At 38.8% G+C, this 121,896-nt stretch overlaps 2 protein-coding genes across 4 annotated transcripts; one reads left to right on the forward strand and one right to left on the reverse strand.

The window, feature by feature from the left end:
* Positions 1 to 54,371: 54,371 nt before the first annotated feature.
* DRD1 (dopamine receptor D1) lies at positions 54,372 to 60,185 on the reverse strand. 2 transcript variants are annotated; one of them, XM_081938248.1, is made up of 4 exons: positions 59,868 to 60,185; positions 59,278 to 59,359; positions 58,387 to 59,143; positions 54,372 to 58,286 (listed from the first exon to the last, which is right to left on the reverse strand). In XM_081938248.1, the coding sequence occupies exon 4, from the start codon at positions 57,631 to 57,633 to the stop codon at positions 56,275 to 56,277; it is 1,359 nt and encodes a 452-aa protein (XP_081794374.1). In that variant the 5' UTR covers positions 57,634 to 58,286; positions 58,387 to 59,143; positions 59,278 to 59,359; positions 59,868 to 60,185; the 3' UTR covers positions 54,372 to 56,274. The 2 variants fall into 2 exon arrangements, with proteins under 2 accessions (XP_081794374.1, XP_081794373.1); XM_081938247.1 differs by having other exon boundaries at positions 54,372 to 57,812; positions 58,187 to 58,286; positions 58,387 to 59,359.
* Positions 60,186 to 86,078: 25,893 nt separating this feature from the next.
* Positions 86,079 to 121,090, forward strand: SFXN1 (sideroflexin 1). 2 transcript variants are annotated; one of them, XM_081937856.1, is made up of 11 exons: positions 86,079 to 86,228; positions 93,346 to 93,522; positions 94,355 to 94,525; positions 96,157 to 96,255; positions 98,673 to 98,748; positions 100,492 to 100,577; positions 102,096 to 102,223; positions 103,656 to 103,705; positions 107,895 to 107,944; positions 112,726 to 112,773; positions 115,752 to 121,090. In XM_081937856.1, the coding sequence occupies exons 2-11, from the start codon at positions 93,359 to 93,361 to the stop codon at positions 115,846 to 115,848; spliced, it is 969 nt and encodes a 322-aa protein (XP_081793982.1). In that variant the 5' UTR covers positions 86,079 to 86,228; positions 93,346 to 93,358; the 3' UTR covers positions 115,849 to 121,090. The 2 variants fall into 2 exon arrangements, with proteins under 2 accessions (XP_081793982.1, XP_081793981.1); XM_081937855.1 differs by having other exon boundaries at positions 86,082 to 86,237.
* Positions 121,091 to 121,896: the final 806 nt, after the last annotated feature.

Raw genomic sequence — 121,896 nt, forward strand, 5'->3', positions numbered from 1 at the left:
TAAATGTGTATGGAGATTCTCAATCATCAGGTCATGGCTGCCCCAAAGGTGCTTTTTCAAAAGGCAACTGGCCTTTTTTTTCCCTTGAAAACATTTCGCTTCTCATCCAAGAAGCTTCTTCAAATCTTTAGGAAAGATAAATGTATGGTGCTATTTGTCTAGGTCAGCGATGGCAAACCTTTTTTGGCTCGCGTGCCACAAGTGGGGGGAGCACAGGGGGTGGTGTGCGGGTGTGCCACACCCATAATGCAACGCGCGACCCCCCAGTGCGTATGCGTGCACAACGCATGATCCCCCCATTTTACATGCTTTTTTCACCCTCCCCAGGCTCCAGAGGCTTTATAGGAGCCTGGGGAGGGCGAAAAGACCATCCCCTGCCCCCCGGGGGTCCTCCGGAGGCTGCAGGGACTATCTGGAGGCTTCCCTGATGCCTTCAGAGCGCTTAAAACCACCCTCCGAGCAAACCAGAAGTCACTTCCGGTTTGCTCGTAGGGTGGTTTTAAGCGTTCCGAAGACTTCAGGGAAGCCTCCGGATGGTCCCTGAAGCCTTCGGAACGCTTAAAACCACCCTCCGAGCAACCCAGAAGTCACCTAGACTCTAGATGAATAGCCTTTTTTTTTTTTAGAATTTTAGAAAAATTTAGAACTACTTTTGTCCTGCTGCCAAGAAAACTATATGGACATATTCATGACAACACAGGGACTTGGTGCTTTTACTTGCTGGTAGAAATAAGCTCCCCTGTTCAGTTGCCCAAAATTTCACTTCTATATTGCTTTCAATTCAGTCGTCTAATTCAAAAGTGGGAACAAATGAAAAGTTAGTTAGCCTGAAATGTCTGGTGATGTGCATCAAGCTACTCAGCACGTTCTGCCAATGTGGCTCACAAGTTCATATCTGCCACGTATCATTTGATTGAAATTGGTTTTTCTATTTATGAGAGAATTATATTCTCCCCTAACTCTATATAAAGAACTTATCTCTTTATGTAATTTTCAAGTAAGTAGAAGTCTCACAACAGGGGTGAAGTTCATTTGTCCACTCCTCTATTCCAGGAATATGGCTTTTATCTTCCCTAATTCCCAGCTGAAATTTCTAAGCACTCATTTTCATTTTACTGATAAAGTCCAGTGGAAGGTCACTTAAAATTCTTTGATTTAGAAGACATGCAATAAATTATCCTTTTTGAATTTTGCTTGTTTGTTTCCAACAACTAGTCACGTTCTGCATTCTACATGGCATTCATTACTTTTAAAACAATGTTGAAGATGAATCAAGGAGACATGTTGTTACTTTTGTTATTTTGGTTCATATCAGTCCAAATCAAACAATTGTGGGCCCAATTGGCAAAAGAAAGCTTAGGACCGTACAGGTTGGAAACATGTGGAAAAGGCCTTCATCCTGAAGTGGATAGACAATGGCTAAAATGATGGTGATGATAATGATGATGTAGATGATAATGACTGATGATGATCTGTTTTGCTTGGTAGTTTTCCACTGGAAAAGTCTGGAGAGATAGCTTTTAAAAAAAAAAGGACCAATGATTGCAGTTTTGGGGAGGAAATATATATACTAATGGCATTCCTCATTTGCTATTGATGGCCTTAACCATTTAATTTTCATTTAAGCATGAATATAATGATGCTAAGTATCAAATTTAGAACTCATCAACCCCAATTAAAACTATATAACTGAGAATATAAATGAATGAGTTGGTTAAAAAAGAAGGAATGCTGATATGGACCAAAAAGAAAGAGCTACAACATATAATGCTCACTCAGTCCAAGCTCTGGAACTAAAAATGATCTCAAGTCTTGAAATAATTCAGAATGTGCTTGTTTATAACTTGCAACCCTCCATTTCTCTTGCCAGAATACTTCCTGCTGCCAAGCAGAAGGATATTTCCATTAAAGGGGGATAAGGGGGGGGGGGAGGGAATGTGGCTTGATTTTCTATGATCATCATTACAAAGTTTATGAGCAGAAATTCAACATCACTACATTTGGATTTAAAAAACAACAACATTGTTTTTAAGCAAGACTATCTGGTTGCTGTTTTTTTAAAAAAAGAACAGTTTTCATAAGTCAAAATAATACATTAAACTATATCATTATTTTATTACACAAGTACTATTTAAAAGGTTACGGTTAATTAGTACTAGATTCCACTGTTAAAAATTTCATTAGAAAGTGTAATACATTATAAATATAAAATAAGAGATAATCATGACAAAATGGTTGTTTCGTAAAGCCTGGTCTAAATTGTATTTTACGTGTACTTTTTTGTTCTTTTTTTTAAAAAAAGGAGGAAGATATATGTCAAAAATATGTATACTGAAAAGAAATTATAAATACCACCTACATAAAATGGAGCTCGCTCAGAAGCTGAAATACACCAAGTAAATGAGATGAAGAGTGTGAAGTAGAGGAGAGAGGTAAGGGAAGAAGAGAAGGATAGGAGAGAGGGCAGGGAGGGAAGAGGAGGAGAGAAAGGAGGAGTGGAAAGGAGATGTTATTTTCTTTCTGTCCTATGGTAACACTTATTTTTGGTGGGTGGAGACTGGAGATAAATTTTCTTCATGAGGAAATGCTAGTATGTCCCTGGTAATTATTTGAGCTGACTGAACACCAGAATACATATTCAGCTTCTCACAAACCGTATTCCATATGACAATGAGAACAATTAACCAGTGGAATGGTTTTCTTCAGAAGTTGTGGGAGCTCCATCACAGGAGATTTTAAGAAGAGACTGGAGAGCCACTTGTCTGAAATGGTATAGTGGTCCCCAGCATTTCCAGTTTCCTGGATCAGCGGAGGGGGGGGGAGATGAGATGGTTCCATACACGTAGCTCCATTTGCGTGAGCGGTGGGCACTTGTGCATGCTTGTGTGAAGCTCCATTTGTGTGAGCATCAGCACCCGACACTCACAGAAAGGTTTCACAGATGGAAACCTTAAAAATGTGCTGCACATTGGATTATGTATTTATGTAAATATACTTTTTTGTGTGTAACTGGAAAGGACCTGCTGAGTAAGAGAAATGTGGTCATTTCCTTGCCAGTCACTTATAACATATGACCAGTTTAAAAAAAGCACTTCCTGATGGATGAGCTGGAAAACTTTGGGAGGAAGCTACAACTCTTAGTTAAACTATCTGATTTTTATTATTCACGTTGTTTTATTCAAGGTGAGCTCTAGAAGCTGATAAAGGTGCAATTTCTATTATTTTAGCACAGTGAACCCATTCTGTTTTCTTTTACCTTTCCAGCTGTGCTTAGAAGGTTACATTGCACATAGACAAAATTGCGAACAGAAGAATTCTGGTTACCTACATAAAATATGTTCCTTTATATTTGTATTATAAACTCAAATTGTATAAACCGTTTTAATGGTATAAATCACATAACTGGCATTCAGACATTATACTCCGTGGCTTAATCAGTTTCCTTTGAATTGCTTTTTATTTTGTTATTATACATAGTAGTACAGTAATTTGACCACTTGAGTTATGATTATCATCACTAAATTGTTAAAATCATAATAAAACTAGTACGCTACCTTTCCTCTACAAGAATGCTGGGTTTAAAAGATTGTCCTAAGTCCATTAGAGAGTTCTCTCAAAAAGTAGAGATTTAAAACCGGATCTTCTTGCCTCAGCCATCATCTTAAGCATAATACAACATTGAGGCAATACATCATTGAGGGCAAGAAAGACTAGTTCACATAAGAACTATCCTTCCCGAATAGACATTGTTCATTACTCAGAATTAAAGGTTTGCTTCAGTGGCTATGTAACATTGCTTTAAAGGCCAGATGACCTCTGGTCATCATATTACTGGAGTCTGGCTGACAAGAAATGTAGATGCATGTACAATATGCACATAAATGGATGTAGTCAGAAGCCCCCTCATACAGTATACTCAATACCTAGAATTGCAATTTATGTCATTTGGGGAAAAGAATCAGTCATAAACAAAAAAGATTGGACTACTGGATTTGTTTCTAGCATAAGTTCTGAACACCCTTGTGAAACTTTTCTATTCCCCCAAAGAGTTCCTTTTTGTTCTGAAAAAAAAATTGGGGAGAACTTTTAGTCTCCACATTGCATAATAACTCCTTAATTAAATGAAGAGAAAGAAAGAACAAATGAAAGAAAGAAAGAAAGAGAGAGAGAGAGAGAGAGAGAGAGAGAGAGAGAGAGATGGAGGGAGGAAGGGAAGGAGGGGGAGGAGGGAGGGAGGGAGATGTGAGGGTACATAGGAAGGTAAAAGGTGTGACTTTTGTATTGAACTTTGGAAAGCAGTAAGAGAATTGAAACAATAATTTGCCTTCTATAAAGACTTTTTTTAATAATTAAAGGAAGTTAATTATAGAGGTGAATAAGAGATGCAATCAGAGGTTTAAATTTCTTCACGTCAACAGACAAAAAGTTATTGGTAGTTTCCGGCTGAATAAGGTAGAAGTAGCTTGTATTTTTTAAAACAATAATCAAACTGGCATTATCAATGTGCATGCTAACTTATTATTATACAATTAAATATTGCAGACAGATAACACTTTCTAAGAGCAGTGAACTACAAAATGTGCTGATAGACCCAGTGTTACCAATGTTGTATATGAGTGTGTCCACATGTTTAAATATCTGGGCAGGCTTTTCTAGTTTTATTTTTTTCCCAGTTCTTTAACACTATTGAGGAAGAATTAGACAAATACTTTGCAGAAGGGATAACCAAATACCTAGAATTACACAAAGTAAAGTACACAAAGACTCTTATATCACTGCATTTAAAACTACATTTTAAATCAACTGCCCGTTTTTGGATGGTCTTGAAAGGCAGCCTCAGGTACAAATATATTGCAATAATCCATATCAGTAATGATAAGAAAGAGTCATCACTGCCAACCTGGAGGAGATCAATCCAGTTGAAATTATGTTTGGGGCAGTAACCAAAATCAGTTTTTTTGCTGAATCGCCCAGCATTCTCACTCTGCTTTTCTCCATTCTTCCACTGAGCAGTCTTATAGGCAAAGGGCACACACATCAACAGAAAAAAATGATTTTCCCCCCCTATAAGTTAATAAACAATTATTTTGCTGACTGCTCATAGGTTGGGTTGGGTTAATAAGCTTGCTTCATAGTGAAGCCAGATCCTATTTTGGTTCCCATGGAAGATACTTGTTTTGTAATGAGTTCATTCTTACAATTATTCCCACAATAATTAAATTACACATGAAAAAGGGCTTAGTGCTTTATTTAACAGCCCCTCTTCTATGGGTTGTTAATTCTTACTCTTGATACAGTTATTACAAAAGAACCATCTGGTAAAGATTTTTGACTAGACTAAGCTCATTTAGGATGACCTGAAGAAAATGACTTTCAACTCATCATTAAACAACTTTCAGCTTTAAGTCAAAGCCCAGCTAAGGGTGATTTGCATTGTTTGGATGGCGAATGGGGTTGAGATGACAAACCAGCTCAGATTTTTATGGTTGTTATTTTGCTCAACCCAACATGAAGGTAGCCCTTTCATGCCCCTTCCCATGTGATTTTGGATTGGAATGAAAGACTAAGAAGCTGGTCATCCAAACTATGATGCCCAAACAACAGAGAACCAGGAACAAAGAAATGAATTCTAAAAAATGCTCAAACAATATAGTTAATATTGTTTGAGTATTTTGTAGAATTCATTTCTTTTCCCCAAGTATAATTTCATGCCCAAAGAACAAGTTTAGGCATCTTTCTATTCTTATAAATGTTTCTGCTTCTTACTGATATGACAATAGCATCTGTATTTTGGAACGGTTGAATTAGTATCCTGCCAGAAATTTTTCCACATTCCATCCCTCTGGTGATAGGAGCAGTCATCAACTGTCTGGCAGCAATATAGTTTAGCAGAATTAATCTGATATGTTTCCTGCAATCAGTAGCAGGACTTGTTCTTTCTAGCTATTTATCATAGTTACTGTTGCAGTGCATGAGTCTCCCCTTTGAACTGACTTTGACCCTCAGAGTTACATAAAACTAGAAAGGTGGGAGGGGGGAATAGAAGCCTTTATAAGACTTTATAAGTTTATGGAGGCAACTGAGCTTCCATATATAGTGACCACACTACATATTCTCAAGGTTGATGGGCTCATAACCAATGAGAGATGTTTTACTATCCAAAATCTTGAACCCTTCTAGGTAGCCTTTCATATCTTCTTTCTATTTTTTTTCACGAAATATTCTCACATCTATCTTTCTTAGATTTGTGAAATTCATTCACTTTTCTACAACATAGGATTGCAGTCTAAAATTCTTGGTCGGTCTGATTTAATTTTTTCCCCTCCAAATTGATAAGCACTAGCATTGCAGAAAAAAGGGACAGATTCCCAATCTATTAGTCAGAAAAATGGATCTTAATGTTTTGGGAAACCCACTTTTACAATATATGCCCCAGAATCTAGAGGGCTATATTAAAGAAATAGAGAATTTCAATCAATCTGAATTTCGGCCAACTTAAATGGCACAGATTCAATATATAATAAGTTGTTTCTATTGTTGTTGTTGCTTTCCAGGACAGCCGAAATAAATAGCCAAAATAGAATGAAAAATCTCTCCCTCTGTCAGAAAAGATCAAAATAACTGACAAGAGCAGCACACAAATTTCATTATCCACAGATTGAGGAAGAAAAAAATAATGTAAGGTAACAAAAACTCTCAACTACATACAAGTCTAGAAAGAGCAAAATTTGTTCAGAAGAATAACAGAGCCTCATTGACATTTTTACATCCGAGGAAAGTGGTCTGTTTCTTCAATTTTTGTGGATTGCACACTTGAAAGTTCTATGGTCAAGCGTATGTGATATTATCTATCAAGTTCTGCCAGAGGTGGGTTCCTACTGGTTCTCACCGGTTCAGTAGAACCGGTTCGCCAAATCTACCGAAACGGTTAGAAGAGGTTCCAGTGGTGGACCCGGAAGTAAGTTCCGGATGCCTGCCCCGGCCCTGTCGCTTGCTCGCTCACCCCCGCCTGTCCGGAAGCTGCTCCATCACTTGCTCCTCCCACCCATCCGCACTATCCTAGCCCCTCCCACCACTCACTGGCTGACTCACCAATCGCCCCACCCACCTCTAAGAACCCTATCTAAACCCACTTACCTTTTTTCCTGCTTGGCTCTCTATTGCTGCCTGCCGGTTCCGAGGAGGTAAGTAAGCTGCAACTAAGCACGGGGCAGGGGAGGGCGGCAGCAGGCCATCTGGAGCGGCCTGCCGCGGCCCTGCACTATAAGCGAGTCCGGTGACCTTTTGCGGCCTTGAAAGGATCCCGGGCTTGCTTATAGCGCAGGTTTGCAGGGCCGCTAGAAAGCACGGGCGTGGGGGTGGGGACAGCAGCGGGAGCTAACGTGGCGCGGCCGGCATCTTTGAAAAGTTTGGGGACCTCGCAAGGCCTTTGCAAGGTCCCCGGACTTGCCTAAGATGCCTGGCCGCCAGAAAGCACGGGCGCGGGGGTGGGGATGGCAGCGGGAGCTTACACGGCACAGCCGGTCTCCTAGGACCTCCTACACCACGCAAACTACCATCCATCTCCCCGTGCTCAGAAAAGCAACACGGGAAGATCCTTTAGTGACGGCAGGCATCCTAGAAGCTGTCTGCTAGCAAAGGACTTGCATGGGCTTCCTTTTCTGAGCACAGGGAGACAGACGGTATTTTGCGCCGTCCGTCTCCCCGTGCTCAGAAAAGCAACTCTGGGAAGGTGCTTTGCTGGCAGCAGGCATCCTATAACCTGCCTGCTAGCAAAGGACTTACCCTTTACTTACTTTACTTTATTTCGTATTTCTAGACCGCCCCCTCTCCCAAAAGGGACTCGGGGTGGTGTACAGTCAGGCTAAAACACAAATAGGATGCACTTTAAAGATGGTGATCAACACCTTGAAACGCACCCGAAAAACCACAGGCAGCCAGTGCAGCTCGCGTAGGAGAGGTGTTATGTGGGAGTACCTGCTACTCCCCGTGATGGCCCGCGCGGCTGCATTCTGGACTAGCTGTAGTCTTCAGGGGAAGCCCCATGTAGAGGGCATTGCAGTAGTCCAGACGAGACGTCACCAGCGCATGAGTGACCATGTGTAGGGCATCCCGGTCCAGTAGGGGGCGCAATTGGCACACCAGGCGAACCTGGTGGAACGCCCCCCTTGCCACGGCTGCCACATGGTCGTCCATCGACAGCCGGGCATCTAGGAGGACGCCCAAATTGCGTGCCCGTTCCACAGGGGGCAATTGCTCGCCCCCTATGGCCAGTGATGGTGTCAACTGGTTGAACCGAGGTGCCGGTAACCAAAGCCACTCAGTCTTGGAGGGGTTAAGCTTGAGTCTGTTGTCCCCCATCCAGACCCCGACAGCTTCCAAACACCGGGACATCATTTCGACAGCCTCGTTGGGGTGGTTTGGGGTGGAAATGTACAGCTGAGTATCATCAGCGTACAGATGATATTCGACCCCAAAACCACAGATGATCTCCCCCAGTGGCTTCACATATGCGTTGAACAGAAGGGGCGAGAGGACCGACCCTTGTGGCACCCCACAGGTGAGTGGCCTCAGGGTCGACCTCTGCCCCCCTGCCAACACACATTGCGTCCGGTCAGAAAGGTAGGAGCCGAACCACCGCAAAACGGTGCTTCCAACTCCCATCCCCTCCAGCCGGCGCAATAGGATACCATGGTCGATGGTATCAAAAGCCGCTGACAGATCTAATAGGACCAGGATAGAGGAACAACCCCTATCTCTGGCCCTCCAGAGATCATCAACCAACGCGACCAAGGCTGTCTCCGTGCTGTGCCCGGGTCGGAAGCCGGACTGGCGTGGGTCTAGATATTCGGATTCGTCAAGGTGTCGCGGGAACTGCTGTGCCACCACATTCTCTACAACCTTCGCTAAGAAGGGAAGGTTGGAGACTGGACGATAATTAGCTCAAGGGAAGGCCTCTTGAGTAAGGGCCTCACCACCACCTCTTTCAAGGCGGTTGGTAAGGACCCCTCACCCAACGAGGCGTTCACTAGGCCCAGGAGCCAGCCTCGTGTCACTTCCCAGGATGCCAGTACCAGCCAGGAGGGACACGGGTCCATTAAACATGTGGTGGGTCACAGCCGTCCACGTAGCCTGTCCAAATCCTCGGGGGCAACAGAATCAAACTCCTCCCAGAATGGTCTCACAAGACTCACTGTTGACGGCTCCTCTGGTCCACTGAAGGGGGCCCATCCGCTCCGGATCTGAGCGATTTTGTCCTGCAGATATTCCCCAAACTCCTCTGCTCTGCCCTGCAAAGGGGCTTCCCGCGTCCTCTGTGATAAGAGGGAGCGGGTTACCCGAAACAGGGTGGCAGGGCGGTTATCGGCGGACGCAATAAGAGCGGCACAGTGTCTACGTTTGGCCGCTCTTAAGGCCACAAGGTAGGTCCATGAATAGGCTCTTACCTGTGTTCGATCAGATTTGGAGCGCGAGGACCTCCACCTGCTCTCTAGGCGTCTCCTATGGCGCTTCATCACTCTCAGGTCCTTGGTAAACCAAGGAGCCCGGGTGGGTCATTGCCGTAGGAGAGGCCGCAAATGCGCAACCCGGTCCAAGGCCCCAGCGGCCGCCCTATTCCAGGCTTCCTTTTTTGAGCACAGGGAGACGGCGGTATTTTGCACCGTCCGTCTCCCCATGCTCAGAAAAGCAAGTCCGGGAAGTTGCTTTGGTCACAGCAGACATCCTAGAACCTGCCTGCTAGCAAAGGACTTGCACGGGCTTCCTTTTCTGAGCACAGGGAGATGGACGGTATTTTGCACTGTCCGTCTCCCCGTGCTCAGAAAAGCAACTCCAGGAAGGTGCTTTGGTGGCGGCAGGCATCCTAGAACCTGCCTGCTAGCAAAGGACTTGCAAGGGCTTCCTTTTCTGAGCACGGGGAGACGGACGATAGTTTGTAATGAGGTTGTAATGAGGGGTCCTGGGTGCTCTCTGAGCATGGTGGTTTTCTTGCAGACATTTCATTACCAAACTAGGTAACATCATCAGTGCTAGAAGGGAGTGGGGTTGTGGGGGGAAGGAGGAGAAGTAGAAGGACAAAAAGGAAAAAAGATAAGGAGGGAGAGGACTGTGGGGTTCTTTGGTGTTCTCTGAACTTGGTGGTTTTCTTGCAGGCATCTCATTACCCAACCAGGTGTCATCATCAGTGCTAGAAAAAATGGGGTATACAGAGAGGAGGAGGAGGAGGGCGACGACTGCGTGGTCCTTGGTGCTCTCTGAGCTTGCTTGTTTTCTTGCAGATGTTTCATTACCCAAACCAGGTATTATCATCAACATCAGTGCTAGAAAGAGTGGGGTATATTGAGAGGAGGAAGAGGAGTGGGGGGAAGGGAGACGACAGTGAGGTCCTTGGTGTTCCCTGAGCTTGGTGGTTTTCTTGCAGACATTTCATGACCCAGCTAGGTATCTCACACCAATGACAATAAAACATCTGCAAGCAAATCATCGAGACCACAGGGCATTTATTTCTTCATTCATTAAATTTATATGCCTCCTGCCTTGTGGTCATCACGAACTCCTCATCAGGACCTTCCACAATGACCGGCCTCAGAATTACATCTCCACAATCTCAAATTTTATTTATTGTATATAAAATATTTTAATGGTTTTATTTTAATTTATTGCATATATAATATTTTAATGGTTTTATTTTAATTTATTATGTATAGAATATTTTAGTGGATTTATTTTAATTTATTGTGTGTAGAATATCTTTTTTTTAATTATTTTAGGGAATTTTTATTTATTTATTGTTTATAGAATGTTTATTACAAGAAATGTTATTCCATTTTGCAAATGTTTTATTTGTGATGCAATATGTTGCTTTTAAGTGTACAGGTTGGTACATGGTTTATATGTCTCAAGGTGGCTGCTTTTCTATGGGCAGGCCAGGTTGGTGCAAGGCAGCTTTGCCAGATTTTGTGTGTTTCTGTGTGATACCTGATTTAGGTAATTGTGAGGTGGTTGCTGGTTCTGTGAGCTTCCTGCCACTGTCCTTTATGATTTCCCACAATGCCTTGATGGTTTTTATTCCAGTGGCTTTGTCTTTCCTGTTCTTAGGGTTAGGGAAAAAAAACTGGTTTCATCTGCAGTCTTTTGGGGGGGAATTGTTATTTTTTGGTGTTTTCCTGGCACTGTCATAGTTTGTGTGTGTGTGTGTGTGTGTGTGTGTGTAATGTCCTGCAGTTATCTACACATTAGTAATGATCAAGTGCTAATAATATTTCCTTATACATTTTAGTGACCTTTCCTTACATAATTGGTATTTTCTTTCATACTTTTAGATTTCTAATTGCTGTTTCTGTTAGTTAGCAATTGATAAAACAAATCCCATGTGAAAAAGTATTCGAAGCCTTCTTGATTTTAATTGTCAATTTATTCATTCCTGCACATTCTAATATTTATTCATTTTCATATTTTTGTTTTTTCCACTCTTGTGCAAACACAATTCCAGCAGCTGTTAACATGTGTAAAATTAAATATGTATTGTATTCCCTTTGAAATGCAAGTACTAAGTAGTAAGCTACTTACTTTCTTTAAGTAGCTCTTTTATTGTTTTGTGTACTTATTTTAATCTTATTTAAGTAGTAAGTGCACAAAATAATAAATTTCCTCTTTTATATCTTCTTTTTGTAGATCATCCATTGGGGCAAAGAATTCAGTGGCATTGTCTTGGCCACTCCCACTCGGTCACATGACTCCCAAGCCACTCCCACCAGGTCACATGACTGCCAAGCCACTCCCACTCAGTCACATGGCTGGCAAGTCACTCCCACAAAGCAGGCCACACCTACAGAAGAGGTTCCAAAAGATTTTGAAACCCACCACTGAGTTCTGCCATGCCATTCCTCACATCTGGAGTTCCCCTGGCTGAAGGTTTGAGAACTGAGAGCAACTACATAATATGATTATGTTAGGACCACAGAATGATTGCATACATACAAGCTTTTTAATGGGAAAAATGTATTCAACTAGATTCAGAAATGAAAACTTCTGACTACAGGAACAGGCTGCCTGTATTTTAGAATCTCCGCAGGTAGAATTTATTGAAGATTTCTGTTCTAATCCCTCAAAATGTCAGGTAGCAGATTAAATAGATTCTGCACAGCAGTGGATAAGAGTTTTATTATATACTTCCCTTTTTTTCTATATAGGATCTGTTCTGAAATTTTATAGCTCTTCTGACCTTTCCTCTATCAGTTTATAGCTGTCTTTTAGAATTCAATTTTAAATGTTTTTTTTATACTTTCCTTAAATAGATGGGTAAAAATTTGGAGTTCCTGTAATTTTTTCCTACAACATAAATTTTTTCACCTGAATGGGATGTTTTTAGATGTAATCCAGAGGGTTCCCTCCAATCATATTTTTTTAATAGATGTTTCTTTCCTCTGTTTGACTTAATACAAAAGAGGTTTGCCACTGTTGTTTTTTTTCCGTTGACGGTATGAATCCAATAACAGTATTTTTTTTAGCACCTTGTGACTTACAGACTACAGACAGGAAGTTTTGGAGTCTATGTCTTCCCTCAATCCATGATTCCACCAGCTTTTTTTCTAAGAGATTAATATTCAAGTGTCACTTCCTTCTGCCTTTCTCCCCAGGTATAGATCTATAAGCATAGGCTACTATAAGCATAGGCTAGGCTAGCATGTAAATAAATTTCCTTTTTGCTATTACTATGAAACCTGCTTCTGTAATCACTGCGTAGATCAGATTCCCCCTACTTAGCGTTCAGGACAAACTAAAGTTAGTTTGATGTTGCCCCCTACTCAAGTTTCCACCCCCTTCCTTTTCTCATATATTTCTCATCCATTCATTGTCCAGAGATTTTTTTAAAAGACTATGGGAAGTATTTGAAATATATTATACATCTATCATTACTGGATAATTGAGGCATATATGTTTCAAGCTTACTTGATGATAAGTATCAAAACCAGACTACAGAGCTCTTTGATAAAGATGTTTTCCTAAGGATGTCAATGTAGAAGTTTTTAATTCCTGGAAGCCTTTATCCTAATACATCCTAGGATTGTTGTTGTTGTTGTTGTTGTTGTTGTTGTTATTATTATTATTATTATTATTCTTTCCATAAAACTCAGGAAAAATGAAACTTCCTTATTAATAATGCTTATTTTCTGGGCATTAAAGAGTACGTTTGACCCATCTTTTTTCTACAATCATAATAAAAGAACATAAAAGCTTTAAAAACTTGGCTGTGTACCCAGGCCTGGCACTCTGCTACTGTAGATATTTATTCTTTGGCTTTTTATTGTTATTGAATTGTTTAAACTGTTTTATAATTTAAGAATTGTAAGCTGCCCAGAGTCCGTTGGCTGAGATAGGTGAGTATAGAAATTGAATAAATAAAAAAACAAACAAATAAATTAGAATTGCCATATGGGAGCCAGTGATGCTGTCACACTCCACCTGATCTGAATTAAAAATACCGTCCCATGGGTATAATTATTTTTGCTTCCTTTCCTTTTTGTAAACTGTTCTGAATTCAAGGACTTAGATGAGAGTTCTTTCGATTCATCTATACCAGTAAAATATCTTCAGGAGCTGGCTTGCCACTCCAGTCCAGAATGAAAGGTTTTGTCCTGTCTATTCATAACAGGAGAACCATCCTAAAGTGATAAATGTCCTTGTGGCACTCCATGCACTACCAAGTTGTCCTAAAAGCAATACAGGCCAACTATTTTTGAAGAGCAGAAATGGATGACATCACCTCACTGCCTGTTTACCACAAATGTGGCTTCCAAGTGTGCTTTTGCACCATTTTTAGAATAACGTTTCTGGGTTTTAGCCGTTTTCCAGCTGTGGGGTCAGATTATGGGCAGGGATGCCAATCCTTGCACTAAAACTACCTAGTTTTCTGCTGGTTGTTTATAGGTTTGTGTTCTTTCTAAGTGTTTGTTTTAAAAAAGGAAGATCAGGTAATTCAGAGAAAGAAAAATTACAAAAATAAAAAACCCACACTTGCTGGTCACTCTTAAGGATTGTTTTAGATATAAATACAAAGACTTACTTGTTTAAGAACTTAAGTTCTTAAAACAGAAGTGATCTAATCAGCAGTCAAATTTCATATATTCCATATATATCCTTTGTGTTCAGGAAAATTATCTTCTTATTTGCCTCAGTGTCTTCCATTCTTTACATTCAAATCATTTTTGTTCTTTGCTTGAGAAAGAGGCCAATTACGTTTCTAATAATTTTATAATGATTACCTTGCTTTGTTTTTACTTTATTTTTAATGTGTTTTTGTTTGCAACTGTGGACAGTAACAGTAATAAAAAATAAGCACTTTTTATTTTTCGTGATATGTGATTTGTTGCATGTATTAAATTGATAGGTTTTTAATGAAAGCACTCTGACCCAAATGAAGTGTTAATAGAGCATCTAGAAATTTAAGCAAATAAATCTTTTCTTTTTTAAAAAAAATGTTCCCTCTTCGGAACTACTGTATATGTTGCATTCAAATGGTCATTAAACATAGCTTTAAGTCTGAATTTGATTTAAAGTTGACAGATATTTGGAAACAATAACTCATTCAGTTGTAAGAAAGGAAAACTTTTGATGTCACTGGTGAGGTTTTAGCCTTTATAATCTTTCAACTTTCCCAGATAATATATCAACAAAAAGTTTTTAGCTTGAATAAATTTTAAATAAATCTACATATATATATATATATATATATATATATATATATATATATATATATATATATATATATATATATATATATATATATATATATATATATATATATATATATATATATATATATACACACACACACATACATACACATACATACACATACATACATATATAGTCCCTTGCTATATTTATAAATAAAGAATGTGATTTCCAAAAACATGGGCAGTTTTCACATTACCTGCTGTGCAATGAATTCCTGTGAAAAACTTCCTGGAATAGTGTCTGTTACTTCTTTGTGAACAGAAAAGTAATTGGCCTCTTTCTCAAACAAAGAACAAAAATCCTCTAATTGCTTCTTTGAACAAATTGTGCACTTGGAATATAGTAAAAACAGTTTATAGTTACCTAAAAAAAAATACAGAAAGTCCTTCTCTAGTGACCACAATTGAACCAGCAACTCAGTCCTTAAGTGAAGTGATTACAAAATGAAACCATGATGATGCTTCAGGTTACATTTGCTTTAAAGATCTGTAGAGGTCATAAATGCAAGAATTGGTCCCAAAGTTATTTTTTTCATCACCGCCTTAACTGTAAACAGTAATTATAGGAGGTAGTTGCTAGATGAAGACTACCTGTATTTGAACTATGCAAAAATACTAAAAGGGTAGCATTTCAAAAAACTTGGAAGTGTACAGCTATACTCGGTGTAGCTCTATCTATGTGTGATCGGATGTGGTGATGATTTTGCAAGGCAGGAGAAGAGCCACAGCCAGGAAAACAGATAGATAACAGACAGCTTAGACCACAGATGGAATATGGGCATGGCAAATATCTCAGAAGAAACCCTACCTAGTTTCTTGGGGGGGGGTGAGGTATAATGTACTTTCAGACTTACAAGATTGATATCAGCCTTGCAAAGTAGTCCAAACATGAAACACACCCCAATGAACTAATTCAACTTTATTGTAAATGTAAGCATTAGGTGACTTGGGAATTTGGGTCCTTAGTCTCTCATGGAATCCCATGAAGTTCTTGCAAAATCCTTGGGTTCTTGTAGGACAGTGTTTGAAAGACCCCATTCTAGACATACTTTCAAGAAGAAAAATGATGCTCTGTGCAGTTGTAATGGTGTTGTGCACATCACCTGAAATCTTCTAAAATGGAAAGGAAAGAGAAAGAAAACAATATGGGGGGAACCTTCTGAAAAGAAAGGAGAAAGAAAAATAACAGCAACAAAGTTGGAAATGAAGACCGAATCTCTGGAAGTCTCTGTGTACACCCACACTTGCTTACCATGGAGTCCCTTTATATTGGTAGTGCTACTGGGTATGTAGGAAGGGGAGGTTCAAGAAATAAGAAAAGGTTGGCTTGTTTCTTCTCATCCCCAATTTTTCAAGCATCTGACTTAGCAAACAGAGGAGAACATTTTTAGCTGCTTGGTTTACAAGATTGTAAACCATAACAGTCCTCATGGGTACCTAAACATGAGCTATGCGCAGTTGAAACAGGTCAACTCTCCATCTGCATTTTATTTTCAGATTCTGTCATGCTCAATCCACATAGCCCACCCTGGTTTTTTCTTTTAATTGACAAATGGATATTTATTTCCATAGATCTAAGATTTCCAGCCAATTGCTTCTCTTATGTTTGCACATGACTAGTCACTTAAATTCTGAAAGATTGCTATCCTGTGTGCTTCAAGCAGTACCTGGTAGGATTCCTGCAGTGAGGGTGTTCCAACTGAGCCTCTGTAAATGGATAATTGCTCCCAAGCAACCTTTTCAATGCTTTTCTTTCAAAAAAAATGTTTATAATGCCACCAAGCCCCATTATGCCCCATCAGAACACAGGGGCTATAATCATAGCGTGTAGTTTCATTTCCTTCTGGTGGAACAGAGTAGGTTGTCATAGGACATGGATTTTTTTTTATTCCCACCAGTATTTAACATGCTTGCATTTTGTATTTTAAATAGAATATCCTGTATTCGTTGTGTTCTCAGGATTTCCAATAGTAAGAGCATTTCTGGTGTTAGTACAAAGAACTATTCTTTGTGCCCCTATCACAGCAGTGGCAACCCACATATCCTTGTGATTAAATGGAATTCCATAATATACTCAGCATTTTAATAATCACTCTGCTGAATAATGAAAGCTTCTGACTCTGATGGAGAGACACTGGTTTGAATTATCTGGGTGCTGGTGAGTGCACTAGCCCTGTATCATATAATTTCAAGAAAGAAGTCCAGGAGCGTAAGGCTTTTACTGAAATGTTTCCCAGTTGATATCAAAGTGTTCCAATCCTTATTAAAAGCTGCAAGTATTTTTAACTGATTTCAGTTTTGAAATGGTCTCATGGTTTTTGACAATTCTAACAGTTTTCCGGGGGAAGGATAATGGCACATCAGAGCCCACCTTCCAAAAAGTGGGTAGAGTCAGGAAAACCTTGATTTGATTCTGTTTAACTCAATCCAGGGAGAGTAATTATAATTAATTTGGATGTGATAATTTTATTCTTCTAGCACATACCAAATCTTAATTCGATGGCCTTTATTTGGCTTCTAGCATTGGTCTCAAGGTGACCTTGGCAACTACTGCTCATGCCATAAGGAGTTTTTTTGCCACTAATGCTTGAGGATGTGGATGGGGCTATGGAGAGATAAGGTCATTACTTGCTTGCTTGACTTTTGCCATGATTAAATCTTAAGAGACGTGTTTCTGCCTGCTTAAGGGAAGCAGTTATAAAACTCCCTTGACCTGGAAGATCTTTGTGAGTGTAAGCCAATCTCTAATTTTCTATTTCTAGGTAAGGTGATCAGAATCCTCATAACTTCATCTTGATGAGAGGGATATTCTGGATCCATTTCAACTGTAATTTCATCTGGGATATACCTGCAACCCATTTAACCACTACGATGTTTTTCATGTGCAGCTGGGAAACTGGGCAATTATAATCCCAGCATATCTAATGGACAGTAAATTGGAGAACACTGGGTTATACATTCATGTGAAATGTAATTAGTTCCATCTCACTGAAATATAAACAATAACTTTCCATTTACATCAATATGTGATGTGCTTTTAAATATAAACTGTGTCTCTTTTTGTTTCTCCCGGCATAAAAGCAGACACCATACTACTTCTTAAATTCCACTATTAGCTTTTCAAACAAGAATCATATTGACATGTTTTACAAAGCTTGGTAGGTAGCATTGTATTGAGTCACTTTAGCAGGGATCATAAAACCCTTCTACTACAATCCCTCTTTAGAGTTTCAAGTAGGTAGATGGAGAACTTTTATTTATGTATTTAGCGACAGCAGAGATTGTTTGGGATCCTTTGAATGCAATGCATACACTTTCAATTCCTATGAAACATCACAATAATTTTTAATCAGAACAAATTACTTTTCTCCAACCAAAACAGAAGAAACAGATCACTCCTCTCCTTACCTGGTCGTATCGGAAAATGAAATCATCTGGAAACTTAAATCAGGAGGTTGCTTTTCCATATTGTGATGTTGGTTCAGCAAAAAGAGAGATTTGCAGATATCCTGGATTTATGACCACAATTCAGTCCAAAATTTCTGTTGTTAAGTGAAACATTTGTTATGTGAGTTTTGCCCCATTTTACCACCTTTATTGCCATAGTGCAGGGGTGGCGAACAAGTTCAACAAAAAGAGCCAAAATTTTAAACTGTGAGAGTCAGAGAGCCACACCACGCGCTCCCTTTCGGCGCTAAACCCGGAAGTACGGTCTTGCCCCGCCCCTGGCGACGCGACAACGCTTGCCTGCGCTCCACCAGCTCGGCTGGGAACGGAGACGTTTCCTCAGCGGAGCGGAGCGCCTGAAAGGGACGCAGGCTCAGCCTGCCAGGCTGCCACCACTCCACTGAAGACATTGCTGAGCAGAGAAACGTCTCCGTTCCCAGCCGAGCTGGTGGAGCGCAGGCAAGCGTCGTCGCATTGCCAGGGGCGGGGCAAGACCGTACTTCCGGGTTTAGCGCTGAAAGGGAGCGCGCGATCCGGGTTTAGCGCCGAAAGGGACAAAATCCAAACTTGGCAAAGAGCCACAGTATACAAAATAATGATAAGAGGCAAAGAGCCGCATTCATTTTGGCCGGGAGCCGCATGCGGCTCGAGAGCCGCGTGTTCGCCACCCCTGCCATAGTGAATTCCTGCAGTTGATAAGTTAATAACCCAGTTGTTAAATCGAGGTTACCTGTACTTCATGTTAAGTACTAGGCACATTTTAAAACACCATTCATGGATATATCACCTGTACCCTCTGTGGATTCAGCTTTTAATGTATGAAATGAAACAGTGATTACATCACACGGCAGTGGTGAGATTCAGCTAGTTCACACCTATTCGGGAAAGCCCGTTGTTAACTTTCTAAGGAGTTCAGAGAACTGGTTGTTGGAAGAAATCTCCTTTTGGTTTTTTTCCACTTTACAGGGCTAATCCTGTAAGGAAGGCAGGAAGAAAATATTCCAGTGTTATTTCTAGCCTAATCTTTATTGCCCTGTTTACAGAAACTGCTTCTCCAGTTAACCCTTATTACATTGTAACAGCTAGGGCAAAGCGCCCATCAACATGAGTGAAGTTGAGTTGCCCATGCCCACCCAGTCACATGACCACTGAGCCCCGCCTACCCAGCTGGTCATTAGGGTAGACAACCAGTTGTTAAATTATTTGAATCCCACCACTGTCACAACATGCTCCCTTTCAAGTTTATTTTTCTTTTTTCTTTTAATAAAACAGATGCCACAGAATTGTCCATTGCCACGAAGCTTCAAAACTCTGGACAACCGCTATATAGCAGCAAAGATGACTGCATATTTTTCCCAATACAGTGGGGATGCTGCAATAAATCTGACTTAGAGAGCCTTAATGTTAACAGGAGCTCTGCTCTGCAGACGAAAGAATAGAAGAGTGTGACTATGGAAGTTGCCTGGGAGACAAAGAAGAATAAGATCATAAGTTGGATTTGAGCAAATGAACCAGTCATACAAAAAGAGATAGGCAGGGCAGGTAAAGGGTAATTTTAGGTTCCAACATTTAGGGTCAGAACTACAAACAACCATGCTGGCTGGAAATTTGGGAAATTATAGTCTGAGTACCACCAGAGTTAGGGAAAGTTGTACCTGTAAAAGTGCCCCAATTGCATCACACTTCTTTAAAAGTCCTTTTGATTTCAGTTCCTAGCATCTGCCATTAGATCTGCTTGCAGCTGGGTGATTATGAAAACATAAAACTCAGATCAGAAAACAGTACTTACATGTCATCTTAGTTTCCATTAGTTTATTCCCATTTCAAAACAAGGAGAAATATATTCCATAATTTAAGTGTGTGTTTGTGAAGAACACCTTTTCATCTATTCTGAATCTCTCATGATTCTATTAAAAGTAAGGTTCTACATTTAGGCAAGAAAAACAAAATGCACAGGTACAGTATATGGGGTACCTTGCTCAATAGTAGTAACTGTGAGAGAGATCTTGGAATCCTAGTGGACAGCCATTTAAATATGAGCCATCAGTGTGCAGCCGCTGCCAAAAAAGCCAGCGCAGTTCTAGGCTGCATCAACAGAGGGATAGAATCAAGATCACGTGAAGTGTTGTTAATACCACTTTATAATGCCTTGGTAAGGCCACACTTGGAATACTGCATTCAGTTTTGGTCACCACGATGTAAAAAAGATGTGGAGACTCTAGAAAGAGTGCAGAGAAGAGCAACAAAGATGATTAGGGGACTGAAGACTAAAATATATGAAGAACGGTTGCAGGAACTGGGTAGGTCTAGTTTAATAGAAAGAAGGACTAGGGGAGACATGATAGCAGTGTTCCAATATCTCAGCGGTTTCCACAAAGAAGAGGGAGTCAAATTATTCTCCAAAGCACCCGAGGGTAGGACAAGAAGCAATGGGTGGAAACTAATCAAGGAGAGAAGCAACTTAGAACTGAGGATAAATTTCCTGACAGTGAGAACAATTAATCAGTGGAACAACTTGCCTCCAGAAGTTGTGAATGCCCCAACACTGGAAGTCTTTAAGAAGATGTTGGATAGCCATTTGTCTGAAGTAGTGTAGGGTTTCCTGCCTAGGCAAGGGGTTGGACTAGAAGACCTCCAATTCTATTCTATTCTATTTCAATAAATGACCCCAGTTTCTTACTGTTGTGAAAGAGGGGAAAACTTCAGCCATTGGGTTCTTAATTTATTAATGTATCTTCTTTTGCAAAACTATAAAAAAAAAGCCAAAATGTTGCACTGTGTTCCACGAAAACCTTTCTCCAGCCCCTTAAACATTTGGCTTGTGCTTTTCTGTATCTTCTCCAGTTCTTCAGACTCCCTTTTGTGGTGCAGCAGCCACAATGAGGCAATTGGCCAAGTGTGATTTGTCAGAAGCACTACAATATTGGCAGTTTTACTTTCTATTCCTTTACTGATGGACCCCTCTGTGGAATTTGCCCTTTTCATTACAGTCACAAACAACATTAATTTTACAAGATCCTTTTCCTGGCTAGACCTCAGAATGATTCTTGGCCACAACCTTTTATCTGTTTTGATTGAATTGCATTTGACATTTTCATCTCTATTCTGCTAATCTGGAGAGATCAGTTTTGAAGACGGCATTTGTCCCATTCAAAATAATTTGGGACTGACAATGAGACTGAGTCTCTCACTATTGACCCCAATTTTTAGACAATATATGAACATTACAAATTCTCAGTCTAGGTCTTTGGGAATTTACTGATTTCATCACAGAATCAACATGATGAAAGTTTTGGTCAGAGCAAGCTTACAGCAGAGCTGTCGTTATTATAAAAGGGAGGGTGATGAAAAGTAGCCACATGGGAAAGGGACCATCCAAGAAGTGTTTGTGAAGTTGCTCCCAATCATCTCAATAAAAGCTGAGAATGGATTCTTGACTGTTGACTCCTTCCCAAAGACTTAGGAATGGTTAAAATACATTCTAATCTAAATAGAGAATTTTTCTTTATTTGATAAGTTGAAATTCTATTGATTCCCATTGTGTCCCATTGAAATTCTATCGATTCCCATTGTGTCCCATTGAAATTCTATCGATTCCCATTGTGTCCCATTGAAATTCTATCGATTTCCATTGTGTCCAAATGCTTTTCCAGATCTTTTGGTATGGTATTATCATGGCCCAGGGCTCCATTTCAGACTCTGACACTGAACAAACTACTCCTGCTGAACTTGTTGAAGTCAGCCACGGAAGACACAAAGCCAGGAATCACCTGAGGCTGATCAAACACAGGCATCATGTGAACAGTTGCAGGAGTCAAATAGTTTGCTTGGTCAACAAGCCCACACACTTGATGAGTAGATGGAGAGCTGAACATAGATGCTCAATGAGGCTCCTTACCAAGCAAGGGAGAAACTGTATAAATGGAAAATACCTGGCTGCAACCTGATTTAAGAAATAGTTCTGACCCAGGTTTCTCCTTTGGAAACAACTGTCTGATTTCCTGCATCAGTGTGAAGCCAGCTTGTGAAACTGACCTTTGGACCGGCTGACAAACCTAACTTGGTTCTCTGAACATCTGTCTGTATTTTCACTTCTCTTCTGCAAAAGTTGAAAATGTTCTGTTTAAAGTTGAACGTCTCCTGTTGAAAGTGAAACAACCGGCCAGGTTTTCACCACTATTGCTTTCCTTTTGTACATTCATTCAGTCTCTATTTCAAAGATTTTTAAATCCCCTATTTTTTCTACTACCTTTTCATTGACCTTTTTGTCTCAAGCGACTGCAGTGTCAATTACCCATATATATACGTATTTCTTTGTGGCTATTCTGTTGACGGGCTTATTATGAGTGAAATGTTTATCCATTTATATCTGAAAGCAATATTACTTTTTTCCAGTACCATGCTAGTCCAAAAATGTAGATTCTCAGAATTGATATTACAAAGGAATACAGAAAACCATCCACTTAGCAGGGTGAAGAAAGTTAATTGAAGACTCCAAAAAGATTTTACTGGAATATATAGATAGTCTTCCTCCTATTCCCGTCCTGACTCTACTGCTTTGGTAAGTGGTTCACAATTCTGTTGTTAAAAAATGTTTTATAATAATATTTATTCCTGTATTCTCTCCAAGTCACTGATATGAATAATTTGTCATTATAAATTGTGAAAGGCTTCTAGATTTGCTTACCTGCAAGCATTTGAGTAAAAAATAACATCACGTATTACAACCAATAATATACTAGTGTTGAAGACAATCTGTAACAGAGGCTTTAGTCACTGAAGTTTTTACTGATTTGAAAATCATATACTTACCCCATGAGAGAAGCCATATTTGTAATAGTCCCTATAGGTAATATACAGTATCTATAGTTGCTGTCATTTTGGTATTTCCGGGAGGTTTTTTTTAAAAAAAAGTTCAACTGGCCAATTAAAGTGTTCTTGAAATGTTGTGTACAATCATGTCTGTAAGATTTTAAACATCTTAAGAGGTCAAGGTTGTTTGCTTTTTCCATAGCGCTAATAGAAAACCAATTCTTCTGTTTTATTTCTGTCCCAGTTTTTACAATGGCTTGAGGGTCTTGGACCAAATGGCTTTGCATGATGGGCAAAAATATCTTCACATATAATATTCTCTAGACTGCTTTATCTGCACAGATACAGTAATTTTCAATAGTATATATGTATTTGTCTTCAAATCAATGGAGTAAACCTTCAAATTAATGGAGAAAACCTAAAGAAGGTGGACATTTTTCAGTATCTGGGATCCCTTCTCTAAGGCAATGACATCAAAGGTGATGTGCAAGCAAAGGTGAATGCAGCCTGGATGCATTGGCGAGAACTCACCAGTGTATTATGTGACAGACAAATGCCAATTCATCTTAAATCTAAGATCTACAACACAACCATCCACCCTGTTGCAGTATATGGCACTGAATTCTGGCAACAACAGCAAGGACCTAAACTTATCTCCATGCCATGGAATTGTGAATGCTCCATTGGATATCAGGCATCTCCCTTCTTGACCACATCACAAATGACAACGTTTGACAACATTTTGATCTTGCACCAATTATAGAGAAGATGAAAGAAGGCTGACTCAGCTGGTATGGACATGTCCAGAGAGCAGCACCTTCCACCGTGGCCAAGACTGCCTACCAAGTAGAAGTCAATAGCCAGTAACCGTGTGGTTGTCCAAAACAGAGATCGCAAGATACCATCAACAAAAATATGAAAGCCATGGGCCTGCCTCCTGGAGACTTAGCTGACCATGCAAAATGGCATTCAATGATCCAAAAAGCGGACCGTGTACCTGCTTGAATATGCTAAGAAAAAGATATATGTATTTGTATATTTGTTCGAGAGTTTTTACTAGGGCAAAATATAGCATCTCATTAAGCACAATCAATTACTACTGAATATTTGTACATATTCATATAAGTATCTGAGTGCATGCTCCAGTCATCCCGGATGCCAGTGAAAATATGAATCTGTAACTGTATGTTGTCATGGATGACTCAAGGAATATGTTCCCAGTGACCATGTGCATGCTGTTTTTTCCAGTGGTATTTCAATGGCAAAAGTAATGTATAGTCTGACCCCAACTTTGACTTAATGCCATTTTGATTTATGTGAACATCTAATTAGCTAAACATTGTTGATGTTCTGCATTTCTCTATCATCATTTATCTAGATACATGAGTTTGATTTGTATACTGTGTATTAATCAAAGTGTCTCTCAGTAAAGCAGCTCTTGAATTCTAAATAGCACATTTTATTTTAACTTCACACCCTTGCATATTTTCAAAGTTTTACACTTACCACCCCCGTACTGACTTTTATTCACCTTTATTGAAAGTACCAATGATTCTATAGTTTCTTCCCAAGAGTGTCTTAAGAAATGTAAAACCCAAAATTGTGAGAAGCACATACCTTCACTTCTCACATAATACATTAACTCCTTGGACAATGATAAAAAAAATAGTTTGTAAAACAAGTCAGAGGAGGAAGCAGAGTAATGAAACATTCTCCATAATGACACTAAGCAGCTGACTCCAAATAGTGAACACTTTTGAGACCGAACCTGGAGTTGAGGCAGTAAACTAGATGCCAGGACATCTCCCCAATCACTGCTCGAATTGGCCAAGTACTGATCTCAGCTTTGCATGCTTCCCATTATGCTTGCAAAGGTCCACTCCTCTCCAGCTGGATTTCTGGAAGATGAATGCAAGCAGAGTCTTTAATTCTAAGAAAGATCACACTGACAAAATGAGGGTGCAGATTTTTACTAACTCTCTGCACAGACCTATTACTCTGATTTTCATCTCCACATTATTTATCTATATGTCCATTCTTATTGCAGATTTGAACTTTATTTCATTGGAGAATGGATTCATATGGTGTACTAGGCAGTGAGGTTGTTAGGGTTAGGATCTTGTTTCATGACCTTTAACTGGGAGAAAGGGTGCATCATAGCAATTTGGGGGTATCTAGATATCTCAAATGGACCAACTTACAGAATGTGTCCAAAATCTGGGTCATATAACTCCAGAGGGAATGCAATTTGGGGAAGTTGTAGCTGCTTCAGTGCTACTGGCTACTGTTACTGTCACATGATTGTCATTTTCAATGTACCATGACAGTTTCCCATCCAGTCTCACAATCTCTTCCTCCCCCATCCATCAGCAGCCACCTGCATGCCTGGGAAGAGGAAGGGGAAGGGGAAGGGAAAGGAAAGGCAGCTTTTCAATGCTTTTTGCCAGATTCCCACAAGGAAACTCAATGGGGAAGCCAGCAGGAAGTTGGAAGTTGCTCCTGCTCCCTCTGCTTTTTGCCCATATTCGGTCATTCTGTTTCAAATTCTTTGAAATTTCAATGGTTCAAACCAGGCTTTAATTAGGATTTAGAATGACAGCAATTGTGGTTACTTATGTCCTTTATTTTAAGATTAAACTATGCTAATTTGGCCATCATGGCTCTCTCAATATTGTCCAAAATTGGCAACTTCAAGATGCAACGATGTTATTTCAAATTAGGAGTTCTACGAAATAGACTAACATCTTCTGATGTCACGTATGCACTAGAAGAGGAATTACTTTATGTCCTCACATTGAGGAGCTTTTACTCTTAGGCCTCACACAAGTTCTAGCAGTAAAATGCAGGTAGTCCTCAACTTATGGCCATAACTGAGCCCAAAATTTCTGTTGTTAAATGAGACATTTGTTAAGTGAGTTTTGCCCTTTTCTTGCCACAGTTGTTAAGTGAATCACTGCAGCTGTTAAATTAGTAACACAGTTGTTAAGTGAATCTGGTTTCCCCATTGGCTTTGCTTGTCAAAAGGTCGCAAAAGGGGATCACATGACCCCAGGACACTGAAACCATCATAAATATGAGTCAGTTGCCAAGCATCTGAATTTTGATCATGTAACCATGGAGATGCTGCAACGGTTGTAAGTGTGAAAAATAGTTGCAAGTCACTTTTTTCAGTGACGTTGTAACTTTGAACGGTCACTAAATGAACTGTTGTAAGTGGAGGACTACTTATATAATAACCAAGTGAAAAAAATGCTATCATTTGATGACAACCCAAAAATGCTAACTGACTAATGATAAGACTGATCCTTCAATTATGAGTATATTCATAATAGCTGATCTTTGAACTTATGCAAAGCTACCTTTGAGAATCAGGGCTTCAAAAAGAGTGAACTGCCACCACTTCAGTGCAATAACTGGCTCTGCTTATTCAACCAAAAACCAGAGAGGAAAAATAACTTAATGCACCATTGACTATGTGCCGTTAGCAGTATTTCATAAGGGTTCTTTTCTTGATCATTTCTTCCTTTCACTGCTTGAGTCTGTGGTAGTAAACTCAGCCCACTGCTTCTCGTGAAAAAAAATTATTATCGCTAAAGAAGGTAAAAGTACATAGCGGTTTTATCATTACTATTTAATGGGGGAAATAAAAGTTTATCAACAGAAGAGAAAGACATTACTCATGCAAACAATCATGGTCACCAGGGGCATGGAATTGCTTTTAGTTAAGATTTAAGTAGGAATTATTTGAATAAAGAAAGAACAATGCAATAGCTCATCCCCAGTGAGAAATGGGAGCGTCTTCTTATGACATCCTAAAATAGCCACAAGGATCTTATTATTTTATTAGCATTTTATGAGGAGTCACAACTGGAGTTTGTCAGTTCTGCCGTTTGAATGTTGCTATATCCCACTAAGAAGATACAGAGCTATTTCAAAATGATGTGACAGCAAGCAGTATTTGTTTTCTCTATATTTGATTTCTTGCTTCCTTCTAAAGTGGGGTCACAAGCAACATTACAGAAGGTCAAAACGAATGTCATTGCAGGTTAGGATGCCTAACCTTGATGGCTGACAATTGAAATCCACTATGTTAGAGTTGTCATTCAAAATGTACCACCAACAAATAGCATAGTGCTCTATGAAATGTTAAAACAGAGAGTTTTTGTGGGCTAATCAACCACGTAGTCTAAATCAATTCCTGTCAGATGCCTTGCCTTTGCATTGTATCGACATGTATCACTCTAGAATCTGGGAAAATTTGCAACAAAAGCCTATGTGAACTGTGAAATAGCATGGGAATGAAGCTTATTTGTTTTTGTTGTTGTGAACAAGAACACAACAACAAACTCCTGGACTCTGTAGTGGGAAAAAGTCAGAAAACAGAATTGCTAATAAGACTGAAGGCCAAATCATGTCAATGGATTAATATTAAGACAGAAGGTAATCTAGTCGGTTTGATCCAGTGTGAACCATCCTTTTCCCTACAATGAAGGACCTCTCTGCTTGCCTTTCATTCTTCTTGACCCTTAGAAGAGTGAAGAAGCAACACAGACAATTGAGAAGTGCTACTTGGTCTATCCCATACCTTATCTGCTCGGAAACAGGTTCTTGCTTAATTTATATTTGCATTTATTAGTTTGTCAAACATCTACAAGATAGCAGGTATAAATATAAACATGGACATGAACGAAAGAAATGAATACAAATAAATGGGGACAGTAGGACAGGGATGGTAGGCATATTGGTGCGCTTATGCACGCCCCCTTTTATGGACCGCTTAGGAATGGGGTGAGGTCCACAGTGGACAGTTTAAGGTTGAAGCTGTGAGAGTTAGAGGAATTAACAATGGAGTCAGGTAGAGCACTCCAGGCATCGACCATTCTGTTGCTGAAGTTGTATTTACAGCAATCAAGTTTGGAACGGTTTACTTTGAGTTTATATCAATTGTTTGCCCATGTATTATTGAGCTTGAAGCTGAAGAAGTCGTTGACAAGTAAGAAATTGTAACAGACAATTTTGTGTACTGTGCTTAGATCTTACCACAGGTGGTGCAGTTCCAGATGGTGCAAGCCCAACATTTCTAGCCTGCTGGCATAGGGAATTCTATTGTGAGCACTCTTCTCGTGAAGTACTTCTCATACTTATGTATGTGTGTGTGTGTATAAACACATACACACACAATATTTGTATAGCCTGACCCCAACTCTGACAAATACTACAAGTATTTGCCATATCCAATGGATGGCTGTTGAAGGCAATGATTAAATTTTTTAATAAGGATTGAAAAAGATCCCAGTTCCAGGAAACTATAAAACCTTGTTTATTTACAGATTTCTGCCCCTCTCTTTCATTAGTAATTAGTAAATATAAGCCCTAGCTTCTAGTGGGAAAAGGTGGAAGGAGGGAGAAAGTGAGTTGGTAGAATCCAGGAAGAATTTAAAATCAAATTGCTGCTCATTTTGTCATTTAATATTAACTCTTTTATCTAATAGTATTGCCTTGTTTTTCCAGTAGGATTTAAATTGTCATTATGGATTGTATTCTTTGTGATCTTTGCAGATTAGTGACTGACTTTAGCTGATGCATATAATGTCCCTTCTCATTTCTTCTCCCTGAAATTCATTTGTTCCATAATTGTCTTTCAATTTTACTTTTTTGCACATCTAGATATTTTTTTTTCTTAAACATTTGAAAGATATTCAATTATCTGACTTTTTTTTTCTTTCAGAATGGGATTAATATCTACTCAAACTCAGTTACACTTTTCTCGCCTGCCAACAAATCCCAGTGGGGGAGCTTTGAAAAACAAATGATGTATCAGCTTAAATTTTCTACATGTAGGGAAAGAAACAGGCAGCTCATACACTAGTCCCTCCTCTCCTCATTTTTCTCTAGACACTACAGTACTAGGCACGGTGCCAAAACCTCTCACCCTTACAACTTGTTATGTTGTCAAGCATTTTTCCCTTTCTTGCCTAACTGGGTTTTATTTCAGATTCTTAATCATTCATTCTATTTTGGGTCTCCTTTTACATTACGACAGGTATTTCCTCTATCAATATTCCTTAAAAAAACAGCATGCCCTGGGTTTATTGGGGATTATTATAGTTGGCATTCTATCCCCCCCCCAAGACAAAAGCAAAAACAACCATGCCTCTAATAAATCCTTAGATAGCAATAGCACTTAGAGATATATACTGCTTCACAGTGCTTTACAGCCCTCTCTACAGAGCATACTGCCCCTAACAATCTGGGTTCTCTTTTTACCGACCTCAGAAAGATGGAAGGCTGAGTCAACCTTGAGCCTGGTGAGATTTGAACTGCCAAACTGCAGGCAGTCGACAGGCAGCAGAAGTAGCTTACAGTACTGCATTCTGACCACTACGCTACCATGGCTCTTAGATCAGGACACACTGCTTTGAATGTCTACCATGTGGCACATGACGAGGAGTTGTTTCACTCTATAATATGAATATCAGTTGTGGGTCTAGTAGCTTCACTTAAGTGTCTTAGGTGGCATCCACATTGATGACAGAGGCTTGGATTATACACCATATTTCACAAATCTGATGATAGAGAAACTTGATAGGGAAATCTCTGATTGCCTGCTTAGTAGGCCAGTACAATATTCTAAGAAGAATCATGACTAAGCAATGGTAGGATTCAAAACTTTTTACTACCGGTTTTGTGGGCGTGACTTGATGGAGATGGCATGGTTTGGTGGGTGTAACAGGGGAAGGATATATAAAATCTCTATTCCCTCCACACTCCGGGGGAAGGTTACTGCAAAATCCCCATTCTCTCCTGATCAGCTGGGACTCGGGAGGCAGAGAATAGATGGGGGCGGGGCCAGTCAGAGGTGGTATTTACCAGTTCTCCAAACTACTCAACATTTCCACTATCAGTTCTCCAGAACTGGTCAGAACCTGCTAAATACCACCTCTGAAGTAGTCATAATAAATTATTCTGCCTCACAGATCTACTAATAAAATTACATTGTTTCCCATTCTTTGTTAATTCCTAAAAAGAAAAATGTGCTCTGATATCTTCATCCAGAAGAGCCAACCTGAACAGTGTAATGTTTAGTCAGGAGGAAGTCCATTGGAAGTCCAATTCAATAGTTAGTCTAAAATAATTGAGTATAGGCATGTGATAAACTACCATGGTCCCAATACTGGGTGCTTTTGTAGAAGAGGAGTCTCCTGGAAATTGAAATTGTCATCATTCAGTGATGGTGGCTAGCTAGTCCAAACAAAAATCTAGTAGCAATACCCCTGTAATTTGGAATTATCACCACATAGTCTAAAGTTGAAACTTTATCTCATTCATTCTTTGGACAGCCCTACTATTAGCCAATGAGACTCTAGGCATTATGTACGAAATAAGAAATAGTAGCAAATTTCTAGTTATTTAGAAAGTGAAAGAAAGGGTTTTTTCCCCTCCTTAGGTGTTCCTCCTTAAGTCTTGAAATAAATCAACTGACCTTCGGAATAATCCAAGGAACATTAGTTAATTCTAGTAATGAATGAAAGATTCAATGATCTCTACAAGCAGCAACCTTCAATGGAGTGGGGAAAGAGTATTTGATTTCCCATTTTATATGTATTAGCTTGAATAGAAGCCACTTGCCTGACTGCCAAGAATTTGAAAGAGTTAGAACAAATTTGAAAGTTGGCATCTACAACTTCAGATAAGGGAAACGAAAGCCACAAGGGACAAAAATCTTTTTAAAGCATTTGTGTTCTAACAAGTTGTAACTGCTTAAAAGGTTTTTTATGAGGTAAGTGCATCCTTTTGCTTGTTCCAGTATACTTTTGCATAATTTTCATGTGAGGCTTATTTAGGAGGAGATCAGAGATTAATTCAAAAATGTATATCATTAATACTGCGCATTATTATTACTTCATAATATTTGTTCTATATTACCTGTTTAAAGACAAATAAAATGTCTCAAATATATAAGGAAAAGACTTTATTAACACCAATCTAAACAAGAGAAGGTAGATGCCCCTTCCTTATTCTGTCTTTCAGTACTACTCATGTGAGTATGGAACAACAGTTCTGGAGAGAAGCTGGGGACTCCAATATAGCTTGTCATTACAAAAGGTTCATAGGTTCTGTTTTTTACAGAGCCTCTCATCAGAAATTAGATGTGCTACCCACTTCAACCAATGGTGGCATATCTCCAGAAGGTCATACCTAAGTTCCTTAGCATATTTCAAGGAAAACTCTTGAAAGGGGATTTCAACCAAAATCCTACAACTGTCTGCCCCAGATTTTGCAAATCTTCATGCAATCCATGCAAAGACCCCAATTTCACTTCCAAGGATTGCCTGGCAGGATCACGTTTGCAACCCTGGAGAACTGCTACCACGCAGTCATTGTAGTTGGAGGGACAACCTGGAAACAATAGGTCATTTCAGTAGCAACCCTTGTCACTCTATCCAAGATCCTATTCTCTTATTCACCTTGAAGATCTGTTTTTTCATCCCAAGTGTTAGGAAGAGTGAAGCTTCAACCCAATAAAGTTGCCTGTGTATAAGTGAAGCTATGTAGTTTCTGGGTGTGCCTAGAGTTTTTCTTATGGTTTTTGCTCTATTCATTATTGTTATTTGCTGTTTGTAAGCCATTCATTACAGTGAATAAGATCGGTGGCTATATAAGTCTTTTTAACAAATAAGTCAATCTCTCAAGACCTATCGTTTAGGGGATGGGAAAGCAAAAAAGGACTAAAAATACAATTTTTACTCTGGAAATCAAAAAAGAATTTAGAAATAGAAATTGCATCTCCTAGCCAGAAAAAGATGGAATCTCTGGTGAGCTAACCTAGAAGTGCCAAAGATGCAGCCTTAGAGTCGGAAATGGTTAATTGGTAGTCCTGTGGTAGCTTCCAAAATCTCCTAAAGTGAATAGGATCAAAATTAAATTTTCTTCTGTTTCTAGATTGATGGGATAAAGGAAACTTTAAAGCCACCAGCTCTCTAAATAGGTCCTAGCCCCAGTTTTTTTTTTGTCCTGAAGCCAATGGAAGTGGTATATTTTTGAGGTAGACAAATTCTATTTAAAGCAACTTCTTAAGTTCTAAAACAATTTTTTTGTGTGTCTGTATGAGTTTTCACTCAAGGTACTCATTTTTCCATTATTCCGCTCTGGTTCCCAAGCTTAAGATAATCCTCTACTTTTAAAGTACTGAGATCACAAAAGTCAGTCCATCTTCACTGGCTACATCACAGATGGAGAATTGCTGGTTGGCTGAACAGGCAAGTTGGATAAGCAACAATGGCCAAAGAAGACCATCTCTCTTTAGCCTCACTCGCCTTTCCTTTTTTCACTCCCAATGAAGTTGAACCTAGCAGTTCAAAAGCATGTAAAAATGCAAGTACAAAAATAGGAACCACCTTTGGTAGGAAAGTAACAGCACTCTGTGCACCTTTGGCGTTGAGTCATGCCGGCCGCATGACCACGGAGATGTCTTTGGACAGCACTGACTTTTCAGCTTTGAAACGGAGATGAGCACCTCCCCCTAGAGTTGGGAACAACTAGCACATATGTGCAAAGGGAACCTTTACCTTTACCTTAGACCAAAAATATGGAAGAGTTTACCTATGTTGTTAAGAGTTATATATGTTCAATTTTATTTTCTACACAACTATTCCTCTAGTGTAATTGCTGGATGGGGAAGGGGAAGGGGTACAATGTATCTTCTCCACCATCTGCGTTTGCATACAGACTTATTCAAATTCTCAGCAAGTTCACAATGCAATTTACACTCCCCAGATCTAAATGATGCATATCAACTAGAACAATGCTATATGCATGCATATATCAAAGGAATGATAGACCAATTTATGTCCCGCTATGTCATTATTGCATTCATAAATCAATTTCATTCCTACATACCTGTATAGAATTTGTATCTAAATATTTTATATGTTCTTAGTCAACAAGACTAAGACTTTTAGTCAACAAGACTTTTCTCTGGAATGAGCATTTTATATGATTTTTTTTAGCTAAACATGATACTGGGGGTATTATATAAGTCATTTGGTCTAGTTCCTGTGAATTGGTTATATTAAAAAATGTAATAAAAGTTATCAGGCCAGGGGAAGTGAACGGGGAAAGAGAAGTCCAAAGGTGCCTTGACTCTAGGATTTCTAGTTCCTGAAAATCCTGAGAAGTGTTAAAACTCCCTAAAGAAAAGATTAAACGGGCTTTAATATCTGTTGAGATTCTAAGTCATCCAGGCCATAGTTGTCTCAAAGGTACTTTTTCAAAAGGCAACAGTCCAGTTGCCTTTTGAAAATCCCCCTTTGAGACATGAAAGTGGCTTTCTTCCCCACTCAGGGTTGGGCCCCTGACTGGCATTCAGAGTTAAAAGGGAAGTATAAATTGTCCAATACCCCCTTGATTTATTGTTATATGTCATACAGCAGTTGAACATTGGAACTTCCCTTCTGTCAAGCTTTTTGCTGTTCTTGTTGTGGCGGGAATCTGATGAGGGAAGTGTGAAATCAACCTTGTAATGGAAGAAGAAGATCTGTTATGGCCAGCCAGCAGAGCTGGCAGCAGATTTCGACAGTGAGGAGACTGGGGAGGAACATGGGCCAGTCCTGGAGTCTGGGGAAAACTCTGATGAGTGCTCTGCATTGGAGGCAAAGATGGGCTGTCTGACAGTTATGAGCTGCCTTCGGAGTCAGGCATCAGTGAGGCATATGAATTGCCAGACGAAGGGAACAGCCAAGGAACAAGGGTTGACTTGGGAGTAAGGCCACAGGTGGATGGTGAATGACCCCTCCAAAAGGGAATAAAAAAGGAGCAAAAGAGGAGGAGTGTTTGCAAGAGACAATTAGTTCATTCCTGCATTCTTGCCAAGTATTGTGGTGCAAGATATCGGCCTGGCCACTCTCCAAGCCTGATAAAGGTCGGTAATTGTGAACTATCTTGAAAGACTGTGAGCCGTGACTTTGCTGGAGAGGAATTCACTGTAAATTAAGTAAAAGGGGTTTATTGGGAGGAGGCCTCGGATTCATGCTGCTGTGAAATCCAAGGTCAAAACACTACCTTTTCTCTGCAGTCCTATCTATCTTTTCCTGAAAATAAATGTAATGTGTGGTATTCATGGGTCCCTTCTCCAGAGATGACCTGTGCAGGTTGGAATTATCTTCCAAACTGATTGTTGCCTACTTTAATTAAACTCCCTGATCAGGCCACAAAATTTGGAGAAATGCAATGAACAGTTCTGTCTCAGTCCATGTCCCTTCCCACTTGGTGACTCTCTCAACAAAAATCACCCTACCACTCTTCATAACAAACAGTGAGGACATCAAAATGATACTGTATGCCTATTGGCATCTTCATGTAAATGTTGCAATTATATATTGGTGATAGAAGCACCTAATTCACAGCAGTTGTACAATACTATCCTCATGCACATGTTCAAACATTTGGTTTCCTCTCTTATCCCCAGATCTTTTTCATATCAGTAACATTTTAGATGGTAAGGTCTGAAAGGGATTAGAAAACTAATTGTTTAGCAATGTGGTCATTGAGTGATGCATCCCACAATGGTACCCGATTTTTTTTTTTGCCAAACTCATTACACACGACATTGCATGATCACGACTTGTAACCTTCCTTGCTGGCTTCACTGTTGACTTTGCTTGTAGGAAGTCAGTCTCCAATAGCAATCACATGGCCATGAGACATCGCAACCATTGTAAATGCGTACCTGTTGCCAAGTGTCCAAATCCTGATGAGGTGACTATGGGTATGCGGCAATGACCATGTGTAAGTTACTTTTTTAGTGTCATCATGAATGGTTGTAAGTTGAGGACTACCTGAAAGCCATGGAAGCAGAACTAAAGCTGCTTCCCCCATTCAATCCTTCCCTTACTAAATGCTGCCTTCTTTTACTGGGATCAGAAAGTATTTAAAAAGATCATCTGTTTTAGTTCTCACCCAGAGACATTTTCTGTGAAAAATGTGAAATGTGATTAATATACTGTACAAATAAAATAAATAAATCTATTTATGTCCGCTTTCCCAGCATAACCAATATGGGTACATTTGTGGGATGATGCAGATCAGGGAAAGACCTGGGAGTCAATAATAGGAATATAGAACTAAATGCCAGCCATGCAGCTCAATGCTGTGATGGCCAGGGAGTGATATCCTATATACAAAAGAAATCATCTGATAAGGGATGTATAACACTTCGAACAGCACTTCATAAGAACATAACAAATATTATGAACAACACACATTCCCACAATATGTCATGTGCTGCTAACTGCCTAGACTCAATTGAGTGGGTGAGAAATACCTAATGAAAAGTATCACTATTGTCAGCCTTAACATCATTCAGTTCAGTGATAATATCCATCTCTTATGAAATGCAATGATATGGAAAGCTGAGGACAGACTGATTTAGGAAGTAAAATGGGTCCCGGCCAATCCTAAGCCATCTGTAAGGCAACCACTACAATGTGTTCACTGGTTTGGAGTTAAATGGCATATGATGAAAAAAAAAACCAAGATCTTCTGCAGTTATGAACTGATCTTTAGTAACTGATCTCCTGCTCTCAAATTCTCCTTTTGAGTAGCTTTCCTGTGAGTGGCAGGCTATCATTTGCTGAGATTTTTCCAGATCAATCACAAACAAGCAAAGTTGCATGTTTTAGTTAAAAGATTCAGCTTCATTCAATGTAGTATTTCCAAATAGTTGGAGAAAAGTAATCCCTAAGTAACCCATAGGAGCATCTTGCCACTAATATTCTTCACATAGTGATGCAAACACAATAACATTTATACAATTTTCTCTGTCCTCCGTGGTAAGATTGTTAGTAAAGAACAGACTCTCAATAGACACCTATATATTTTTTCTCATTCCCTTACCCTAAACACACAAAGTCTTGCTCATAAGGTCTTACAAATGATAATAAAATTAATGTCACACCTTGATTTGGAGACTTTTAATCAAACTGGCACCCAAAAGATTCATAGAGTCAAGTCATGAATACACTAAATAGGAGCAACAATGCAGAAGACACCTTACTCTATTTCCTCAAAATCTGATCCCTTTTTTGATCACTGTCCAGATAGTAGATCAGAAGAAGGGAGAAAGTTAAGGGAGTAAGACTGAGTCAGTGAATGTGATTCTATTTCCCGTGAACAAAGGCAAATATATGTGTCCCAGGATTATGCTGCAGGATCCAGTCTGATCAGATACTAGGTTTAGTCTTCAGAGCTTTAGGACTCATGCTGGAGCCCATCATCAGGGAACTTCTCTCTACCGGAATGTCTCTACAAGATTCTATTTCCTTTCCATGCATTCAGAGGACCTTCTGAATAACACTAAATCCTAAAGCTTCCTCCTCCTCATTCCCCCCTCCTCATCTCCCCTCCTCAATTTAAATGCTTATTTTCACAGGATAGTTTATGATTCCCAGCAGGATTTAGGAGTCACAGACAGAGCAGCTTATCTCTCATTATGATTCCTAATCTTATTGCTGTGCTTGGAGAACTGTGATGTGACAGGGGCAAAATTAAAAGCAATAGTTCTTTCATCAGTTGTGTCACCAACTCCTAAAGAGCCGTTACTACAGGAACAGTGGTTTTTGTTAACCTTTTCCCACAGAATCTTTTTTTTTTCATCTTGAAAGGGCCGAGTGGCAGTTCTGAAATCGATGGCTGGTTGCTCATTTGCAGAGGAGAAGCAATTGGATAGAACACATCCCAGGATAATACAGGATTATAATCATATAATTTGTATACGATCAAACCATTTCATTAAAAAGGATCTGGTTTAAAGTTGTCCTAAGATAAACCTGAAAATCCACTCAGGTATATTTGAGGATATGAGCAGAAATTTACATTCAGGTTTAGAGATGGCATTTCTTTCAATGGGAGGTAGACACCCATTTCTATCATTCTAGCCATCATCTATCCACTGCAGGATGAAGGCCTCTTCTGAATGTTTCTAACTAATAAGGTCCTGAGGTCTCCTTTGCCAGTTGAGCCCACAAAATTTGCTGATGTTGTTGTTCCACCTTGTTTTAAGTCTCTTATCCATTTATGTGGTGTTCTGGAACAGGATAATATAGCAGTGGCTAGAGGCCACTAGAGTGTTGCAATACTTTTTTTTCCCCTTTATCATCACGATGCAGAATGAGGAAAGAGCTGTCTCCGGCCTAATAATGTTGACAATTGGTAAAGGGAACCTAGCATCATGAGATCCCTGTGTAGCTGACAAGAATATCTTATTTTCGTTTTTAAATGATGTTTAAAATAGCAAATCAGAACAAAGGCTAGGAGTAAATATAAAAACTATTCCAGAGAGGAATGTATAGGATTACACTTAGGAGACATGTTGCTTTATGAGTTTGCCTAATAATGGTACCATAGTACACTTTAATTAAAAAACATCAATTTCATTTGTTTTTGTTCCAAAATCTTCAGCTGAAAACTCAAAAGGAGCAAAGATGCCCTGTTACAGAAGTTTATGGAAATTAAAGTACAGATGAAATCCATGCAGTCAGAGTTAATGAATATGGGACAAGGAGAGACTTGTGTGCTAGAAAAATGGTTGTGGTCTGTTGTTTCTATTCCTGTTACCTTCCTTGTCTTCCCCCCCCCCCCCTAACTTTCCTTGCTTCTAACTACTTTTCTCTTTGTATCATCTTTCCTTTGTCTTCTAAACATTTTCATCACCAACACTTTTACTGTTTCTCTAAGAGTCACAAGAAAAGTGATCATGGAGGGTTAGGAATGATCTGTTTAGTCTAACTAACTGCATTTTCTCCTTCACCCCTCTTTGGAGTGAAGTGCTCTTTATTCATCATTCATAGAAGCCCTTGTAATTGATTTTTGTTCCCCTTACTTCAAAACCCAAAACTTCAAATTCCATATTTTATTTCCCTACAGCATTTTATCCAGACATATTGTGCAGCCATTCAACATTTTAGTGTGGCACCAATTACAGAGAAGATGAGAGAAGGCCGGCTCCGCTGGTATGGACATGTCCTGAGAGCAGCATCTTCCACCATTGCCAAGACTGCCTACCAACTAGAAGTCAATGGCCGGCAACCTTGTGGGCACCCAAAACAGAGATGGCAAGACACTGTCAACATGTGGTAAATGCTAGGAAGGAGGAGGAGAAGGAGGAGGGGGAGGAGAAGGAAGAGGAGGAGGAGGAGGAGGAGGTGGAGGAGGAGGAGGAGGAGGAGGAGGAAGAGGAGGAGGAGGAGGAGGAGGAGGAGGAGGAGGAGGAGGAGGAAGAGGAGGAGGAGGAGGAGGAGGAGGAGGAGAAGAAGAAGGAGAAGGAGAAGGAGGAGAAGAAGAAGAAGAAGAAGAAGAAGAAGAAGAAGAAGAAGAAGAAGAAGAAGAAGAAGAAGAAGAAGAAGAAGAAGAAGAAGAAGAAGAAGACGACGACGACATTGTGTGGCTGAAACATCTAAATTCATACTAAGTAGTAAAGGAATGATGGTTCAGACTTCTAGTGGGAATTGTCGATAAATCAACTATTTTGGGATAACCAAGTCCAGTCTTAAATGCTAAAGACAATGGGGGTCTAGAATCCAGGGATCACTGATTAGCTTGGCTACTTTTTATTTAAGAAAATAAAATTAAAAAATAGCAAACCAGAAATACAGCGTCCAAAAGGACTTGTGAAAAAGGATGTCCAGTGTGGAAGATATAACATTACTAATTTCTTCAAATATTTACTTTTACTGAAAGTCATATCTCAAGAAAATCCAATGCAGCAATAATAAAGAAATAACTTTCAGACATAGTTTTACTTTAAGGCACTAGGCATATGACAGGGTTAAACTAGATTGCAACCTGCAGTTCTCAAACTGTAGTGCTCAAAATATGGTGCTCCTTGGCAATACAACAATCTAAACACAATTTAAATTTAAAGGTTATTGGCTTCTTAAGATTGTCTCCCCCACCAAAAAGAGAAAAAAAAAACCTGGAAAGAACAACTGAAAAATATGTGTGTTGTGTAACTGCATTTCTAAGCATTACAGGATAGTGAAAAGAACATCTAGAAATCAATAATGAACAAGAAGGAAGGAAGGAAAGAAGGAAAGAAAGAAGGAAAGAAAGAAGGAAAGAAGGAAATCTCCCTTCCTTCCTTCCTTCCTTCCTTCCTTCCTTCCTTTCTTTCTTCTTCCTTCATGTTCATTATTTATTTCTAGATGTTCTTTTTGCTGTCATGTAGTGCGTAGAAATGCATTCAGACTAGAAGAGAGCCTCATTAAAAATAAATACATTCCCCATGCAGTTACATCAGTGGAAGGTCTGCCTTTCTGGGAGTCTTAATGGCCTGATTTCAGTTTGCGTGTTGAACAAAAGCAGCAGTAAGAAAGGTTTTTGCTCTGCTACAGCAGCATTAAAGCTGGAGGGTTGGTGAATACGACAAAAATAAAACATTGGAATATAAATAGTAGCTGGGATGGCATACTTAATTGGTGCATGCATCTGGTGTATTTTCCATCCTTATAATAATGCAGCACTATAGCCCTATTATTAAGAGCCTCTCACCTTATGCCATAATTGTGTAATGTAAATGTCAGAAATGCCTCTGCCTAAAGGGAGGACACCCATACTACAGCTTCTTACAAAGCACCAAGTAGATAGTGGTGTATGAGGACTGGCGAAAATCCTTTACCCACAGACCATGAACTTTCTTGCCAGTACGAGAAGGAGCCCACTGCAAGATTTCCCACATTGAAAAGATACATGGAAGGAGGACCTTTGGGGGCATTCAGAACCCCGGAGTTAGCTCTTGATATCAGGTCTACGTAGATTGTGGTCAATCCACTCCTTACAGCTGTGTTGTTCTCCTGTACTGGAGCAAAATGTCTTGTAGAGGAGAACCACTTGCCTCCATGAATTATTGAGAAGGGGACGATCTGCTTGAGCAGCTACTTTGCTTCCATGGAAATGGTTCACATGTATGAGAGTTACTTTTGCTGTGGAAAGTTCACTGATTTTGAATTGTGGGTCTGGCACACTTTGAGGAGATACTCAAATTTTGACAGAGTGAAACACCAAATGAATGTGCTTTACTCTGTATCTGTATCCAGCTCTTAATTTCTAACTGCTACTTTTTTGTGCTATATTTGAACATTGAACATTTGAAATATATTTGAAATGAAATTCAATGGTGAAAAAAGTATGGTTCTATATTTAGGCAAGAAAAACAAAATGCATAGGTATAGTATATGTGGTACCTTGCTCAATAGTGCTGATTGTGAGAGGGATCCTGGAGTCCTAGTGGACAACCATTTAAATATGAGCTAGCAGTGTGCAGCAGCTGCCAAAAAAGCCAACAAAATTCTAGGCTGCATAAATAGAGGGATAGAGTCAAGATCACGTGAAGTTTAAATACCACTTTATAATGATTTGGTAAGACCATACTTGAAATACTGCATCCAGTTTTGGTCACCACGATGTAAAAAGATGTTGAGATTCTAGAAAAGAGTGCAGAGAAGAGCAACAAAGATGTTTAGGGGACTGGAGGCTAAAACATATGAAGAACGGTTGCAGGAAGTGGTTAGGAGTGGGTTGCCAATTTTTTTACTCCCAGTTTGGGTGCTCTTCCACGCGCGATGCTTCTGTGCATGCGCAGAAGCATCTGGGCAGGTGGGCAGAGCCTTCTGCTGCCACTACTACCAGTTCACCCAATCTGGGCTGAACCAGCAGCAACCCACCTCGGAACTGGGTATGTCTAGTTTAATGAAAAGAAGGACTAGGGGAGACATGATAGCAGTGTTCCAATATCTTGGGGGCAGCCACAAAGAAGAGGGAGTCAAGCTATTCTCCAAAGCATCTGAGGGTAGGACAAGAAGCAATGGGTGAAAACTAATCAAGGAGAAAGCAACTTAGAACTAAGAAAAAATTTTCTGACAGAACAATTAATCAGTGGGACAACTTGCCTCCAGAAATTGTAAATGCTGCAACACTGGGAGTTTTTAAGAAGACATTGTATAATCATTTGTCTGAAGTGGTGTAGGGTTTCCTGCCTAAGCAGAATGTTGGACTAGAAGACTTTGTTATTCTATTCTATTCTATTCTATTCTATTCTATTCTATTTAAAGTGATCATGTTCAGAAATAAGCAGACTGTTAATCATCCAGTAAGGGTATGGTGTAACTGAAGATGTCCCTGAAGAAATGGGGATAACGTTAAAATTTAAATCCATGGCTGGGTGTGGGATCTGGACCAGTGACATTTCTCCAGAGAAAGGAGAGAGATTGGGTAGCCGATAGGCTCTCCATACATCTGCTTCTTGTGTAGATGGCAGGAACCAATGTTTTTGCAATCTGTTTGAGAGTTGAGTGACTGGGAGTTAAGGTATCACATATTTGCTCGTAGCCTTAATGTAGCCTTAAAGGACTCAGAGTTCAACCAATCCTTTGTATCGCTTTCTAAACCTGAAAACTTTTGGAATATCAAGGTTTATTGGCTTTTACTAGGTGAGTTCCTTCAATCCACTATAAAAGATGTTTTAACTGTACTGTATGCTTAAATATTTTTTAAAAGGGTGTTTAAAAGGGTGATTTTATAAAGTTATAAACAGATTAATGGTCCTGATAGATTCAATAAAAGTTGGAGATTCCATGGGAACCTACCTGTGCTTATGTACCCAGAAGGAACTAACATGGTAAGAAATAAATTTGACATTTGGATACTAGGTTCCCCTCGCACATATGTAGTAGTCATTCCTAATTCTAGGGGGCAGTGCTCATCTCCGTTTCAAAACCGAAGGACCAGCGCTGTCTGAAGATGTTTCCAACGTCATGTGGCCAGCATGAATAAACAGCAAAGGCACACAAAACGCTGTTACCTTCCCACCAAAGGTGGTCCCTATTTTTCTACTTGCATTTTTACATGGTTTCGAACTGCTAGGTTGGCAAAAGCTGGGACAAGTAACAGGAGCTCACTCTGTTATGTGGTGCTAGGGATTCAAACCGCCGAATTGCCAGTTTGATCGACAAGCTCAGCATCTTAGCCACTGAGCCACCACGTCCCTTTTGGATACTAGAAGGCACCAAAAGAAAGTAAAATAATGGCTATACCAAGAGATATTTTGGAATATTGGACTTAGCAGCTAACTTTAAAGATTTTTGTTATTATTGATAGACTGTTGGTTGGATGAGGAGCAAGTATAGTATTATTGAACAAGACTGAAATATATTTAATATGGTCTTGAAAAAAGACAAGGTAGATAAGAAGAAAAATTTGGAAAAAGATGAAATATACAAATGAAACTGACTAATATTTTAATAGCTATAAAGAATGTACAAATAATAGACTTAAAAATGAATTGTATAACCTTTTTACAATGGATTTACAAAAGGGATTGGTTAATATTGTCAGCAACTTTGTAAGAAAAGACAATGAAAAAGTTTAAAAAGTCAAATGTTTGCAAATTACTTGAAAGAAGTAAAGACCAAGATTGCTCTAAATAAGGGAAAGAAATATAAAGTTAATTTATTTAACCATGGTTAAAATTGATATGTTGCTATCTCTGACAATTTTGAATCACCATTTTTAGCAGGCTGTTTAAAGGATTTATTATAGATATGAGTTCTATGAGAAAGAATTTGTTATATTTTAAATTTATCTAATCAAGATTATCATAGTTATATTATCATCTCTATTGGACTTTTATATTAGGTTTCACCATTTAAAAATAGCAAGTGAGATATAAATGTAAATGGAAGAAATTTAAGTGGGTTTATTAAATCAGATTTGTAATAGTTATGTTATTATTTCTGGCAATGCTTAATGGACTTTTGCTGATTAAGATGCAGGAGGGAGGTTTAAAAAAATATTTATAGGGAATGAGATGTGGGATCAAGACATTTTTGTATTTTAAGAGATGGTAATAAGTAATTAAATTGATTTACACTTGCTGTTCTTTTTTCATTTTTTGCCTTTTTCTGTTTATCTTTTTAGTTTTTATAGTCTGACTAGTTTCATCTGTATATATAACTTGCAATAAAAAGAATTGAAAAGAAGAAGAAATAAACACAGTTCCCGTAATGTTTCTGAAAGACTTCTATTTCTGCAGTGAGGGCATATCAATCTTTCAACAGAAACTTCTTACCTCAATATTCCATTTCCTTGAAGTCAGGAATCCAATTACTTGTTGTCTGTTTTAGTATTTTTGTTCTACTTCTAGCAGTGTTAAATGAAATAAAAAATTTCCATATCATACTCTCATCCAATTCCTTTAGAAAGTCATTCTGGCAGAACTTACTAAAAAAATTATCTGGAGTATTATTAAACAAGGCATTCTCATGAAAAGGGGAGGGAAGGAGGGAGGGAAGGAGGAAGAAAGGAAGGAAGGAAGGAAGGAAGGAAGGAAGGAAGGAAGGAAGGAAGGAAGGAAGGAAGAAATTAATTCACTACAGAACTGACTCTTACCAAATGCTATTAAAAGTGTTATCATTATTTTTTCCTACCTGTCATCTTAATTAAAGTATGATTATTCCTCTTTAGTTAGGTATTACATTCAGTTTTAGCATGTAGTTTAACTTATCCTCTATTTTCTTTGAGGTAAAATTGAGATGAGGTTTTCTCCTTTTATTTGTATGATGCCTGTATATATCATTACTCTTCTTCCCTCAATACAATTACACTATAGCAGTGATGACTAACCTTTCCGGACTGAGTGCCCAAAGCGCGCATGTCCGAACCCCCCAAAATGCAATGTACATGCGGCCCCAGTGCATGCGCACATGCCCCCCACATACATCCCCCTGCATGCACGCACACACACACACACACAAACGTACGTGCCCTGCCCCCGTACATATGCACATGGCCCTCTGCACATGCCCCACCCCCTGTGCATATGTGTGCGGCTCTCCCACATTTGCCTCGCCCCTGCGCATGTGCAGGAGAGACCTGACAACCAGCTGGCTGGCGGGAGGCATGCATGCATGTATGGTGGAGCTGAACTGAGGTCACAGCTCGTGTGCCCACAGAGAGGGAGCTGCGTGCCACCTATGGCACACGTGCCATAGGTTCGCCATCACGGCACTATATTTTGCAAATTATAATTGATACATGGGATCTGGTTTAAGAGAAGATCCGAAAGCCCTTTAAAGGGTCGTTTGGAGAAGAATTCATAGCTGGTGTCTGTGTACATATATTCTTGCTTTAGTAAGCAATATATGGAATAGTAATCATGTTTTACAACATTAAGGCCAGCAGCATTAGAGAAAAATGATAAAATTATGGTGCCTTTAAAGAGAAGAGAAGACAAATATAACAGATAAGCAATTTTTTTTAAATGCTATGTTTAATTTCACTACAGGATTAAATGCAGCCATCTTGCTGAAGCCAAGCAAATCTAGAGTCCAGCATCAGTTGGGTGCCATCTAGGGAGTTCATGAATGCCATATTAAATTCCCCGCTAGAAGAAAGGCAGAATATGAAATGACTAAATAAGTAAATCAATAGCCTAATGTCATTAAAACAGCGTGAGGACTTAATCTGAAACAATCTGAGCTCTTCATTTACTAACAGGAAAAGCAAAATAGCATGAAAATACTTGAGAATGGATTCCTATCTCTGATGCAGAGCAGGTCTTTATCCACATGGAGTTTTCATGATGGAAACCATTGTCTATAAAAATCCTCTTTCTTATTCTTGGAATTTTTGGTGATGTAAACCCAGGCAAATGTGAAATTGGGTTGGAGGATAACTGCCAGAACCGATCAATGCTCCTTCTCTTCCTCCTTTTGAACCACTTGCCCTAGCTGTTGAAACATGAGGAGGAGGAAATGTGGAAAATTGAGACAGGTGTAAAAAAGTGCATTTCCTCTGATTCTTATATCCTTTCCTATCACCTCCTCTTCAGTGCTGCAGCCAGCAAAGCTTCCCTATCTACATTGTCCTTTGCCACTGAAGATAGGAAAGAAATATGACATTTTTACAGGAAGCTCCATCCATAAAAGTGTCCTCTACAGAATCAGCTGTTTGTGTGGAAATGCCAATCCACCTCAGAGGTGATTTGTAGAGAGATGGACTCACACTATCTCTCATCTCTTTAGCAAGTTATGAGAGTATCATATATGTATGAAACAAAGCCATAAACTGGGCTCACATTCCTGATTAACATCTAGCATCTCAGTGACAAATTCAAAGAAATGAGCCAAAGGTGCAAAAAGAATACAAAGTTCTATTCAGCCTAACCTAGCTCCAAGTCCCTTCGGGGAGAGGGGGCGGTCTATAAATCAAATAAACTTGAAACTTCAGTTTTACACCAACAGAAACAAAGTGAACAATCTAAAAAGCGACAAGCTTCACTTATTATGCCACCCTATTATGTATGTGTGTTCTAACTGGATTACATCTTCTTGTCTACAGTATAGAAGCAGAAAAGCACTTTGGAGCCTCAGAAGGGAAGGGGAAAGGGGAAAGGGGAAAGGGGAAAGGGGAAAGGGGAAAGGGGAAAGGGGAAAGGGGAAAGGGGAAAGGGGAAAGGGGAAAGGAAAGGAAAGGAGAAAGGAAAGGAAAGGAAAGGAGGAAGGGGTGGGGGGAAGGCAAGACTATATGGAAAATGTTTTGTGTTTCTCTCCCATAACACCATCATGGAAATAAAAGCCATAAAGGTACCACATATAATATTATTTAAACTGTTTACTGTTAGAAAATCATTTTAATCAAAAGAAATACTCTTGAATTTCAAGGTAAAGTGAGGTCCCTTTAGCATAGCAGTACAGAAGTGATTTGCCATAGCCTTTTCTTTTTGTTTTTGTTTTTAAAACTAAGTCTAACCTAGAACCAAGGGATTTCCTGGTGGTTTCCTATGCAAAGACTAATCAAACTGAGCCTTGCTAGCCTCCTTTAGCCAAAGTGTGCTGCTTACACTGTGTAAACTGTGTACACTGCATAAACATCTGTAATGACTTACACAGCAAGCTGTCCTTCGCAAATTTCTAATTTTTTAATTGATTGGCATATATTGGGTTGGTTAATCATTCAGAAAATGCCTTATAGCTGCCTCATTGGTAGTAGGACAACTGCAATCTTCTTTTATTTCTGAAGGTTTGGTCTGTCAGGACAGGTGGTCCATCCCAGTTATAGTAGAAATGGATCTAAGTTACAATTTTGGCCCCTAGAGCAGAGGTGGGTTTCGGCTTGTTCCCTCCAGATCGGGCTAACCAGTAGTGGTGGCAGCAGGAGTCTCCGCCCACCTGCCCATACGCTTCTGCACATGTGCAGAAGCATCACATGAGCACATGAGTGTACGAGCAAACCGGTAGTAAAATAAATTGAAACCCACCACTGCCCTAAAGGTTTATGCCTGTTGTACATGAAAAATTATGATAGTGAAAATTATGTTTGAACTGTTGATAATTTACATTGTAGATATAAGACTGTGAACTAAAGTCTTCAAATAAACTGATCAAAGCAAATTATAGACACCTCTATAAATACTTAATCCCTAAATGGATCCAGAGGTGGACCTCATCTCTGAAAATTTACAGCGGAATCTAAATTTAATTAAAAATAAAATTTTGTTTGTGCTGAACAAGACTTCAGGTAAAAGTTTGCATGTTTCATTGTTATATAACTGCATTCTAACATGGAAGCTACCTGTCTGGCAATTGAGTTGTGATGGTGTGCCTTAAGTTCATCTCAATGACCATCACTGCTTTTAGCAGACACATCCTTTAACCATAATTTCTTAATATTTAATTTTGAAACCTAAATCAACTTTAATTGAGAAAAATGTATTTCTTTCTTGCTGCTTTTCTACATTATTCAAAATATAACCTTTAGCTAGACTGAATTGTTATTCACTTCAGCTCAGACCATTATTTACCTTGATTCAGATCTAAAACAGAGATATCAACGGTTTTTATCTGTTGCTTTTTAAAAATAACTTTCCTGAAGAAGTGGAGAAAATATCTCGGTGACTTTAAGGGAGTCACTCTGTCTTAGCCCAGCTCACATTGCACGACTGCTGTTGTAGGAAAAATAACTCAACAAGTTATTATCAAAAAATAATAAAGGAGAGATTTTAAAAAATCAGGAAAAAAGATATTCTGCCATGGATGCCTTTGGAAGGGATAACATCTGCCATATAAAGTTTACAAGGACCATGGAGGTTTGACATGGTTCAGTTTTAGTTTTCCTATTTGGGGGCAAGCAAGCCTTATTTACTTGAAAGAATTGGGGTTAATATGTATAAAAATAGCACTCCTGCTAAGTAAAGAACTTACAATATTCCCAAAGGATGGATACTATACTTAGAGGTCATGAAAATAACATCAATTTGCTGCTTTCCTTCACTGGAAATAAAGTTCTACTAAAGCTAGGTCATGGTTGAAACACCCCCCCCCCCCCAACAAGGGTAAAGAAAAACATCAATTTTTCTCCTTTATTGTTTGGAGCTTCAAGAGAAAATGCCATCTGCATCTGTATGTCCCTTCCATGTTCTGTATGTCCCTTCCATGTCCCTTCCATGTTTTGAGACTTCAGAAGTTCTGGTATAAAGCAATAGAACAATGGCGTTTAGTTTAAAGTGTAGCATCTACAGCTTATAAGAGTCTTGCATGTCTTCAAAGCCACTCAGGTCAATTCAAGATTTTGGCTTTATCAAAACTGCATTCACATTCCCAGTCTTTTTTTACACTTGAAAGGGGAGGAAGAAAAGCTATGAAATTTACTACCACAAATTGTAGTGATGGCCAAGTCATTAAATACCAAGAGACAATTTTATAGAAGAATTAAAATGATGCAAGTTGTCTCTTCTAATGATGGATATGAAAGAATATTTGTAATGGGCTGACATCTCACATAACAGTTTCAAGGGCATCTGATGCAACTCCTTACCCACCCACCACTTGGAAATATATGCTGGACTAAATACGCCCTTAGTCTGAATCAAGTTTTTTAAATAATATTTTCAAGGTTCCTTTAAAACATTACATGGAAGATCAGAAGGATGAGCCTTTTCAGTGACTTTTTGTGGCACATTCGGTCATCTCTGAAGCCACCATTATTTCTGTAAATGATAGTACATGAAATCTATCTCTGTGCTGGTAATTGACTACAACATTTTATTAATGGAGCTGTTATTAATAATATAAATTGCATTCCAGTTTTCCGTATCAATGAGCCCAAGCAATTCATAACTCAAGGACAACAGTACAAAATTGCTCATTGAATAAGTGGAGTCTCATCCAATTTGATCCTATATCTTTAGCTCTCAGTACTGATTCTCCCCCCCCTCCTCATAAATGAGCTGATTGACCTTGCATTTTATCTCCTTGTAACAAGAGTCAGATTCTGCTGTTTGAAAAAGAGGAAACAAAAACACTGCATTTGACTCCAGTCACATATATTTACACCCTGAAGGTTGACTACAAGGCTGCCTGCTATTCATCCCCTTTTAATAAGCTTTGTGTGGGATTGACTCACCATAATAATAGCAAGATCATTTTCCCAGTCTGTCAAAGACTTTCTGGAATAATATTAATAATAATAAAAAAATATTTTACTATAGTCTATTCAGCAACATATAATAACCAAATAACATTTATTTTCTAAAATTAACAATCCACAATAGAACTCTTCTTTTATAATGTCAGATCATGTTGCAATGATTAACCAACAGCAGCAAAGCAGAAGCACAACTATTTCAGGGACCAAAGTTCCTTAGCTGTCACTCAAAACTTTGATGAAGGTTTCGAGTTGGGGAAGATTCTATTATAGTTACTGGAAACAGAGTCAAAGTACAGAAAGACAAACCCAGCCTACCAGCTTTTCCTCTTGGGGAAATCCAGGACTATATGCCATCAATCATGTTTCCCGAGCCTTGTCATGGTTCCACAATTTCCAATCCTTCCTCCTTCTTTGTTTCTGTCTCCTGCACCATTCCTGCACCACTCACCTCCAGAATGGTAGACCCAGCATTCATAACCACTATGGCAGTACATGGTTGTGGGTTCACATTGTAAACTTGGTTATAAGGATTAGGGATGGGTGGATTCTGCTTTTTCTCTGTGTGCCTTCAGTACCCATAAGGTGCCAATGTTGTAGAATTATAGGGTTGGAAGGGAGCTTGGAGATCTTCTAATCCAATTCCCTGATCAGTGCAAAAAACTTCATATATTCTGGACTATCCATTTTTCTTGAAAACCTCCAATTATGAAGCACTCATAACTTCAGGAAGCAGACTGTTCATTAATTGCTCTCAGTTTAGATGGATTAGTCTCAAAATGTGTGTGTGTGTTTGTATGTATATGTACATTGTGGGGGTGGGGTGGGGGTGTAGGTATGTGTATGTACAACTTAAATATATATTTGTACAAAATTGAAAACTAAGAATATTTAACATTTGTTTCTCTATCACACGTTAACTGTAAATTCAAAAACCTGCCTATCAATTTGTTCAGGATATGATTACTATGTCAGTGCGAAAGTTTATGCTCCCCACATTTTTTTCATAGCCTGAGGATCCTTTTATTTAATCTGGATTTTCAACTATTAACAGAGGTGGACTGTAATGTTATGACCCATGACATGTAATGAACAGAAAGTGAAATGTATAGATTCCTATTGAAGCATCAAATAATCACCCTTTCTCATAAAAATAGGTAATCCTACCTTGCTTTCTCGCCAGTCCTTAGCTGATCTGAGAGGAAAAAAATCCGCCAAACTGAAAGGATTGGGCATTTATTTTTCTTTCTCAAATTGAAAATCTGTCTCACTGTGAAATTTTTCACAAATAATATTTGGAATGGCCTCCTAAAAAAGATAAAGTGCAAACTTCAACAAAGATGTTTGTCATACTGACAGAAAATTATCTCTGTTTCATTTGTATTAAAATTCAGATTCACTGTTTACAAAAATCAGCATTACAAAAATGTTTGCATACTTCTGCCTGAACACTTCTTCCAATCCAAATAGTTTTAACAGCGTTTTTCTAGCATTTTCCATATATTTTTCTACAACATGGGTATTTTATGCTTATTATTAACAATTGCAAATCAACACCCAGACAAATATGAACTGCTGCATATATTTCATCTTCTTTATATTTGGAGAGACACTCATGTAAAAGTACTTTTAGATTCTATGCTTTTATATATCATTTTTTCTCATCCGTCTCTGTACAGGAATTATACGGGGAGGCTACCCAGAAGAACCTTCTGATTTACTCTTCACCAATACAAACACTTAGTTTTCTGTCTTTGAGCACTCTGCCCTCGAGACTGTGCAATTGAAATTTGATGGCAAATCACTAAATAATTCTGGAATTATTATTTTTTTAAGTTGTGAAAAACAATGAAGAAGAGAAATAGGTGCATTGGAAGACTTGAGAGGTTTAATGCATCTATTTTACTGGGGAAGATGCCAAACCCCAAGCTCCAAGCATAAAACCTTTAAAGCATATGAAGAAAACAGTTCCAAAAATCCTGGCTATACCCTTTCTGTTGCTGTCAATGCATCACCATTAATTTGCAAGGTTTCCGAGAAGCTAGGAAAATTAATGTTTCTTTCTTAGGTTGTGTTTGTTTGGTTTGGTTTGGTTTGTGTGGAAAATGTATGGACTACCCTTTACACTGATGCTGCAGAGACCCAGGATCAACTCCATATCCTGCCCCAAAGGACGATGATGGCTACCTGCTAATTAATTTCTCTCATCTTAAATACCTCAGGCTTGTTCTGAGAATGAATTGACAAGAAGAAAACCGTCTACACTACAAAATTTTTAGCTGTTGGAGTAAAGACCTTAACAAACCTTTAAGTAAAAGCTACCTTATTTTGTACTTTATCTATCTCTTATTTCCTTACAATATTTACGATTTCACAAAAAGTTAAACCACTGCCTACAATAACTCAGATGACATAACTTTAACAGCATTGCCAGAGAAGCTATTAAAATGACAAAGAAGAAACAGATATATGGATGAAACTCTGAAAACCGATATTTAAGGTTATTGGTTTTTTTTTTTTCTAAAATGCTAAAATGATTAGGAAGAAGGTATATAAGCAAGCTAATATCATTTTTATAGGATGTATTTCACACTGGGATACTTTGCCTAGAAAAAAAAGGGAAAATTACACTTTGGGAAAAATGTCACTGAGAAGCCATAGGAATAATTGAAACAGCAGAGTTTATTTTTCACAGTGTTTTGCGATAAAAGCCCTGCCCAAACAGGTGAAAAGCCAGGATGCTGAATAAATGGAAACAGAAGGTCTCTTGATGCTGCTCCAACCTCTTTGACAATCCTTTGTAAAAGTGTCTTTGAAAGTAACTCAACTAGAGAGGAATGTGACTGAGATAAACGAGAGAGAAACATGCATAGGTTTGTATGTTTCGAAAAAAATTAAATCAGGGAATCCCTTTTTCATAATAGGCTCATCCAAGACACTGATGAAAGGAAATGCCTAGAGCAGAATTAAACAAATATGTCTAGATCGCCGCTAGCTTGAAGTGGGATGAGATCAATTGATGAAGAATAAGACTGTAAATGATTACCAGCATAAATACACTCTGCTGCCTCTGAGGACTGGCAAGACTTCATCGTCATGAAAAAGCTCTTCCCTAATGCTCCGCTTGGAGCTTCCCAGTAGCATCTGGTTGGCCATTCTAGGGCTGAATGCTCTACCAGGCAGGACTTTGGATTTGGATTTAGCAAGCTGCTCCTTAATTTAGATGCTCATGTATAGCATTCTCTCTTTCTCTGTCTAACATTGCATACTGTTTGTAAATGGATTGTATGCAATATGTATATCTGGCAGCTTTGTCCAGTAAGATACATGAAAGGAATTCAAGACTGGACACAGCCCTCGTCCCTCTGAAGGCAGTATTCTTAGATGATGCTATGTAAACCTGATAGATAATACAAGAAGAATTAAATATCTGTAAATACTCATTTCAAACTTTGTATGTGGTTCAGTTACTTGTCTTGAGGCATGTACCAGAGCGAAAATAGATATTAAATCAAATTATTGGCAATTGGGATATCAGACAGTGAACAAAACACGTGCCCACAATAGGAAGAAGCTCAAAGTTTCCCAAAATGGGTTTTATCTGTGCTATTTCATTTTATTGTGCATGAATGGCAAGCAGACCTATTTAAATAACTCAGCAGAATTTCCACAGTCACGTTAACATTCATTTAGTATCATGGGGAGAGAAAGAAATGAACAGAGAGCGATAAAGAGAGGCTTGAAACTCTTTCAATCTGATTATCAGAAGCAAAACTATTCTATATGTTCAGTCCTCCATTTCAGACAATCAGAATATATAGGACTGCAGAAATCAATGAACATTGTGGTGTGAAGTCAGGAGACCCATATAACAAGCTGTTTTTCAGTACTATGCAACACACACACACACACACACACACACACACACACACACTAGGGAAAACAGAGAGGTAAATGTGAAGAATACATATACCGATTCCAGTAAGATATATGCAGGATGTTACATGTTCAAAAAGAATAGATAGGCTGTTTTAACATTAAAAGCACTGAAGAACTTAAGAATGGCAATATATCATACAAAATGTCTGATCAACTGCAACAGTATAGCCAAATGATTTAGCCCAGGTCCTCCTGATAATCAACCAGACATTTGCAAAATCCTATAAGCACCCACAAACACATTATTGTTTCCAGAAGCCAATATTGAGTAGCATTCTCCCATGGGTAACCATTTATAATGAATATCCATAACTGTACAAATTTCTAAAAAAATGTCTACTTCCCTAAAAAGCCATCCAGTTTGACACTCATTGGGTACATCTTGAAGAAGCAAATTTCATAAAACCACAAATCCCAAAGGTGCTTTTTCAAGAGGCAACTGGACTTTCTGATCTGTCTTTGAAGATATTTCGCTTCTCATCTTGGAACACTGCTATCATGTCTCCCATATCTCAGGGGTTGCCACAAAGAAGAGGGAGTCAAACTATTTTCCTGGCACCTGAAGGTACAACAAGAAGCAATGGGTGGAAACTAATCAAGGAGAGAAGCAACTTAGAACTGAGGAGAAATTTCCTGACAGTTAGAACAATTAATCAGTGGAACAGCTTGCCTCCAGAAGTTGTGAATGCCCCAACACTGCAAGTCTTTAAGAAGATGTTGGATAGCTATTTGTCTGAAACGGTATAGGGTTTCCTGCCTAGGTAGTGGGTTGGACTGGAAGACCTCCAAGGTCCCTTCCAATTCTGCTATTGTGTTGTAGTGTGTGTGTGTGTGTGTGTGTGTGTGCAAACTTTCATGTGAATGATTATGTAAGTATGCATACATTATAACAGGATCAGACCTTTTAGAACATCTGGGAACTTGTGGTCTTATGTCCATGGAGATCCTTAGTCATCCAGGTCATGGTTGTCCCAAATGTGCTTTTTCAAGAGGCAGCCAGATTTTCTTTGACGACATTTCACTTCTCATCCAAGATGAGAAGATATTTATCTTCAAAGACAGACCAGAAAGTCCATACATGCAGACACATATAGAGAGATGAGGACATATTCATGCATTCATGCAATAATATTGAGAGTTCAGCTAGAAGATTTGACAGAAGATTTGCACTGTTTCTTGGTCCTGGTTCAAACATCAGGACAGATCTGTCTAGTGTTTGGAACAATTGAAATAGAGCGCCAGTTTTCTTCTACCATGTTTTACCATTGCAAATTTCAAAATATCAAAACCAAAGCCATGAATTAGACATCCAGTTCCCTGAAAGAAGGAGGAAATAAAGCATGCCTGATCATTTGTTTACCTCTGAATTATCAGAACGCCCCACCCACATAAGCGGATAGAGCAGTGACTCTTTTTTAAAAACAGGGGCAAAGAGTTCATTGCTCAAGGCCATTGACGTAACAATGTTTAAATCTTTCATGATAAAAAAAAGTATTTCATAATTGTTACTCTTTTTTAAAAAAATGTTGCAAACATTTGTTTTTACATTACATCACAATGCTTTGTTCTTTACAATAGAGAAAACAGTTTTGGCACATAATCACTGCTCGTCTTGTGTTGACAGCAGTAACCCTCCAAAGACTTTTTTTCAGATTTATCAGAAGATGCAGACAATCAAACTTTTGCATGGAAAAATGGAGTTCTATACTAAGGGAACTCTATTTTTCTGCCCAATTCTTACAAGGATAGAAATCAACTCTCTCCCAATACACATGTAAGAATATCGAAAAGAAACTGCATGAGACGATTCTTAGGTGATCTTCACCAGACATTAATTAAATGTCACAAGAGGTCCCAAAACAAACAAAACGGAAAGTGGGAGGAAATTGCCGATTAGTCAAAACAACATGGCAATAAAAAAAAGCAAGTTTTATTTAATAAATATAATGTAAATAGCTTTATTTGACCTTATGTTCACAAAATAATTTTATTATATGTATGAAAGCAGCTTACAGGCAATAGAATTATGAAAACATTCACGATAATTGAGTAACACAGACCTGATTTAGGAAGTATATTTTTGTGGACCTAATTTATCTCTTAGGTGTCTCCTTTTCTGACTACGTCTCAATGGATGTTGCATTTTGTTCCAAAATCTGAAGGGTTTTTGCTATCATTCAATCATCATCACCATCAAATACACGTTTGTATATTACTTTCATAGCTTTAACATTCATTATTTTTATATAATAAGATTAAGGGACCGTGCGTGGAATTTTGGTTTCGAGAGAGCAAAAAGAAAACAAATCCTGGCCACTCTAGGAACTTGCAGGAAAGTGAGGAGGAGTTTTGTTGTTCATTTCGTTTTGTGAGAATCCAAAATCAGAACGAGGCACTATTTTCTATGTAAGGAGCAGTGAACAAAAGTGAAAATTAAAACAAGCAGATTTAAGACAAACTGTGCTGCTTCACATGATACTAGCATTCCTATGTTGCTTTTTTTGGTACCCATTTCATAAGAGCACAGAATAGTTTTCCGGATCAGACTAAGTGGCATTGCATTCTCACAGTGGCAGGGCAGAGGCATATGGAAGCTGGCATAAGAACAGCCCTCCTTCTCCCTGGCATATGCCTGCACAATTTGAAGCTCTGTTTAAATATCACGGAGAATATTGGTGGATAGATCTACCCTCCCATTGTGAAAGGGGTTAATTATTCTCTCCACCACCACTGCCAAAAATAAATTTGAAATAAGAGAAATCTAAGAGGATGAGTTCATCTTCAAAATAGCAAATATAGGTGATGTTTTATTTCATAGCTTATCCTATCTTTAAATTAGTGTACATTTTTCATTGGTATTCCTCTTAGATCAGTATGCGATCTACAGCTTCACATGCTGACATTCAAGCAAAGTTGGCACAGACTGAAACTTGAAAATAAAGCTACAGCTACGCATTTTGTTTCTAGATGGTCATAGTCTGTATAACTTATCGTTCAAGTGATTATGATCTTCTGCTTCTGAAAGAACCCACAAAACACCTCCCTCTCTCTTTGTGCAGCAAAAGGTACTGGAGATTTATCCCTTTTGCTGCCTTTGGAACACCTACAAGTTCTAGAGTTAGCTAGACAAAGCTGATTTTGTAAATTCTCCCTTTTTTTCTTCTTCATAAAGTGCTGACTAGTAAACAGATCAAAAATGCAATGAATAACACCATACATACAAATATCCTATTTTGTTCTGACATATATTAAAATAAGATAAAGTTGTGTTTTGTTTAAACATATGAAAAAATACCCATGTAAATAATAAATAAAGCCAATATTGACACATAATCTTCCTACTATTAAAAATATCCCATTCTTATTATAAGGCTGTATTGATGTTCAAAATTGTTTTAAAAGGCATCCACCTAATCTGGCAAGTTATCAAATTTTTCTTGCAATGTATAAATGCCCACAAATGACTATGCAAGTCAAATGGGAATCTCATATAAATCTATTACATTTTATTCACACAGAGAATTAAAATTAATTTCCCCAGGTCTGTTTCTGCAAACATGTATCCACTTAAAACTTTTTTTTTCCTTTTTTCCTTTTTTGTTTTTTGCAGCTACACCGTACCTACATATTTGATTCATTTCCATTCAAGAATGAACAACACAGAACAATCTTTAAATACAATGTATGAAAGGTGGAATTCTTTTTTAAATTTTATGTTTTTGTCAAACAACAGCTGATTTAAGTTCTGGATTTTATGTGATGGCTTTGATTCTCACAATAGCACACCTTCTTACTAAAAACAGACAAAAAAGTTGAAAATCTTTCTCAAATGATCATATATTTTTTAATGAGTCAACTTTACACCTCAGGTTTTATGCTGGCCATTTTGCGTGATTGGAGTGATCTTTTCCAAAGACACATCAGCCTCGAAATCCAAAATACCTGAGAGGGTTGGAGAAATTTTTTCCAAGGTTTTACAGAATACTCCCTCCTCTTCTTTTTTCACCATGCCTTCTTCTTCCGGGCAGAGGACCGAATGGGGAATCAAATAGACAAAATTGCACTCTTTGGGGCTAGACCCTCTTGGCTCAAGCTGACTCGAAAAACCCATACCCCCGTTATTGTTGATACTAACTGTCTCTATCGCATTAATGGAGAAAGGACAGAGTCTATAGCAGCCAAGAAGAGTGGAAAAAGCCTTGCGGAAATCTGCATTGAAGGCATAAATGATCGGGTTCAAGGAAGAATTGGCCCATCCGAACCAAACAAAAACGTCGAAAGTGGCAGAACTTATACAAAATGGCTCTGCTCCCTGGGATGAGATACTGGGCTCACAAAAGGGCACCATGCAGTTCAGGATGAAGAAGGGCAGCCAACAGCATACAAACACTCCCATGATCACTGACAAAGTCTTTAAAACTTTAGTCTCTCTCTTGAAGGACATTTTGAAGGAGCTTTCTGGTTGCTGGCCATCCATACTGTTCCTGTTGCCAGCAGGGGTTTGACAGTTCTTAGCATGCACAGCTGCTCGTTCCAAGGCTGATATACGGCGTATTTGTTTTTGAGCAATCCTATATATCCTCGTATAGGTGACTATCATGATGGCCACTGGGATGTAAAAACTAATAAGGGAGGAAGAGATGGCGTACATCCTGTTCAAACTGGAGTCACAGTTGTCCATAGCCACACCTTGGAAACTGGCATTTAAGTCTAAAAAGCTTCTGGTTTTAGCTTTGTGCCAGTTCAGTTGTACAGGGATGAAGGAAATCAACACAGACAAGGTCCATGCCACACTGATCATGACAAAGGCTGCCCTGGGGGTCATTTTCCTCTCATACCTAAATGGGCTGGAGATGGCCCAATATCTGTCCACGCTAATGACACACAAATTTAAGATGGAGGCCGTGGAACACATGATGTCAAATGCCACCCAGATGTTACAGAATGATCCAAAAGGCCAGAATCCAGCTATCTCAGCCACAGCTTTCCAGGGCATGACCAAGACGGCAACTAAAAGATCTGAGACTGCCAAAGAGATCACAAAGAAGTTGGTCACCTTGGACCTCAGGTGGCGAAATCTAATGACAGCTGCACAGACCAAGGTGTTGCCTAGGAGTGTGGAGAGGATCAGCAAGGAGAGGAAGCAGCCAGTGAGGATTCGGAAGCAGGAATCTCTTTTCACAAGCAACCCTTCCCCGTCCATAGTGGTGTTGTTCCAAATCATCTTTCCTTCTCAGGCAAAATCATGTCACAGGCCTGGTAGGGGCTTCAGCTCCTTGTGTTCCCACACAGCTTACAATTTAATTGCTCAGAACCAGGCAGGCATCCTAAGATTCGTGTTCAAGTCTCTGGTCTTGGGAGGATCCCTTTCTCTCTCTGTCTCTCCTCTCTCTCTCTCTTTCTCTCTTTAAAAAACCAAAAACAAACAGATAATCCATCACAAGTATCTGAACTTGTGGATCACATCGGGGCTTACCCTCCTTCCCCACCTACCCCCCCCCCCGCCTTTAAAAAGAAAACAATCTTCTTTTAAATATTAGCCAAAAATAGAATACTCTTAGCAGAAACAGGCCAGTGGGGTAAAAATCCTCAGAGAATTCTGTATAGAGCGTATTCACTTTTCAGCTTGCACTTTTTCCACACTCAAATAGATTAATGATTCTTTTAACTAGCCCTTCTGCTCTAATGAAGTGTAACTCTTCAAGTGTTCTGGTTGCTGATACAATTTCTTGTCCCTCTAATGGATGGACATCTTAAACCCACCTCAGCCTTCATACCTTTCTGCTCTGAAATTAAAACATCAGTTCTGCCTTTATACGTAGCCTCGGGACTCAGTTCCTTTCACTGTTCCAAATAGTTTAATAAAGATTCATCGTCCTAGAGGCAAAGAAAATAAATTTACATTTTTAAAAAAAAACATTCAAAAGGTTTATAGAAGGATCATCATTTTGCATAAAGAAGAAATTCTCCATCCTACCTTTCGGACTTCTGTCGCTTGTGTCTAATCCAAGGAAACATTTTTCTTTCTCTTTCTCCCAACTTTATATTTAGGATTTGAATTGCATAGCAAGACGGTGGGTTACAATCACAGCAAGCGAATGCATTGCTTTGGGAATAACACCCTGGTGGAAGAATGCTAAGCAGGCATTGGGTTTTGGTTTTTTTTAGCAAAAGCCACCAGGCTGAACTTTGAGGACTCTTCTGGATTAGCCTGCTCAGGACGTGGACAAGTTCCTTCAATTCCAGCCAGCCCTTGTGATTCATGTGCAAACTCTGTGCATCAAAGCAGTCCCGTCTGGATGTTCATCAACCAAGTCACGCTTTGTACATCCTGTTGAAATGCCCCATCAGGATGAAATCATCCAAAGCAAAGACATGATATTTCCAGTTTTCTGGCAAAGATCTTGAAAAGCGCTGACGATCTTTTAGTTTTCATTGGAAGAATGAAGGAGAAGAGTAACAACCAATCCAGAGTTCAGGTCTCTTTCGACCTGGATGTTTCAGCTATAGCCCTTATGATTCATGTGCAAACTCTGTGCATCAAAGCAGAGAGCACGCTGCTTCTCAAATGTTAGGTGAAATTGTCAGTGGTTCCTTTTCCTTCAAATGCATCCAGAAGGGGTAGTTTCCTCAGATTCCTCTGTGCTCTAACCTTAAACATGCATCTATGAACTCGTACGTTTTCTCTTCATTTCGCCAAGCCGACAGTCCTGGAAGTATTGGCTTCATTTTGCCTGGAGTGATAGAGAGCAACATAACCCGGCATGGAAAGATTTGTTTGCTTGAGGACTTTTTTCTAAATCTCAGAGGAAGGACATCCAGGCATGAATAACATTAGAAAGCAATATATGCACTTAGATTTCCTGACCTTAAAATCAAGCACCTTCTCTTGCAGGAAGCTGTCTTTCTCTCTTTCTCTTCTATAGCACAGAACAAGCACACTGTTCTCCCTATGTGTGAAGGAACAATGGAAAATTAAATACCACAATATTCAAAAATTTGAATATGCCATCCTAATTTTAACTCCCCACTGCCACTGTGGTTGCATAGTGGCACGCAAGATCCTGATCGTCTTTCTAAACAGTCAAGGTATATAGTCATAAATAAATGGACAAACATGATCCCAAGCGATCTTTAAAATTACTCAGCCGGTTGTTATCAGACATCCAATTTTCCAAGCTATTTGTGCAAACTCTAGGTATAATTGTGCATGGCCACACATGTGTATTAAGACTTAAGGATGCCTGAAAGATGTTCATCCTCCAGAACGTATGAATTTTCGTTCTTTTAGGTCATGATTTACGAAAAGAAAAACGGGGGAGGGGAAATCAAAATGCTCTACTACCAACACACAGTCAAGCCAAAGAACCTGCCTGCTGATGAACCCAAACCAGCTGCCATAAACAAAGACCATGCATAACTCAACTTGATGAAGGCAAGGCTGAGGCATGAACTTACCAAATAGAGAAGTTGTTTATGAGAGTGGGCCATTCCTGAGTGCTGATGGTACAAACTCCCAGCTGAAAGAACAAGACTCACTTCATCTTTTTGCCGCGGTTTATTTCTGGTTCTTTTCTTTCCTCTCTCCTCCCTTCCCCTCCTCTCTGCACTCGACAGCAAGGCACATTCACTTTCTCTTTATATGATTCATTGTGTTGTTCACCAACTTCAGCAACTCGGATTTCACTGTGAAGCTGGCTCCCTCTTCTGGTAAAAATGAGACAGGCATACCCAACAGGAACAGAATCATTCCCCATTGTCACCATTATAGTCAACCCCGTCATGCTGGGAAGGGGAGGGAAAAGGTAAGAAGGGAAGGATAAACAGAGTTATTGGTGCATTATAATGTTTCCGTCTCAAAGTAAATTGAAAGCCCTGGGACAGGAGAGGGTAACAGAAGAGTGACTTTGGGAGTGTCTGGTCAGCATAGGCTCTGAGTGGCATCAAGCAGAACCTCCATCAGAGCAACTCTGTTTGAATTCTGACAAACTCCCAGAAATAATATATTTCACCCTTGAATTGGGAATTTTAGGGAAGAATACTTTCATGTTTTGGGACTCATTTGCTAAATATATTCACTTAATAAATAGGTCATCTGCTGCAAAGGCAGTTTGTTCTATTTTATCTTTAAACAGAATTCTACTTTTCATCCAAGCCATATCCTAGCCACCTTCTGCTTTAAAAAAATGGTTTGCTAAATGACATCAGAGTTTGCTAAGAAACATATATTGTAAGCCTGTTTTGCTTTTTACACTGAATTCAGAATTGCAATGAAACAATTGCAATTCTGAATTCAGTGAGAATTCAACAAGACTCTGGTGGCTGGCATTGGAAAATGCTACTATCATTACATGCTGGATAGGATCCAGAGTCAAAACAAAAAATATATATTAAAGTATTGAAGTATTTTTAATACTAAAATGTTAAACAATATTTAATATTAATATTAAATATTAATGAACTGCTTCTTGCCTGTGATTAGTAGTTGAAAATAATAATCTTTTGGGGAAAACGTTCGTAGCCACTAGAAAATCTGCTATTCCAAGCCAATACCTGTCAAAAGCCTTGAACTTGGTTTCTGAACCATCCCCAAGGTTGCCACTGAACTGTACATTCGAATGTAAACAAAAGGGAATATTGTGAAGCATAAGAGGCAGGTTGATTAATTTACTTATATTTTAACCTGGTCCTCTCCATTCTTTTGGCATGCAGTCCTGGCACATTCCTGAGCACAGAATTGAAACTTGCTGTGCTTTTTTGCAGTAACTATTATTTCTTATATCCTTCCTTCCCTTCCCTCCCTCCCTCCCTTCTTCCCTCCCTCCCTCCTTCCTTCCTTCCTTTCTTACTTTCTTTCTTTAACAACCAGCTTACTGACTTATCAATTGTAATGATTCACTTAACAACTGTGACAAGAAGTGTCACAAAATGGGACAAAACATAATTAACACATATCTCGCTTAACAACAAAACTTTTGGACTCAGTTGTGGTGGTACGTCAAGGACTACCTGTAGTTAATATTTGGCCTGAACAAAGTGCAGTTTGGAGTCAAAGAAAGCAATACATTCATTATAGGGCATGTCAAATTTTTCAACTTTCAATGTCCAAACATTAGGGGTGCTCAAAAATTATGACACGCCTTTGCTTGGGGGATTGTAAAGTTATTTTGGTTACTTTAATATAATTTAGCTGTGCTTGGTAAGCACAGTATTTTTGGTCTATAAGACACACTCCCACCCCCCAAAAAAGTGAGTGGAAATTCCCGGCACTTGGAAGAGGTGATAGGCAGTATTCCAGGAGGCCGATCCAACCACCAATCAGCTGCTCATGCTAAATCAGGATGTGCTGAAGCTGACCAGGCTGTTTGCTGCAAGGAGACAAATTGCTGGAAGACAGAGGCAGATTTTTTTTTCTTGTTTTCTTCCCCAAAAGCTAGGTGAGTCTTATAGTCCGGAGCATCTTATAGTCTGAAAAATATGGTAATTACATAAATATTGTAACTTTTTAATCTTTTGTTTGTTTCATTTTGTGCACTGCCATGCTCATCATTTATTCATCACAAAGCATGTGCTCTTTAAGCATGGCAAGAACTATTGAAATGTATGTCTGTGTTGGTGTAACAAGCGCCAACAGAATTTATAACTAAAGACTTACAATAAGTCAGAAGAAATTACAAGAGGTTATTGCCAGAGGTTATTTTCTCCTTGGTGGTTCCTTGATTAGGATATTGTTTTCTACTAGGATATTGTTTTGAGGGTTTAATGGTATTGTTTTGGTATTGGTATTGTTTCCAGCAGAAAATATCCCAATCAAGGAACTTCCAAGGAGAAAATCAAAACCCCACCAACATTGACAGGGCAAGCTAAGTTATATAAACAGAGAACACTGACTAACACTGGTGATGTTACCTAATCAGATAGCGAAACATCTGCAAGCAAACAAGCAAGCTCAGAGGGCACCAAGAACTCAATAGACTATGCCTCTACTTGGTTCATCACATACCAGGCACCGAGAAACATCAGAAAAATTTATCCATAGACTTTCAATCCATGCACCCTAGGCTCTACATTATCAATAAAATACTTTGTGCATTTACTAGTCAAATAATAAGATTGAAGTTTTAAAAACCCCACTGTTATTATTTAAAGTGTTTCAAAGTTAGTCGAATTTCAAAGTTAAGAGCCTTGGTGGCAGAGTGGTTAGAGTGCAGTACTGCAGGCCACTTCAGCTGACTATCGGCTACCTGCAATTTGGCAGTTCAGATCTCACCAGACTCAAGGTTGACTCAGCCTTCCTTCCTTCTGAAATGGGTAAAATGAGGACACAGATTGTTGGGGACAATAGGCTGACTCTGTAAAGCACTATAAAATGGTATATAAGTCTAAGTGCTATTGCTATGTGCCAGGTAGATGGAATGCTGGGAATCATTTAGCCCCATCTCAAGATTGAACTCCTCAATGTATTCTTGACCTCTTGATGTGACTTAATCCACTACAAGGTTGCACAACTTTGTGGAGGGGGGGCACGGAAGCCACATTTCACCTCTGAGGAGTGATTTAAGAGTTAGCATCCCCAAAGTGACAAAAACTACATTGGATTTAATATGATTTTCATTTAAATTAAGCTCAAATTTAATTCAGATAATGTGGTTAGTACGATTACCCACGAGTCACTTGTTTAATAATGTTACACTAAAAATTACAAGCCTTTGGAGGGGGCGTATGCAATCCTGAAGCTTTAGCTTGTTCTTCTCTCTGTTTGTTCAAGCTTCTTTGGAAATTATAGAGGCTAAATGAGAAATGGTTGTATGTGGAGTAGGTACAGAGTAAAACTTTCTCACTGCCATCTCATTAAGATCTAGAAGGCCAAACTATGGCTGATTTTGACTGAGGAAATGTGTATGCTTCTGCTGTACAAGAAGACACCAGAGGAAAAAAGCAATGCTTAATTTATTTTGACTGAGCTATTTTAACAAAGATCAAAACCAAACCTACCAGAAAATACACAAAATTATGAATAATCAAAACAAGTGCTTACATAAAGCCTTTCAGGATAGCATCGTTGCTGAACAAGAAAATTTCATTACTAGATTTTCAAACATATAACCACTAACATATTGATTTTTAAAAAAATCAAAACTTGTTTTGTAAATAAAGGAAGGGAGAAAGCATCATCAAATTAAAACATTCTTCTTCCTGACCAAACCTCTGGCTGCATCATTTCTTAAATCATCATAATGCTACTAATACTCTATATTGGGTTATTAGTGTTATTATTATGGTTTATAGCACAGTCACCAGATGTTTAGACTGTTTTGGCATTTTTATTCACCTGTTGGGTCCTTCCCAAGAATCTGGGATAAGCAGATCTTATTGTTTGATGGTATTAAAGGTATTTTTGCAGGATGTAAGTTGTGTGAACTAAAGCTGTCTTTTCAAATTGACTGATGGTGATATTGTCAATGTCAGTAGTGTTAAAATGGAGCTTCAGATGTTTTCAGATTGCACCTAAGTTTATTTTCACCTAGTGCTGACCAACTCTTGATCTTCCTTGCCCATTTCTCCACCATTTCTGTTTATTAGTATTACATATACAGCAATGTGAGTCGATTGGTTTTTTTGTTTTGTTTTAATCTTATGTTTGCTGCCCAGAAATGCAACTGTGAGAACAGACAGAAAGAGAGGTAATAACACCATATGCTAAAAATCTATGGTGCATTGGTAAATAGTACAATTTAATTTGTTCACTATAATGGAAGCAACATTTACATATCTATTGCAATATAAACCTTTGTGGGGGGGACCCTTTGGTTTTCTTTTTTATATTTTCTTAGATTTCTTGCATTTTGTTATACTGTTTTATATTGTGTTGTATTTTTTTTTCATTTTTTAAAGTTTATAAATATATTATAGCAATAAACAAATTGGGTTAAAAAAACAGTACACCCAAGTCAAAACATGTGTTTTTACCATTTCTGTTTTAATTTACTGAAATGTACTTGCATCTTCTTCATGCAGAAAATTGCTCTGCCTGAACATTCAGCCTGGGAATCCATTTGGCTTCAAAAGGACAATTCAATTATCCAGTTCAAGGCTCATATAGCAGCATCCAGCCGATGCTCCCTGATCTTCCTGACTAAGTCAGTCAGACCTGATTAATAGTTTGATGGGATGCCACCAGAAACCTTTTTGCTCTGAACTAGACTGGGAAGACAAATATATATCTGAGTAGAGGTCAATGACAAGCTACTTCCATATTGTTGCCATCACATGGATACATTCATGTAACCATCAGGAGTCAAGCTCAGTTTGAAAGTATCTTCACCTCTATTTTTAGATTTTAAGACGGAGGGATGAATGTAATAAAAAAGGAACATGAAAGGAAGATGAAGCCAGGTAACACTAATCTATATGTGCACTTTTGGCATATGTATTTGTGTTTGTGTGTGTGTGTGTATGTGTGTGTGTGTGTGTGTATGTGTGTACATGTATATATGTATATACACGCACACACACATACCTACATATACATATACATATACACATACACATACACATACACATACACATAGACATACATATACATATATATATATATATATACACACACATATATATACACATACATACATACATACACATACATACATACATACATACACATACATACATACATACATACGTGTGTGTTTTCGTAGATTTTCACGGGTGTAGGTATGCTGGTCTTGTATTCGGGTATTTTCCCATGTAAGATTGAGATTGTCTTGGCAAAATTTCGGCGAGGTCTCACTCGCCATCTTCAGGCTGGGTTTTGGGCTTAAAGCGTGGTTGGAGCTGCCGTCTTTCTATAAATCTTGGTGGGGATGTGTGTGGAGTGCTGGCTTTGTTTCAGTAAGTGGAATGATTGGTTGTGTGGTTGTATCATGATTGGTAGATTGGTGCTGGCAACGGACACAGCCAGCACCAATCAGCACCAATCTACCAATCATGGTACAACCACACAACCAATCATTCCACTTACTGAAACAAAGCCAGCACTCCACACACACACACACCACCAAGATTTATAGAAAGACAGCAGCTCCGACCACGCTTTAAGCCCAAAACCCAGCCTGAAGATGGCGAGTTGCCAAGACAATCTCAATCTTACATGGGAAAAGACACGAATACAACAAGACATACACACACACACACACACACACACACACACACACACACACATTCGATCTTGCCTATCATTTCCTATCTTTATCTTTCCCAATCTGTGGCATCTCATTTCAGTTCAGTTCATTGGGGAACCCAAAGAGGCCCACGACTTCTAATTTACATTGACCATTTGTTTAATATGTATTCTCTGTGGTAGAAATAATTAATGCCAATAAGTGATTATACTAATATTCTTGCAAACAAATTACCGAAAGGCTTTGACTTCATTTTTCTCCTGCCAAGGGGATTGCTAACAAACTTTCATTGCAGAGTGCATGCATCAACATGAATTATTCAATAAAAGGTCAAGTTCCTTTAAAGAATATCATGCTGGTTCAAGCAGATTAATTAGCAAAAAGAAAATTGAAAAAAACAGCAAGGGAACCAGGATAATTCATAAGAATTAAACTATTCTGAGGCATTATTCATCTCCTGTTGATTATATGGATTATAAATATGCATTGCTTCAGAAACAAAACGTTTCATTGATTAAAGTTCTGTCCTATTGAATTGTGTGGATTTGTGGTTTTGCGTGCATAAATTGAAATGCCTCAAAATATATTAGATATTACAATATGTGCAGTGGGTGGGGAAAGGGTCACAGACCTCCTTCTTCAACACACGTTCAGAATGGAGATCATTTCCAGTCACTGAAGGCGACAGACGTTGTTGTCCGCTGTTCGTCTCTCTGGTGGGCTCCTTTTAGGAGCATAGGGGGTCTCGGACGGACCACCTGCCCCAGGGCGGCTTGCTGGAACCCCCCCGGATTCGGCGGCAGCTGGCGGGGGTGTTTCCAGCCTCGCCCCAGGAGCCGAGGAGCAGAGGGGAGGCATGGAACAGCATTTGACTGTCTGCCCTTTCACTGAATGGGCTCCAGGAGGAAGGAGTTAATTAAGGAGGAGAGGCTGGAATGCGGGTGGCGAGAGATCTGTCCTAATCTCCTTAATTATCATTAACGGATAAACAGCAGACTATTGTAAGTTTGTGTTCAATATATTTGAAGCTGGAAGATTAGAGGGGGGGTCTTTCTCTTTACCTCCCTCGGATAAAGCGGCATTTGAATTATCTCTCTCTATATCGGAATGGAGAGAGAATAAAGGCTGACTTGTCACCTGTATTAACTATGTGAGAAAGATTTATATCACAACTGCAAGAGGTGATTGCTGAGCTGTTTTCTTAAAGGAAAAAAAACTTTATGGAAATCTTTATTCTTCTCCCTGTGAAAGGAGGAGCCAAGGTGGCTCCCCTCCGTCTTTGTTTTTGTACTTAGAAATGAAGTCTGCCTTTTGAAACTACCTTTGAAAAAATCTCTGGCATTGTATTATTACCTCCTCTGAAAGACCCCTGGATCTCTCCTGTTATGTGGTCTTCCTGGATTTTGATTATTTGATTTTCACCTTTCTGGTGTGCCTCCATGCCTTGGAACTGTGATGGAGAACTAACTTTTCACTTTTGGATTTGCCTGCCTCCTTGGATCGGCACAGCTGCGCACTCCCACTGATGGTATTTCTTTTGTAAAAGATTTATACCATCTCTGAACTCAGATAATGGGGCCCAAAAAACCACCAACGGGCAAATCATTTTCAGCTCCCACTTCTGCCACCTTCAGCCCAATTATGCATCAGATGAAAATTACTTCATTGTCACAACAAGAAGGGACTGGAGAGAGCTCAAAAGACTTATCTGTTACCCAAATGTTTCAGGAAATTATGAGGGGTCAAAATGAGTTGAAAAAAGAGGTGACAGACCTCAAAGAAGAACTCAGAGGTGTACAACACCATACAACAGAAAACAAACAAAGAATTAGTGTGTTGGAGGAGGGGTGGCTGGGTTGGGGGAGGACGTTAAGGCAGTCCAGAAGGGGAATTTAGAATTGGAAAATTTTATGGCAAAGATAGAACTTGAAAGAATGTCCTTTTTTCTCAGATTCCAGAACCTACCAGAGACAGAAAATGAAGACCTTAAGGATATTATGAGTATAATTTTAGCAGAATATATTAAGAGAGAGACAAAGAACAGTTGTGGTGGGATATGGATCTGGTTTACAGGATTAATTCAGCATATGCTAGAACACATAATGTTCCAAGGGAGGTACATGTTAAATTTCTTAGGAGGACCACGAGGGATGAGGTGCTAGGGGCCCAAAGGGAGGGACCACTAAAATATAAAGACAAAGAAATTACCATTCTTAAGCAAATTCCGAAAAAAATAAGAGAAAAAAGGAGGAAGTACTCCCCCTTATCAAAGAAATTATATAATAAAGGAGTTTGGTTTAGATGGTTATTGCCAGAGGGAATGTTGATTTTTTGGGAGGGAAACAGAATTAGAATTAATACAGTGGGGGAGGCAGAAGCCTTCATTAAAAAACACAGTTCTCTCCTAGAGGACGAAAATATGGGAGGTAGTGAAAAAGGTAGTAATGTACAAGATATGAAGGAGGGAGGGGCTGTGGCTCCATCTGGGAACAGGGGGGAGGGAGCAATATCGAAAAGGCTCAGGTCACAAAAATAAATGTATTTGAAATATTATTGTAATTGTTGATATACTAGAAAGTGACAAAAAAAGAGATGATTGAACACATGGTTGATATAATGTAGAACAAGATTCTGTTTTTGCTTATCTTTTATACGTTGTTTTTAACATTGTAAAAATTGTGAGATTTGGAGGGATTTCTACCACTAGCACGGGAGCTGCCAAAATTTTCTATGTACCTTTTTACCTCTCCCCATAAATGTTTAAAAACCAATAAAATTCTTTTTTAAAAAAACACGCACACGTTCAGAATAATGATAAGCCTGGCATCTAAAGAAATGCATACATACAGTACACGCAAAAAAATTTCTGTATAGCTGCGTACCTCACTTTTCCAGAGTTTCCCCTTTGGCTATGCAGAGATTGGCAACAGAATGCCACAAACGAACCTTAACTTTTGTATACTCTGGACTGTCAAAATAAGGTCAGTACTACTGTTAGGAAAAATGTGGCTAGCAACTAAGGTATAAAATGTAAAGGAGCATCTGTCTGGTTACCATCTCCAGAAAAATCCCTTGGAGAGAAAGACCTTGACCAAGCAAAGAACCTCTTGTATGCTCATTCATTGCTTCACCTCCCTGTTGGGTATTGTTGTCATGATTCAACAGTTTGCATTTTATAGACTTCACAGACAGACAGACAAAAGACTTTACAGTCTTCAAAAGGTCAGCTTACAGGTGTCTTACAGCGGGTGAGCAAATAGTCAAGAAATGTTGGTGAACAGAAAACGGTTGCTTCAAGTAAAGTGGCAAATATTGCCTCATTGCTATTGAGAACTGCTTTTGTATATACATAGATTATCTTATAGTTCTTGTTGAGCATCATTTTTTTCTGAGCGACCAGTGTTTTTGCATGGAATGATAGGGAAGTTGCTTTTTTTAAATTCTTCCCCTCAGAAAAGAGAGAATGCTTTTCAGATAGGAGATCTGAACAGGATTCTAAACTTACCGCTTTGTGATTAGTTAGCTTTATGATGGTAGATTAGTAAATGTACAGCAGAAGCTCTCAAGTGGAGACAGACAACAGTAATATCAAGTTATAATGTAACCATTATAAATTCTAATCCTGCCTTTAGCACAAAGCTGGCTGAGAGACCTTAGTCCATAGACTCTTTCTCACCCCTAGGAAGGAGGCAAAGGCAAGCCACTTCCAAAATCTTGCCAAGAAAATTGCAAAGACTAGTCCAGGCAATGACCAGGAGTGATTTGAAGGCACTCAGGCAAGCACACTTCAAGTTTAGCCTCCAAACAAAACAGATGTACCTATTACTGCAATCTTATAATAGTTTCTGATTTGAAATTCCTCAGCCACCAGCCCTTGATGTATTGGTCTGCTTCTTTTTGCATTTGAATGTTTAATATTAAGGGTTGATCCTGGTTCTGTGTGGAGCTATAATTCTGAGCTTTCAAAATGTTGAAAATAATCCAACATAAATTTAATTGTTTTCTCTCTCTCCCTCCCTCCTGTTCTCTTTCTCTGTCTCTCTCTCTCTTTCCCCTCCTCCCTCTCTTTCCTGTTCCTGTATGGGGAGCATTATCTTTATGGGTAGAGGAATATCAGACAAGCATAATGCAATAAAAGACATTAATGCATGCAGAAGCTCACAAGTGGAATTAGGGAATAGTAATATCAAGTTTAAACTACTTTAAACAAAATTAAGGACAAATACAGTTAAATTATTCAAAGTTAGAAAAGAAGCAGCATGTTTGCAACTGGACTTCTCCCAATGGGGATTAAGTTCCAGACATAAGGGATCTTATATTGTAATGAGTTGTTTATTTCCTGAAAGAATAAGAACAACATTGGGTACATAAAATTAAGATTAAACTGCAAATAAGAATGGAAGACCAATTAGATTAATATCTTCAAAACCTTCCAAATGGAAATGTTTTTCTCAAAAAATATTTGAAAACAAATTGTCAAAGTATTTGTAGGACCTTCAGTTAGCTTCACATCTAGTTTAGGATACAGCTACTAATAGCATCATTTGCATAATAATATTACTGTGGACATATTGTAATTCTGGCAATTTTGGGGTTTGCTGCCATTACAAATGAGGTCATCGTTTTGTTCATTGTAGTAACATGTATGTATGCTGAAGTAAAATATTTACATTATAGAATATCAAACTTATGGAACGTCTTCTATTGAATACATCATTTCTATCTACCTATCTATCTACCTTCCTACCTACCTAGATACAAAAAGGAGAAATATGTTAGAATACACACTATATATTTCCCATATTGCCTCAGATAATACGTTGTGGAACATTTATATTCTATTGTATTGCATGCTGAATCTCTTAATTGCAATAGTCTTACTATTATTACTAGTATTATATTAACTGACCAAACATTGAAAAATTATCATAGAAGTGCATGGGAGCTATAGTCCTTTGGCACCATCTTACAACAATCATCCTTGACTTAAAGTGCCATTGTAATTTTGAACAGTCATTAAATGAATGGTTGTAAGTGGAAGATTACCTTTACTTCTTCCTGTGTATCTGAGTTTCTGGATAAAAAGAACAAGTAGTACTAGAGGTGTTTTATTGTCCTCAGATCAACAGGGTAAATAGCAGTTTTTGAGACAGAATGCAAGTAAAGACAAAATAATAAATCCCTCTTCCCCATTATAACAATATTGTAAGAACATGTTAAGATTAATGCTTCTGTTTTAAAGCTTATTGAGGTCCTAAAAAGTAAAAAGTAATTGCAAGTACTCCTTGTTTAGTGACTGCCTCATTTAGTGAACATTTGCTGTTCATGAAGTTTTTCATGGTGATGAAAAAGTAACTTTACAGCCATTCTTCACATTTGTTACCTTTGCAGATCTGTGAAGCAAAGGTGAACTGAAGTAAGACTTTAAGCACATTTGCCATTTCACTTAAGAACAACTTTGCTTAATACAAAATTTCTGGTCACTAAATGAGAACTACTTGTATCGCATTGCATTTCTAATCCTTCTTCAGCAGCTATGTGAATATGCTGAGGAGAACAGGTCTTGCCTATGATGAAATTGACTACTTTATAGTTCACAAAGCCAATCAGTTATTTGGAAATGTGTTTTGAGTATAACTCTAACCTTTCCTTCTTGATTTTGCTGTGAATATAAATTGATTTTTCCAGAAGCTTTCTTTAAAACTTCACTCAATTTCCTGTTCCTTGTAGCACTTTTGCAATATCTTTTAAGCTGGTAAACTAATTCCATATTAATTTCCATGTATATCTTGGTATTTTGAAATTCCCTCCTGGAGTGATAATGAGCAAGCAACCCTTGGGGTTATATCAGCATATCCTTAATATTAACTTGAAAGATGCTCAGCCAGGAGAAAGCACTCAAGATTGCTCATTTCTTAGTCGTGTAAATAATATGAATTTATCTTAGCTGACTCTTTTCATATTTTCCTCCATCTGTGTCACTGAAGCTATAATTTTATGTTCGGTGAATCTGAATGCAATGTAAATAACCTAAGAGTTGCATTGTGAAATCTTTCCAAAATGTTTCCCAGGCTCAAAATGTTTACAAGCAACTTGTGACCAGAAATGAAGGTAATCATCTGATCTTAAACTACTAAAGGGCTTTGTGGATCAGACAAGTGGAAAGGATTGTACCAAATTTGGTCTGATCAGTGACATTTGTTTTCAGGCAGCATAGCCAAAATTTAGTTACTTGAACCAATAATAGGAGGGAAAAAAGCTTCTTGTGTTTTAATTAGAACCTGCTCAGGTTACAATGATTGATCATCTTCAAATCTTTCTTCTTTCATCTTTCTTCTGATATGATATATGTCATTTGCCGTATTTATTTATATTTCACATTTCTTAACCATCCATCTCTCTTGGGAGAGAGTGTGTGTGTGTGTGTTTCCTGGGGATGAGCAATCCAAGCTGTGTCCGATAGGGGAGGAAGGAATAGGAGCATCGATTAACATGCCTGATATAAAAACAACAGAGCTAATTACAGGTAGGAGGCGGGTAGATGGGCCTATCACGCACGCAATGGCCCAATTGATTAACATTTTATAAAGGCAGGTATCTCTTTAATGGCTTTTGCACTCTGACGATGTTAGCAGTGGCTAACAAAGATAAGTGAGCAGAATATTTTAAAGTTCCGGAGATCGCAATGTCTGTTTCTTTTATAACTACACCTGGAACTCGCATTTTTAGGACAATTCTATCTATCTATCTATCTATCTATCTATCTATCTATCTATCTATATCTATCTATCTATCTATCTATCTATCTATCCATCTATCTATCTATCACATACACACACACACACACACACACACACACACACATAGACATAAACATAGACATAGACATAGAAATAGAAATAGACATAGACATATCTCCGACCACGCTTTACTCACACAAACACGAAGTCGAAAACACCAGCCTGAAGATGGCGAGTGAGACCTCGCCGAAACATTGCCAAGACAATCTCAATCTTGTCATAGAAACTGAAACGTAAAAGCGAATGTATGTGTATAAGTATGTATGTATGTGTCGATGTGTATGGATGAGTTACTATTTTGATGGACCATCGTTGTTCACATTTGCAATGACTCCAAACAGAAAGGAGAAAGGAGCTAAAGAATTACAAAAGTATTATCCCAATAATACAAGTTCCTTGGGGGGAAATGTAAAGCACAATTCAATATTTCTCTAGCCTCAGAATTGTTGAAGCTGCTACAAAAAAAGTCTTATAGTGCCACTTACAGGATAATTATATTAACTGCAAGCAAACCACAATTTTTTTAAAAAAACATTCATTTGTTGATAGCCCTTTCTGTGTAAACAGTGGAGTTTATAGCAATTAAAAATACATATTATGAAATTATTCCTAATACAAATGAAACATTTGGAAATCAACCCACAAGCTTGCCAAATGAACTTCCACCTTACTATTAAAATCAAGCAAAATTGAGGCAAGTGCTGTATCATTAAAATCAAATAACTGGCAAAAAAAGAAGAGTTTTTATAATTTTCCTAAATACTAGGAGAGTGAAGCCAACTGCACTTTAATGAGAAGAGCATAAGGGGTGGCCTGCTGGGGGTTTGCAGGGGTTTGGGAGAACTTCTAGCTAAGATTCTATGCAGTTCAGAGAACCCCAAAATCCCACTCCTGGCTGGCTTCACCCGCCCCTTCCCACCTCTCCCAGGAGTCCCCATGTGGCCCGTTTTGGATGGAGGTAAGTGCAGGGCGCAGACAGAGGCTCGGGGAATGAAAAACGGGCCTACCAGAAGTTCAGGAAGGCTGGAAACAGGCCCGTTTCTAGGCTCCAGAGGGCCTCCAGAACCTGAGGAGGCTGTTTTTGCCCTCTCCGAGGCTCAAGGAAAGCTTCTGGAGCTTGGGGAGGGCAAAAAGCCCCCGCCCCCACCCCACTGAGGTGCAGGAGGCCAACTAGGCCATGCCCACCATGGCCACCCCGGACAGAGAACCCCTTGCTAAAAATTTTGAAGCCCACCCCTGGGCCATACCATAAAAATCTATCACCAGTGAATTGGGCAGACAAGCTTCTGGCAGTAGAAACATGTTCAGAGGGCTTGTTTTGATGATGCAACTAAGTGGGCAGATATGAAATGGGACTCATGGATTCTTAGCTAGTCAAGACTCAGCTAGCCAAGCCATTTACTACTTTAAAAGTCAATATCAGCATCTGAAATTATCTTCCATATGCAACTGGTAAGTAGTGCAGGTCTTTCAGTCCAAGAATCATATAAGCCTTGTACCTTGCAACAATTAGCAGCCTGTCTACTGCATTTTGTATCAACTTTAATTTCCTGAAACTTTTAGAGGATGGTCTCTAGAAGCCAGGGCAGGAGTCAAGATGAGATGTAACTACAAGATGTATAATTAAGTCTGAATGACTCAATATTGCAACTAGTGTTTTAGTTTACATGTGTAAGCATGTACTCCTCACCCGGAATGGGACATTTAGGCACGGATCGTTGGCTGCACTTCCTTCGCCCCCAGCCACCCGCCTCAGCTCATTTACAACCAGCTTTCTTCTCCACTGGTCCTCCCCTGGCCATTCTCCATGGCCAATGGGCCCCTGGTCCTCTGCTCCTCACTCTCTTCACCCAACGATGCCATCGAAGTGATGTCCCAGTGTCTGGAAGCCGTACGGATCTGGATGGGAAGTAACTGACTCAAGCTCAACCCATCCAAGACTGAGTGGCTGTGGCTATCGGCGCCCCGGTTCAACCAGCTTACTCCATCACTGGCCATTGGGGGCGAACATCTGGCCCCCGTGGATCAGGTACGCAATTTGGGCGTCCTTCTAGATACCCGGCTGTCAATGGATGACCATGTGACAGCCGTGGCCAGGGGGGCATTTCACCAGGTTCGCCTGGTGCGCCAATTGCGTCCCCTATTGAACCGGAGTGCCCTTCGCACAGTCACTCATGCGCTTGTGACGTCCCGGCTAGACTACTGCAACGCTCTCTACATGGGGCTCCCCTTGAGATGCACCCGAAGGCTGCAGTTGGTTCAGAATGCGGCCGCGCGGGTAGTTTTGGGAGTCTTTAGATACTCCCACGTAACACCTCTCCTGCGCGAGCTACACTGGCTGCCTGTGGCTTTTCGGGTGCGTTTCAAGGTGTTGATTATCATCTTCAAAGCGCTCCATGGCATAGGACCTAGCTATTTGCGGGATCGTATCCTGCCCCATACATCCCTTCGGCCGATTCGCTCACACAGAGAGGGACTCCTCCGGGTGCCGTCCACTAGGCTGTGCCAGCGGGCGACGCCCAGGGGAAGGGCCTTCTCTGTGATGGGCCCAATCCTCTGGAATGACCTTCCCCCTGACATTAGAACGACTACGGACCTCCGCTCCTTCCATCTGAAACTCAAAACCCACCTGTTTCATCTAGCCGGCCTGGCCTAATTCTAGCTTTCCCTCCTCAGTTTGTATTTTTAAATTTTATGGTTTGGTTTTAAGGTTTAAGTTTTTAATTCTTATAAATTTGTACAGGGGATATTTAATTCAATTTTAGTTATGTATATCATCGAGTGTATGGTTTTTAAATTTGTACCTGTACACCGCCCCGAGTCCCTTCGGGGAGAGGGGGCGGTCTAGTAGTTTAATAAATTAAATTAAATTAAATTTGTCCCTGCCCATTTGCCCACACACCATTTGACCCCATCCTTTGGCTTCATGGGATAGCTCCCAGCCAATCAGATGGCAGGCAGAAGCAATGATACTGCAGGGGCAGCATGTGATTGATGATGGGTAATCACAGCGGCTGTTGGGGGGGCAAGATTTTTTTTAGAAAGTACTGCAGCTGCTCAGCAAGTTTTGGGGTCACCAGGATATCAGAGGGAGAGGGAGTGGTGGTGGGAGAAGAAGCTGCCGGGGACACTGGGGGGGGAGAAAGGCATGTATGTGTTGAGGGGACCAGGAAGGGAGGGAGGGGAGCCTCAAGAAGGCTTCACAAAGAGAGCTCGGCTCACAACTCAGTCAGGTCCAACAAATGAGGGGAGGAGGACCACAGCTTCTGGCATTGTGGGGAGTGTGAGGGAGGGAATGAAGGCAAATGGTAAGGCCGGTGCCACATCTGCAATTGCAGGAGCATAGGGGGAACACAGGGGAGAAGAAAAGCTGGCTGTAAATGGGCTAAGGCAGGTGGCTGGGGGCAAAGGAGGTGCGGTCCATGCCTAAATGTCCCAAACCCCTCCTCACCAGAGTTGACATCAGCAAATCTAGTTATAGCTGCAGTTCATACTGACACACTATGAGCCTGTTGTATCTCAGAGAGTGCAAATCCATCTAACATGGGCTTTAGCTTCATCTCTGATTCTATGTTGCTCTTTACACTAGTAACTGTGTCTCATGAAAATTAATTGCACAACCAACCCCTGTGTAAGCAAAATTTAAATATGTTGATTGCTTCCTTGGAATTAGATTAATAGAGCTAAGTGTCAATGATGGTATTCACAGCACCTCATTCCAAAACTCCAGGTGATTATCCCAGTAGTTTCATAGTAGTTTCAATGTTAAATAACATTGGGGATACCACAGTTCAAGTACCTAGGTATTGCACATTCCTTAACACCACCTTTTGATACACCCAAACAGGAAGGACTGGAACCACTTCAAAACAATCCCCTTCTTTGCAGCTTACAACCATGGTTGATTAAAAATTAAAGCCATCCGGTAATCCAGGAGAAGAAGAAAGGTTAGAAGAATTAAGCAAAATATAGTAGCCTCATCTCTCTACATGCCTGGTGCAGAAGCTAAAAAGAATTCGTATGTACAGAACAAACTGTTTCCTCTCCCAAATCAAGGTGAATCTTTGACAATCAACCTTGTCTGCAAAAAAAATGAAGAAAATTCCTCGGAACGTTCAGTGGTTCCAGCTTGCCTACCCCAACATCATGATGAGGAGATGCTGAACAGAACGTAAAAGTCTTCCAAGGAGATGCACTGGGGAAGAGGGGAGTAGAGAAGGAAGTCCATTTTGCTACCTTTATTGCAAAAAAAAAAAAAAAAAAGCATGAGAAAATGTATGTTTACCATAATAAACTAATTCATCCTGATAATTCTTCCACTTCTATCTCTCTGCTAATTTATGATACTACTGCTAATAAATAAATTGGACATTTTAAAACAAAAGAAATGAATTCGGGGGCAGATCAGACCATTTTACCTGGCCTTCCATTCCATAGAATTTTATAATAGCCGCCAGTCTAAAAATGATCAGAACAGCAGGGTTTATTATAAGCAGATTCCCATTCCAGGCAAACATACAGTTGTATCAAATGGAGCACTTATGCGTGGGCAGTTAAGACAGAAGTCTGATTATCCATAGCAGAGGTGAAATACTGAGCCACACTTGTCTGGGTAACCACTGAAGTCCACCAGCACAAGTAATCTAGGATCTTCAAGTTCCATGTGAAAAATCACTCAGAGAAAGTGACACTCCTACTTGAATAAAGCTTGTATTAGATAGATATATAGATTTGTAACCATTTATTGTGGTAATGTTGTAACAACATATCATATTCCATATCTTTTTTAAAAAGTTCCTTACTGTTATATTGTACACCCAATCAGATATGGAAAGTGTGTTGCAAACCCCATCATAAAAGAATTCTGACTGGCAGGGTCTAGAAAGAAATACTTCTCTGCTCCCACCCAATGGAATATTCTTCCCCAGGAGATGAGGTAACCCCTCCCATTTAACTCCCCAAGGGCTTAAAACATGACTCTGTGCCTTTGCATGGTGAACCCAAAGGAGCACACAGTTGGTGCCATGAGAGCTGCCCCCCCCCTCCACTTTTGTCTTTATCAACTAATTTTAATGTTGCACTTTTATAGTTTCTAAATATTTCAATTTATTTTTATATAGCATTTTAAATTTTGATACTGTATCTTTGAGGGAGATGGACAGTTTGGAAATGTAAAAAAGAGAAAGAAAAGAGAGAAAGAGAGAGAGAGAAAGAAGAAAGAAAGAAAGAAAGAAAGAAAGAAAGAAAGAAAGAAAGAAAGAAAGAAAGAAAGAAAGAAAGAAAGAAAGAAAGAAAGAAAAGGGAGGGAGGAAGATTTCATGTATTTTAAGCACTTGTTATACTTAGATATTTTAATCGTGTGTGTGTGTGTGTGTGTGTGTGTGTGTGTGTGTGTGTGTATGTATGTATATATATATATATATATATATATATATATATATATATATATATATATATATATATATATATATATATATATATATATATATATATATATATATATATATATATATATATATATATATATATATATATATATATATATATATATATATATATGCTGGTTTTGTTGTATTCGGGTCTTTTTCCGTGTAAGGTTGAGATTGTCTTTGCAACGTTTCGGCAGGATCACACCTGCCATCTTCAAGCTGTGGGCTTAAAATGGGGACGGAGCTGCCGTCTTTCTGTAATATACATACATACATACATACATACATACATACATACATACATACATACATACATACATACATACAGTGGGGCAAAAAAGTATTTAGTCAGCCACCAATTGTGCAAGTTCTCCCACTTAAAAAGATGAGAGAGGCCTGTAATTGGCATCGTAGGTAGACGTCAACTATGAGAGACAAAATGTAAAAAAAAAAAAAACAATCACATTGGCTGATTATTTGCAAATTATGGTGGAAAATAAGTATTTGGTCAATATCAAAAGTTCCTCTCAATACTGTGTTATATATCCTTTGTTGGCAATGACGGAGGTCAAATGTTTCCTGTAAGTCTTCACAAGGTTGGCACATACTGTTGCTGGTATGTTGGCCCATTCTTCCATGCAGATCTCCTTTAGAGCAGTGGTGTTTTGGGGCTGTCACTGGGCAACACGGACTTTCAACTCCCTCCAAAGGTTTTCTATGGGGTTGAGATCTGGAGACTGGCTAGGCCTCTCCAGGACCTTGAAATGCTTCTTACGAAGCCACTCCTTCATTGCCCGGATGGTATGTTTGGGACCATTGTCATGTTGAAAGACCCAGTCACGTTTCATTTTCAATGCCCTTGCTGATGGAAGGAGGTTTGCACCCAAAATCTCACGATACACGGCCCCATTCATTCTGTCCTGTACATGGATCAGTCGTCCTGGTCCCTTTGCAGAGAAACAGCCCCAAAGCATGATGTTGCCACCCCCATGCTTCACAGTAGGTATGGTGTTCTTTGGATGCAACTCAGCATTCTCTCTCCTCCAAACACGACGAGTTGTGTTTCTACCAAACAGTTGTATTTTGGTTTCATCTGACCATATGACATTCTCCCAATCCTCTTCTGGATCATCCAAATGCTCTCTAGCAAACTTCAGATGGGCCCGGACATGTACTGGCTTAAGCAGGAGGACACGTCTGGCACTGCAGGATCTGAGTCCCTGGCGGCGTAGTGTGTTACTGATGGTAGCCTTTGTTACGTTGGTCCCAGCTTTTTGCAGGTCATTTACTAGGTCCCCCCGTGTGGTCCTGGGATTTTTGCTCACCATTCTTATGATCATTTTGACCCCACGGGGTGAGATCTTGCATGGAGCCCCAGATCAAGGGAAATTATCAGTGGTCTTTTATGTGTTCCATTTTCTAATTACTGCTCCCACAGTTGATTTGTTCACACCAAGCTGCTTGCCTATTGCAGATTCAGTCTTCCCAGCCTGGTGCAGGTCTACAATTTTGTTTCTGGTGTCCTTCGACAGCTCTTTGGTCTTCACCATAGTGGAGTTTGGAGTGTGACTGTTTGAGGTTGTGGACAGGTGTCTTTTATACTGATAACAATTTCAAACAGTTGCCGTTGATACAGGTAATGAGTGCAGGACAGAGGAGCCTCTTAAAGAAGAAGGTACAGGTCTGTGAGAGCCAGAAATCTTGCTTGTTTGTAGGTGACCAAATACTTATTTTCCACCATAATTTGCAAATAAATTCTTTCCAAATCAGCCAATATGATTGTTTGGTTTTTTTTTTACATTTTGTCTCTCATAGTTGAGGTCTACCTATGATGCCAATTACAGGCCTCTCTCATCTTTTTAAGTGGGAGAACTTGCACAATTGTGGTTGACTAAATACTTTTTTGCCCCACTGTATGTATGTATGTATGTATGTATGTATGTATGTATGTATGTATGTATATATATATATATATATATATATATATATATATATATATATATATATATATATATATATATATATATATATATATATATATATATATATATATATATATATATATAGTTTCATTTTTCTTATTCTGTTATAAAGTAATAAAAATGTATTACAAGGAGGAAGAGGCACTTGTACAGGAACTTTACACTATTATAGTTACTAAAATGAGCAGCAAACACCCAAAACTGGCAAACTGCCAGATGGAGGTTCTAGTCTAGTCAATGACAGGGAATTATTAGACTATAGTTACTCCCCTCTCTGCCCTTGAGCCCAAGCATAGCTGGAAATATTATATCACCTTTCTCAGTTCAAATCCAAATCCAGTACAAATCAGTGCTTTGATAATAATCCAACTACCACAAAGCAGAAAATCATTTCACACTTAAGGAGTAACATTTTTATTCAGAGTGGCTTCACCTAGAGCCATTTTCAACAGTCCTGACCCTAGAAAGAGAGATAGCCAAGACAGCTCATAGCTTTGAAGCTTTTCTCCCAACTGGTACTGGAAGCAGGCGACCTCTAAATCTAGAGGAGGAGGAGGAGGAGGAGGAGGAGGAGGAGGAGGAGGAGGAGGAGGAGGAGGAAGAAGAAGAAGAAGAAGAAGAAGAAGAAGATGATGATGCCCAAAAAATAACTGCACAATGAAGTTCATGGTAAGGTATGCTAGTTTATTCACTTAGAGTTTAATATAAGTGTCTTCCAATAAGAAAAGGTCATTAGAGTTGGAAACATTTGGTTTCTGAAATTGATAGATATTTCTTGACCGAGGCAAGGTCAAGTTGTTCCATAGCAAATGATATTTCAGATGACTGTTTATTCCTTTGCTTTTTTTTCCAAATTTACTGTACCTAAGAAGTTCAGAGCAAGCCTTTTTATTTGTTCTAAGAGTCCCTTCCTAGAACAAAGCACCAGGGAAAATAAAGATGTATTTTTCATTGTAGCATATGGATTGTGAGAATGTTAAATCAGAGTTGATAGGTATCAAGTCCAGCATTATCTGTTATACATGTCAATGAAGATTCCATCATTCAGTTAAGAGTTGTCTGGTAGTTGAGTTATGGCAACTGGACTTCTTTTCTTGTTGGTTTGAGATGTTTCACTGCTTATCTAAGTAGCTTCTTATGTGTTACACAGTAGCTGACCAGATGCGTATATGGAACTCAACAATAGGATATAATAGAAGCCTACTTCAACTGCTATCCTTGAACAATTGACATTATAGTCTGAAATATAGTGATTTTTCAAGAGGCAACTGGACTGTCTGGTTTTTCTATCCTTGAACAATTGACATTATAGTCTGAAATATAGTGATTTTTCAAGAGGCAACTGGACTGTCTGGTTTTTCTTTGAAGACATTTTGCTTGTCATCGAAGAAGCTTCTTCAGCTCTGAAGAGAGTTGCCTCTTGAAAAAGCACCTTTGGGACAACCACGACCTGGATGACTGAGAATCTCCATAGACAAGTGACATTATAGTTCTTTTGATGTAATATTAAACTATCAAGTTAGTAACCAATTATAGTCTATACATGTACCATTCTTTTGGAAACTTTTTAATTGGTGGTTATTAATACATCTGATGCAATTGAATACTTTAGTTCATGAATTCCTGCTCCTGGAAGGCTAGAGTAGATGCTCTCTGAGATCCCTTCCAATCCTTACATTTTAGGATCCACTGAATATGATTGTATCAATAGGAATGTACAATATTTTGAATCTTAAAGTGAAACAATAAAGTACTTTAAGTGAGTATATGAAATATTTTCAAATAAGCAATAATACAATAATCTTCCTAAATAAAAACACATTACTTCATATGCAAAGATTGTTTTAATTATGAAAAAAATAATATATCACTATAAACATTTTATTTAAATTCTTAAGACATTAAAATGAAATCTCCTTCAGAATATTTAATAAAAAGAATTTATTTAACCTATGCTTATAATGAATGCAGCATAAGGCCTACGCAAGCAGTTTTGACTTAAACAGACAACACAAAGTTTATTAAGGAGACATACATACTCCACAGTGTTTATAAGTAGATGGCAGTTGTAATCAAATGTAATTAAAGCAGCAATAATTATTTTCCTGGCTTTTGGTGTGCCCGTTGTTTCAAGATAGTCTGCATTTCTGGCATTTCCATGCCAATTCCCCCTAAAATAACATTTGTTGATCATGAAATGAAAAGAATACCACAAGCCAGGTACTGTTCATTCTTTCTTTTTCCAGCTCACCAAACAGAAAGGGCAAAAACTGCCAGAGGTATTGTATTTAAAAGTCCTGTTATTTGTAATGCTGAGATAATAGCAGTATCAATCATTCTGTTTCTCAACAGCCGTGACCACACTTGCTTATTGCTTTACTTAGATTTGGGGAGTGAGGGGATGAATTCAAATCAATGGATACAGAAGTAGATACATTTCAGGAACAAGAAACTGAACTACAAAGTGAAAGAGAAAATCCAGTAGATGGAGTGAGGCAAGAGCTTCTTCCAGTAGAAAAATGAATTGCTCAGATCTGTAGAGCCACAACAGTTAGTGGGAAAACACCAATTTTCCTGATTTTCAATAAACCAGAATCAGAAACACATACATTCAGTCCATAAAAATAAAACAAATAGGAGAATCTTGTGATATCAATCAGCTACTCATTCAATCACAAAGTTGTGCAAATCATAAATGTGTAAAGGTCTTTTAGTAGCATTCAAATGAAATTTGCTAGCAGAGGACATACCAGAGCAATGGAATAGGGACACTGCTTAATCAACCAATTCCTGAACTGAAACCGAGCTTGTGCAATAGTGTGTCTTACTCATTTTGACCTGATTTTACCTTTGTCCTTTGCACGCAGCCACTCCAGGGTACTTAAAAACTATCAGAAAGAAAACTTTAATCAATCGTAACTTTCCTTTTAAATTCCCCCAGCCGATGTTGAGATTGTAACAATGCTGCTTTTCTCTGCAGTCAATTGAAGGAAAATCTGAAATGTTACAAAGTGACATTTGACATTTTTTAAAAAATGTCTATGATCCATGAGTCAATTGAAAAAGCATTCAGTTCTAGCAAGGGACACTTGGGATTGGTGGATATTCAGATTTTGATAATTGTAGACCATGGATCAAATCCAAGTTGATCTTCCAAGAACAATTCAATAAAAACACAAGTTTTTCAAATATTCCAATTAAAGTTACACAGGCTTGTTTCCAGTGATATTCAGATGACGTCATTGCAGCAAGAGAAGTTCATGGAGATGTGTGAATACCAAATAGAAAGCATAATCACAGGGTACAATTTAAGGCATTGGCGTTTGAAGTTTAATAAATTCTAATCACTTAAGGCCTAGTTATCTACGTAGCCATCCCTTCCCATCAAGAAGTGCAAAGAAGTCCTTTTGAAGATGCCACTGCTTTCAAAGGTCCATCCTTCCTAAGGCACAACAGGGCTATTTCATTCCTTCATTCCATGCTAAAAAGTAATATTAGAATTTATCCAATAGCAGCTTTGTTACAGTCATACATCAATTATTGTGAAAAGCAGGACAAATATATGGAAGGAAGTATGAACATTTATGCACAAAAGGTAAAAATAATATAATAGTAAAATTCACAAAGTTATTTTAAGTGAAATGGCCTTTCCTGTGATACAGATCCATGTGTGATGATGGCAGTTAAAAAGCCAAGGCCATCAAGTCCCCAGACAGCTCTGAAGCAATAGTATAGTACTTAGCTACTTATTTTGGGGTGGTTGAGTGAGCCCAAGTCTTTTCACATCCATGGCCCAAAGAGCAGCTTATGGAGGGTGTTGTGGGCCAGCAGCTGTTGGAGCTGCAACCAGACTCTGACAGTGAGGGGCCTTATGAGTCGGCTCTGGAAGATGTGGAGGACCCTGGACAGGTTCCGACTCCTAGCAGGGATCAGAGAGGCTGGTTGGCCACCAGGAGGCACCTGAGGCATGGAGCAGTGGTGAAAGCCAAAGGGAGTGTGCTCCTGAAGTCATGCCTTGGAGCAGTGAGGAGGAGACAAGGGAGGTGGGTCTGGATGCCCGGCAAGTTTAGTTGCAACGAACGACTAATAGATGTAAAGAACAGCTACGCAGTTACAGGAGATAATTGAACTCGGGTGGTTGTAATTAGGCTCCTCTCAAGACTGTATTTAAGGAGGGACTTTCCACAAGCTGCTTGCAGGAATCAACATATTTACCAGAGCTGGAGAAGCTGGAGAAGGGTCTTGTCCTCTTGGCAGGCTGGATTGCTGCCAAGGTCTAGTTTGTGCTGGATTGCGGCCAAGGTCTAGTCTGTGTGTTAATAAATCATCATGCAGTATCTTTGTCTCGGCGTGTTTGGTGTATGAAGAGGGGGGGGTCAGAACAGGAGGGTAACTTAGAACAGGAAGATATAATGGAATGGAATGGAATACAATAGAATAGAATAATAGAGTTGGAAAGGAACTTGAAGGTTTTCTAGTCTGACTCAAGCAGGAGACCCTGTATCATTTCAGACAAATGGTTGTCCAGTCTCTTTTTGAAAGCCTTCAGTGATGGAGCACCCACAACTTCTGAGGGCAAGCTATTCCATTGGTTGCATTGTATTCTGCTTCACAGAAGGCAGGGCAATATATTCCCCATCTAAACCAACTCAAAGAATATACATTCTTCAAATACGTTTTGTCCCACCCTTAGAATATTTTAAAACTGTATTTCTTCAACTAAATGGACCTCAGTTCATCTCCTATCCAGAACCTTTTCTGCATCCCATTCAGTGTATTACCATCCATTCAATCAGAATAGAGCTGGAAAGGACTTGGGGGTCTTCTAGTTCAACCCCCTGCTCAAGCAGGAGACCCAAAAACCATTGCAGATGAGTGACTGTCCAGTCGTTTCTTTAAAATCTCCAGTGATGAAACACCTACAACTTCTGAAAGCAAGCTGTTCCACTGGTTAATTGTTCTCACTGTTAAGTTTCTCCTTAATTCCAGGTTGCTTCTCTCCTTGGTTAATTTCCATCCATTGTTTCTTGTCTTGCCTTCTGATGCTTTGGAAAATAAGTTGATCCCCTCTTCTTTGTGGCAGCCCCTCAAATATGGGAATACTGCTAACATGTCATCCTAGTCCTTCTTTTCTCTAGACTAGATGAAACAAGCATATTTTTAGCCAACTGCTATTGCTTCTGTTAAAAATGAATGACTAAGAAATTCCTACTTCAGCAATGTTATTAAAATAGTTTTACTTTCAGTTTTACTATATGGCTTTCAAAGCATACTTTAAAACAATTTCTCTTTTTGAACTGTCCTTTTGATCTTTATTTCACAATAAGTCAAATGACGTCTGCAACGATACAAAATGTTCTCCTTGGCTGAAAACGTATCGTCAGAGATCAGTGTTCAGATTCTGCATAGCTAAAATATTTGGGGAGGAACCTTTACGGGTTAGTGACCTTTTATACGTTTCATACGATGATTTCTTCCATTTCTAACCATTTTCCCCTGATCCGTTCAGTAAAGATGGGAAGGGTGGTTCAATCCACTTTGATCAGCAGGACAACGTTTTCTCTCATTAGCAGCATCCCAGATTTCCGAGCTCTTCACAAACTACACAGCAAAGATTTTTTAAGTACTAATCTGCTGGCATTACAGGAAGCTCTTAGAACAGCATTGCAACGGTGGGTTCAGACTTTATCTCTTTTAGGATGTAGAGACTTGAAGAATGAAAAAGATCAGGGCTAAACATATACAAAGTATCCTGCTACTCGCTTCCGTTTTACACACACACACAGAGAGAGAGAGAGAGAGAGAGAGAGAGAGAGAGAGAGAGAGAGAGAGGGAGAGAGAGGGAGAGAGAGAGAGCTGATCGTGAAAAAAAAGACTTCCAGGTTCAGATAAAATGAAGTTTATTTTCCAAAAGTGATGTTCCCACACAAGCAAACCCCTCGCAACACACCGAGGTTTCCTTCGCACGACTTTTGCTATAGCCTCTTACCTTCCTTTCACCCTGCCCTGCCTGCAGAGGAGGGGGAGAGAGGGCGGCTTTCGCGATTTAGCTAAAATTAGGCAGAGGGAGACTAATGGACTTCATTAGCCTCCCTCCAAATGAAAACTGTGGGTCTTCACCTGTGGCTCGCCATCCGCGTCAGCCTGCGAGCCCTCCCCCCCAAAAAAGCAGCTCCAACCAACCTGTCCCCTCGTTCCTTTCCCTGCTTCCGCGCCCTCCCCTTCCTTTCCCTTCCCCGTGGGGGCGGTTCACTCGACTCTACCCCGCCTTCCCTCGCCTCCTTTGCCTTGCCCGCCTTGCCATTTGCTCGCAAGCGGCTGAATTTCTTCCGGCGGGCTTCGGCTGGGTTCGTGAGATTTGACGGGAGGGCTCGCCGAGGAATCGACGCTGACGCGCGGGAATCGCCGGCCGAGCAGAGCGCACGGGGTGAGCGCCGTGAGTACCCTTCAATCCAAAGCGCATGCCTTCGTCCCGGTCCCCGCTGCCTTGTCTCAGCCTTAGAATCCAGCAGCACCAGCAGCCGGCCGCTTAAAGGAGAAGGGTGTCCCTATATCGCCATTCCCCCCCCCCAAAAAAACGATGCACCCAATTTTGGGGCGTGGAGGGGAGAAAAGGGAGGGCAGGCGGAGGGTGTTTTTTTTTTTTTTTTTTTTACGAATTTGGAGTTTATTGGATGGAGAATATATAATAGAAATAAGAAAAGCCGCCTCTAGGTGGGTGGTTGCATACTGTGCCCGGAGGTTGTGCTTGCCTCTCACACGCTTCCCTCCCTACCCCAAAAATGAATGCCGGGAAGAGAAGCGGGGATGTTTCTTTTGAGCCGGGATCCTGTATGAAATGGCGCAGGATGTCCCGAGACCCCTTCGCCACTTTGGCTGTTCTGGTAGAAAGGCCCCTTCCAGCCAGGGCACAGCCTTTTAGCGTCCGTATGCTCCGAAGAGCGATCTGTTTCAAGGACGCGTGGCGAGAAATCGGCGTAGGAAGAGGGAGGAAATTTAGGGAGAGGCGAATTGGGAGGCCGTTCCCGTTTTCATCGCCGTGATTTTGTGTCGAAGGAATGCAAGAGATAAGATTCTTGAATGATGACTTTCCGGGGCGGGGGGACCATGCGGAGTTGCATCTGTGCGTTGGTGTGTGTTGGGAATTCCACACCGCGAAAAAGGAAAAATAAAAAAGGGCAAAGTCGTTTGCACGGGCAACCTAGAAAATGAAATACGAAAGCCATAAAATAAGATTTTTTAGATCCACCCCTTCCAAGCCCCAGCAGCTGATAAGAGAAGGGCACTGCATAGGAAAGAACTGGAGAGGGTGGAAGCTGCTGTGCTAGCAGACTCTGTTGCCTATGTTAACATCTGGAAATGACTGGGGGAATGATGAAATATCTCTCTTAACTTACATGCAAAAGATGGCTGCTCTGGTGAGGAGGCTGCCTCAGCAGTAGGCATTGTCCACGGGCTGTAGTCTGTTGCTAGGTTACATCAGGATCTTCCCCCCTTCCCCTGACCTACACATGAACATAAATGCATCTTGTTGATGTTTCTGATCCCTGATTCCCACTGGTGCATATGCTTCTCCTGATGCATTGTGGGGAAGTTACAGGAAAATCTGCTGAGGCGGTTAAATGGCAGAAAAAGCAGTTTTCATTTTTTTAAAAAAATGAAATAACATTCTTCCCCCCCTCAGCACACATACATACACACAAAGAGACCCTTAGTGTGTGTGATGATGTGTAGTGCTATCCTTATCTTTCAGCTGTTACCTGAGCTCTTGAACTGAGACTGGCTGAATGATTACACACAGAATAGTTTTGCTCTCTTGATACATGGGAATCTAAAACGCCCATCTTCAGAACTCTGAAAGATACCTTTACTCAAATTGTAAGGGTGGAAAAGCTGGGAGAGTTTTCTTAAAGAAAGCAAGTGCCCTTGGGTCTTTCAGTGAACCCATTGGAAACTGTTGCATATCCCTAATTATCTTGTGACTATTTCGTGTAACCTTTGTAATGTTACTGAATAATTTATCGGTAACATAATAGCCAAAACTCTTCAGATTAGTAGATTAGGAGTGTTGCATCCTTATTTGTTTTTCTCCTTTTGGTTACCCCCAAAAATCACTGTGGTGGCAAGGGAATGTCTCCATGATGAGCTTCAGTCATTACTTCAGTATCTTTCAGTCCACAATTAGCTTACTTAGACTGGTTTAATTTGCATAATAAAATTTGATTAAATAAAAGGCCATGATTCCATCCTTGCCAAGTGGAGCATCCTTCCTTTAACCATTGGAATTGCAATTCCTGGACCATATAACCCGATGAAGCTGATGATCAAACTATTAAATTTCCCTATCGGCTGCTATAGATTACTGCAGGCTACTTACATCTGATTTGTCTAAAATACATTCTGTGGTCTTCTGATAGAAAGCCAGTAATGCAAGTAACAGCCTTGCACAATTTTATTTACCATTGTCAACAATAATATCTAAATAGAAAAGTCTGGGTTTCAAGTATTGTCTTGTCCAATATTATTCATTATTTTAAAACAATGCATAATTAATATGCAGAACCTGATTTCAAAGAAGGATATGACATTGGAATTAAATGCTATAGAAAACAATAGGTGGTTTACACATTCTTTGTTTATATATTACCTTTCTCAAATTCAACAGGTTGATGGATTTTGCATTCAAGGTATGGTGCATCACAACAGAATTCTCATGTATTTATTTTTATTTATTAAACACATTTATATAACTGCCCAACTCATGCAGGTGACTTTGGGCAGTTTAAAAAATTTAAAAACCCCACCGTGTAATAAAAAACACCCCCCACCTCCTTCCTTGGCAGCAGCAACACAATCAAACCAAGGGGGGTGTGGGGGTGTATACACACGATGGATGGATGGATGGATGGAAAGAAGGAAAGGGAGGAGAGAGGGAGAGATTTTGAGATTTGTCTATGCCAGTGTTTCTCAACCTCAGCTGTAGACTTCTTCAGCTCCCAGAATTCCCCAGCCAGCATGCCAACTACACATGATAAAATGTCCCTTCTTTTTTTTTAAAAAAACAAAGTTTTATTGGTTTTTAAAGAAATAACAAGGAAAAGGGGTGGTGGAATAGGTTACAAATTTTGGCAGTTACAATATGTAGGAGGTGTTCCCTCCCCCCGTGCTCATAATTTTCATTTATACATAGATTAATTTAATACTAAATAGTAATATTTTGTCAGCATATAAACTTTTATCTTCAAATAATTTCTATCAATTTATATCAAGCAGATTTTCTTGCTCATTTTTGTGATCTGAGTTTTCTTGGTATTGCCCCTTCTCCCCCTGCCAGCAGAGCTCCGGCCCCTCCCGTGTCCTGTGAGTCTGGTATAGGATCATCGGATTTATCTAGGAGTTCTTTTTTTTTTCCATAAAGGCCTGAGCCTCTGTGGTTGTGTTGATTCTAACTCTTGTATCCTCCCAAAATATTAGCATGCCTTCAGGCATCAACCATCTGAAGCACACCCCTTTCTGGTATAATTTCTTCGCTAGCTGCGAATAATTTTTTCTTTTCTCTCTCACTTTCTTAGGGATCTGTTTCAAGATGGTTATTTCTCTATCCTGATATTTTAGAGCTTGCCCCCTTTGCACACTCAGAATCTCATCTCTTGTAGTCTTTCTGAGAAATTTAATATGTACCTCCCTTGGAACATTATGTGTTCTAGCATATGCTGAATTTACTCTATAAACCAGGTCCAAGTCCCACCCCATCTGTTGTTTTTCTTTTTGGATGTATTCAGCCAAAAGGTTTGTCATGATGTCCCTTAAGTCTTCATCATCCGCCCTTCTTATGGTTGACATTTTCATGATAAATTTGAAGTCCTTTGTATATTCTAGAAAATTTATCTGGTGCCATATACCAATGGTGCATTATTTTATATAATATCTCTTAAGATTACCCAAAGTGTAATCTCTTGTGTTTGTTTTGTATTCCCCTTGATAAAATTCTATCACAATAACTTAACCACTTGTGTTTCCCTATTATTTCTCTTCTATAAAATGCCTCTTCTGTTGAGAACCAAAAAAGTGTTTTGGGGCACAACATTGATTTTAGCTATTCTAAATTCTCAGTATGGCATGTCTAACATAATGATCAAATAAACACATTAACCTTGACTTTATCATATTGCAAATACCCATGCCACCCAAATCTCAGATCATGTCTTTATAATTCCATAATAACTCTATTTCTCAGCAGAAAAAAATAGATGTTTTGGGGTACCAGCTGATCTTGCTGATGTACATTCCATGCATATGAAACTGCAGATCGCCTAGAAGAAAATCCAAGAGTCTTTTACCCCCCAAAAATGAAATTTTGCAAACGAATTCATGTAGTTTTCTTATGAGACCAACCATCTGATTTGCAAAACATCATATGCATGCATCCAAATACTTTGAAAATGCTGCTTCACAAAAGATGCTCTATAAAGCACTTCTTTTGATATTGTTAAATAGGGTTTTTTTTCATTGCATGGCACCTTCCAGCCTTTCTCTTAGCTCTCTCCACATATCTATGCATGAACATTCTTACTCATTGTGTGTCTCATATGCTTCTATACTGAATGAAGTATTTGTCTGTTATCAATTTTTGTATGTGTGGGTGCGCATAGAGTGTACATGTATTATATAAATTAGTAGATTATACTCACATGTATAATTTCATCTAGGCTCTTCATTGTGTTACTTTCATAAGCACTCAGTGAAAGGAGTACTTCAATATTCAGATGGATGGATGGATGGGATGGGATGGATACATGCATCAATTGATGTGTGCTCATAATTTCTAAAAAATAATTGTGTGGGAACATCAAAACATTCAATCTAATTCCATTTAAAGAAGTGTTGCTACATGAAGCTTACAATTTATTTCATTATGGATACATTATTGATCTATGAATGAGGTTTAAAACTTTATTACATTTCTCCATTACATTTTTTGCTGGACTTTGCTCAATATTTGTCCTTTATGTTTATATTTATTTATTTTTGCTATATATCCCTCTCTCTATGTAATGAATTTTCAGTATAATCCATCTGTTCTATTGATAGAGTCTACTCTCAATTCATCCTCCTAGCAGTACTGTGAAATGGAGAGCGCAGTGTGAATGTCGGGTTCAAATCTTTGCATGAGTTTCTGGATTTAAGTAGGGACTAAAATTGAATCTACGTGGTAGCACCCTAATGCTTTGCATTTTATATCTTTCCCCTGAAACTCTTATGCTGCTGATCATTCCTAGAATTGAGCTGAGAAAGAAAGTATGCAATTATGCCTTTTCTTGCATAGTCTTTTTAGCAATAGTAACAGCACAAGGGGCTCAGTGGCTAAGATGCTGAGCTTGTCAATCAGAAAGTTCGGCAGTTCGAATCCCTAGCGCCGCTTAAGGGAGTGAGCTCCCATTACTTGTCCCAGCTTCTGCCAACCTAGCAGTTCAAAAGCATGTAAAAATGTAAGTAGAAAAATAGGAACCACCTTTGGTGGGAAGGTAACAGCGTTCCGTGCGCCTTCGGCGTTTAGTCATGCTGGCCACATGACCACAAAGATGTCTTCAGACAGTGCTGGCTCTTCAGCTTTGAAACAGGATGAGCACCGCCTCCTAGAGTCAGGAACAACTAGCACATATGTGCGAGGGGAACCTTTACCTTTAACAGCACTTAGATTTATACACTGCTTCATAGTGCTTTACCGCTCGCTCTAAGCAGTGTACAAAGTCAGGATATTGCGCCCAACAATATGGGTCCTCATTTTACAGGATAGAAGACTGAGTCAACCTTGGACTGGTCAGGATTGAACTCCTGGCAGTCAGCAGAATTAGCCTGCAATACTGCATTATAATCACTGTTGCACCATGGCTTTTTCCCATAAGCTTTTAGGAGGAAAATTGTGCTCATGCATAAAATGTGTTAGAAAGGTGTACTTTATAAAACTCCTTATCCCATAGTAAAGTTAGAGTCTGCCCCAACCCCAATTATCTAATTAGGACCATTATTTTCCACCTATATTGTGATTCCTATTTCTCAGTGACTTGAACAATCTCTGATCAGGACTGCTAAAAGGGAAGGCTGATCTGTGCATTGGGAACAATGGGTTGCAAAATTAAAACCTCCCTCCTTTCAATCCGGAGTGATCCTATGTGTGTGACTTGATCATCCTGGATATAATAAGAAAATGAAGACAAGGGTTAGAAACCACTCATGTGATCAATCTCAGAAGCCCTGATTTGTGTTTCCACTCTGATTTGGCTTATTTGCCATCAACCACCTTATCAGATGAGCATATCTGATTGACTGCACAGCCCTTGTTCAGCATATAATTTTATGATTGCCTGATACACAAGAAAAAAAATTTTTTTTTTTAAGTAAGCAGTGGGAAACGGCATCAGCAAATCTTACAGTGGAATGAGCTTTTCAAAAAGTTCTTTGTATTCCTCTCTTTTAAGAAAGCATCTTTGGCCTAAAAATTAAACCAAGCAAAGTTTTGGCTTGACCTCAAACACTATAAATATAAATTTGGTTGGACTTTTAAAGTACTTTGCATGAATATTAGATTACATGCAATATCTGATTGAGTAACAAGATTAGTAAATTGGATTAATGCAGTTTTAAATGCTGCTTTGGCAATGAAGACAAAAGCTAAAGTCAAATGACCTAAAAACAGATTATAAAGGAAAATATATGTATAGTCTTTCTATTTGGTTTTCAATGAGGTCGTGGCAATATATCATCAATTAAGAAGAGTTATAATAAATGAAAATGTTTATACTAAAATGCATTGGTATATTTTTCTGCATAAATCTTAGTAAGGATTATCAAAATGAATTAGAATGATAATAAATAGATATAGCAAATAAAAGCGACCCATTTCAAAATTTCAAATAATTCAGTCCGAGGGGTTGAAGGAGAGTTAAGCGATCTGCTGCTTTTTTTCGAATTCTGTACATTGTCTGATTCTACTCCACTCTTCACCGCAAGGTCATAAATATGACTAAGGCACTAGGCCAGGGGTGTCAAACTCTATTTCATTGAGGGCCACATTAGAGTTATGTTTGACCTCAGGGGGCCACGATGGGCATGGCCAGCTCAACGTCACTTGTGTAGGGGACGCCTGTGGTGGCCTGAACACTCTGCTAGTGAAAACAGGTTCCCGAGCTCCATTTCCAGCTGTGGCATCCTCCTGCAACCCTCTCTGTCAGAGAAAATGGAGCTTGCGAGGGCTGCCCCTATATTTCTATAAAAGTTGCTTTTGTATTTTACCCCATTGCAATTGGTGCCTTGTTGGCAGAAAATTCTGCAGAAGTGGATGATGGCGATTGAATCATGAGAGTAGTTTCAAAATTGGGCAGGGAGGAGTGCAGAATTGCTCCACAGTTAGATTTTCTTTATATCCACATTCTAACAAGGCTTCAGAGATCTGTGAGAGAGCCATTTTTTAACTGATGTAAGAGAAATAAAAATGTCGACAACTCTGAAACTGAAACAAACTTCAATATCTGTTTTACATTCAGTGTTCTTGAAAACATGTCGGGAAATATACCATTAAACATCAATATCAAAGAGCCTCGCTGGGATCAAAGCACATTCGTTGGACGCGCTACCCACTTCTTCACTGTTACTGATCCTAGGAATATATTGTTACCCAATGAACAATTAGAAAAAGCAAAAAAAATTGTACACGATTACAGGTATGGTTTGGGTTTTCTCCCCCTAATTTTATTCCAGTATCTCTAGATGGCTACCATTATTCTAAGAATATTGTAATAAGATCAGAGAAATAATTTGTCTAGGAAAAATTAGTCCTTTCGTAAGTTTAAAAAATTACTTTTGGAATTCAGGAGTTAGGCTCCAGGAGCTAGGAGTTAATATCCTGAAACAATGAACTAGGAGGCAATTGGAAAATCTAAAAATGCTAATATTTTCACATTGGAAGTATTTTAGAGATGAAAAGGAAGCACCAGTTATGGTAATCTTCATCTTATGACCACAATTAAGCCCCAAATTTATGTTGCTAAATGAGAAATTTGTTAAGGGAGGTTTGCCCCATTTTACGACTTTCCTCACCACATTTGTTAAGTGAATTACTGCAGTTCTTCAATTAGTAACATAGTTATATCTGATTTCCCCATTGACCTGGAGGACACTGCAACCGTCATAAATGTGAGTCAGTTGTCAAGCATCTGAATGTAAATCACATGACCACGGAGAAGCTGCGATGGTTATAAGTGTGAATAATGGTCATTTCATGTTTTTAGTGCCATTAAAACTTCACACTGTCATTAAATAAACTGTTGTAAGTTGAGGATTACCTGAATAGAGAAAACTATGCATATTTTCCTCCAATGGTTATGAAATCATATAGTTTGGATAATTTTAAAGAGAGCAGATATAAATATAGAATGAATGATATTATTACATGGGGGTATTATTATACTTAAAAATATCCCTTAACCTTTAGGAACTAAAATATTGGTAGTATTATATTAATTATAAACTATATATATTTTCGCTAATCATAAGGCAAAGCATTGTGGCCCCTGGGCTGACAGAAGATGAACTGTGGAGAGCAAAATACGTCTATGATTCAGCCTTCCATCCAGATACGGGTGAAAAGATGGTTTTAATTGGTCGTATGTCTGCTCAGGTGCCTATGAACATGACAATTACTGGTTTCATGATGACATTTTATAGGTAAGTAATCTTAAATTACTGATAAATGATAGTGAACAGAATAAAGAACATTTTTTAAGGCTTGGCTATTAAAAAATGTCAGAGACATATGTTGAAGGGTTAGAAAGACTGCTAAAGGGAACACTTTGCCTTTTTACTAATGTCCCAAACGTGTTTTTTCAAGAGGCAACTGGACTTTCTGGTTTTTCTTTGAAGATATTTCACTTCTTATCCAAGAAGCTTCTTCAGCTCTGACTGGATGGTGGGGAATGAAATCCTTCAGTCAGAGCTGAAGAATCTTCTTGGATAAGAAGCATCTTCAAAGAAAAACCAGAAAGTCCAGTTGCCTCTTGAAAAAACACCTTTGGGACAACCATGACCTGGATGACTGAGAATCTCTATAGACTTTTTACTAATGATTTCCTCATTTGTACTGATAAACAGTTTTTTCTGGATTACTTATGACACATGCTTCGGATAATTCTGTCTTTTATCTGACATTTACAATGAGGTGTCCAAATTCCCATCCTATTAGGAAAACTATTTAAAGCAGCTAACAAAGGGAATTCAAAATGGATTGTTGACAGATCTAGTCTAGGGATTGTTAAAAGTGGCATGTCAGTTCATCTTCAGAATGTGTTATTCATCTATGCTTTATTACTTTTTAATGGTAAGGATTTGTACTTCTGGGTCTATATCTGTATATTATCTGGATTTAACAACAACAACAACAACAACAACAAAGGAACTATGTTTTCCTACTTCTGAGCATTTGAAACATGGGCAATTTTTGTCTGGTAGCTTAATTTTCTATAAAATATTACTAAATGAATTGGAACAATAGTTAACACCCTGATACAGTAACAGAGAAGATGAATCAAACATTTTTCTTTCTTTCTTTGGAACAATTCTGAAAGAGCTTCCCAGGGGCTTAGGCCACAGCTGGTTTCTCTTTTCATGAGCAATAAAGGAGATGTGCCAGGATTTTTTCTGTGGGAGCCCAAATCTCTGCTGTGATTCCTTCTCCTAAATTAGTACTCTGATAACATAGGAAGGAGGATAATAGAGGCTTTGGGTCTTCAAAAATTCAAACAGTCCCATCATTCTCCTGTCATGCTCCAGAACTGTTCTAAAAACTACACTAGATTTAGAGCTGAGATAAAGGAAGAAATGCTTTATTAAAAGTTTAGCAAGCTACAAAAAACATTTGGCCACTCCATCCTCAAAAGATTACCCATTGTGTGCATTTCTGACATTGGCTGCAGTAAACTAGGAAGGCACATTGTAGGAGGTAGCAGAGATATTTCTCCCTCTGACCCCATAAGGTAAGTGATGACTATATTCAAACTGTAACATTTTTCTTAAAACATGTATATTTCTGCACTTTGTGTAGGCAAACACCATTGTTCTTTGAAGTAATCCTAGCTTAGTTGTTTCGATAGTTCAGAATAAGTTTGTTTGGCTCTGCCCAAAATAATTTGATTCACTCTTGAGTTAATCTGATCTAAATTATGTTTAAAGGATGAAACTTCATTATTATCTGGATAGATTTAATATAAATACACTACAGTACTTTATCTACTTTGTAACTTTATCAGATTGAGCGCATATAAAACTTTATAAAAAATTAACTGACCTTTCCTTCTTCCAAGAACAACTCCAGCCGTGGTCTTCTGGCAATGGATTAATCAGTCCTTCAATGCCATTGTAAATTATACCAACAGGAGTGGAGATGCTCCAATTAATGTCAGGTAAAGCCATCAAGATGCCCCAGCAGATAATTCAAGTATGTTGAATAAAATATGTGCTCTAATTTAAAAGCTAGGTCTAATATGAAGCTTAACATGAACTGTGTAGGAAATATTGTGCCACTAGAATTGCTATGGATTTAAGAGTATGTTTTAAATTACTATGATATTGTTGAATCAGTATAGACCTGATGATGCTGGTTTGTTGGTTTAATATAGTGATATTTAAAGAATCTCCCATAAAAAGGGGGGGGGGAGAGAAAAGAAAAACATGGTAATTATCACCATGATACAGAAAGGAAGGGCAAAATCATTGTAGATTTCAAGTTGTTTCAGATCTGCACACTTCTGAGAATTGCATGCCCGGGACAAGATAGCTCTCTGCTTTTTCTGAATGGCTTTCAGCACTATAATGATAATGGATCATAAATTGCTTTGTTAAGATTATTATTAAATCTGCAATGTGGTCTTTCATAGAATGGCTTGACGTGACGACATATAAGCACAAGGTAAACTATGATGGGGAAAAATAGAAGTGATGCTAATTTAATAACAGTAACAAGCATATAGTGCATTTAAAACATTTAAAGCCCTTCACGTAAATATTATCAGCATACAAAATGCTACTAGATGCATGACTGCCAAGTTATTCCTGTCTGGTACTAAACACAATTCTTTTGCATGTTGACCATCCCTCAAGATCATTTGCATTGTTAAAAAGACTAATTAGGTCACTAATGCATTCTAAGTCATTCATTATGAATTTCAGCTGATGCAAATCAGAACATGTTGTGTGCAACAGACTGTTATACTTTGTGATGTTCCTAACTTCAGCAAGAGTTTTCTAAATAACCCATGATTTAAAAATGTGAACTGGTGCCTGGGAATATAGAAGTAGAATATATAAGGAGACTGCTTAGAGATATTGGACAAATAGACAGGAGCTGCATTTAAATTTTGAACAGAGTGGCCTGGAGTATATTTCTAGGAAGTAATAATCTTCAGTAAGTCAAAGTGCTATGCTTGATCCAAGGTGATTGAAGTATTTTTCCTAAGTGCAGTCTAATCTTCAATGGGAGCACACCTTATAGCATGCATTGGCCTTGCAGTATTGTAAGGCTAGTGTGTCTCTTTCAGCTCTTCTGAAAATATCAATTGTGTTAAATCACTTTATTGCAAGTAGGTTTAGATTACTTGAGTCACTTTCTATAGAAGATATAGCCAAGTATTACTGCACAAGCTATAGGCCACACTTGGCCTTTCGAGTTACATGCCAGGGGCTACATTCCAAGGAGACAAGGTCAGACTAAAATATGACCTTAAAAGTTTAAATTGAATGAATTATATAGTTATTATGGTAACACTCCTCTGAATAATTTCCTTCTTCTGCCATCTAAAAATTACAATTGGTGCAAACTCTGGGTGAGTACTAGGTGTCCCATCAAAGATTTTTAGGGGCCATACATAACTTTGGGTCTCAAATTATACAGCTCAGCTCTCGTGTAATTGTCAGGTTATGGCTTCCTATCACTCTTGGGAAAGTTGGATATGAATTGTCAACCCAAATATATACCCAAATATACTCCTGGATTTAAACTAAAGAATTCTGAGAATAGATCTGCCACAGAGCCATGACATTTTAAAGCTCAATGTAGATATCTGTTTTCTACAAGTTTTAGTCATCTAGTTATTTAAAAATTCCAATAAAAGTTATTAAAGCACAAAACAGAATAATGGAAAAGTAGATTCAATCTTACTTACAGTCATAATAATCCACTGCATAACTTTGAGCTTTACCCTTCCTTTCAGCCCAACCTACCCTATAGAGGAGTTGTGAGACTAAAATAAAGCTGCATATATCCCATTGCTTTGAATGTCTGCATGATGTAGCATACTTATATAACTAATGAATAAAATAGCATTAAAGAGTCAACTAATAATTTCAGGAGAGCAAATCAAAGAGAAGTATGTAAATTAAATTCAAAAAGAGGAGAAAACCAATCCTAAATGGAAGGGAAAATATTTTATAATTCAGAAGTAATGCAGGGGAAAAAATCCATATCCAACTGACCAATTCAGGAGATCTATTAAAAGTGCTTATGTTGCAAAGATTAGACAGATTTATAATAAAGCAAGTGACTCCATTAAGATAACTCAGTGAAAGCAGCATAATTTTTTAAAGGGCAGTTTCCACATTCTCCATTGTTTTATCAGTCCCTATTGTCCTTGAAAAGGGACTTTAGAAACACTGGCAAAGAAAACTTACCAGCCAGTTGGTTGTTCTAGTTTATCTTTTGGCAACATTTGTACTGCTGCCATAAAATAGGTTGTACTATGCCAGTTATGTGTATAGAATCAAAAATTGAGACTTAGATCATGTGGTTCTTATACAAATACAAACACTCCTATTTTTGTTTTAGCCAGCTGGGAACAGCCTATGTTTCTGCTACCACAGGTGCTGTTGCAACTGCTCTAGGACTTAATGCACTCACAAAGGTATTTCCACTATTCTCTCCTTGTTTGAGACTATTGCATATTTTATATAACAGTTTTTATACGCATAAGGTGAACCTGGTTGATTAAAAATGCATTTATTCTTATTTGTGTTATGATAAGATCACTGAATGACCTTATGGATCCTCCATATTCAATTATTTGGTTTAACTGAAATTAACTGAGGGACTGTCTCTTGCCGGTCACATCTACCCAACTCACTAGAGTGGGGAGGAAAGGAATGTTGCGGTCCCATCCCCTAGGAAAATACACCTGATGGGACCCAGAAGAAGGGCCTTCTCCATAGTGGCTCCCTCTCCTTGGAACTCATTCTCCCAGATATTAGAATGGCCCCCACTCTAACACTCTTCCAGAAGAGGCTGAAGACCTGATTCTGCCAGTGGGCCTGGGGAGCCCAGAGCAGGGTGGAGCCCATTAAATGGCTTGTGTGATGTTTCTGGGGTGATAATTATAAATTTATTATTGGATTATTTTTAACTGGTTTTATTTTTATATATATCATGTTTTTATATCCCTGTAAGGTGCCTTGAGTCACCATGTGCAAATAGGCAGCAATATAAATTTTCTAATAAATAAATAAAATAAATAAACTGAGTAGTAACCTATGCATAGACCTTCCCTGCAATCAGAAAACTAGATATCAGAGACAAACAAATATGTAGTCTTCTGTTACTGTGTTTATATATGTGTACCTTTCCATATATTGCGTATATTTATACTAATATAAATAGTAAATATGTCATCGGACACAATGCCTTAGAGCAGGGCTCTCAAACTCAAAGCCCTGGGCCAGATCCAGCCTGCGGGGTACTTAGATCTGGCCCACAGGACTGCCCTGGAAACAGCAAAGGATTGGCCTGTGGTGCCTCTGCCAGCCCTCCTGAGTTCTGTTTTCGCTGGCAGAGGGTTGCAGGAGGCCTTCACAGCTGAAAATGGAGCTTGGGACTGCCACAGGTGTCCCCGACACAAGTGATGTTGAGCTGGCTACGCCCACCCTGCCACACCCACCTTAGCCTCCAAGGTCAAACACAATGCTGATGTGATGAGGCCCTCAATGAAATTGAGTTTGACACCCCTGCCTTAGAGAATACAATTTGTACTGAAAATGCACAAACAGCTGACGCCCATAAATACAGTTGGCTCTTGAAAGTTAAGTTACATTCTTTGAAATCCTCATGATATGATTATGACAATTATTGGCTCATGATAACCTCATGACTGGATCTTTGCTGTCCTCTTCATAAATCGGATAAAAAAGAACCTGCCTTGCAAGAAAAAAAAAAAGAATTCTGAATACATTGTGACTCATTGACAAACCAAAGTAGCATAATACTAAAATCAGTCACAAAGTTGCTGTAGGCTCTTTCTTGGAAGAGAAACTCACTGAAGTTACAGTAACTTCTGCTTAAGTGAAAGAAAACTGGTTCTGCTTTCTGGGTTCACTGATAGTGCAGTGTCAGTGCATTTTCAGAAAAATGCAATGGGGGAAAACTATCCTTAATTTCTTGTAAGGAAAAATACTTAAAATACATTACCAAGAGACACAGTTACCGCATATTCTCTGCTATTTTGATCTGCATTCTTCAGACAGCTGGTCATAAAATAGTATTACTGTTAGACTTTTGGCTGCTGTTCTTCATGGCTTAAGTCAAAATTCTTAAATTAAAAAAAAAAAATTAACCAGGCTTAGCCATATTCAGGTGACTCTCTCTTCTCTTTCCACAGCATGTTTCACCACTTATAGGACGTTTTGTTCCTTTTGCTGCTGTAGCTGCTGCAAATTGTATTAATATTCCGTTAATGAGGCAAAGGTAAGATAAACTGTAGCATGTGACCTTCAGAACTTTTTGGCAGCAGTGTGGGTAAAATGTGTGTGTGTGTGTATTCTCAACTGTTATTTTATGCTAATTCTGTTGGTTTTTTATTTCAAAAGTTTTTATTATTGTTGCTTTTTAACTGTTAACTATGCACTGACATGTATGGGTATTAATTAAGACATATTAATTAGCTGTTCTGCTGTTGAAATTTGAGGAACTGATTTTCAATTTATCAAATCTGTCTTATTGACCACAACAGGTGGTCTTCAACTTACAACCACAATTGAGCCCAAAATTTCTGTTGATGTGAGTTTTGCCCCATTTTCGACCTTTTTTGCCACAGTGAATTATTGCAGTTGTTAAGTTAGTAACACAGTTGTTACGTGAATCTGGTTTCCTCATTGACTTTGCTTGTCAGAAGTTCTCAAAAGGTGATTCTACAACCCTGGAGCACTGCAACCGTCATAAATATGAGTCAGTTGCCAAGGGTCTTAATTTTGATTACGTGACCATGGGGATGCTGCAACAGTCATAAGTCACTTTTTACAGGGCCAAGTTCTAGGCTGCATCAACAGAGGGATAGAATCAAGATCACGTGAAGTGTTAATACCACTTTATAATGCCTTGGTAAGGCCACACTTGGAATATTGCATTCAGTTTTGGTCGCCACGATGTAGAAAAGATGTGGAGACTCTAGAAAGAGTGCAGAGAAGAGCAGCAAAGATGATTAGGGGACTGGAGGTTAAAACATATGAAGAACGGTTGCAGGAACTGGGTATGTCTAGTTTAATAGAAAGAAGGACTAGAGGAGACATGATAGCAGTGTTCCAATATCTCAGGGGTTGCCACAAAGAAGAGGGAGTCAAACTATTCTCCAAGGCACCTGAGGGTAGAACAAGAAGCAATGGGTGGAAACTAATCAAGGAGAGAAGCAACTTAGAACTGAGGAGAAATTTCCTGACAGTTAGAACAATTAATCAGTGGATTAATTGCCTCCAAAAAGTTGTGAATGCCCCAACACTGGAAGTCTTTAAGAAGATGTTGGATAGCTATTTGCCTGAAACGGTATAGGATTTCCTGCCTAGGCAGGGGGTTGGACTAGAAGACCTCCAAGGTCCCTTCCAACTCTACTATTGTATTGTATTGTATTAATCACTAAATGAACTGTTGTAAGTCGAGGACTACCTGTATATCTAAAACCCACCTCTTCAATATCACGATGCACAAAGAAAAGAGGCCGGGCTTATGTCATGATGGTGTGATGCCAATTTAGTCATTCTGTACATCCTATGGATCCTATTAAACATCACACTTTACTTTACTTTATTTCAAATTTATAAACCGCTCCCTCTCCCCGAAGGGACTCGGGGCGGTGGAGGGATCACAAAAATTTGAGAAATGATGACTTGAACCTTGAAAGGACATTGATGTAAGCATTTGGAGTCCTTTAAGAATGAAACAATGATCTTCTCAGTTCTTTCTTTTTCTTTTCTTTTCTTAAAAACCCAACAGGGAACTAAAGTATGGTATTCCCATTACAGACGAAAATGGGAACAGACTGGGTGAATCATCCAAAGCTGCTCAACAGGCTATTGTGCAAGTTGTGGTTTCAAGGATCCTCATGGCTGCTCCAGGAATGGGTGGGTCCCAACTTACATTAAGTTTAAATGCTAACATTCTTCTGATAATTCTTAAAAATTAGAACTACTTCTGGTAACTGTTGTGCTTCCCTCAGGAAAGTAATTGATAGCTCAATAGCACTGCCACTTACCCCATAGGCTGTAGGGAGCTCTTGTAAGAAACTTGTACACATGTATTTCATTATGATATATCAAAAATCAGTGCTTTTAATCTTGATCAAGATTGGGATTTATAAAATAATACAAAACACTTTGACATTTGAAATATTAAAAAAGAACTTTGAAGAATGGGGCCAGAAATTAGTAGCCACAATATCAACAGGATCAGTAATGATGTCTGCTTCTATGGATAGACTATGTTTAAAGGATGTTAATAAAAGAATGACAGATGTGAAACAAATCTTCCTTGATGAAGAAATAGTAGAATCAGAAATATTGGGTTTTAAAAGTATGGCTTATGGGAAAGAGAAAGCTGAAAGTGAAAATACCAGTGACAAGCCAAGCCGATGTCATGAATAAGGACTCTTTACTGGATATCCAAAGGACAAACATTGGAACTCAATTTTTTATATTTGTTTAGCCCAAATCAATCAAGTGCAGGATGAAGGTTATGTTCACTGAAATATATGGACCATCATCTACCATACTAGTCTAGTTTAGAATGGTAGATGGACATTTTTTCAACTATCCAGTATAGAACTGAGAAAAATGGTTGGCCCAAAGTCATCTAGATAGCATCCATGCATAAAGGAAGACTAGATTTTCTTACCTTAGTCCTGTAGTTGTAACCATACTTCGAGCCTGTGGCTTAGTGGCTAACAAATCTGCCTAATATGTAACACAGCCCAGGTTCAAATCCCAGTAAGGGTATGGCTAGCTGATGAGAGCTAAATAGCTTGAAATAGATCTATACTAGTCTCCCTTTATTTATTTATCAGCACAAATACAACATATAAATATAAATATAAATATATATGTTGTATTTGTACTGATAAATAAAGGAAGACTAGTATAGATCTATTTCGAGCTAATTAGCTCTCATCAGCTAGCCATACCCTTACTGGGATTTGAACCTGGGCTGTATTATATCTTAGGCAGGAGTCTTAGCCACTAAGCCACAGGCTCGCCTCCTTATCAGTTGAGCCAGGGAAATATGTATGTATTTGTGTTACAACCCCTGGTATGCCTAAATATGGGAGGAAGGTCACTACTCCCTCTTTCTGTCCTTCGGCTCATCACAGAAGACCATGCAGGCAGAAAACCATATTTTTATTTTTAATGTTGCCTTTTTTATATTTGTATATATTTGTATATATATATATTAAGAAATGCTTAACTTTTAAGTCATTTGTCAAAATATTTGTATTCCTAAAGCAGCATAAAGCATTGCATGAAATTATTAAGCACAAAACTTTTGCTTACTGTCTTTTAGCCATTCCCCCATTTATAATGAATACTTTGGAAAAGAAGGCATTTTTAAAGGTAAGCCTATGTTCCGAAAGAGATTTCTTTCCTGATCCATTTTATTTTATTTAAAAGATTTATATGACTGCCCATCTTAAATAATTATGAGTGGTTCCCAACAGAAATATAACCAATAACTATGAAACCAACGTAAAACAATAAAATAGTAGATGATGGTGTCTGAAATATTACAAAATAGCCTCTCAGAATTACATTCCCCATTAACTGATGTTTAATTTCCAAACATCATTATATAGGATGCTTACAATAATTATGTAAGTATGCTGATGACTAATAGGTGCAAAGGACCTTGAAGGCTAGTAATAAAAATCAAGGAACACTGTGGAAAAAAATGGGAAGTAGATAAAGAAATTTATAAAGAAGACTAAACTAATGACAGCAGGTACAATAACTACCATAGAATTAACAAGGATGATATCAAAGTGATAAATAGCTTCTGCCTTTTATAATCAGCCATCGATACAGGTAGTCCTCAATATATGATCGCAGTTGCATTTCAGTCATAACCTGAGGCACCCACATGAGTGGATCCAATTTTATGACTGTTTTAAGGATAATCAGTCAAATAGTCATAATTATGAATCAATTCGCTGATTGGGTGTTTTTTGCGAGAAACCATCAAAGAACTGCCCCCCCCCCAAAAAAAAAATCACAAAAGACATTTACATGATTAGGGAGCATTGCAACCAGTTATAAATATGAGCTGATTGCCAAGTGCCTGAAATGCAATCATGTGACTATTGGGGAAAACAACATGACATTTTACAATGAGGACCCAGATTGTTGGGGGCAATACGCTGACTATGTAAACTGCTTAGAGAGGGCTGTAAAAGCACTGTGAAGTGGTATATAAGTCTAAGTGCTGTTGCTATTGCTACAATGGCTGGCAGTGCATTACATGCCATGAAGCATCCTGTATGAGATTTCATAACTTTAAAGCAGGGCTGTGCCACGCGACCATTGGAACCTTTTTGTGTGTGTGAAGTCCAGCTGCTTTTGCATTGTGTGTGAGTTAGTTGTGTAGCTTTTGTGTTATTTTTGTATAAAGTGTGATAGATGGTTTTTGAACTCCCTGTGACTCTGTGAGCTTCCTACTTGTTGCCCACCCAGTCACATGCCAACCAAGTCACATCCACAGAACCGGTCGGGAAAATTTTTGAATTTCACTACTGCTTCAGAGGGTCATAAAATGACAAGCTGAAGTCGAGGACTACCTGTAATATAGGAACGAATAATAAATATTCTGCAGACTAACACTTGGAATAGCAACAAGTGGAAGGCCTTAGAAAAGGTATTCAGATGCCATGATATTGTTTGTCTATATCTACAAAGATCAGAATCTTGAAATCCATGGCATTCCATGTGACATTCTATGGAACTGAAAGTTGGAAGAGCATTGATGCCTTTGAACTTTCATGTTGGAAAAGACTTCTGAGAATTCTATGGATCACCAAGAAAATAAACAATGGATGATAAATCAACCCAGTGTTCTCAGTCACATTAACACCAGGCTCACATTATCCTACTTTGGACACATTAAGTCCTAGGTTTCTGGAGAAGATGAATATAGATCAACTATAAAAAGTATTAATAAGGATTATCAGGGAATGTTTTAAACATTAAAGCATTTTTAAATTTATCAAAAGCAGCTGTAAAATATGAGCTTATTGTCAGTAATTACTGACAAGTATATGAATACAGTAATTTATTTCAATGGTAATGCTAAATACCTGAAGTATTTCTATCTTCAGAAGAGCTACCAAACATTTCCTTTTACTTCCAGATTCACAATGTCCCTAATTTCTACACTGCTAGTTATTAGAAGATAACACAAATGTGTGCTGTAAGAAATAATAAAAAGAGGATATTGCCATGTTCAGCTAAGACTTCATTGCTTATTGTGGAATTTAATTAGGCATTCTAATTTAGCAGCTTTTACATCTGAACGAACCCTTTAGTGACTGTTCCGTGTCTTTTGACACAGTCTTAACTCTATGATTTTCTGGTTCTCCTCCCTTGTCCATTCTCTGCTTCATTGACTGTAAGTTCAGGTGAATCATTAGTCTTCAGTTAGTTAATCATAAGGCTTGATATCGATCAGTTCTAAATCCATTGAGCAACAGAATGCCCTTTTTTAACAGGCTGCTTGTGCAAGCTCAATACTTTTCCATTACTTAATTATTAACCCCTGAAATATTATTCATCCTTTGAAAAAAGGCAAGGTTATGTAATAAAATGCATTTCTAGAACCACAATCACAGAAATAACATATTGTATCTTGTGACTTGGAGAACTTCAGCAATTCTTCACGCACTTCTTTGTTTCAACACTGTGGACCTCACTGAGTATAAATTTGCTAAAACTTCTCAAATATACATTTCTGCAAAATAACATATGGATCACTTAATGTAAGGGGTAGACAATACAATACTGTTGTTATTTGGGTCAGAAACTGTATTTATTTTTAATTGGCCTGAATAGTTTAATTAAATGTAAATTTAATCTTAGAAATATAATCTTACATCTATTGATTATTAATTTTATTTGGGGAATGAGTTCCCTACATTCTTGATGTAAGAAATGAATACATGTGATTCATATTTTGGGTTTTTTTTTTTTGAAATATTTCTAAAACAAAAGCATTGGGGAACACTTATCTATATGGTAAAATCAGAGTATATAATTCTGACACCCATTTCCCCCTGCTGGACTCTAATTTGGGACCCATTCTGCCTTTTTGTTTCCCTTGTTGCTTCTATAGCAACAAGAAGAAGAATCAGGAAACTAGAAGGAAACATTCTGAAGAAATATGAAGTAATTGAGTATGTTATACCTTGAGTAAAGATGATTGTGGGGGAATATTATAGCTGTCTTCAAATATCTGATAGGGTGTTATATAAAATATAAAGAAGTCCAGAATGCAGGCCACAGAAGAATGGATTTAAATTACAAGAAAATAGATTCTATTGAAATGTTGGTGAAAACAGTTATAGAAATTGGACACTAAAACCAAATGTATGAAATAATTGAGATAATTCTCCCCTTCCAAGCACTAGGCATCACTGCATCAGTGACATCTCCATTACAGCCTGGGTAACAATATACTATTAAGCGTTATCAACATACTTATGATATCTTACCCCAGCATTTTGTCACCAGATGTTACACAGATGGGTTATAGGTCAGGTGGAGGCATCTCAAGACCTCTCTCAATAAGGAGTTGGTAACCCTAAAAAAATAATGCTGAATAACACCCCATAGATGCAATAAAGGAGGAAAAATAAACATGCTTCATCATCTTTATCAATAAAAATGGTGCATATTCCCAAGCTTGATCACATTTACTTCTTGTTTTTTCTTCCACCAGTGTACCAGGAATAATTTCTGGATGTTCATTTTTCAGAAAGCCTTAGTGAACTAAGGTGCCCACTGGGACTAGCCCCAAGAAAGAAACAACTCAAGGGTAGTAATATCTACAGCCTCATTCACCTCCAATGATCAGTTTCTCATCAGGCACTAGACAGAGCTGCCCACCAGAAGGCTGGGAAATTCCCTTTGAATCTGCTCCAGGATTCATTAGGTGCCTGGCATGGACTATCCTAAAAAGGTCTCACTATCCCATGGAGGTCATGCATGTTCCCCATTGTATGTCTGTTTACTCTCTTATAAACCTTCCTTGTAAATCTCTTGTAAATGTAAATGCAAATATTAATTTCCTTCTTGCTATTTATACCAGCAATGAAGTCATCATTCCAGAGCAGCAGAGGAAGGAAAAGGAAAGCACAGATATAATCATGCGATTTTTTTTTTCATTTAGCAACTGCTTTGGTTCACCACAGAGCTGTTGGTCCAATTGCAGCTGTTAAATGAGAACTGCCTATGCTTTTATACCTATAGAAATAATGATAGTGCTTTTTTGAAATTTTATAAAAATGCAATTGCCATGTTGCAAGTTAGAATTCAGAAGCATCTAGGAGGCTATTTGTTGCAACATCCACAATATTTGTTGTATCAAATGTAATAAAATATTGCAAGATCCAATATATTGGCCTTCCTTCACTATAAAATATACTCAGTTAAGCCTTCATTCCTCCTATATTTTTTGTATCATTCAAAGTTTTGTATCCAATAACTCTGTACATAAATTCAGACTGAACCTATCATTTTGCTTCTTTTTTTAACACAGAGGTTCCCATGGATGAGTGCCCCCATTCAAGTAGGATTAGTGGGTTTCTGGTGAGTAAAAATTTCAGAGGTGACCTGTTCGTATTTCTCATGCTGATGTTCACTTTTGTGTCATTTGTCCACACAAATGTTTACTCCCTGACTTTGAGGAAGTTCAAGATTCTAAGGCAAACCATGTCAAGAAAGCAATAGGAAGAGTGTTTACTAAATCAGCAACTGAGAGCAAGACCAAAACCATGAAGGCAACTTAAATGTATGTTTGACTTCATCTGGGCTGAAGATATTTGAAAAGCAGAGGAAACAGCACATCACAGTGTCCACAGCAAGGGGTCAAAATCTGCAACGTGGGTAGTGCAACACCAGAGTCCAAAGCCTGCCCACATGTGTTGAGGACCCAGCATGCAAAAAAAGGGGGGCAGCCATGAATGTGACATCCCTCCACCTATGGTCAGAAACTTAGATGCATAAGAAATGATTTTTGCCTATAGCCTGCATTACCTAAATCTCCTCAGGCTACTAGTAGTGAGAATATAAATTGGGGCAGTCAATTCAGGGGCCATGCAGCTTCTTAAACACACTTAAGAAACATACAATGTATTGATGAATACTGAATTCAGTTCTGGTCGCCATGATGTAAAAAAGATGTGGAGACTCTAGAAAGAGTGCAGAGAAGAGCAACAAAGATGATTAGGGGACTGGAGACTAAAACATATGAAGAACGGTTGCAGGAACTAGGTATGTCTAGCTTAAGAGAAAGAAGGACTAGGGGAGACATGATAGCATTGTTCCAATATCTCAGGGGTTGCCACAAAGAAGAGGGAGTCAAGCTATTCTCCAAGGCACCTGAGGGTAGAACAAGAAGCAATGGGTGGAAACTAATCAAGGAGAGAAGCAACTTAGAACTGAGGAGAAACTTCCTGACAGTTAGAACAATTAATCAGTGGAACAGCTTGCCTCCAGAAGTTGTGAATGCCCTAACACTGGAAGTCTTTAAGAAGATGTTGGATAGCCATTTGTCTGGAACGGTATAGGGTTTCCTGCCTAGGCAGGGGGTTGGACTAGAAGACCTCCAAGGTCCCTTCCAACTCTACTATTGTATTGTATTATTGTATTGATATCACGGTACCAGGAGATGCCAGAGTCGAAGAAAAAGAACTTGAAAAAATCACAAAATACAGCAACCTGGCCATCAAAACTACCCGATTATGGATGAAACATGTAACAGTGATACCCATTGTCATCGGGGCACTTGGTACCATGTCCAAGAATTTTATAAGATACATCAACAAATTGCAGCTTCCTGCAATAACACCAGTGAAACTGCAAAAAAGCTGCGCTACTTGGAACATCGTATATTTTAAGAAGGTACTTGGTTGATACCTAAGATCCTGGCAGCAACCTGTATCAACCATTAACACCAGTCAATGATATTTGTGGTACATTTTTGAATGTTCAGTTGACTGAGTTTCATTTTTAATAAAAAAAACTATATAATATTACTACTAATAATAATACAATCCTTTTCATATTTAATCTCTATGTTCTGTAGGGTTTCATAAATATCTATTTTGAATATTTGATTTAGATATGTTGATATATTGGAAGTTCCTTCCAATTCCAAACGTAAGGTTCTTTACTATGGTCTCTCTTTTTCATATACAAGGGTTGTACATCTTTACAGTCTGTTTGAATCTTACAAATCTTAAGAGAGTATCTTGGTGGATATACAATAAACAGCACCCAACACGTGACTTCTTCTGAATCCTTTCAGCACCTGATCAACTGCTGCTACGGAATCCCTGCAGCTTGTAGAGTTCTCACTGCTTTCTGAGTTTTCTTGTTTGCTTGCAGACATTTCATATCAGGATTGTTGTTGTGGAGAAACTAGGAGAAGAAAAAATAGGTTGGATATATTTGCCACCTTGAGTTTTTTTTTTTTTTGAAAAAAACAACAACACAGAATACAAATAAATCAGTACCTTCTGCCTCAATCATATAATCTTGGGGCTATAAATATCTATGTCCAGGTGTGCTAGACAGATACAGCATGGTTTGCTAAGCAACAGTTAAAACAAAATCATGTAGCTGATTTAATAAGTAAAGTTATTCATTTCCATTGGTTTATTGGTGGAAGCCAAAGGTAGAATCAAGGATTGGTTAAGAATGACTTATTTGGTACTCCAACTTACTGTGTCATTGATATTGTGTAGCATCTGCTTGTTACAGTTCACAAGAAGAGTCCAAATGAACCAGAGGTAGGTTGCTCCCAGTTCGGCCTGAATCAGGCGAACCGATAGTAGCGGCATCAGGAGGGTCCACTGCGCAGAAGCTACCAAACCGGTAGTAAAACATTGGCAACCCACCATTGAAATGAACCCTATTTAGTCTCTTCTCATACCCATCTCTGGTGTCTGACAATCATCCTTTCAGATGGACTCTGTTTGGTTCCTGGGCAGAAAGCATTGCCTTTACACAATAGAGCCATGGATGGATAGTTTCAATTATTGGTTTGGTTTGGTTTGGTTTATTGGATTTATATGCCGCTCTTCTCCCAAAGGACTCAGGGTGGCATACAACATAAAAACACATATGACAAAAGTTAAAAGAAAGATTAAATTGAATATCCAAAAAACCCCAATAGACATTTACAATGAGATTTAGAAATTAAATAAATATTAACAATTAAAATTAATAATTTATTTTATTCAAGCCAGGCCGGCTTGCTGAAAAAGTCAACTTTTTAGGGCGCGCCGGAAGGACCGGAGGTCGGGAATTATGCGAAGCTCCGGGGGCAGCTCATTCCAAAGGGAAGGCACTCCCACAGAGAAGGCTCTCCCCCTGGGGGTCGCCAGCCAACACTGCCTGGCCAACAGCATCCTGAGGAGGCCAACTCTGTGGGATTGTACTGGGCGGTGGGAGGCTACCGGTGGCAGTAGGTGGTCTCGCAAGTACACTGGGCCTAAGCCATGCAGCGCTTTAAAGATCATAATTAACACCTTGAATCGCACCCGGAAAACAACCGGCAACCAGTGCAGGCCGCCTAAAAGGGGTGTAACATTGGAACACCTAGGTACCCCCATGGCAACCTGCGCAGCTGCATTCTGGACCAGCTGAAGCCTCCGGGTGCTCTTCAAGGGCAGTCCCATATAGAGAGCGTTGCAGTAGTCCAGGCGAGAAAGGACGAGGGCGTGAGTGACTGTGCACAGGACATCTCAATTCAGGAAGGGGCCCAACTGGCATACCAGGCGAACCTGGTAAAAGCCCCCCCCCTGGTCACAACCGTCAGGTGTTCTTCTAAACTAAGCCGCATATCCAGGAGGACTCCCAGAGTGCGGCCCCTCTCTGAGGGGGCTAAAATTTCTCCCCCATCATCAAAGATGGTACAAGATGCACAAATCAGGATGACGGAAACCACAGCCACTCAGTCTTGGAGGGATTGAGCTTGAGCCTGTTCGTCCCCATCCAGATCCGTACAGCCTCCAGGCATCGGAAGATCACGTTGAGGGCATTGTTTGGGGTAGAGATGAAAAGTTGAGTATCATCAGCGTATTAATGATACCGTACCCCAAAACCACAGATGATCTCGCCCAGCGGTTTCATGTATATGTTGAACAGGAGGGGTGAGAGAACTGACCCCTGGGGCACTCCACAAGTGAGGCACCTCAGGGTCTCTGCCCTCCAGTCAACATGAACTGCGATCAATCCGACAAGTAGGAGGAGAACCACCACAAATCCAGTCTATCACATCCATAAGCAGAGGCAAGCCACCAGGATAATACCACAGCATGGGCAGCGGCAGCGACAGTGGCAAAAAACCCAGGTAGGGAGCCACGCCGCTGCTGACCACACCCACGCTGACAGCAGAAAAACGCTCTCCATTTACCGCCAACTGCCCTGTTTCACTCACAACATTCCGGCTACAAGGTAGGAAATCTCAGCTCAGGGGTACCCCCGAGGTCCTAGGACGTTCCCATAGCTGGACCTGGAACCAACGATGGGAGGGTACCCGCTGTATACCCCTAGGAGGAAAATCATTTCCCCGAAGTTCTCCTCAAATGCGACAGGACACCATCTTGGGCATGCACAGTAGGTAGGATGTAGGTAGAATTATTACCATTCTCTCAATGAGGGGTGTGATTTGCTTATATTGCCTGACAAGGTGCCTATTTTCATAGATTGGTGGTACCATTTCTGCCCCTGTCTCTAGTTTATAATGGGTAATTTTACACAACTCTTTTTCATTGTGCCATCCTTTTTAGCGATCATCGAACTTCGTTCTGAGACAGCTAAGCAACTGTGCCCTTTTCAGATCCACAGCCATGCTAACAATGCCAATATCTGTGGCGTTTCAAATTCCCCAGACAGAATTACGCTATTTTTTTTGTCCTCCCACTTTTGTTCAACATTGTTGATCTCCCATCTTCAGAGGAATTCAACCTTTGAAAAAAAGAACAGTTTTTTCTTCAGCCACTTTATGAAAGTAGACTTCTCCAGGTAATAACCCACGTGAATCGCAAGGATCACATGAACAATTCCGCACAATCTAACCTGCCACCCCACTTGGTTCCATCTTTCTGCAGCCTCAAGAAGGGAACTTGGCTCCCTCCAGAAACCTTTCTGTACAGATATTGACAGGCACATAAATAACCCATGTGTGTGAATTCAGAGATGGAAATGAACTGCTGCCGTTAAATAACCAGTTCTTATGACATTTGAATTATTGTTCGGGTGCTAATGTGAAAAACTCTTATTCCAAAAAGCCAAAGTTGATTCTGCTTAAAATTATCTGAACTCTGAGTACATTAAAAAATACTAACTTTTGTCTCTTCCAGCTTGGTGTTCGCAACGCCTCTGTGCTGTGCATTGTTTCCACAGAAAAGGTACAGTTGCTTCTTGACTACTTTTCTATGGTGAGAGATATTATGCCATGCAGACTATGAAAATGAGAAAACAGATTTATTGCTTTCCAAAAAGCTCCCAATTCATTCAATAGTCATGTTCCTCTGGGGAATACAAGTACTCTTAATTCCCAATGATATGAGTCCTGCCCAAATTCAGACCATAGAGGGATGTTTTTTTCAATCCTAAGTACACATTTTCCCATTTGTCCTATTTCTATCATAACTTTATAATAAACCTTTGATTGGCCTCCATTTTGTTACTCCAGTAGCAAATCTGCCCTTTGCTCTGGCCCTCATACCTTCCTCCATTTCTGTGGGCATGACAAAGGGACATTCCATAAGTTATCTTTTATAACCTGAATGTAAGAAAAACAAGAAGAGTAATGTTTGCTCTACCAATAGCTTTTCCAGAGGTTATTTTCAGATCCTGATTTTATATATCATGTCATAAATTTTACCTTAATTTTAGCTAGGAAGGCCAGCAATATCATCCATAGAGACCTCCGATGGAAGAGAATATTTGGAGTTCAGGGTTGAACTGTGGTATTCTTGGTGCTTTGAACTTGGTTGTTTTCTTGCAGACATTTAATTACCCAACTAGATAATATCATCAGTACTAGGAGGGAGGGATGTTTGCACAGGTCTTATTTATTCATTCATTCATTCTTCATATTTCTTAACTGCCCATCTGCTTTGAAGAAGGTTTGAAGAAGGGCTCTGGGTATCGTATAATATCAATAATATGAAACATTAAAATCAGAGTACTTTAGAAATAAATGCTTTAATATTATAAAAACTACATTTAAATATTTCAGAAAGTTCAAGTTTCAGAAAGTTCAAAATGCAGTGGTTCACACAGTTCTTCAAAAGCCTAAATTGCATCTCTTTTGCGGGAGCTGCATTGGTTGCTGATTTGCTTCCAGGTGCAGTCAAGGTGCTGGTGGATCACCTTTAAACCCTACATGACTGGGGGGAGGGGGGTTATTTAAAGGATTGCCTCTCCCCAGTTATATCTACCTTGCACAGCAGGGAAGTAGATATGGTGGGGCCTTCTCAGTGGTGGCCCCATCCCTATGGAATATCATCACTCCAGAGATATATTGGCTTCCACACCTTTTCTAGAAGCACCTAAAGACACACACACCCCCAGACTGCTATGGGACTGATAAAGTGGCAAGTCTGTTTGTATTGGATGCCCATCATGGGGGTTTGTCATGGATGTTTAATGTTGTAAGTCTGAATAAAGCCATATACATTTGTTTAAAAATAAATATACATGATGACATCCTAGATTATTGGAAGGACTTCTGTATGAAGAACCTGTAGGCCAACAACAGCTAGAAAACTGGCAGCTGTAATTTCACATTGTTGCCTATATAATAATAGTAGTGGTTAGCGGAGTAATTTTTGGAATAGTATTTTAAAATTGCAGCTTTTTTTCCCCCAGTAGATTGTGCTGTGACCCTCAGTGCTATAGTTCCATCTACTGTACTGATAGAAAACATGCTGCAATTTTTCTTTCCTTTTGAAACACAACATGTCATAACACAACACACTAGAACTGGCAGTAAGGTTAGGAAGTAAAATAGAAAAAAAATAGAATTAAAAATCTATGAGGATGAATTGGGGAGAAAGTATAGATAGCATGCTGACGTAAAAGGCTTGGGAAGAGTCAGATGCAGAGAGAGAGAAATGGAGAAAAGCACAAAGGCATACCAGCGAATTATGGGGGGGGGGGGAAACGACTAGAGAAAATGGAAAATGCAGCCAATGGAGAAAAACATGGCAAAATCCCTTCCAGGAGAAACAGCATCAAGGATAGATAGAGTGCCAGCAGCAGACAGAGGAAGCATAATGAAAGGGTAGATCAGTTTGAGGAGGAAAGACAGCGGAGGCATTTTCAGTAAAAAAGGAAATTGGTGAAAGCCTCAGCAGGAGGGAAGGCAGGAGAAAGAATTAGGAGAAAGGAATTAGGGTGGGAATTGGAGGAGCAGAAGCTGCTCATAATGGCAAAACAGGAGATAAAAATTGGTGTCACCAGCTGCAGCCGGTTTTTCTGCCTGACTGCATGCAATGCGGAGGCCGCTACCCTTTCTGCACTTGGAGGGGTTCCTCCATTCTCCACGGTGCTGCTTTTGTATCCCGGAGAAGGGGACTTCATGCTTCTGGGATGTCCCTTTGTTTATACCAGAATGGAGATTCACAAAAAATCCCCTTTCCCCCTTCCTTTTCTTTTTCAGATATCAGGTGAAGGAGGCTTCCCCTCACCCACTTCAAATTCTATACATTTTCATAACCTTGAGAGAGGAATTGGAGGTTGTGAGAAAAATCAACTTGGCCAAATACCAAACAAAATAAAAAAAAAAAAAACCTCCTAAAGATTGACTCTGTTCAACCTCAGAACAGAAATACCTCTCATGTCTGTTCTTATAACTTTTATTTGTAGAAGGGGAGAGAAATATCTAAGGATATATTTAAAAGACTTAGTATAATACATGATCTGCTAGCTCAGCTTTCACATACAAGGGAAATGGTTTGTCCTGTCTGCTACATTAAGATGCCATATCATATATGAAGATAACTTAGCAAAATAACATATGAAATAACTTTTCTGCAATGCAGAAATGATATTTCATATCTTGATAATATTGAAGAGAAGCTGTTTGGAAAACAAGTAACTACTATGCCATATTTTAAAGGATTATAAATTTTAAGATATTTCCTGCAGCATATTTTATATATATATATATATATATATATATATATATATATATATATATGTGTGTGTGTGTGTGTGTGTGTGTGTGTGTGTGTGTGTGTGTGTGTGTGTACATACACATATACATGCACACATGCATACACACACACACACACACACACAAAAAGAGTAAATAAAAGGATTACGTTTTCATGATCATGGATAATATGTTATGTGTTTATTATTTTTTTCTTCCTAGTTCCATGTCTGTAACACGTCTGGAGCCAGAATTACAAGCTAAGATCAAAGAAATGAGTCCTGAATTGGATCGGGTATATTTTAACAAAGGATTATGATTTATAGAAGACAACTAGGGTGATTTGTCCTTCAATTATAGCTAGATGAACTTATTTTAATTGAGTCTAAATAGTTGAAACAATGCAATCCTGAGGCATTCTTTCAATTTTTGTATAGTTTTGAACACTGAGATTAAGTATCATAAGGAAATTCATAATTATGGTTGAAAATTCTGACAATTGTCCAATTCAGCTGCAAATATTCAAAATGGTTTATATTAAGAATTACTTATCAGTCAAAAATTTAATTCCTTTGGAAAGTGTAACAACTTCAAGGAAATCAGACAGTGTTATCTTAAAGTTAGGACCTACCTTATTTTTTTTCCCCACTAAAAGAAAGTAAATAACAAATTCATTTCCACTATTACACTTTTAAATACAATTCAGATGACAATTATCTATCGGATTACTTCCTCAGAGTCCCAAAGAGTTAACTTTGTGGGATCCCCTTGATATATGGATCTTAGATTTTCTTATTTCACTTATCTAATGTTTGAATGGGAGAGTAATTGTGATAGGTGAGAGTGAAGGATTTTGGTGCTGCATAAATTTGAAGCCATTGCTTATTTATTATTTGACTCCTGCACTTATAACATAAAAAAACCTCTGTGAAATTGGACAAACTCTGCTTGGATAAAATTCTATATAGAATGTTCTCGGTTTACTAAAATAAACTAAGGTCAATAAGCAACGGGTTCCCAAATCTCTTGGTTCAAAGTATACTTAGTGTCTCGGTAATCTTTTTCACAGTGCTTCTAGTAATTCCCAAATCATCTATAGGTAGTCCTCAATTTACAACCATTCATTAGGGACTGCTCGAAGTTACAACCACGCTGAAAAAAAAGTGACTTATGACCGTTTTTCACACTTCTGATGTGATTTCTTCACATGATCAAAATTCATACACTTTGCAACTGGTTCCTATTTATGGTTGCAGTGTCCCAGGGCCATGTGTTAACTTTTTGTGACCTTCTGACAAGCAAAGTCAATGGGGAAGCCAGATTCACTTAACAACCATGTTACTAAGTTAGCAACTATAGTGATTCACTTAACTGTGGCAAGACAGGTTGTAAAATAGGGCAAAACTCTTTTAACAACTGTGTTGCTTAGCAATGGAAATTTTGGGCTCAATTGTGATTTAGTGACCAAAGTTGCAACAACATTGAAAACAGGGACTTAAGTTTTTCATACTTACAACCATCCCCAAGGTCACATGATCAAAATTTGGATGCTTGGCAACTGATTCATATTTATGTTGGTTGAAGTGTCCCAGGGTCACGTGATCCCCTTTTGCAACCTGATCAGCAAAGTCAATGGGGAAGCCAGATTCAATTAACTGCTGTGTTATTCATTTAACAACTGCAGTGATTTGCTTAACAACTGAGACAAGAAAGGTCATACAATGGGGCTAAACTCACCTAACAAATGTCTCACTTAGCAACCTAAATTTTGGGCTCAATTGTGGTTGTAAGTTGAAGACTAACCGGTACTATGGCACCCGGGTCAGTTTTTAATTGGTAATCCCATGGTGTTGTTTCTTAAATAATAAAACATCAAGTTATTAATTGGGTAGCAAAATGCCCTGTGGTGCCCTGTGAATTCACTGCAATGCTCTGGGATGCTACGGCGCACTGTTTAGGAACCAGGGCACTAAGTCATAAAATAAGCAATGGGAATATCTGCTATAAGTGATCTTGTAAGTCAAGCCTTGAAGCCTATCCAAATGTTGAGCAAGGCATACTCCTGTCAGGACAATACTACCTCCCTGTGTGTGATGCGCCATAAAGATGGCATTTATGAGCATGCTCTGCACATATAAAGCCAAAAAAACCCACCCCGTGTTAATTCTCCTAGTTTAAGAAAATGCTTTCTTGGTTAACATTTTAATCAGCTTTGCATCCAGCAATGGACAGGGATATCTTATGAATTTATAATGGCTGTCCGTCATTGTGCACTAATGCTTAACTGGTGACATTGGCCAAATTGTGCAAAACCTCAAGATCTTGAATGTATACTTTTCATCAGTTCATTTCTGTGGTCTTATCTATTATGTTTTCGCAGAAATGAATAGTACACATTATAAGATCGTGTTCTCATATTTGATGATTCTCAAATTCCTGAGATAGTTGGTTAAATACATAAAAACACCAGACGACTAAATACTATTTTAATGCACTGCTTTATTTTATTTTTTATTCCCAAAGGAGGTGCTATACAGCAGTTTTTAAAAACATGGGAAAACATATATTTATAGCATTTTTAATCGATTTCCTACCTGATTTCTGCTAGCTACTCAGTATGCTTTGCTATATACTGTACCTATAGTAAAACAATCCTGTGCAGTTGGGTGCTATTGTTTCTCATTATAGAGACTTGAGAAAACAGATAATAAAATAGTGAACTTTTTAAAAGTCACCTGGAAAGTCTAATACTAAGTTGAACCAAAGTCTTGATGCAAAGTTGATTGAAACGTTTTAATTGTTCATTTGGCACAAATTCTGAAAATTGTTTCTCTGAATGTTTCCATTGGAATTTCAGCATGCCGGATAAAACATAGATTAATGGTATTTACTATTTAATGTACTTTCTCCCATGTGTAAAATTGGAGACCTTTGTACTGGTATGACTAGATCTAGTTCTGTACTCAGTGAAGTTGCTATTCAGGATAAACTTTGGCCTTTGTATATATCCAAAATAGTATAGTATACACAGTTAGTAGACCACTTATAGCATAGCTAATACCCAGGTGCATTAGACAGAATATAATCTATTATTATTATCATTATAAAACATTGAAATGTGCCATATGGCAGAAGTTTACCTAGTGGCAGATGATTCTCAACTTGGAATGGAAAGGAAAAAAATAAATGTTTTATTTGAACAGCTACTTTACAAAGACCCCTAAGCAGTTATATTTGCAGCTGGTAGTTTATCTTGAATTCCTCAAGATAAAAACAAAAAACTGACTAGCATAGCATTGTCTAAATTTCCACTCAAATCATATTCACAGGAAAATCAGCTAACTGGGTATATTGTTCATGTCAGATTAAGATGAGACTCTTAGCTAAGTACCTGTTTAAGTATTAGTTATGTTCTCTAAATATTCTGTTCTGCTGGTAGTTCTTCTAACAAATGCGGAAAGGAATTCCTGACTTGAGAGAAACTGTCTCCAAGATAAAATTGTTTATAAGCTTGGTTCATGGGTGGGCTTCAAAATTTTTAGCAAGGGGGTTCTCTGCCCGGTTGCTGGGTGGGCGTGGCCATGGTGGCCATGACCTGTTTGGCCTCCTGCATCATGGGGGGAGGGGCTTTTTGCTCTCCCTGGGCTCCAGAGAATTTCCTTGAGCCTCCAGAAGGATGAAAACGACCTCCCCAGGATATGGAGGCCGGAAATGGGCCCATTTTCAGCCTTCCTGAACTTCCAGTAGGCCCGTTTTTCACCCTACCCGAGCTTCCACATGCACCTTGCACTTATCTGCATCCAAAGTGGGCTGCATGGGGACTCCTGGGAGGGAAGGGGCGGGTTGGGTGGAGTCAGCCAGGAGCGGGATTTGAAGCTACTCTGAACTGCACAGAATCCTAGCTAGAGGTTCTCCCGAACCCCTGCAAACCCACAGCAGCCTACCCCTGGCTTGGTTGCTGTTTTTAAAGATGTCCATGTCTCCTCATACAGCTCTGGATTTTGCACTGCCTGTTTAGGCTACATCCAGAAAGTTTGCACTTTCCAGTCCATGTCATACTCTGATATGAGTGGCATACATGAAAAATATCAAAGATCACTTGCCTTTAAACAGGAGTGGTGTGGCAAGAAGTAGTCTGTGTGTGATGGGGAAAGGAAGGGAAATTTTGCAGCCGAAAGACTCTGCCACCTACCTGTACTTTGATCTCAGAGATTTCTGCTAGTGCAGATATCAATTTTACAACCATCTGATTATATCATACCTACTCAGCAATTGGGCCCCATTTTGTTAAGAAGGGGTTGATTTCTTCATCAAGAAGCGTAGGCTGCGATTACTGACCTTGGATCCTTAGCAAAATAATGGCAATAATTATTTTTGAAATGTGAACTTTAGTTAATTGCTAGTAATTATATCGTTCACAACTAAAGAAACTACAGGAAGGAGATTAATGATGCAGTCATTTGTTTAAGGGCTGGGTGTTTTTTTAGAGAGATTTCTGCAACGGTCCAGGAGATGTGTTCATTGATACCACTTGAATATATGTCATGTGACTTCAATCTGCTTAGAAAAACTGGTATTCGCATGTGGCATGCTTAAAATAATATAGCCTAGAGCACAACAATCTTTACTTGCGTATTTTGTTTCTAGGGTTTAAAAAAACATTCTTTTATTCCTGGAATATGCATATTTAAAACAAATTAAGTATCAGAAGGTTTTTTTTTTTCATTTTTTAAAACAGGAAAACTACTTTTTTTTTCTTTGTAATGTTTAGCAGAACAAAATAATATTAGAATCAGGAAATTTATACTGATTAGTAGAAATGTTTTTTTTTAATTTCCAATGAAGTGCAATACAGATACAGAATTAATTACACGAGTAACTATTAATATTGTCCAATATTGTCCAATTTTAGAAAAAGAATCTGGATTATACTGTGATTTGCATACTTTTTCAATACGAGTATTAGCACAACATCTTGCCAGAATTGGTGGTATTGCTTAAATTAGTTGGATGAGATATTAAAATTGATAATTAAAATGTCATGCTCTCTTTGTGAAATGTACTTTAAATAAACTTTGTATTTGAATATGAATACCTAAGAATGAGATACATGGATTATAAAGGTATACATGAAAATCAGTTGCAGGTTTTCTCTTTGGCTGTAAAAAGAAAAATTGAATAATTGCAACTAAAATTCATATGAAAATTGTGCAATTTATGCATATTTGAAATTGAAACATGATACTGTATCCTCTGGCACATAGCATATAGATCAATATGTCCATTAGAGAAGCATCATTCTTTGGTTCAGAATTTCCCACGTCTCTAAGCTACAGTTCTAAGTTTTCATTTTCTATGGAAATAATGTAGTTACTCTTCTTTCTGGAAGCTTTTGGATAAAACAGTGGATTAAAATTATGGAACTTGATTGCTCAACATTAATTTTTAAGCAGCAGAATCTGTAATTCAAGGGTGAAGCAACCTGAAGTTCTAATATGATATGAAACCCTCAGTACATGTTTCAAAGTTCTTTTTAAGTAATTAAAATTCTAGCAAAATCAGTGATATTTAATCTTTCTATCTATCACTCTATCAAAAAACATTCATCTAGATATGAAATTCTTTTGGCTTGTACATCTATGGACAATCTATTATTATTTTTGTCATTTAGTGGAAATTCCCAAGATAGTGTATCGGCCTTGATTTCTGGATCTCATTTGTGCTACAGGTACATTGGGAAACCAATCTGTCTCTTTCCTAACAATTGATTACACCATTTACTCTCTATGAACAGTGGGAAATTTTACTCCATGCCAGGTGCACCTTAATTCATGAAAACCAAATTTTAAGATGTGCATGCGGGTGGAAGGGATCGTTAGGAAGAAATTAATTTATTCTGTTCATAATTTGGAAGGAAAACAAATGCCACATTTGCAAAGTAATCGCTGTGAGATGGAGAGCCAAGCTGATGCGTCATGCGTTTTTCCCCAATGCTGGTCCAATGTTTCCCTTTGGAGAGCCTCCAATGCTCAAACACTGGATGCTCAACACTGGAGGTGTTATTGAGGAAGAACACTAGATGGCATTACTTCCCACAGCATAAGCTTCCCACAGAACTCTTTTATGGTATATTGTTTTTCTGATTTCCCCAGTTCCTTAAGGAAATAGAGTTCTTATTTCTAATTCTGAAGGCCTGATTCCTTTAGCCAACAATATGGACTCAAAAGTGAAAACGAATGCAACACTTAGACTTTCTTTCAATAACTTTAGCATAGGAAGCATCCTGCCCTACACATTTATTTACACTTCGTAACTTTACAGTGCAACTATGGAGGATTTGAGTGTGGACCTGAATTTACGATCTTAA

The sequence above is a fragment of the Natrix helvetica genome (assembly GCF_964273705.1).
Source record: "Natrix helvetica genome assembly, chromosome: 1".
In the NCBI taxonomy this organism is placed as follows: Eukaryota; Metazoa; Chordata; class Lepidosauria; order Squamata; family Natricidae; genus Natrix; species Natrix helvetica.

What these genes read in the sequence shown, in the direction of transcription:
- DRD1 (XM_081938248.1), bottom strand. Translation starts at nt 57,633, where the DNA reads ATGATTTGGAACAACACCACTATGGACGGGGAAGGGTTGCTTGTGAAA.
- SFXN1 (XM_081937856.1), top strand. Translation starts at nt 93,359, where the DNA reads ATGTCGGGAAATATACCATTAAACATCAATATCAAAGAGCCTCGCTGG. An exon ending in AAAATTGTACACGATTACAG is followed by an intron (nt 93,523 to 94,354) that starts GTATGGTTTGGG and finishes GCTAATCATAAG; the next exon opens with GCAAAGCATTGTGGCCCCTG. An exon ending in GCATTGTTTCCACAGAAAAG is followed by an intron (nt 112,774 to 115,751) that starts GTACAGTTGCTT and finishes TTTTCTTCCTAG; the next exon opens with TTCCATGTCTGTAACACGTC.